General features: G+C 54.4%; 5 protein-coding genes and 1 long non-coding RNA gene across 15 annotated transcripts; 2 read left to right on the top strand and 4 right to left on the bottom strand.

Moving 5' to 3' along the window:
- Nucleotides 1-20,012: 20,012 nt before the first annotated feature.
- HIGD1B (HIG1 hypoxia inducible domain family member 1B) lies at nucleotides 20,013-23,796 on the top strand. 4 transcript variants are annotated; one of them, XM_039504255.1, is made up of 4 exons: nucleotides 20,013-20,201; nucleotides 21,734-21,837; nucleotides 22,371-22,505; nucleotides 23,579-23,796. In XM_039504255.1, the coding sequence occupies exons 2-4, from the start codon at nucleotides 21,741-21,743 to the stop codon at nucleotides 23,641-23,643; spliced, it is 297 nt and encodes a 98-aa protein (XP_039360189.1). In that variant the 5' UTR covers nucleotides 20,013-20,201; nucleotides 21,734-21,740; the 3' UTR covers nucleotides 23,644-23,796. The 4 variants fall into 4 exon arrangements, with proteins under 4 accessions (XP_039360189.1, XP_039360191.1, XP_039360193.1 ...); XM_039504257.1 differs by lacking the exon at nucleotides 20,013-20,201 and adding an exon at nucleotides 20,999-21,017; XM_039504259.1 differs by lacking the exon at nucleotides 20,013-20,201 and adding an exon at nucleotides 21,517-21,642.
- Nucleotides 23,797-25,455: 1,659 nt separating this feature from the next.
- Nucleotides 25,456-61,695, bottom strand: EFTUD2 (elongation factor Tu GTP binding domain containing 2). 3 transcript variants are annotated; one of them, XM_039504182.1, is made up of 28 exons: nucleotides 61,674-61,695; nucleotides 60,193-60,301; nucleotides 58,545-58,710; nucleotides 58,048-58,126; nucleotides 52,809-52,884; nucleotides 47,613-47,678; nucleotides 47,295-47,330; nucleotides 45,934-46,024; nucleotides 44,456-44,538; nucleotides 43,792-43,958; nucleotides 42,676-42,800; nucleotides 41,449-41,512; nucleotides 40,720-40,810; nucleotides 40,053-40,188; nucleotides 39,180-39,307; nucleotides 37,878-38,071; nucleotides 36,743-36,854; nucleotides 36,225-36,365; nucleotides 35,390-35,491; nucleotides 33,637-33,719; nucleotides 32,808-32,894; nucleotides 31,633-31,759; nucleotides 31,088-31,175; nucleotides 29,527-29,645; nucleotides 28,821-28,915; nucleotides 28,287-28,440; nucleotides 26,488-26,595; nucleotides 25,456-26,204 (listed from the first exon to the last, which is right to left on the bottom strand). In XM_039504182.1, exons 2-28 carry the CDS (start codon nucleotides 60,295-60,297, stop codon nucleotides 26,109-26,111), a joined length of 2,919 nt encoding a protein of 972 aa, XP_039360116.1. In that variant the 5' UTR covers nucleotides 60,298-60,301; nucleotides 61,674-61,695; the 3' UTR covers nucleotides 25,456-26,108. The 3 variants fall into 3 exon arrangements, with proteins under 3 accessions (XP_039360116.1, XP_039360113.1, XP_039360115.1); XM_039504179.1 differs by lacking the exon at nucleotides 61,674-61,695 and adding an exon at nucleotides 61,220-61,477; XM_039504181.1 differs by lacking the exon at nucleotides 61,674-61,695 and adding an exon at nucleotides 61,262-61,416.
- CCDC103 (coiled-coil domain containing 103) lies at nucleotides 61,374-72,451 on the top strand. 5 transcript variants are annotated; one of them, XM_039504186.1, is made up of 5 exons: nucleotides 63,951-64,089; nucleotides 64,864-65,112; nucleotides 65,827-66,430; nucleotides 69,701-69,833; nucleotides 71,588-72,451. In XM_039504186.1, exons 3-5 carry the CDS (start codon nucleotides 66,423-66,425, stop codon nucleotides 72,086-72,088), a joined length of 642 nt encoding a protein of 213 aa, XP_039360120.1. In that variant the 5' UTR covers nucleotides 63,951-64,089; nucleotides 64,864-65,112; nucleotides 65,827-66,422; the 3' UTR covers nucleotides 72,089-72,451. The 5 variants fall into 5 exon arrangements, with proteins under 5 accessions (XP_039360119.1, XP_039360117.1, XP_039360118.1 ...); XM_039504187.1 differs by having other exon boundaries at nucleotides 63,979-64,089; nucleotides 65,050-65,112; XM_039504185.1 differs by lacking the exons at nucleotides 64,864-65,112; nucleotides 65,827-66,430 and adding an exon at nucleotides 61,374-61,514 and having other exon boundaries at nucleotides 63,938-64,089.
- Nucleotides 65,171-74,042, bottom strand: LOC120385070. Its single transcript, XR_005589243.1, has 4 exons — nucleotides 73,854-74,042; nucleotides 71,549-71,772; nucleotides 65,665-65,878; nucleotides 65,171-65,559 (listed from the first exon to the last, which is right to left on the bottom strand). It is a non-coding gene; the product is annotated as an uncharacterized LOC120385070 (long non-coding RNA).
- A 2,480-nt stretch (nucleotides 74,043-76,522) lies between these two features.
- On the bottom strand, nucleotides 76,523-78,134 carry FAM187A (family with sequence similarity 187 member A). The gene has a single exon (XM_039504293.1). It carries the CDS (start codon nucleotides 78,013-78,015, stop codon nucleotides 76,756-76,758), a length of 1,260 nt encoding a protein of 419 aa, XP_039360227.1. The 5' UTR covers nucleotides 78,016-78,134; the 3' UTR covers nucleotides 76,523-76,755.
- A 6,359-nt stretch (nucleotides 78,135-84,493) lies between these two features.
- Nucleotides 84,494-111,853, bottom strand: LOC120385192 (glial fibrillary acidic protein). The gene is made up of 9 exons (XM_039504296.1): nucleotides 111,271-111,853; nucleotides 100,816-100,876; nucleotides 96,203-96,298; nucleotides 95,314-95,475; nucleotides 94,815-94,940; nucleotides 93,099-93,319; nucleotides 92,217-92,260; nucleotides 90,700-90,785; nucleotides 84,494-88,943 (listed from the first exon to the last, which is right to left on the bottom strand). Exons 1-9 carry the CDS (start codon nucleotides 111,771-111,773, stop codon nucleotides 88,908-88,910), a joined length of 1,335 nt encoding a protein of 444 aa, XP_039360230.1. The 5' UTR covers nucleotides 111,774-111,853; the 3' UTR covers nucleotides 84,494-88,907.
- Between the last annotated feature and the right edge of the window lie 27,617 nt (nucleotides 111,854-139,470).

Below are 139,470 nucleotides of genomic sequence, written 5' to 3' on the forward strand. Positions count from 1 at the left end.
TTTTCAGATTTCACATTAGTAGAATACTGTGTACAAAGACTTCACTGCACAATTATGTGCCAGATGTTTTGTTTTCAAACTGACAGATTGAACATTTGATGTTGCCAGACAGCGGGAGGACTGAATTTTTAAATGTGTTGAATTTGAAGGTGACAATCCAGGTTTAAATATGCTGCTGATTGTAGATTTTTGAAAGTACACCTCTACCTCGATATAATGTGACCCGATCTAACACGAATTTGGATACAATGCAGTAAAGCAGTGCTCCGGGGGGGGAGGGGGGGCAGGACTGCGCACTCCGGTGGATCAAAGCAAATTCGATATAACGCGGTTTCACCTATAACGCGATAAGATTTTTTGGCTCCCCAGGACAGCGTTATATCGGGGTAGAGGTGTATTCATCTCCAGAGCCAAATTCTGCCATCGTTAATTAAGCAAAGCCCCGAGGGACTTTCTGCTCAAGTGAGGAGCACAGACTTTGGCCCTAGTTTAAATTGCTGCCTTACCCTGAATGAAAAAAACCAGTTGGGCCAAACTCTACTCTATAATATGTGAGGGTGATTTATATCTAGGTTTTTTGTTTCTACAGGTGGCGCACATCCGCCCATCACCTCGATATCAGTGCACATAACAAACTTCATTCCGCACATGGATGGAAAAAATTAGAGGGCACTTTGGTTACTTCCCCTGTCTTACATATGACACTCCTGTCGATATTTGCCTTTTTGCAACGGCATCAAATTGTTGGCTTATATTTAATTTGTGATCCAATATAACCCCCAGATCCTTTCCAGCAGTACGATCACCTCACCAGTTATGCCCCAGTTTGTAGTTGTGCATTCAATTTTTCCTTCCTAAGAAGCAAGAGGAAGACCAAGGACAGAGTAGGCCCATTACTCAGTGAGGGGGAAAGACAATAACAGAAAATGTGGAAATGGCCGAAGTGCTAAATGATTTTTTTGTTTCAGTTTTCACCAAAAAGATTAGTAGTGATCAGACATTTTACATAGTGAACACCAGTGAAAATGAGGTAGGATCAGAGGCTAAAATAGGGAAATAACAAGTTAAAAATTACTTAGACAAGTTAGATGTCTTCAAGTCACTAGGGCCTGATGAAATACATCCTAAATACCCAAGGAGCTGACTGAGGAGATAGCTGAGCCATTAGCGATTATCTGCAGAAAGTCATGGAAGACGGGAGAGATTCCAGAGGATGGAAGAGGGCAAATATCGTGTCCATCTATAAAAAGGGGAATAAGGACAATCTGAAGAATTACAGACCAGTCAGTTTAACTTCAGTACCTGTCAAGGCTGATTCCCCACTCTGGCACTCCGAGTGCAGAAGGTGGGGCCCACAAGGATTCTAAAAATTAATACTGGTCACTCCAGGCTGGTATTTAACTCCCAAGGTTACAGCTTTTCCCTGACCTTGGATGGGCAGATGCTGCCACCACCCAAATGCAAAACCCCTTGGAATCCAGGAAGGCGCACTTCAAATTCCTTCCTGTGGGGTACCCTCAAGCCCTTACACATGCGCACCCCCCCCCAGGGAAGAGCAGAAAAAGAAAACAAAAGAAATTAGCTGTTGCCCCCAGCTAATTAAACAACATATGTACAAACCTCTTAGGACACCAAAAATCCAGTCCTGTTCTTAAAAAAGGTAAATTTTATTAAAAGCAAAAAGAAAGAAAATACATCTGGAACTTCGGCTTTTGCTAGATTTAAAAAACCCACTTACAAAAATTAAACATCAAGAATAACCTTCTTGAGGTCCAGCTTAAAGGTTACAAGCAAAACAAAAAGCATTTGGGGTTCGCAGCGTAACAAGCTGTGGGAGGGAGGGGGGAGGAGCGGGAACGCGGCACACACAGGGGCGGAGGCGGGGGCGGGGTGTGGAATTGGGGAAAGCGTCCAATGGGGCAGGGAGGGGGCGGAGTTGGGGCAGAGTATTTGGGGGCAGGGTTGGAATGGGGGCAGGGCAGGGGTGGAGTCGGGGCAGGGCTGGGGGTGGGGGGCACAAGCACCCACTGGCGCCAGGAGAAGTTGGCGCCTATCAGCAGGAGTGTTGTAAGTAAGACACGAGGAGTAATTCTTCTGCTCTACTCCGCACTGATTAGGCCTCAACTAGAGTATTGTGTCCAGTTCTGGGTGCCACATTTCAGGAAAGATGTGGACAAATTGAAGAAAGTCCAGAGAAGAGCAACACAAATGATTAAAGGTCTAGAAAACATGGCCTCTGAGGAAAGATTGGAAAAAAATGGGTTTGTTTAGTCTGGAGAAGAGAAGACTGAGAGGGGACATAACAGTTTAAAAAAAAAAACGAGGAGTCCAGTACACAAAAAAGTATTACAAGGATGTGGGAGGTACGGTAAATTATTCTTATTAACTTCGGAGGATCAGACAAGAAGAAATGGGTTTAAATTACAGCAAGGGAGGTTTAGGTTGGACGCTTGGAAAATCTTCCTTACTGTCAGAGTACTTAAGTGCTTGAACAAATTCCCTGGGGAGGTGGTGCAATCTCCATCATTGGAAGTTTTTAAGAACAGGTTATACAAACATCTGTCAGGAATGGCCTAGTTATTGCATAGTCCTGCTTCGTGTGCAGGGGACTGGAGTAGATGACCCGCTGAGATCCCTTCCAGTCCTATGATTCTACTCTGCACTTATCTCTATTGAATTTCATCTTGTTGATTTTAGACCAATCCTCCAATATGTCAGGGTTGTTTTGAATTTTAATCCTGTCCTCCAAAGTGTGTGCAACCTCTGTCAGCTCGGTGTCATTTGCAAATTTTATAAATATATTCTCCATGCCGTTATCCAAGTCACTAATGAAAATACTGAATATTACTGGCCCGAGGACTGACCCCTCTGGCAACCCACTAGATACATCCTCCCAGTTTCATAGCGAACCAGTGATAACTACTCTTTGAGTACAGACTTTCAACTGGTTGTGCACCCACCTTATAGTGATTTCATCTAGACAACGTGTTCCTAGTTTGCTAATGAGAATGTCATGTGGAACTGTGTCCAAAGCCTGACTAAAATCAAGATGTATGACGCCTACTGGTTCCTCCCTATCCACTAGGCCAGTAACCCTGTCAAAGAAGGAAATTAGGTTGGTTTGGCCTGATTTGTTATTGACAAATCCATGCTGGCTATTCCTTATAACCAATAATCCTCTAGGTGCTCACAAACTGATTGTTTAATCATTTGCCCCAGTATCTTTCTCGGTATCGAAGTTAAGCTGATTGGTCCTCTTTGTTCCCCCTTTTAAAGATAGGTTTTCTGTGTTTTCCCGTCTCCAGGCCTCTGGGACCTCACCTGGCCTCCATGAGTTCTCAAAGAGAATTGCTAACGGTTCCATGATTTCTTCAGCTAGTTCCTAGGATAAATTTCATCAGGCCCTGACGACTTTGATACATCCAACTTATCTAAATATTCTTTAACCTGTTCTGACCCGATTCTGGCTTGCCTTCCTTCCCCCTTGTTGTTAATATTAACTGTGTGGAGTAACGTTTTTAACCCGTTTAGTGATTTGATCTAGACCACATTTCCCTGGATAGTGCCTCAGTTTTCCCATCTGTAAAATAAGGATAATTACTATAGGTGGAGCTTGTAGCCCTGGCTATTATGAAGGTTGTCTGATACTTACCATTTTAAATCCCAGTTTTCAGTTGCTTATAACATCGCCAAACTTTAACCATTTGGGCTGAAAATTTCCATGTCAGGTGTCTGGCTCGGACAGAATGTTTCTGGAAAATTTCAGCCAAAAGGGTTTGTTTCCAAGAACAAGACTAGGGAAAAAGACATTGCGTATAAAACTATTCTGGCAACCTTTCCTTTGAGAACCTCTGGTTCCCACATGCTTTGGAGTAGCGGCTTTGTAATTTGGCCTTAGTGTCAGGGATGAGCTTTTTGCTCTCACTTTGAAAATCTGCCCAGATTTGGGCAAGTTATCAGTCTTTGAACAATAGCAGTTAGCGAATGCTCAGCAGAGACTTCTTAGATTTTAACAGCTAAGTTCCCCGAAGATTCCATCCCCACTGGGCCTGCCCCAGCCCGGGGCTTAGCGGGACCCTCCCTGCAATCGCAGCTCCGGGCTGCTGCAGGCAATGCCCGGTCCAGGTCTGGGCCCTGAACTGGGAGACTGTTTTTCCTGTGCTCTTAATGACCCCCGCTATCGGGCCGAGCAGTGTGGAGGAGGAAGTTGCCTGAGCTGAATGCAGAGGGAACAAGAGCTGTTCTCTGTGGGGGCGGAGGAGTCAAATGGCACAAGTAGACTGGGGAAAGGGGGCAGAAAGTGGGACTGGCTGTTGGGGGGAGATCGGGACTGGCAGCCAGTCAGGGGTGAACGTAGGCCGGTACGGGTCGGTACGGCGTACCGGTAAGACCCCGGTACTGGCCCGTATGCAGCTGATGTTAAAGCGCTGCCGTGGCAACACTTTAACATTGCTGCCTCTTTTGCCCCCCTGTTGGTGGCGCTCCAGTAGGGATCCTACCGGCAGGGCTGCCAATGGGGTTGGGCAAAAGGGGCAGCTGTCTCAGGGCACGGAGGCCAGGAGCTCTGGGCCCTTTTAAATCGCCACTGGAGCCCCGGGCGGCGCGGGCCAGGCAGCGCGGATGGGCTGGCTGGGGGAGGCTGACCCCCAGCCCCGCCCCTTCCACCGAGGCCCTGCCCCTTCTGCCCAAAGCTCCGCCCCTTTCGGGGGCCGGTACCGGTAAGTGTTTCATATTACTTTCACCCCTTGCAGGGCCGGCTCCAGGCACTAGCGAAGGAAGCAGGTGCCTGGGGCGGCCAATGGAAAGGGGCGGCATGTCCAGGTCTTCTGCGGCACTTCGGCGACAGCTCAAGCGGTCCATTCCAGTCTTTGGCGGAAATTCGGCGGCGGGTCCTTCACTCCATCTCTTCCTCTGCGGCGGCACTTTCGGCGGCACCTCAACTGGGTTTTTCTTTTTCTTTGCTGCTTGGGGCGGCAAAAAAGCTGGAGCCGGCCCTGACCCTGGAGCCAGTGGATATGAAGAATGTGGTGTGTGGCCAGGAGGGCAGGGTGGGGAGAGATAGAGAACAGATGAGGAGACAGAAGTACTGGGCATAGAGAGACTGGGACTGGAATGAGAAGCCTGAAGACTGGAGACTAGGACTGGATAGTCAAGGACAACAGGACGGGGGTGAGGAACCTGTGGTGGGGAAGCTCCAGTTGGAAGGGGTGAGGCAGAAGGGGTCAACCTCAGTGGGAATGAGCAGAAGAGTATGTGTCCGTCTCATGGGGTTGCTGGCTTCTTTAAAGGGAGTCTGGACTCGGCTTGCCTGTGATAACCTTATTTACGGAGCCCATTTGGCAGTTAATTGGACAGTGAGCACCTGGATCTGATCAAAGGCCATCAGGGTACAGTGACTGGTGATGCTGAGAAGGAGACAAGCTCTTGGAAGAGAGAGGAGCTCCCAGAGAGCACAGGCACTGTGGAGCAGGACTGTGCGAGTCCAAGGAACAGGCTTTAGTTCAAGGCTCTTTGGCTTTAATAAGGCAGAATCCCAGCAAGGGGGTTTTGTGTTACTACCTTTTGGATTGTGGGGCGTTCTTAAAGGGCTTTGAGAGATGGGAGGCAGGGAGGGCTGCAGTGGCACACTAACTCAGCAGGGGGCGATACACGTTGGAAGATCACTGGTGCCAGCAGTGGGGTTCTGAGACTCCACCTGTAAAGGCAGGATGACTGAGCAGCACGGTGCGGACCCCTGCCTTGGCTACGAGATGATTGCATCACACACTGGGTTCTCATTCTTCCCTTTTTTAAAGGTGGGCATTACATTGGCCTTTTTCCAATCGTCTGGGACCTCCCCTGATCGCCACGAGTTTTCAAAGATAATGGCTAATGGCTCTGCAATCACATCAGCCAACACCCTCAGCACCCTTGGATGCATTAGATCTGGACCCATGGACTCCCCCCCAGCTTAGTGTCATCTGCGAACTTGCTGAGGGTGCAATCCATCCCATCATCCAGATCGTTAATAAAGATTTTGAACAAAACTGGCCCCAGGACCGACCCCTGGGGAACTCCGCTTGATACCGGCTGCCAACTAGACATGGAGCCGTTGATCACTACCCGTTGAGCCCGACGATCTAGCCAGCTTTCTATCCACCTTACAGTCCATTCATCCAGCCCATACTTTAACTTGCTGGCAAGAATACTGTGGGAGACTGTATCAAAAGCTTTGCTAAAGTCAAGATATATCACATCCACTGCTTTCCCCTCATCCACAGACCCAGTTATCTCATCATAGAAGGCAATCAAGTTGGTCAGGCATGACTTGCCCTTGGTGAATCCATGCTGACTGTTTCTGATCACCTTCCTCTCCTCCAAGTGCTTCAAAATGGATTCCTTGGGGACCTGCTCCAGGATTTTGCCGGGGACTGAAGTGAGGCTTGCTGCCCTGAACCCCAGTGAGTCTAATGCTGGCTGTGCTTGGAGGAGCCCCTGAAACCTGCTCACGGCCCCCCAGGGGCCCTGGACCTCGGGCTGAACCGATCTTTGAGGGACCCCACTAGAAACAACCCGTTCAGTGATAATTTACTGGTTACAATTACAGTGTGAGACCTATTAGTTAGCCAGTTTTTAATCCATGTAATGGTGCCATGTTGATTTCGTATCATTCTAGTTTCTTAGGCTGTTGTGCAGTACCATGTCAAACGCCTAACAGAAGTTCAAGTCTATTACATCTGCACTATCTACCCAACTTGTAAGATCACCAAAAGATATCAAGTTAGTTGACAGGAGCTCTTTCCCATAAACTCACATTGGTGGGCATTAATATATTACCCGTGTTTAATTTTTTATTAATCAAGGACTGAATGAGACTTCTATTATTTTGCTGGGGGTTCGATGTCAGGCTGATAGGTTGTCCCATTTATCTTTTTCACATATTGGCACGTTAGCTTCCTTCCAGTCCTCTAGAACGTCCCCTGGCTTCCAAGACTTGTAGAAAATCAGCATTCATGGTTCAGAAAGCTCCTACGCCAGCTCTTTTACAATTCTTGGTTGCAAGTTATCCAAACCTGATGATTTAAAAATGTCTAACTTTAATAGCTGCTGTTTAACATCTTCCCAAAGTACTGCTGGAATGGAAAGTTTTTCCTCATCACCATGTGATGTGACCGTGTCATCTGGCTTTTCCCCAACTGCAGAACAGGACCATTTATGCTAACGTGTCCCCTGATCTAAGTAATAGACCACGTTTCTCCCATACTTCCCAGAACCAGCAACAGAACCGAGGTACCTGAGACCGGTAACCACTCGATTAGACCATTCCCTATTCCCCAGCAATAGAACCCAGGAATCCGGAGCCCCAGGCCCTGCTGTAACCAGTAGATCACATTGCTCCAGACTGAGTCCTGCCTTCCCTGACTGGCTCCAGACCCGGGTGGGCAAACTTTTTGGCCCAAGGGCCACCTTGTGATTCCAAAACGGTATGGAGGGCTGGGTAGGGAAGGCTGTGCCTCCCCAAACAGCCTGGCCCCCGCCCTTTATCCACCCCTTCCCACTTCCCGCATCCGACTGCCCCCCTCAGAACTCTCGACCCATCCAACCCCCCTGCTCCTTGTCCCCTGACCACCCCCTCCTGGGACCACCCGCCCCTAACCGCCCCCCTGGGACCTCAACCCCTATTCAACCGCCCCTGCTCCCTGTCCCCAGACTGCCCCAACTCCTATCCACACCCCCGCCCCCTGACAGCCCTCCCGGGACTCCCACACATATCCAACCCGCCTTGTTCCCCGTCCCCTGAGCACCCCCCCAGAACCTCTGCCCCATCCAACCGCCCCCTGCTCCCTGTCCCCTGACTGCCCCCCCAGACCCCTGCCCCTTATCCACCCCCCCCCCACTCCGCGCCCCCTTACCATGCCGCTCAAAGCAGCATGTCTGGCAGCCGTGCCGCCCGGACGGAGCTCGCAGCCCCGCTGCCCAGAGCGCTGGCGAGCTGAGGCTGCAGGGGAGGGGCCGGGGACTAGCTCAAGGGCCGGGCAGGACGGTCCCGCAGGCCGGATGTGGCCCGGGGGCCGTAGTTTGCCCACCTCTGCTCTAGACCACACTCCCCTCCCTGAAGAAAGCCACAGGCAGGTGTGACTAGCCCAGCCAGGTTTATCTGGGGCTGATGAGGGTGTGTGAGGAGGAAGGCCCCTTTGGAGGCCTAGCGATGGAAAAGCGCAGTGCCGGCCGCCATGACACACACACACAGCACGGTCTTTACTTCCTCGGCTGTGATTTCCGAGCCGTCTATATATAGCACAGCACCACAGCTTGCGCTGCCAGCTCCAGGCTGCCATCAGCTCTGCTTCCATTGCTCCAGCCAGGCTGCAGACGCAGGGTCAGCCATGAACACTCCCAGCTGACAGCATGGCCTGGAGAGCCAGTTGTTAAATAAAACAAAAGCACAAAGGAATCAATTAAATCCTTGGCGGGGGGGCAGGTTTGGCGAGGGGACATGGGCACTGCTCCTCATCTGCGTGTGTCTGTGCCTGGGGTGCGGCTGTTGGAGAGGCGGCCTGGATGCAGGGCCCACAGCTCGGCTTCCTCCGACAGCGGCGTCATGTCAGGACTCACTGCTGGTGTCTCCATTGCATACGTTTTTGCATCTGTGTCTTCTCTTGTCCCGCTCTGCATTGCTGGGAGGGGGATTCTCAAACAAGGCAAAGCTCCCTGTCACGCACGCTCCCCCCCGGAGGTGCTTCCCTGCCACGATCATAACGCTCCAGCTGTGAGCTGCTGCACAGCTGAATGCAGTGAGGCAAGGGAGAGACGTGTGAGGGCCCTGGCCTCTCCCGACTCTTCTTTCCTCTTGCAGGTGATGGCCATCCACGTGCCCCTTGCCCACAGGCCAGAGAGAAAATCCCCAGGATGCCACCTGCTCTCCTCAGGCCCCGCCCCTGCCCAGCTGCTGATCACATCTCAGGTCTCTTGCTTTCCGGTGTCAGTGGCTGAAAGTGAGACACCGACAGAGGCTCTGAAGTTGCAGCCACAGGGTCTTGTGCAAGGTGCTGAGTGGAAACACAGGGCGGCGGCAGAGCCGAGCCAGGGACGCCAGGACCTTGCTCATTGCTGGAGGAAGGTTTCTGTGGAGGCCACAAGGAAGCTCTGATCAAGAGCAATGTGCACTCAAGGGCTGGCACCCTCCCTCAGCCCCTAAAGGCAGCGCCCCCTGCACCCCTTCCCCGCAGCAGTGCCAGGCTCCGGCCATACCCCCGGCGCTGGCTCCGAGGGGAAGGGACACCACGCTGGGCCCTGGCAGGTGCACCTTTGTGGGACTGAAGGCGGCACAGGGTGCGAGGCTCCCGCTCCCTGGACTCTGGAAGCCCTAATTCTCCTCCCCGCAGCCCGGGCTGGAAGATCAAGGCTCCGAGGTTCCTGGGACGGCCTCCCTGCTTCCTCACACCCACAGCTTGGGCGACCTCGCGGTGGGCTGGCAGATGTGGGCAGAGTCCCTTGCGTGACGACACAGGAACAGCAGAACCTGCGTTTGTTACTGGCAGAGGGACCGAGCCAGCTCCCTGCACGGGGCTGACACCAAAACACTGTCCCTGTCTCCGGGCAGGAAGCACCTTCCCCCCTGCTTCCTCTCGGGGCACGGCCTGGGCCGGGGGCCCTTCCCTTCCCCTCCAGGGAGAGCCACACCTGGAGGGACCGGCCGTGGCTGTGCCACGCACTGACCCAGCCAGCGCAGTAACGCGGTCACAATGCCGCACTCTCCATCCGGGAATCTCCCTGGCCCTTGGAAGCCCTGATGCATCGAGGCTCACGCCCTGCCCTGTGTAGCAGGTACCATCCCCATTGGGCAGGTGGGTCACAGAGGGGCCTGCCCACAGTCACACAGGAAGGGGAACAGACCCTCTGCCTTAGCCAGGAGCCCATCCTTGCAGCGGCTGGGCCCTGTGGGTCTGTGCCACAGCTCTGCCCTGGGACCGGACTGGGGTAAAATGTTACCCCTCCCGCCCCAGGTTTCAGCCCGGCCTCTCCCTTTGTCTCCATCCACCTCATAGCTGCGTCCACATTACTCTGGGGACTCCCCACAGCATCTCGATGAATGCTGGCCAATGCCTGCCCTGCCGTCCTTAAACCCCGCCCCGCCTCACACCCCCAGCGGGATGACCCCAGGCCCCGCGGGGTTTGTTCCCTAGCGTACGGAGTGGTATGAGTACGACCCTCACGCTGGGACCATCTGGGGACGGGAATCTGTGCCTTGGCCCAGCACCATTTGCCCTACTGCTGCCTAGGAACTTTCTAATCGCACAAAACCAAACACCTTAGCCCCGCCCCTTCCCCAAGACCCCGCCCCTTCCCCAAAGGCCCCGCCCACTACATTCCCCCTCCCTCAGTGACTTGCTCTCCCCCACCCTCATTCACTTCCACTGGGCTGGGGCAGGTTGTTGGGGTGCGGGAGAGGGTGAGGGCTCTAACTGGGGGTACGGGCTCTGGGGTGGGGCCAGAAACGAGGGGTTCAGAGTGGGGCTCTGGGCTGGGGCAGGGAGTTGGGGTGCCGGAGAGGGTGAGGGCTCCGGCTGGGGGTGTGGGCCGTGGGGGGGGGCCGGGGATGAGGGGTTTGGGGTGCAGGAGGTACAGGCTCTGGGCTGGGGTGCTGGCCCTGGGGTGGGGCCGGGGATGAGGGGTTTGGGGTGCAGGAGGGGCTGCAGGTTTAGGCTGGGGTGTGGGGTGGGGCCAGGGATGAGGGGTTTGGGGTACAGGAGGGCTCTGGGCTGAGGCTGGGGGTGGGGCTCTGGCGTGGGGCTGGGGATGAGGGGTTGGGGTGCAGGAGGGTACGGGCTCTGGGCTGGGGGGTGGGCCCTGGGGTGCGGCCGGGGATGAGGGGTTGGGGGTGCTGGAGGGGTACAGGCTCTGGGCTGGGGGTGCGGGCTCTGGTGTGGGGCCGGGATGAGGGGTTTGGGGTGCAGGAGTGGCACGGGCTCTGGGCTGGGGTGTGGGCCCTGGGATGCGGCCGGGGATGAGGGGTTGGGGTGCAGGAGGGTACGGGCTCTGGGCTGGGGTGGGGCTCTGGCATGGAGCCAGGGATGAGGGGTTTGGGGTGCAGGAGGGGCTCCAGGCTGGGAGGTGGGGCTGAGGGATTCAGAGTGCGGGAGGGGCTGCAGGTTTAGGCAGGGGGTTGGGGTGCAGAAGGGGTACTGGCTCTGGGCTGGGGGTGCGGGCTCTGGCATGGAGCCAGGGATGAGGGGTTTGGGGTGCAGGAGGGGGCTCTGGATTTGGAGGGGGCACAGGGCTGGGGCAGGGGATTGGGGCTTAGGGGTGGGGTGCGGGCTCTGGCGTGGGGCCGGGGATGAGGGGGTTGGGGTGCAGGAGGGGTACAGGCTCTGGGCTGGGGCTGGGGGCTCTGGCGTGGGGCTGGGGATGAGGGGTTTGGGGTGCAGGAGGGGGGCTCTGGAGTTGGAGGGGGCACAGGGCTGGGGCCGGGGAGTGGGGCTCAGGGGCGGGGCGCGGGCTGACCTCGGGCGGCTCCTGGTCAGCAGCTGCAGGGCTAAGGCAGGCTAGTCCCTACTTGTCCTGGCACCGCGCTGCGCCCTGGAAGAGTCTGGCAGGTCCCGCTCTTGGGGGGGGGCGGGGACAGGAGGCTCTGCGTATTGCTCTCGCCCACAGGCTCCGCCTCCCCTGCTCCCATTGGCTGTGGTTCCTGGCCAATGGGAGTGTGGAGCCGGTGCTTGGGGTGGGAGCAGCACGTGGAGCCCTGTGGCCCCCATCTAGGAGCAGGACCCACTGGCCACTTCTGGGGCGCAGCACTAGCCTGCCTTAGGCCTGCAGCACCGACTTTTAATGGCCCGGTCGGCGGTGCTGACTGGAGCCACCAGGGTCCCTTTTCGACCACGTGTTCCAGTCGAAAACCGGACACCGGGCAACACTACTGCTGCCCTGGGATAACGCAGATGGGCCGAGTGTGGGGCTGGAGCAGCCCAGGTCCTGGGCTCCAAACGATTCTGCCTGCCCCAGGCAGAGCTGAGACCAGCCGGTAGGAGCGCAGGTCAGGAGCTGGGCTCTGCACTGGCTCACTTGGGTGACCTTGAGGTAGCAACAACCCCCGTCATATTCAAGGTGAATAGCCAGGCAGAGCCCCAAGCCAGACGCTGGGAATGGCACCAGTAACACCTGCTGGGCCAAACACCAAGGGAGTCTTCAGAGCCAGGCTGGAGGCTTTAGGGAAGATGCTTTGGCCAAACAAGCTATCGGACTCAGTAATGGGGGGAAACTCTGAATTGTGATTTACCGGAGTTCTGACCAGGTGATCTAATGGATCCATCCGGCCTTCAACTCTGTGAAGCTACAGCGTGGCGAGTGCGCAGCCCAACCTAGCAATCCTGGTGCCCTCAGCGAGTTCTTACCCGCACAAGAGGGAAGGCTGGTCGGGTGATGGGGGTTCTCGATTCTCCAATCTCCACTTGGACAAACTCCGATCAGCCCCCGTGGTTGTGGAGCCGGCCTGGGCCGCAGGCAGGTCTGCACTAGTGCTCGCAGTGGCCTTTTTCTTTCTGCTGACAAATCCACCCTGAGCTCTGCAGGCGGCTCCCTTCTTTGGCCGACGTCAAGCTGCTCCCATCCCTGGAGCTGTTCGGTTGAACCCTTGGCTGTTTGCGGTGTGTCACGTGTCACTTGGTATCACGTCAGCTTTCTGATTGGGTGGATGGGACTTTTTAAAGCAGGCGAATAGCCACCAATGACCATTCTTCTTCACCCTCCAAATCCTGCTGTCTCCACTCAAAGGGGAGTGTCAGACAATGAACGGCCATTCCCCCTTCAGACGTTTGTAAGGCCGGGTTCCCAGGGGCACGGCTGTGGGTCAGGATCCAAGCAGGTGTTAGCGAAGAATCTCGCACAAATCCAGCAGCACTAGCTAGCGCCAAGGACACAGGATCTGTGTTCAAGGTGAATTCACGCTCCGCTCCTGTTAACTTCAGTGTCCCAGTCCCCTCATTAGCGCCTTGTCGGGCTCACTTTGGGGAAGCTGGAGGGATTTCAAGTTTCCTCGGCGCCTCCTCGTTTTGTTCAGAGCGTCTCCCCGCTCCGAGGGTGGTTTATTAGCAGTAATGAATGCAGCCCGCAGGCCGCATGACACAAATGCTCGTTGGACCTTGTTAGTGACATGTCACCAGTTTGGGTTTCTTCGAGTCTAACAATGGCTCTGCGTCCTAGGGTTTGACCTCCGCTCTCCTTCCCCGTCCCTGCGATGCCGCATCCTAACCAAGCTTGGCAGCTAATCTTAAGGCTTCCTGACACCCAGTTAACTTCCGAAGCCTCGCTCCTCCCTTTGCATTGCTTTGCATTGCGGGCTCAGCGCTGGGGGAATCTCACAGCCTCTCTGGAAACAGGGCAGAGTATCGGGGGCCAGGTGCGACCTCCCAGAGCCACCCCAGCCTGGCTCCAGTCAGCGAGTAAGGGGGTCAGAGGGGCCCTGGGTCTGGTCACAGAACCATTCACTCCCTCAGCTCAGGGAGTCAGGCACAGATCCCCAGTGGGAGTCAGGCACCTAAATTCCTTCAGGCTCAGGCACCAACTCCCGTGGGCTCGGAATGGCTAGCTTCCGTCAGCCCTTTGAAAATGGCAGTCTCAATGCTAGAGGTGCCAAGCTCTTCACCCAGCCCCTCCTACCTGGAATGAGGGCAAAGCACAGGCCTGTCCCTGATGCTTCCCAAGTCTCTGCCCTGCTCTGTGCCTCAGTTTCCCCATCTGTAAAATGTCAATCGCCATATTGCTCTTGTCCCCCCGGGGGACTGCGAGGTTTATTTCATCCTAATATGTGAAATGCTTTGAGATCCGCAAGCCCACACCAAGTTGTATTGCTGTTCTTATATCTCCCCAGTGCACCATCCTCCCCGACTCGTCTTTGAGGGATACAGCCAACCCCAGCTGTCCCCAGCTGTCACCGGAATCCAGCACCCGGGCACTTGTTCTGAGAGAGCAGGCCATGGCCCCCCCGGCGCTGGCACCCCTGCACGGAGCATCTTGGCAGACGCCGTCCAGGCCCAGCAGATGAGACGCTCCAGTGCCTCGTCCTGACCAGCTTTTGCCCTTCTCCAGCCCATTGATGGGGGGTCTCCCAAGCGCTGTGGGAGGTGTCTGCACCGCCAGAGGCGTTTCCCCGTCTCAGGGCTCGCGTAGCGTCTCAGTGCACACAGGAGCCAAGGCGGCTAATCATTCCGGGTGCCCAACCGGAGACACTTCCAAAGGGGCCAGTCGGCTTCCGAGGCCCAGGTAAGTGGCCACACTGGAGGCAGGTGCTGCAGTGCGGGGAATGGGAGGAGGAAACTCCCCTCCCATCCATATATGGCGCCCCCTTCAGTCTGCTTCCAGACATTGCACTTTAGCCCAGCGAGCATTTCCCAGCCCAGGACGGCACCTTGTCCAGCTGGGCTGGGGAGTGGTATGGGGGTGGGGAGGGAGCAAATTCCACCTTGTGGGGAGCAGGCAGGGATGGTGTTTGCAGCTGCTCTGGGAGCAGGGAGGGAGACGGCGTCCCAGGATAAGGGTTAATGGGACGCACCTGGCTAGCTCCCCCAGAGACACAGGCGGGGCAGAGACCGGACAGACGCTCCGCTCGGGAAGTGGGATGAAGGGGGCTGTACAAAGCAAAGGTTACAACTGGAGGGAGGCTGGCCCAGTGGTCGGGGCTCTCGCCTGGGACTTGGGATAGCTGGGCTCAGTTCCCTGCTCTGCCACAGCCTGTGTGACCGCAGGCAAGTCAGTCAGAGCCTCGGTTTCCCATCTGAGGAGAAAGATGCCCCCATTCTCCCAGCCTGTGGGGCTCTGCGGGGCTGGGACTATTTCTCGCTCTGTGTCCCTGCTGCGCCCAGCTCAGACGGGCCCTGAACTGGGGCAGGGCCTCTCGCTGCTCCAGGTAAACAAGGACAGGACTTCTCAATCGATCCCATTAAATGTCCCATTGCGGCCGGCGTCTCAGTGGAGGGCTGGGAAGCACCGCCGTGCCCTGCACTGGCACCCTGAAGGAATGCACCCGTTAACCCAGCTGCAAGCCGCCCCCCGATTGCACTTGCGAGGCCTGCGCAGCACGCAAGCAAAAGCCACTCAGCGTCTGTCAGAACCATCCCGAGCCCCAGCTGAGCCTGCAAACAAAAGCTCCAGTTCCTGCTGCATTCCCAGAGCCCGGCCAGCTGTTAGACAAAGGACACGCCGGCCCTCGCCAGACGGGTTTGCCATGCTCCAAAGGAAACGACAGGACCCCCCAGCAAAACAATGTGTGGTCCTGGCTGCACGAAAAGCCAATTAGCTTAATGAAGTGAACCATCACAAGCGCCCGCGCTGCCTCTCCCCACGCTGGCCCAGATAGTCTCCTGCCCAAGTCTCCACAGAGACGCTGCCTGGGCCACACGGTAGCGCAGCCTCCCTTGCCGGGAAGGAGCAGGGGCTCAGCTGGGAGGGGAGCAGCTCGCTTTGGAGTGACAGCCCAGCATTCCCCAGGCGGGTGCGGGGATTAGCTCCGAACCATCCCAGGCCGGGGTCCTGCTTAGAGAGCCCCACGCTGCCCTGGTCACGCAGCCCCCATGTCACGCTGCCAGAGCGGTGCAGCTCCAGCCGCTCTCCTGCGGCACCGGCGCCCACCGCAGCAGGGTGAGCTCAGTTCCCATTGTACACGGCCCCTTCCCTGCGGGGGGGGTCTCCAGAGCTCACCCCTCTGGCTGCGGGTCCCAGAGTGCGGACAGCTAGCGTGGCCGATCAGCCAGCCTGGGAGCGCACGTGGGCCCACCCGCCACCTGGGCTTCCAGCCATGCACGGCCAGGGGGCACGTGGGCAGGGTCCGGCCCCCCGCCCAGGAGCTCTCCGCACGAGGGAAGCAGCTGGGTGTCGATGCCAGGAAAAGCGTGTGATGGCGGCCGCGTGTGCCTGGGGGGGCACAGGGGCTTTGCCAGGTGCAGGCTGCAGGGTTCCTGCCCCCGGCCCTGCTCAGAGAGAGTCTGACAGAGCCAAAGCGGCTCTGGGCTCCAGCGAGAGGAAGCAGCAGGGCCGTGCCGCCCTCGCTCCTGACCCCGTGGAGCTCCCACAGCCGGCTTGGGAAAGGGCTGTTTATCTCTCTCCCTTTCGCCCCTGGAATTCACAGGGGCTGGGGCCCGGCTCCAGCCCTTTGATCTGAGGAGGGGTCAGTGTTTTCCACTCGAGCTCCCCGCAGCGAGGGAGGGAACAGGACGTTGGTGGCTGCAACCAGGCCGCCAGGCTCTGACCCAGGTCCCTCTGTAAACATCCCTCATGAGAAACAACCCCGGCCCCGGCCTGGTGGGAACGGCAGCAATGGGAACGGGTGGGACTCGTCTGCCGGAACCTCCCTCCCAGCCGGCCCCACCCCAGCTCATGGAGCCGCACTTCTCACTCCCTGTGAGGCCAGAGTAACTCAACTGACTCTGCTGGCTGAAATCAATGGGCCAGATACCACGATGACAGGTCTCGAGAAGCAGTATAGCCCAGTGGGCGGAGCACAGACCTGGGACTCAGGAGACCTGGGGTTTATTCCTGGCTCTAGCCTGCTGGGTGACCTTGAACAAGTAATTTCCCTGCTCCGTGCCTCTGTTTCCCCCAGTTAGAATGGGGCCAGGACACTGGCACTGACCAGGGCTCTCTGAGATCCTCAGGGCAGCGCTAGGGGGAACGGCCTGATCTCGCCCACACCGGAGAATTCCTAAGGGACTGCGGAAGAATTACAGCAGCGCAGAACAGAGCCTCTGCCCAGTCGCTCCCCGTCACTCAGGCAAGATGGCCACATGCTCCAGAAGCCAGGAGCACGTTGCAACCCTCATGGGGCGCTGGGCTCGGCACCCTGGGGAACGCGCTCACACGTTCCCCACCTTTGGCTGCAAGCAGAACTGGGTCCTTGGTGCTGCACTGAGGGGTCAGGGGCTGTGGCACCCCAGCTGGGGCTGCCCTCCCCCACCTGCCAGCTGGTTTATCACTGGCGGGGGGTAAAGCGCTGCAGTGGGAAGCAGCAGCCAGAGTGCCAGTGTCCCAGGCGGGCGCTCTGCTGCCAAGCCAGTGCAGGGGCTCGCCCCAGCGCATCCCAGTTTATCCCCTCTCACGTTTCTTACCCCCCCTCCCTCAACCGTGGGCAAGGAGATGCTGCCTGCCTCTCGCAGGGGCCTCTTGGAGCAGCACGTGGGGCGATGTATCCGGGCTAGCGGGGGCCCCACCGGAGGGAGGGGATTAACTCAGCACTTCCTGGGGGCAGGCAGAACTAGATTAAGAGAGAGGAAAATGGGGCAGAAGAGCAGGGAAAGCTGCCTGGCTCCAAGATCCACGGGGCCAGAATCCCCTCCCCTGGGACCCCCTTTGCGTGGGACGTTGGACACTTGCCAGGTGTTGGGCGTGGCCCGGCAGGACGGGGACTGGCTGCTCAGCAGAGCATCTTGGGCAGCTTAGCCCATGCTCAGGGTGTGTCACGCCCCGGCCTGGCCTCGGGAGCGCCAGCTGGAGAGACTCAGGGGTTGAGCCCGGGACGGCCCCAGCGCAATCCCTTGTGTTTTGGCCAAGACGGCGATCGTCACGTTGTACCTGATGGACTGGGCACTGAGTGGCCAAGCTCCGGCCTTGGGCCACCTCCGAGACCCCTAAGAGCTTGTCTGCGGCTTCAGCACGGGGCTCAAAGGGCTGCTCCTAACCCACAAAGCCCCATTAGTTGGCTACGGCCTTTGCTTTGCCCAGTTTCTGAAGCGATCCAGGGACCTGGCTTCCTCCCCACTCACCCCTCCCGCAAGCTGGGTGTCGTCTGCAGAGTTTCCTGGTGATGATTTCTGGTTTGGGTCCGTGAAATAGCGAAGGGACAAGGGCCGCTCCCTGCAGACTCCGGTGGAAACACACCTGCTCCATGATGATTCCCTGTTCACAGTTACATTTATCCAGCTTTTAATCCATGTAATGTGGGCCAGGGCCATTTTAGAGTCTAGTTTTTAAATCAAAATATTGTGCAGTATCGACTCAAATGCCTTGCAGAAGTCTAATGATATTTTACCTTTGTCAGCCAAACTTGGAATCTCGTCAAAAAGCGATATCAAGTTTGTTTGTCATGATCTGTTTTCCACAAACCCATGTTGACTGATATTCTGTTACCCTCCTTTAATTCTTTATTAACTGACGAGTGAATCAGCCGTTCCATTATTTTGCCTGGGATTGATTTCAGGCTGACAGGCTGGTAACTACCCACGTTGTCCCATTTCCCTTCTTAAATATTGGCACACCATGAGCTTTCTTCCAGTCGTCTGGAACTTCCTTGGTACTCCAAAAGTGCTGGAAAAATCAACATTAACATTCCAGAGAGCTCCTCAGCCAGCTCTTTTTAAACTCTTGGTTGCAAGTTCTCTGAACCTACTGATTTAAAAATCTCCAACTTTAGTAGCTGCTGTTTAACATCCTCCTGAGTTACTGTTGGAATGGAAAATATTTCTTCATCATCTTATGATATACCTACAGCTGGCTTTTTCCCAAATACAGGAGAGGAATATTTATTGAACACTTCTGCGTTGTTTGCAGTTCTACCATTTCCATTTAGTAATGGACAATACCATTGCTAGGATTCCTTTTGTTCCTAATATACTTAAAGAAACCTCATCCTATTGTCCTTAACTGTGCTGGCCATAGATGCCGCCTTGTGTCCTTTTGCTTCCCTTATCAATTTTCTATCATTCCTAGCTTCTAATTTATATTCATTGCTATCAACTGCCCCCTTTTTCCATTTGTTTTTTACATATATATCTGTTTTCATTTTGAATGAACAGCTTGAGACCTGGTTTATCAGAGATTGCGTTACACTTCATGATCGTCCAAGACAGCTATTCTCCACATTAATGATGCAGCTGGACAGACCAGGCATGGACCACTCTCTGCAGCAGCCTTCCATTTACCAGCGCCGCAGGGTGATGAAAGGTCTATGCCAAATCCATAAAGCCCTTGGAAAGAGAAGATGCTCTTGTGGCTAACCTGGAAGAGAAGCCCTGGAAAGCCTCTGCCATGGATTTCGCACAGAGCCCATACACCATTTGCTGCAGAATGGCTGTGTGGGAGCAGCATGCAGGCAATGCTCCATGGTGATGTTCTCTAGAGGTTTAAATCCAGCAGAAAACACGAAGACTCAGGGGCCCTGCTTCCCAGCCAGACGTCACTGACTGTCACAAAGCACCGGTGCTGAGGTCTCTTCTCCAGGCCCACTGGGACACGGCCAGTGGGCGACATCGAACAACGCCATGGGCATGTCGGAGGCACCGCCCACGAGAGGCTCTCCAAGCAATGTCTGTTCACTTGGCCGCACAGCCCCCCATGTCGGCAGATATCAGTGTCCTCGGTTTACACATGCGCACGCTGAGGCCCAGGAGGGGAAATGACTTGCCCAATGAATCAGTGCCAGACCTGGGTGCAGAACCCAGGAGTCCTGACTCCCAGCCCCTGCTGTCTCTCCTGAGCAGACAACCCGTCCTTCCTTGTGGGGAGGGGCGGAGGGAGAGGCTGGGCTCTTGCTTCCGTACTAACGTTAGCAAAGGGGGCTGGGTAATTCCTGCCACCAGCCTGCCACTGCCCAGCACCAGCTGCCACCAGAGCATCTTCTAGTCCCATCACTCGGGCACGAGGGGCCGGGCCCGGCCAGGTGTCACTGCCTGCCCATGGGGGCGGGTGGCAGAGGCTGGGGGCCGTGTAAGGGAGGGCCCAGGGGATGGGAGCCCCATGGTTAAAGGGGGCTGGCAGCAAAGGCAGGGCAGGGAGCTCAAAGGCTTGGGAGTGGGAGGAAGGCTGAGCATGCCCTGGGGCCGGGGGGAGTCTGCTATGAGCTCAGAGTGTGGGGGTGGCTGGGAGACAGGGAAGGACGGGAGGTCGGTGGACACCCTGAGGTGCTGGTGGAGCTGGGACGTTTCCTGCCTGTGGCTCATGGCTCGGAGAATCCTGGGCAGAGCCGGGGGTCTGGGTGCTCAGCCAGTGGGTGGGGTCTTGGTTTCACAGGAGACTTTTCCCTCCGGGAGGGGAGCTGGAGTCTGGCAGACAAAAGGTTAAGGTCCCTGGAACTGGTGCCAAATTACCAGCCCCCTCTCCGCTCTCTCCCCCTCCCTGGCCGGTGACTTTGCTGTAACCCTAAAGCGAAGGGCTGGGAAATGTCCCTGGTGCGGCGGGGAGAGGAGGTCCAGCCCGGGCAGCCTGCGGACCGTCACCTAGCGCAGCAGCACCGAGCGCAGGTAAGTGTCAGCAGGCCACACCCCGGTCCCCTGGCACATGGCTCTGGGCTGGACAGCGCCCCCCGAGCCAGCAGCCGCGTCAGACGCTCGGGGCGCCCTGGCTGCCTGCGCAAGACAGAGGTTCAGTGTCTCAGGTCACGGCGCGTGGCTCGGCTCTGCTGGATGGGGCCTGCAGCTGTCTCGGCAGCTTGGCAGAGCTGTTGGCACTGGGGAAGCAGCCCAGGGATCCTCGAGGGGTTTGGAGGTACCTGTCACTGGGCCTGCCGAGCGTTAGCAGCATGAAATCTGCTCCAGCCCCGTCCCCTGCACGCCCAGGCACGGACCAGGGGATGGCGGCTCCTGCGCAGAGGGAGGCAGGACCCCACCCCCCAGAGGATGTACCAGCCCTGGGTATTTTACTGCACCCCTGGGGACCCTGACGCTCGCTCCCCACCGTCAGCTCAGCCTGCCCTGCTTTAGGATCCCGAGGACAAACGTGGGCGTTCACGGTGTCATGCTCACAGTCCCGTCACTGACTAGCTACAGCTTAACCCTGGCCTGCGGCTCATGACCAGCATCCAGGCAATCTGGGAATTGTTCTGCTGGGTCAGGGTCGGATAGTGGCCTCAGGTTGGTGCTGGCATGAAACAGGCCCCAGGGAGAGCCTGGCCTTGGGCTGGTTGGTGCGAATGCCGCGGCCCCTGCCCTGCAGACCCAGTCTCACCCGTCGGCGACGCTGGGAGCTCAGCGATGCAGGGCTGAGGCACTGGAGCAGCCGCTTGCTGCAGCCGCAGGACGAGCCCATTGCTGGGGGCAGCAGGACACAGCACAGACCGAGTGGGTTCTAGTCTGGGAACCTTCCCCCCACGCAGCCCCCGGCAACAGGAACAAGTGGCCAGCGGTAGCCCAGCCATACACATGCCTTAGCGGGGCAGCCCCTGAACGGGCCCCAGGGAGGCAGGATTCCGGGGTTCTGCCCCGGCCCTGCCACCAACTCGCTCTGTGACCATGGGCGATAGACCCCCACCCCTCTCCGGGCCCCAGTGGGGAGGGAGAGGGGGGCGTGGGGTGTTCCTGTGCTAAGACACTTGCAGCTCTGTGGCGAGGCAGAGCCCTGGCTGGGGGCACCAGGCAGACCCCAGGTACAGCTCTGTGGGGAGGAAGCGCGAGGCAGAGCCCTGGCCGGGGGCACCAGGCAGACCCCAGGTACAGCTCTGTGGGGAGGAAGCGCGAGGCAGAGCCCTGGCCGGGGGCACCAGGCAGACCCCAGGTACAGCTCTGTGGGGAGGAAGCGCGAGGCAGAGCCCTGGCCGGGGGCACCAGGCAGACCCCAGGTACAGCTCTGTGGGGAGGCAGCGCGAGGCAGAGCCCTGGCCGGGGGCACCAGGCAGACCCCAGGTACAGCTCTGTGGGGAGGAAGCGCGAGGCAGAGCCCTGGCTGGGGACACCAGGCAGACCCCAGGTACAGCTCTGTGAGGAAGGGGACGCTGGAGGAGGGGAGTCACTGACTGCTGGGGTTGGAAAGGTGGCTCATGGGGCCTGTTTGGCTGCAGGGGCAGGATGGTTCTGGACGAAAGCCAGTGGGTCCCTGAGCGCGAAGGCACCGTCTCCTCCAAGCTCCTGCAGAAGGCGGGTGCGGCCCCATTCGTGCCTGTTGGTGAGTGGGTGTGAAGGGGTGCGGCTGGGAGGGCAGCGTTCCCCGGGACCCAGCGAGGGGACGGCCTCAGGAGCTGCTCCCTGGAGGCAGGACCGGAATCGCAGAGCTCTGGTAGGTCACATCTGAGCCGCGGGAGCTTATATAGCACCTGCCCTGCCTGGCCCTGCATCTGCCCCACGAGCTGCGTGGCCATGAGAGAGATGTGAAAAACCCTTCCCCAGCCGGGCCAGGGCAGCTCCCGGCTTCCCGCAGACGCTGGGTGCAGAGCGCTGGCTGGTGTGTGAAACGGACCCGTCCTCAGAGCCCAGGTTAACGACCGGCCCCTGCAGGTGGAAGCGCAGCACTAACGGTGCTACGGGTGGGGGCTGCTGACGGGAGCCGGGTAGCCCAGAAGCCAGGAAGAGTAAAACAAACCAAAGCTAGCAGGGAGGGGCTTGGCCAGCAGCTCATGCCGCAGCATCAGTCTCCTCCAGGCCTGCGGCGCCCAGGAGAGCTCCCAGTGACCCAGCTGCCACCCACTCTCCCTCCCACAGGCATCGGGGGCTTTGCCATGGTGGCCGCTTATGGCCTCTACAGACTGAAGGCCAGAGGAAAGATGAAGATGTCTGTGCACCTGATCCACACCCGCATGGCTGCCCAAGCCTGCGTGGTTGGAGCCATCATGCTGGGTAAGTGAGGGCTGGGGAATGCTGGGGCCAGGATGCCCATGGGCAGTAGCCTAGGGAAGCTGGGAGCACAGCCGGGAGCTGCACTCTGCCAGGCGACAGAAACCCTGCCAGGGTGGTGGGTTCTGCAGCTGCTGGACGGTGCGTTGGCATTGGCCACCTCCTCCCGGGGCCGCGGCCCGAGTCACGCAGAGGAAGGGGGGGCTGGGGTCACGCAATCAGAGGGGTTTATTTGAAATTGGTGCTGGATCGAAGGGACTCTTGTCACACACAGATGTGGGCCATGAAGTCCAAGGTCCCTGCTCTCAAGTACAAGGGGAGATGCTCTGTCCCCACCCAGGGCTGCTGCTGAATATCATCTACTGCACCTGAATCACCCAGGCTGTAATGGAGCTGGGCCTGTGAGCGGCCTCCCCTTTCCTCCACCCTGCTGGAGAAACCTGCCTTCCTCCCCCTCCCCGCCCAGTGACAACGCAGCCTCTACCAGCAGGCAGGGGCCAGGCCGCTGGCCGGGGACAGCGTGTGGAAGGCTGCTGGGCCCCAGCAAGCAGCACCTACGCTCTCTGGAGTGCGCAGTTAGCAACTTCCAGCAGGCCCAGTGCGTCAGCCGACAGTGCCGAGGCCACGGCCGCTGGGAAAAGCTCTCCTGAGGCTTAGGCCCTGCCCCCCAGCGACTCCAGCTCGGCAGTTTGCCGGCCCTGAGACTTGGGCAATTTGATTTGGGGGCCAGAAGGGACCGTTCTCCCCATCCAGTCTGCCCTGCTGCACGGCCCCAGCCGGAGCGTTTCAGCAGCAAGGGCAACAGCAGGCAGCTGAACTCAAGCAGCTTTTAGAAAGGCCCCTGAGCGAAGGCAAATCGCCCGCAGCCTGGGGGTAGCTGTGTTGGTGGCCAAGTGCCCTCGCCGCTCGCACTTCACAAGCTGCTGTTCCCAGTCGCCCGCTCCTCAGGAGTGGGTGAAGTGATCCCGAGATCTCCAGGACGACCGATGCTCTCGAAATACAAGTTATTTATCTGGCACATTCCTGGTGCCACTGTCCCCGTCGGGCCTGCGCTGATGTCACTGTCTCTCTTGCAGGTGCAACCTACACAATGTACCAAGACTACCTGCTGAAACCGGCTGCAGGCAGAGCCCAGAAATAGACACGAGGAAGCTGCAGCGGTGGAGATGGAGCATCTTAGGGCCCGACCACAGTAACTTCCCTTTGCAGAACCTGGCCCTGCAGCCCGGCCCTCCCTGGGGCTGCTGTTGTGCATGTAACAAGTCCTGCTTTTCTGGTTTATAAAGTTACAGTTAAAGGGAGGCTCAGCCCAGTTCTTGGAACGTACTTGGATCCGGCGCAGGGAGCTGCAGGCAGCACTGTCTGGTCAGTAAGGCAGGGAGTGCAGTGCAGTGCAGGGCTCTGGGGAGCGGGACGCCTGGGTTCTAGTCCCAGCTCAGTGAGGGAGGGCTCAGACCCCTGCACGAGGGATGAATGGTGCTAAGGCGAAGAGAGGAAGGGTGTCCCCACGCCCTGCTCTGCCCCTGGGGCGCCTGGCACTAGTGTCTGAGCCGTGGTTCCCCCAGCTCTGAAAGGGGGTAACCACCCCTCCTCCTCTCCCTTGCCCGGCTTGTAGCCTGGGGTGGTGCAGTGACAACGAAGCCTGTTGCAGGGCTGGGAGAGGGGAGCGGCAGGGTCCTAGGCCAGAGCCACACCGAGGGCCGAGATCTCCACGGAGAGAGACCAGGGCTCAGGCCCCCGCAGGCTGGTTCCCAACGTGCACTGAAGCCAGGCTGAGCTGGTCTCCCTGGAGCCGAGCCCTTTCGTCCAGCCCTAGGTAGCTATGACAGAGACCTGCTCTGTTACGCAGCCCTGCTCCCCGCCCCTAGCACAGGGCCGAGGGCCGTGCCCACCGCCCAGGTGCCTGCCCATAGGCCAGGCGCTCGTTCCTGCTGCCGGGGGCCTGACGTCCCGAGGACTTTCCACCTCGCCTCAGCTCAGGCCAGCAGGACCCACATGAGCGATGAAGGCAGGTGCTCAGCTCCTGCTGGCTCCAGAAAGACCTGGGAGCTGCAGCCAGGGATGAGGATGGGCCCTGGAAGGGCCGTGGCTGGTCATGGGTCCACCAGGGACTGACGCAGGGGAAGCACAGTCACATGGAGCTGGAAAGGGCCCAGGGACCAGCGCAGTGTCCGCTCCACGAGACCAAACCCAGCAAGCTGGAGGGTGAACAGAGACGGCCGCAGGGTCTGCGGAGAAGAGGCACAGCCCAAGCAGGGGCAATGCCCACTTCCCAACACTGACCTAGAGGGGGCAGCACTAGGGGGAGGGCAAAAGGTCAGTGTCCACCTGGGGCCATTCAGTGACTGGCCTCTTCAGAGACTGACAGGAGAGGGGACAATTCCTGTGCCACCGCCAGCTGGCTGGGTCCCCTCCTGCGAGCAGTGCAGGCTGGCTGGCAGCAGGAGCCGCGCCTGAGATCTGTGACCGAAGGGGACAGTACGATTTGCAGAGCTGCGCTCGAAGGCAGAGAGGAGAGCACAGGCACTGCACGGTACGTAGGAGCCAACAGCCACAGGGCTGCCGAGAGAGGCGCAGGCAGCACCAAGCCAGCGTGCCAGCGCTCCCAGCCCGTGAGCCACAGGCAGCACCAAGCCAGCGCCCCCAGCCCGTGAGCCCCAGGCTGCAGCAATGGGAGCGGTGACCCTGCCACGCAGCAAGCTGGGGGATTCACTCTACTGCATCCTGCTTGTTGGAGAGAATCCACATGGGAGCTGCACTGGAAACTGCTGCACCCAGCACCCGCCTCCCCCCCGAGGCAGATGGGCCAGAGGATGGGAGCAGCTCACAGCACAGAAGCAACCGTCAGAGGGTCTTTGTTTGTGTGCTGGCTACCTGGTTCCGGGGTCACCATGTGGGCTCTGAGCCAAGCCTCTCCCCCCTCTGGGCAATGAGACCCCCCAGAAGAGACGCGCCAGGGAGAGGGGTTTTATTCAGTCATTACAAAGCTCAAAAATAAACTCCTACAAAATAGAAATAAAAATCCAGACTGGCAGCAGGTCCAGACTCCCGCCACCCGTTCCCTGCAAGGTCACTAACAACCCCCCAGACACAGGTCACCCTCCTTCCTCGGCACCCCAGGAGAGGCTCTGCCCCGCCCGGGAAGCCTGCGCACGTCACTGGCTGCAGGAGCTTAGGGGCAGCTCCCAGCTTTATCAGAGGCACCTGCAGGCAGCTGAACCCAGCATGAAACCCCTGCATGAAGCTGCAGTTTGTCCCCAGTAACCCTGGGGGAACGCGGGTGGGAATTAACCCCTTTGGGCCTGGAACTGCCTCGTGCGGCTGTAAAATTCACTTGTACACAGAACCGAAGTGACAGGCTGCAGGGGACCAAGAGTGATATCAGCCATGTCCATATTCTGTCGCTCTCGAGTGCAGACTCCTGACCAAACACCCAGAGCCTGTAAGCTCGCGGGTAAGGGTCCTTCTGAGGTCTTAGCAGACGTGCCCGGCCCATGCGGTACCAAGGCGGCTGGACTGCGAGGGAGGAGATCTTTGCAGGGCTAGGGAAGGAGCTGGGCCGGCAGACACTGGAGCAGTCTCTGGTTAGCCTCTGCGGCAGCACGGTCACATGGGGTAGTTCAGAACAACGTCCTGCTTGGCCAGCTCCAGCAACATAGGGTCGTCGAAGAACTTGCTGATGCTCACGTCCTCGCTCAAGCCCTGCAGACGGAGAAGCAGCAGCGTGAGCTGGAGAGGTAAGAACCAGCTGGGCTCCCAGAGACCCGAGCAGCCCACCCTGGCGCGTTCAAAGCCCTGCTGAAAGACCCGCAGGGAAACAGCGCAGCCAGAGCACGAGCCCATTCCAGCACCGGTGCAAGGGGGTGGCTCCGTGCGTCAGGCAGCATACGGAGTCCAAAGCACGGCTGTGGTGCGAGGGGCACGTTGGGCCCTGTGAACTGTGCAGATGGGGGAGAAGAGTGGGCGAGGCTGCTGCTGGCCTTACCTTTCTGCGCCTGGTCTTGATCATGAACTCTCTGGCCAGGTGAGGTGCCGGCTGGGGCTCCAAGGGCCGGATGACGATACTCTTGTCCAAGGGGTCTCCAGGCACAATCTGAAACACGGGCCAGGAAGTCAGCATGGGAGAGAAGAGCCACTGAAGGATTCTGGGAGCAACCCTCAGCTAGAGCAAACTGGGCGAAACCCTAGTCAATCTGAGTCCTGGCGACTCTGCGGTCACTGCCGCTGACAGCCAGTCTGCCCGTTCTCCGTGTGGGGCTAGTCTTCCACAGCAGCACCACCTGTGCCTATGGCACAAGGGCACCCTGGCACAGACCTGTTTACACCGTGGGCAACTGGGTATCGCAGCAACACAGCTGCAGGCCTGCTCAGTTATTGCCACCAACAGCCCCTGACGGGTTAATCCTGGCTATGTCCAACCTCTGTCGGTTTGAGCATGTTCCCATGGTGCCAGCCAGTGGAGAAGAGGTGTTTGCAGAACGCGCTACGGGCAACACTAATAATTGGAGCTATACCTATCTCCTAGAACTGGAAGGGACCTCAAAAGGTCATTGAGTCCAGCTCCCTGCCTTCTCTAGCAGGACCAAGTACTGATTTTTGCCCCAGATCCCTAAGTGGCCCCCTCAAGGATTGAACTCACAACCCTGGGTTCAGCAGGCCAATGCTCAAACCACTGAGCTATCCCTTCCCCCCAACACTAAAGCGCTGCCAGCGCTCTAAAAAACCCACCTCCACGAGGGGCGCGGCTCCCAGCGCTGGGGCACTGTCTACACTGGCACGTTACAGCGCTGAAACTTGCAGCTCTCAGCGGGGAGTTTTTTCACCCCCCGAGCGAGAAAGCTGCAGCGCTGTTAATTGCCAGTGTAGAAAAGCCCTAAGCTGCGTATTGGTTCAAAGCGTCACCATCAGCTTTAGGAAGGTACACGGGCCGATTTGCTGCCAGTGCAAACCAGGAAGGGTTTCGTTTTCTGAAACACAAGGTGTGTAACCCGTCTCACAAGCGTGGAGGCCAGATCCTGAGCCTAGGCTCCAGGACCTTCTGGAACACGCATGCCAACCATCAAAGGAATTTACACCTCGCCACAGCGATACGGCCGCCTGCTGGCAGCTCCCACGTGAATGGAGGTGCTGGCTCAGGGCTCATTCTAATGGGAACTTCCAGGCTAAGGAATTAGTTTAATGTCTGAGGTGCCCGTTAGCAGGGAGCTATTGCCTGCTCCTGCCGAGGGAGGACTTGCTTGACTAGCCTCTTGCAGCCCCAGTGTTTTAGGCATCTCTACCGTGCCAGTGCGGTCTAGGCCCACAGCTCAGCCGGCACTTTCACAGAGCAGAGAGGCACTGAAACAAGTTCTTTAATAGTTAACAGCTGAGGCGGAGCCTGTGGGCTCCAGGGCCCTGCACTGCAGAAACCTAGATCCCAGGTCCTGGCCCTGGTTTCTTGCTCCCTGAGTTGAAGGGCTGGGAGTGCCATTGAGGCAGCTTCCTCTGTCACTAATGAAGGATCCATTAAGCAGCGGCGAAAGGGATCCCATCCAGACCACCTCATCCAGGGGGAAGCTGCAGCATGGATCCTCCTGGCCTGAGGCCTGGGACCGGACATCTGGCTAGCAGCAGTAAAAGTTACAGCTAACATACAAACAGGAGGGGAGCAGAGGCTCTGCCCAACCCCCCGAGGGCCTGCAATCATCCATTCCCTTTGCTCGTTGTACCCAGCGCGGCTGGTGGGGCACAGGCCTTGAACACAAAACGCCCCCCCATGTGGCTGCAGACGGTGGAGACACTCACCTGCCAATGGTGGAAGACGGAGAGAGAGAAAGCCTGTCCCTGCGTGTGAGTCCTCAAGTCAGTCTCAAACCCGAACGAGTCAATGGCTGGGATAAAGGCTTTGATGGTGTAAAGCGGGGAGCCTGGGATTGGAGCATCCTGAGTCACATGACCTCTGGCGAAGAGTCACAAAGAATTAACCCTCCCACATCTGCCTCTGAGGCATCATCTGTTAAAACATCCCCTTGACATCACCTCTGTTCAGCCCTCCACTGTCAGCACTGCAGGAGAGAACCACACACACAAAGGACCCAATCTGATCTCGAACGCCCCCTAAGGCTGGAGTGGGGGCTCCCCAAGACACCTTCCCCCCACATTGGGGGGGCAGTCTAGATCCGCCAGAGAAGGTTTCATGCCACTGGAAAACGAACCCCGTGACTGCACATTCTGCAGCTCTGATTTCCTCACGTGGCCTGCAATCCCAAGGGAGAGTCGCCACCTCGCACACACACACACGAGGGCATCCCGCAGAGCCACGGTCTCCCTGCAGCTTACCTCCGCCGGGCCAGCACAGTGTACACTGCAGACACGCAATCAGCAGGGGCCTGGACCTCCACAAAGTAGTACGGTTCCATCAGCCGAGGAGTGGCCTGGGAAAAGGAAGGGGCAATCAGACGCCAGGCACACCCCGAGCCCAGGCCCCAGGCGTTCCTACAGGGCAGGAGGCAGCACACGCGTGTGAACAGGACACGGTCAGCACTGTGGGCACACAAGGGAAGGACCAAGACTTACTGGCGGAGTGATCCTGACCCCGCTGGCCAGGCTCCTGACCCGCTGAACGCCTTGCAGCAGATAAACAGAACCGTGTGCAGCTGCTGCAGGGGTCAGGTCTGTTCTATGACCATCCCAGAGCAAACCTCCAGAGGGAGGATCCCTCATCTTGGCTCAAAGCATCCAGGCTGCTGCCTCCCGGTCTCACACAGTAATGGCCCTGGAGATGGAGCAGATTCTCGCAGGTTCCCAAGCAGCCTGGGTTTAGTCTGTAGCACAGGAATGACACTGCTATCGCTGTGCCTGCATCCTTCTCTGGGGACTGGGAAGATTAATTGTTGACTTAGGCTGTAAATGTCTCAGGGCAGGAATTCACCACACACCTCCGCGGTACTTACCCACCCACCCAAACCCCACAGTTCCACGCTGCCCCTGAAGGAGACAGAACCGTGTTAGTCCCCGGCCTCACCATGCACAGCCCAGTCCTTACCATGAGGAAGGCGGAGTACACAACTCTCCTCGCTGTTGGGATAATCTGCCCTCCTCCCCGGTGCAGCGGCTCCTGAGCGATCACGGCATCCAGGATCTTAAACTTCACATTGCGGATCACTGAGCGTGGGAAGGAAGAGAGCAGGGAGTGACTGACGCCGTGGCTGGAGGAAGTCCCGTTAGGAACGGAAGGTTAACCCTTCCGCAAAGACCAGCCCAAACCGCACATAGTCAGGGATCACCACGCCCAGCACAGACACACAGCTTGGGTGCACGGGAACAGGAGAAAGGCCAGAAGGGACCACTGTGATCATCTAGTCTGACCTCCTGTGTAACACAGGCCACAGAACGTCTCTGAATTAATTCCTGCTTGAACTAGAGCGCACGTTTTAGGAGAACACCCAATCTTGATTTAAAAGTATCCAGTGATGAGGAATCATTATTTCTAGTGTAAATTTGACTAGCTTCAACATCTAGCCATTGGATCTTGTTACACCTTTATCTGTTGGACTGATAATCGACTCTTCAAAGTTTTGTTCCCATGTAGGTACTTATAGATAAGGCTGCGAGTTTGTCATGGAGGTCACGGATTCTGTGACCTCTGCAGGCCCGCCCCCAGCAGCTGCAGGAGTTTGGGTGGGGGGCTCAGGACTGGGGCACAGAAGGGGGTGAGGGCTTTGGACGACACTTACCTTGGGGGGTAGGGGGTCCCTGGAAGCAGCGTCATCCCTCGCCTCCGAGGAGGAGGCAGGACAGGGGGCTCTGTGCGCTGTCTACACCTGCAGGCACTGTCCTCGCCGCTCCCATTGGCCGTGGTTCCCAGCCAATGGGAGCTGCAGAGCTGGCGCTCGGGGAGGAGGCAACATGCAGAACTGCATGGTTGTGCCTCCGCCTAGGAATGTCGCTGCTTCCGAAAAGGCACGTAGCCGCGTAGGGAGCCTGCCAGCCCTGCCCCCATCCCTCCAGCACCAGCGTTGGTCCCGGGCTGTGTGCCACCCCACCCTCTCCCCAAGATCTAGTCGGGGCATATGGTACGAGTCATGGACAGGTCACGGGCCGTGAATTTTTGTTTACTGCCAGTGACCTGTCCACGACTTTTTCTAAAAATACCCATGACTAAAACATAGCCTTACTTATAGACTGTGATCAGTCATCCCTTAACCTTCTCCTTGGCCAGCTCTTTTAAAACTCTTGGAGGCAAGTTCTCTGGATCTGCTGATTTAAAAATGTCTCGCTCTAGTACTGCTGTTTAACATCCTCCTTAGTTACTGTTGGAATGGAACGTATTTCAGCAGCATATGACGTCTGATTTTTCCCCAAACACAAAACAGGAATATTTAGTGAATACTTCTGCCTTTTCGGCATTGTCAGACATCTAGTCCAACCTCCTGTACAACAGGCCGGAGAGTTCACTCAGCGAGTCCTGTTTGGACTGGTGGTTAAACTAGAGCAGACCTTGTGTCCTGGGGCACATCACAGACAGATACTTTGGCTACCAAAGGGGAGGAGAATTCTCTCTTCTTGTCTTATTATTTGCATCTGCCCCAAGATTTCTTACTTACACTCATCGCAGAGGGGCCCTTCCCTCGTGCCCCACTGGAACCCCTGTACGATGCTGTCCTTCACAGAGCCCAGCAGAGCCTTATCCACCTACACAGAAACAGACACATCACAGATCAGCGATGCCGCATCCAGCTGCACCAAGGGACCATTCCCATGAGTGAGTTCTTAGAGGAGCAGCACTGCTTTGCACTTCTGTATCCTCTTCCTTTGACAGAGGGGTACAATAAGGCAGAGAGCTCAGAGCCAACATTTCAGAATTTGGCACCTCGACCCATAAATCAAAGTGGCTTCACTTATGTGGGTGCGAAGCAACTCTGGATCACAGGGCACTTAAGCCACACGTGGCTGGGCTCAAAGTCAAGGCAAGTCAGTGACAAAGCCCTGACTGCTTCCAACCAGTAAGACAGCTCCAGACCCCTCCTGCCAGGGCCTGGGGAAAACATGTCGCCTCTGAACACCGGGGTGGACAAAGTTGCCCCAGGTCATTGCAGTGTGACTGCGCTCCTCACATCGAACTTCCTTCCCCAGGGCTGCCGTTCCTCACCTCCGAGGGCAGCGTGTCATCTACCAGAATGTTTGGGCCAGTAGCGTCTGGCCCAAAGGCCCAGATGGAGCGGGCAGCCAGCAAATCCCAGTCATACTTGGTCTGAAAGAACTCGCCCAGCTTCTTCCTGGTGGGAAGGGAACAGATGGAAAATGTTAGACAGCCCAGTTCCTGGCTCACCGGGGAGAGACATGCAGGCACAAAGCAGCCTCACAGCTCCTCCTGCAATTCGGGCGGCTCTACGCTACAGTTAGGTCGACATAAGGCAGCTGCAGCCTTGCTCCCGCCGACGTAAGTGCTCTGCTACACCGACATCATAACTCCACCTCCACCAGGGGCAAAAGGCTTATGTTGGTGTAGGATACATGGTACCAGCTGGGAAATTGACAAGAAGGACCCCACTGCCCTGGGAAGATGGGAGACTGGACCCTGCACTTGGCTGGAAGCCAGGGTGAGAAGTCAGGGCAGCCCCCGGCCCGCTCCCTGCATGGAGCCTGGCAGCCTTGTCAATTTCACAGCTGGGTGAGCCCTGACATTGACAAGACTGCCCAGATCCCGGCAGGGGGTGGGGCCGAGAAGCCGGGGTAGCTGGACCTCGCTGTCCAGTGGCGAGAAGCCCCAGGCAGCTTCTCCCAGCTCCTGGAGAATGGGGGTAGAGAAGCCTCAGACGGTTTCCCCCTGCTCCCAGCAGGGAACGGGTAGGGGAGAAGCCCCGGGTGGCTTCCCCACCTCCCTGAGGGGAACAGAGGGTGGGTAGCCCACCAGAAGTCTGTGGGGCAGCCAGGCTCCTGGCAGGGAGCTGCTAGTGGAGCTAAGAGATCGGGCTCTCAGCTCCCCAGACTGCCCCTTTTAGGTTGGTGGAAATGCTCCTGGCGAGGCCGCGCACCACTGACCCACGGAGGAGAGCGTGGCACGCGCCACCGCAGTAATTACTGTGCTGGCTATAAGTTGACCTAATATAGCTCGACTTAGGTGTGTGGTGTAGACACAGGCTTAGCCTCAGGGTGACCCACGGACTGGCAGGGTAGCACATTTAGAGACACCCTCCCTATTAGGTTCCTCTTCCTCTGCACTGATGTTGTGCGACTTCCAGAGCTGTGCATTTCCCTCCAGTTCTTCCCCAGCGACCGCCCTCTCACACACACAAAGCCTCTGCTCTCCCCAGTTAGCCAGACCTGTTCCAGGTGATCTGGACCACCTCATTCTCAATGTCCTCCGCGAGCCCCTTCTCCAGTGGCTCAGCAATCATTGTGATCTTGTTCCTGTGCAGAGAGAGACGACGCCAATCAGCTAGTAGCAGAGATGGGAGCTTTCCCAGAGACCAATCTGCACAGTTAGCAGCAACAGACTGAAGTGAAAGGGGATGAGGAACCCAGAGGAAGTTACAATGGAAAAATATGTTCCCCTCTTGTTCTGTGGGAAACCACTGTGTTCTTACAACAGCTGCTTGCACCTGGAACGTGGCTAGGGAGACAGAGCCAGCCACACACACACGCGTCAGTTTACGGCCTGTTTATATTTCCAGGACTGACTCGCTCACAGCTCTTGGAAAGCCAGGGGACTCAGAGTCCTGCCGTGGGAATGGCAGAACCTGGAGCTCAGCAGCCAGAAGGTTTGCAGAGGACGATGTGCAGTGGAATCTGATTAGAATGAGCCCCGGACACTGGGAAACAGTCCTTTTAACCAGCACGTGTCAAACCAGAAACTCCTAGCAGGTCCCTTCCTGAGGCCGGTGTAGGACTGCACCCTCTTGTGCACTACAGAGTGCTGGAAACAGGGCTTGCCAGACCAGATCACAGGCAAGGTCCATCTAGCCCAGTACCCTACCTCCAACAGCTGCCAGTGCCAGGTGCTGCAGAGGAAAGTGCTAATGTGGGATAATGTGTCCCTTCCCCCCTCCCCCTAAGCACACCAGAGACTGGCTTCAGTCCAGGGGAAGGGGACCCCACTGTCTCCCATGGGGACACCATTTCAGAGTTGGACTATCAGGTCACTAAGCCATACTTCTTATTGGGTGTCTCAGCAAAACACTTCAGGGAGGAAGTTTCCACAACAGTCTCACAGAACGTCACAACCGGATCAGCAACCTTTAAAAACAACAACAGCAGCAGTTTGTGTCTTTTCTTTGAACTTTTCAACTTCACAAACACACTTTACACAGGGACTGTCTGAAACCTTTTAAACCTCCCATTGTTACCAGCAATGCCTGAGATCACTATAATCAAAAGCAACGAGAGAAAAACCAGGTGCCTCTTTTGTTCAGTGTTTCCTTGCACAACTGGTAGCACTGGGTGTCGAGTCAGTGTCCCCCCTCCTCTCAGCTAGTTAGGCTGCCCGGGACAGGTGTGGGTCATTGTGGGTCCTTCACCGCAGCAAGGGAGAGAAAACCATTTACAAACCAAGGAAGTGTGACTGTGAGGCTACAAGGGGCTCTGGGCAGGGGCAGCTCTGAAAACAGTTCTCAGGGTTTGAAACTGACTGAATTTCTTTAAGGCACTTGGCTCCAGGAGAGCGGCTCCCTAGGTTAGACTCTGAGCCCCATGCACTCTGCAGCATCACGGGGCCAAATTCTTCAGCAAACACCCCTAATGGGAACGTATTGCAGCTCCACGAAATAGTCTTCGTTCCCACTCCTCCCCTCCCCAAACACCCACCCCCAGCTGGGCCTCAGGGCTGAAAGTGCTCAGTGACCTACTATGCAGCGGGGATTGTTTCCAGCAATGGCTATTTCTGACAATGGATTTTTTCTCTGTGCTCTCCAGGCAGCCCAGCTCTGTGGGCCTCAGTTGTCACGGTGTCATCTGGGCAGCCTGGCTCGGCATGGCCGTTCCCCCCACATACGTCAGAGGAAAGGGGAGCTTGTAGTGAGCTTGGGCGGCTCATGTCAGTTCTCAGGCCTTGGCTCCTGGCTGCTCTACAGGCAGCGTAGCTGCCCAGCCTACACTTCTGGCTCTGCCTGCAAGCTGCTCGGCAGCTCCCACCCCGTGGAACAGAAGCTCGAGAGCTGCAGCAGGTCTTGGCAGGAAACAAAACGCCGGGTGCCTGCATCCGGCAAAATGGTAACTTCTGCAGTAAAACTGCTGGATTCTACGGCATCTTGGAAAAAACCAACAGCCAAGCTCAGGAGCTGTGGAGATGACAGAATCTAAGCTGTGCACCCCCCCTCTGAGCCAGTCACCGAGGCTCTCTGCAGACGCAGCCCTGCACTGGTTACACTCTGTTCAGGTTTTCAAAGTTATCTTTGCAGCCAGGGGGGCTAGAAGCTCAATTTTAAAAACATGGAGCTGAGATTCTGAGGCATGATTCTGTGCCAAGGGCCCTGGCTGTCCTGGAGGGACGCATTTGCTTTCTTTGCTATTAAGAAATAAAGAGCAACTTCTCCCCATCTCCCTGCAACTCCTGGAAAGGGAATAACAATTCTTCACCCTTCTCTAGTGCCTGTCATCTAGGGATCTCAGACATCCCAAACCCCACTCTCCTGTGAGGTATGCATGTATGTGTCACAGAGGGATAAAGTGAAGCCTACAACAGAAGGCAAGTGGCACGTCCGAGGTCAGACAGCAAGTCAATGGCAGAGGCAGGAATAGAACCGCGAAGTCTCAGCGGTCTCTCTACACCTCAGCAGCTAGAGTCATGAGACCCTGTGGAGCAATGGGTCTGGGGGCAGCAGCTGATTGCCACACTCCCAAGGGGGAGGAAGCCCCGTTTTATGTACCCTCAGTAATGACGACAGGAAAGGCTCGTTTTGCTTCCTCACCTTGATATCAATCTCTGAATACATCTTCCGTAAGTCATGCATCACACAGTCCAGGTACAGCTCCCCCGTCCCCAGGATCACGTGCTCCCCAGATTCTTCCACCTGAAACACCAGAACAGATGCCCCAAGCTACAGCACGGCATTCCTTCTGACCTCGCCCCTTCTAGCCTTGTCCACAAGGCCAAGGGAAACGTATTATAGTCAGAGAACCTAGAGGGAAAGTTCCTGGCTCCTGAGTCTAATCAACCAGGCAAGTGGGGCCAGCTCCTGGCTTGCTGAGGAAGAGCAGCCCCAGTCATTGAATCACAGAAGATCAGGGTTGGAAGGGACCTCAGGAGGTCATTTAGTCCAACCCCCTGCTCAAAGCAGGGCCAATCCCCAGACAGATTTTTATCCCAGTTCCCTAAATGACCCTCTCAAGGACTGAACTCACAACCCTGGGTTTAGCAGGCCAATGCTCAAACCACAGAGCTGATTCCCAGCAACCTAGGTTCCCAGCAAGGGACACTGCAGGACGTGCTGTTGAACCATTTGGCTGTGAGGAAGCACCCAGTTACTCCGCTCCCAGCCTCTCCTTGCTGGAGATGCAGGCTCTGTGGGACACCTGTACCTTTGCCAGGCCTAGCCCTCCCAGGGAATGACGTAGGGTTCACCCCTTGGAGAATCAAGCTCAGCTCGTCCATGCAGACTAACAGCAAGTGGGCTTCAGGGGAGAGAATGGCGAAGCCAAAACAGGGCTGGTTTTGAACATGTAAAGTGTTAACTGAAGATCGCACAAGGGGGCCCGGAGAGCAGGGCAGGGGGCTCCGGGATCAGCCTCGCCTCAGCCACACACCTTGGTGGTGAGCGACGGGTAGCTCTTGTTGACTTTCCGCAGGCCATCCAGCATTTTAGGGAGCTCCGAAGGGTTGACCGGCTCCACAGCTATTTTGATGACAGACGTGGTGTTGAACTTCAATGGACGGAAGATCTGAGCCTGAAACCAAATCAGACCCACCAGTAAGATTCTGGTGACAAGGGAAATCTCCGCTTTGTAGGACGACCACCCCTTGGAGCCTGGCGTCAGCCACAGGACATGCCCGTCATTGCTGGGACAGCACTATGGAGCAAGGGCAGGCTAGGAGGAGCCCGGCTGCATTCCCTGCATTCATAGTGGGTTTTGTTGTATTGACGGACCCAGCCAGGCACCCTGAAGACTGTCAATCCACAATGGGGCTGCCTTGCTCATGGGAGAAAGTAACATTCTGGTTGGAGGAAATCGCTGCCCCCCAACCTGACCATCCTAGACAGCCAGCACGTTTGTCGCCCCTTGACACTCCCCTACGCCGAACGGTGCCGAGCCACACACGGTACCTCCTCATTGCCTCTAGGTTCTGTGATGGTTGCAGTCTTCACAATGGGCTGGTCCACCCCCTCTATTAGGATCCAGTTGCCGGCAGGGACCCGGTTCACCTCTATGTGGTATCTGAAATACAGAACGGGAGAGCACAGCCATTAGTTACTGCTGTCCACACCCCTCACAATGCTGTCCCTCTGTTCATCCGCCCTCATCAGATCGCAACCTCTCACCCCCTGGTTCTCAGACAAACATGTCTGCACCTTCTGCCATGCTGCCTGCTCCCTGTGAGCGGGAGACTGGCTGCATTCCTCTCCTGCAAACCTCTCTCCTGCCATAACTCCAGGCACACAGACGATGCTGATAATGGCCCCAACAAGGTTCTAGATGGGTAGTTATGTCTATGGCCAGACTAACTCATCACTGGGCCCTAGCCTAGGCAAACATACACTTCTCCGGGCCCGGAGGGGAGGGGAAGGACTGGAGAGGGAGTGTGCCCCACACTCACCTTGCAGCAGCAGCTCCTGTCCTGCAGGGGGCTGGGCCTGGCTCCCTGCTTCAGGTGTCACAACCTGGTGTATGGGGTCGCCGCACCACTCCGGTTTGGCCAGCCCTTCAAACGTGAGCGATGCTGCGACCAATGCTGGGCCCAGCCCCACAGGATAGGAGCCCCCTACACGCTCGGTCTCCAACCCTCCCGCACCCCACCACGGTCAGGATTAGCATTGTGGTGCTGGGGTGGAAGGTGCATATTTGTGATGATGGATCACAAAAAAAAGTCGCATGCAGTTGGTGGGTCACTTAGTAAAAAGTTTGGGACCCACTGATCTATCGGACAATGGTAAAAGAGAATACAATCGCATCTATAGCTGTGCTGATCATATCCTCTCTGCACCCTCTGAATGTCACTTATCCTCTCCCACTGTAAGAGCTTTGGGGCTTAATGGGCATTTTGGATCAATTTCGTAAACTCAACATAGCCCCAATCCAGTCCGTCAATCTGGGACTTTTCACCGCACTAAATGCGCCCCTCCCTGCCTCCAAAGCCCCGAGCTTTTCTCCCGCACGCTGCACCATCAAGAACAGCAGTAATGAGTGGGGACTCCTCTCCCAGATTGCCAAGGTTTGTCCTCTTCACTGATACCCTGGTACCTTGCCACCGAGATCCAGAGCCGTCCCACAGTGCAGATCTGGGAATCCTCTTCATCCTCCAATGTGTAGTTTTCTCCCAGGACCTTCACGGGCTGACCTGCATGGATGGTCCCACTCAGCACCCTGCCAAAGGCGTGGAACTGAACCCCGTCGTCTGTGCTGTACATTTTCGTGGTGTGACACATTAGTGGACCCTTCCCCCCCAAAAAGAAATCAAAGTAAGTCACTCCCAAGACATGCACTCACAAAGCAGTGATTAGACCCATGTGAGATTATCAGGAACTCTGTCTGAAAAGCCACAAGGAACAGTTTTTGGGTCCTCAATTCCCTCCCCATTGGCCAGACCCCTTGAAAGAGCACGGTTACGTGCATTTCTCCGGTGCATACTGAGGCAGATTGGTGCTTTCCTCATGTAGACACCACCATGGAAGCCTGTAGCTGTGCGACCTCACAATACGATCCCTGACACTGCAAACTGAGAAGTTTGGGCCAGGCCTCTCCCTGGATGGACCACTTTAGAAAGGGGGGTTGGAGAGAAGAACCCCATTGCTGACCTGCCAAGTCACTCCTTGGCGTAAGACCCAGTGCTAGAATTTCTGTGCTGCTGGAGGTCCCATATTTCAGACGAGACACAAAACCCAGGTCATGCCGGGGTTTCATGACAGTTTGCACTGGTAAAACTCTGCTTGGGTAATTAATTTTCACTAGTTACACAGCCCTTAACTGGGGTAAGGCACTCTGTCTCTCTCAGCAGTTTAAAGGCAATGATCTACTATTTACAGGTCAATTCTTCCCTTCCCTTCCTAAGCTGCTGTTTAGCATTGGTGGGGCTGTTAAACAGCTGCCGAGTGCCACCCCAGAGGAAGCTACATTTGAAGAAGTGATCCCTTTAGTACAAAAGACAATATAAAGGCAGATACTCTGCTCAGGCGAGCTCAAACCAATTTTTCAGGTCAGATTTTCATGCAGAGAATCCGCCTTCATCTAAAATGGCAAAATAATTGTCCCCAAAAGGCCCCAAACATCCAGCCATCACAGTGCAGTTCCCAAGTGCTGGAAAGTTCTGTCCAAATCTCTGCCTTTTCCTGCACATTCTCCAATAACCCCCTCTCTCTACGGCTGCCTTGGCAGGCTGCTGAATTTCTCAGAGCGGAGAGATTTGCTTCAGTAGCAGATGAGAGATTGTGAAATGCTGCCGGACACCTCTCTAGGAGGCAGCTGCCTTGCCAACCCCAGGAAAGGACTTCTCTGCTACCCCCTGCTGCTTTCGGAGATGTAATGGTAAGTGAAAGGGGTCCTTACATCAGGGTCACACTCGCTCATGGCCTCCCCCAGGTCTGAGTCGACGCCGCCGGTGTAGGTGTGCTCGATTTTGGTCTTGGCGCCCACCTTTGGGGAGGGAATGTGCTGCACACACATGTCCACAAAGCCTAGGAGAGCAGAGCTTCATGAGAATGCTGCTAAGTGGAGGTATCCAGAGTTTAGCACTGAGGGGGCTTGAGTAAAACACGACATCTTTAACCCGGAGGACTAGTCAGTCCTGGGTGACACAACTCACTTGGGAGCGGACAGCTTATACAGGAACTGCCATCAGGACACACTGCGCTGCTGGCGAAGGATCAGTGAACCTCCACAGCAAGCCAGCCTACTGGTTTTTCACTGCACATTGGGGCATTCAGGGGCAGCCTTTCAGGAGAACACGCTACAGGCAGAGTTGAGGGCATGTGTGCGCCAATGAATTACTTTCAGGGACTTCCTGGCACATTGTACCCAGTGCAAATCAATGTCACGTACAACGTATGGCCTGGAAACTATACCAGAGCTTCTGGGCAACTCAGTCCCACTTCCTCCAAAGCGGAAAGTCGGTCAACTGGGTTTAGGTGCAAAGGCCAAGACCTTTAAAAACTAGAAACCTACAGTTCATCTCTAAATCCAAACGTAGGCACCGAAATCAGCAGCCTGACTGGTGGAGCAATGGACACCACCGGCACCAGCTGAGAAGCAAGGGGAACCTGCAACGCGGGGACCTCGCCACTGAAAATGGAGCCCTAATGCTCTGCCAACAGCAGGTTAAACTGACCCCGGGGGCATCCAGCTACCCGCCCAGCATGCTGGCGAGAGCACTGCACAGCTACAGGGGCCCAGCAGCTGGGACAAGGGAGAAACAGGACTTACCTGTGAACTCCCCAAAGAACTTCTTGCAGACGAGCCTTAGCAGGGGTCGAATGTTTAGCTTCAGCTCCTCTTTGGTCAGATGGATGCCCAGCTCATCCAGAGTGTGGGGGAGGGTGGTGTCCACATCACCAACCACCTGTGGGACGGCACCCACCACCGCCACCGTTACTGAGAGATTCACTGCCGCTGACTCCCGGGTGCAGACAATGGTACATCCGAGCCATTCAAACGGCGATGGGATAGGACATCGGTGTGACAGGACTGGGGGGCTGCAGCCAATGTCTGGCCTTTTACCCTGGGAGAGCTGGGCTCAGATCAGTTTAGTTCCTGCCGTGAAACTGGTTGGGTAGCTTAAAGTTGGTACTTGGTGGTCACTGGGACACATCCCCAAACCAGCACACCTGGTGCAGGTCCTGCTGAGGAGAGCACCACGAGCGGGGGGCGTATTTGGAACGAGGAGCAGAACGGGTGCAGGAAGAGATGGGGCTGCCCCCTCAGACACAAACATTTGTGATTGTGGAATTTTCCTAACAGGACAGCAGACAGATTTCATGTATAGCACCATCTAGTGGTCAGTCTTTAAACACTCAGCGACAGACAGAGACTACAGGCTTCAATTACTTGGTACTGCACTCACGTTACAGGAAAGGGGAAAGCAAGAATGTACCTGAGCCAGGATCTTGTACAGGGGTTCGAGGACAAACTCCACAAAGCTCCGCTGGGAACTGCTGGTCGGGGCCTTTTTAGTGAACTTTCGTCTGTGCAGGAAAGCCAAGAGGAAAGATGTGAATGGAAAATGCTCTGCCACCCAAAAGCACTATGACCTCTGTGATATGTACACTAGCCCCTGTGGGCCTGGATATTCGTATTTCCCCTTTCCCCCTTCCTTTCCTGGTCCTTATGCAGAGTGTAAGATCTGCAGGGCAGGGAATCTGACCTGACCTGTCCCGGGGAGCTCAGTGCACGCCTATGGAGCTATACACATTATTCAAAAAGACAGACCCCAATGAACCCTCATGGGCATTTAGGAGGAACTGGTAGTCCCTAGGAACTGAACCTGCAACGCCTCCAGGGTACCCACAACCACTCAGAAAACTGGAAGTCTAGCCACATGCCATCCCGCATCCCCCTCCAAAGTCCCTCTGCATAATCCCGGTGAGCCAGAGCAGGCATGTCTGTGCCCCAGGGTACGCCCAGCAGTGACAGCTAGCGATGCCTGCGGAGGAACATGAGCGCGGTGCCACCAACTGGCAGGACACACAGCAATGTCGATTCACACCTAGTAGAGGAGAGGCTCAACTCGGCCTGTTGTTCTACAGGATGGAGGGGAGAGCAAGAGATGCTGCTTGGACAGTAAGAAAGCTGGTGAACAAAGATCATTAAAAACACTACGTACGTCTTGGGGTTGAAGTAGATGTCACCCCAAAGCCGCTTTGCAAACTCCTGGTAATTGATGTCTCCTACAAGGGAATAAAGAAATAACCTCAGCTATCACACGATGAAATACCTCTCTCCACTCATGGGATCATGTTTTCTTTGTAAATGATCAAGGGAGTTCAGAGCTGCGGAATATCCCTCCTCATATGCTCTGGGAATAGGTGGGACTGTAGCTCTAGATTTCACGCCATGCTGAGTTTACAAGTGATAAGACATCAGCACCCACTCACACCACTTCTACTAAGAGCACAGTCCATTAGATTGCCTTACCAACCACTGCCCGCACGCTAAATTAGCCCGAGAGTCGGGAAAACCTCAGGCCGGGCACCGAAGGATGCCACAATGAAAGAGGATCTTGTTTATTCCTTCTTATGGCACATGAGAGTGTCAGCCCCCTGATCTCTGAACAAAGGCTGCTTCTCATGCCCCCCCACCCCCAAAGTTGGGCCAGCTGCCTGGCAGCACCTCCTAGATCCCAACTTCACCACAACTGCAGCCCCGTGGAACATTCCAACCCGGGGACTCGCCGAGTTCTAGCCAGCCAGGCTAAGCACATGGCTGTTCTTTTACTGCCTGCTCTTTCAAACCAGAGAGACTGCCTCAGGCTGGCAACGAGGGAGCAGAGATGCAAACCACAGCCAGGACAGTTACATAAAAGAGATCCAGGGGGCAGCTAGAGGGCAAGACCCCCCAGGGCCAAGCTTCAGCCTCCATACAGCTGAGTCTCAACTCCGGAGAACAGGGCTTTCCTCCGGCTATGCTGAAAGATTCTTAACCCTTTCAGCTCCGAACCATGTTACCCCATGCAGAGTGCAACACATATGCAACCATTTATCTAGAAGAGCGACAGTGGTTTCCCCAATTATAGATGTACGTACCATATAGTGGCTTCCACCCATTCCAATATTTACAAGATAAAGAATTACAGGAGAAAATATTTATCCAGCAATGTTCCTCATTGGGATTCCTGTTTCCCCAACAACCTGAAAGTGGCTGGTGAGAAATACCCCAATTGGGCTCTGCAATAACTCTCAGCTCCCTAAATGTTTCTGAGCACCTGTGCTAGGATACAAGTGCATACATGAGCCCGCAGAGACCTGAGCTGCTGTAAGTACTTGAAAGGGCTCCACAGAAATGAATAGGGCTTGAGACGTTGATGTGTGCATGGATTTTGGCTGAGTCTTACCAAACGTGTCTGCGTAAATCTTTGCAAAGGAGCCAAGCGTGAAGCAGATGCTGTACTGGGAACTGGAGAAGCAGACGTTCCCCAGAAGAGGGGAGAGGATCAGGTTCTCATCGGTGGAATACATGCTGAAACAGAGAGAGCTTTTATGTACAGCATAACTTTATAGCGTGATGGAGCACAGACTGGAGCTATAAACAGAGGAAGACACTGTCAATGAACGTAAACCGAAGCCCAGAAATGAGATCGAATCCACTGGAGGAATTCTGCACTGCCCACAGGGGCCTACAAGAAGGCTCCAGCACTAAGGAGCTGTGTTTCAGGGTTGGCGTGCATGCACACGCACACATTTTGCAGTTTAACTATTGTTTTCTCTTTTTTAAAATACATCAAACAAATGGAGAAGGAAAAAAAAACGTTTGGACAATTGAGGGGAAGAGACCAACAGAGGACAAACAAAGCAGGGATGGAATAAAATGAAAACGTGGATTTGCAACATGCTGCTATCCCAACTGCCAGTGCTGCTCTGTAGGGTGCCCGCTAAAGCAGCGGGCGGTAACACATGGTGTGTATGGAGAGCAGTGAAATACGGCCTCCCTCCCCTCTGCCCACGGCACTAGGGGCACAGCCGTACCAGGGCAGCTTGAGAGACAGCCCTACTTCACAGGGGATTTAGCAGACTGGCATGCCCAAGTCCCATTACCTTTTAATGGAAACTGGACACTCAACTCCCATGGTCAGCTTTGAAAAAATCTCAGCCCAGTCTCTAAAAAATTATCTAGGGCTGCATACCATTTTGAGAACATCTACCATGGGACAGGCTGGCCCTGTCAAAACGCCAGGGATGGAGAAAGGCCAGTCCCTCCCACCCCCAAATTACATGCACACACTGTAGAACAATCCCCTCCACCAAACGTGTGTTAAGTGAACAAATCCATTCCAAGTTACGTGTCTAGTGCATGCACTCGCTATGGGTGGAACCGGTTCCACAGCATGCGACTGTAATGACTTGTACTTTTGATTTTAGCATGAGTGATGCTCAAACACAGACTCCACGATGGACTAAGTGGGCCACGGATACCATGCTCCAGTGACCACCCCCCCCTCACAAATCTGTACCTGATCAAGCTGTTGACCTCATCTACTATGTGTCGGAGTTTGTAATAGGCATCGGTGGGGGGAAGCTTGAGCTCCAGGATCAGCCGATCTATCTTATTAATGCACACGGTCACTGCCAGCCTCTCCTGCACTGCGTGTTTGATCAGCCTCTCCGTGTTCAGCATAACCTGCGGAAAACAAGGAGCATTACCAGACGAGCTAAAGCCCCCGATAACATGCTATATGGGGCGTGACAGACAAAGCAGTGACCCTTATCCACTAGGCCAGCAGCCTGTAGAAAAGTCTAAGCTCGGCCACCAGTGACCTGCTAATAATTTGAATTTTAGAAGGATGTGTTTAACCCCACAGCATTCCTTTAAGCCACCCCTTCCAACACCTCTGATATAAATAATCATCTTTATTTCAGATGGGGGAGGAAGTGGAGGTACAAAGTAGTTAAGCGAGTAGTCCAAAGTCACAGTACATCAGTGTCAGACCTGGCAACAGAACCCAGGAGCCATGACTCTCTGCTTCAATAGCTAGAAAATGCTACCCTTTCTAAATCAGCCTCCAAAGAGCCCCAGCACTAATGCAAGTGAACTCTGCACAGATTGCTTCAGCTACATCAAGGGGGCCAAGAGATTCTGAAATACATCCACAGGAGGTAAAAGAGGCTAACACTTACCCCTTCGGCCGCATCAATGAAAAGCACAACTCCGTCCGAAATACGAAGGCCGGCAGTAACCTCATCAGAAAAGTTCACATGGCCTTCAAAACAAAAATCAACCAAAGCTCAGTGATCCCAGTTCAGAGATCACTCACTGGAGTGGGGAAAGCTGCCCCCAGCTGTGGTGACCTGTCACGGGTGACAAGCTTGCACTCCAGAGGGCAGGAGTGAGAAGAACGGCGTTCCTTTGCCTTGCAGAAAGCACCTCAGTTAATCTAGCAAGGGCACTGTTGCCAGCATTGTGTATAAGGACTTTTCACAGTGTCCAATGCTGATTTTTGAGACTACAGCATGCTACTAATGTTGTCTTTAATAGTCATCTGTTTGCAATTGTAACGCTATCCACAAAGCTTTGTGGAAATGCCTGAGGAAAGGTGGTAATTAAAGTAGTAATTTCAGAGAGGTGAATGAACTAGGTTAAGGAGCAGAGCTCGGCAGTAACCAACATAATCCCTGCAAAACCCTCCTCCCTCTTCTGGTGTCTTCCGTGCTTGTCTCTCCTTGGCTTAGACTGAAAGCTCTTTGGACACGGTGCTGTGTCAGCCTTCAGTCCCTGGCTGTTTTGTAACTCCAGACACTAGTACGGCAGGCAATAAGTTCTTCTGGAAACCTAAGCGTAAATCTCACAATTGGACTTTGGAAAAAATTTGGCTCAAATGTGGGTGCCGAGACCTTGAAAATCTGGCCACACAGCTACTTCCCATATATTTAAGTCACCGCTGCTGATTCAGCTCATACACAAACAAGTTTCATAGGTTCTAAGGCCAATAAAAGACCATTCTGATCATCCTGTCTGACCTCGAACAAGAGAAAGAGCAATGTTCTCAGTCCTATTAGCCCTGAAGGAACTAGTCCAGCTAAGAGAGCATGAGCTGAAGCCTAGGCTGCCTGAAGCATCAGAAACAAAAAACTACCAGCTAAATTCCAGCTGCAAAATCTCTCTATAGCTGGTAGTGTTTTCAGAAGCAGAGAGCAGCCAGCTGGAAGGTCAGATTTGAAGCTGTGTTAGGGCTGAAATGGAATCGCTAAGCTTAAACATGAAACCCCAGGATGTCCTCTTTGAAGGGAAACTTTTCAGTGCGTCATTGCACTTTACAAAGTCTAAACTGAATAACTGGTCTGTGAAATTTAAATAGACAGACACTGGATTTGAGAAAACGTAAATTGGCTTGGCGCAAAACCCCATTATGCCCTAGCTCCAAAGCCCACCCCCCCTCCTTTGGTAGACACTGGTTTATATTTTTCATATTCCATTCATGTCTATGCACCTTCCTTCAGAAGACCTATAGGTCTTATGAATTGGGGCCCATCTGTGGAAGCCTTTACTGAAACGTCCATTTCTTACTCACACCAGTAGGACCACTGGCTTTACTGAGACTAACTCACAAGCAGGATTGAGCCCACAAATTGGCAGTGTCTGGGTCAGCTCAACACACCTGGCGTGTCCATGATGTTGAAGAGGAAGGATTTCCCCTTGGTGTCTGGTAGAACCACAGTCACTGGGGTGCTCTTGATGCCAACACCCCTCTGAAAGAAATGAAGTCAGGATGAGCAGATAAATTACAGAGCCACATGACTGGAGAAAGCGGCAGTCAGCCATGGAAAGAGAATTCATCAGACGAGACACAGAAAATTGCCCACCCATCCCAATGTCCAATCTCCTATCATACTGAATTGGGCTGTTGATCCAGACACCCAGTAAACTTGCTCTAGCAGTAGCCAACATCCAGTTCATCCAAGGAAGGAGAAATCTCCTGAATATTGCACTCCGCTAACAGTGCAATGCTGTACATGGGAGAATAAATTCCTTCTGCCTCCCTTCTCGTTGCTGCCCCCAGGTCATGCCCTGACACAGGAGCTCTGCCCATAGGCAGTGTAAAGAAACAGTGAGGGGATGGAAATACCAAGTTCACAGAACAGACCCAGACATGACCCTGCACCAACATGTAATCAGTGTGACCCAGTTTGGTTTTTTTTTTTTTTTTTAAACATAACCAAAGACCCCAGTCTAAAGGTTCAAATCCCAGAAAGCCCAGGGTTTATGAAAAATGGAATCTATTTATTCCAATCTCGGCGAATAACCCCTGCCCCGCGCCTTCCCTTCACAGACTGAACCCACTCGTGCCACTGGGACAGCCTCCAAAATTAAAGAGAGTTTACATTTATAACCATCATCATCATCACGGCAAATCCCCCAGGGACCCAGCCTCCTTGCAGATCGAACGCCACCCGCATTCTGTCTGTCTGGCCTTACTGTGCCACTGAAGGTTTTGGTTCCCATGCGATTGCCAAATGCGCAGTGGCCTTTCTTGGTACACACACTTCAGCATTCGCTGGTCTTCCATCCAAATAATACGTCCATCACCAATTTGACATTTACCTCCAACACACAGGATATCAAATGGCCCTTTCAGAACACTACATTGGTCATGTTAGCCTCAGCATCAGAGAAACTCTTGGCTGTTTCAGCTACAAGGACAATTGACCAGATTGCCACAGGTGGTCAGCTTCAGTAGATTTTTGTATTTAATTAAACGTGACTAGTAAGGTTTTATATAGGGAGGCAAGAGTAATGGAAGGAAGGTAAGGTTTGGTCTGCTTCTCATTGCCTTAAGCGATATGATCCCTGGTTTATAGATCAACTGGTGCAGTGAATCAAAATGAACTTTCCTCCCAGCATACAGGGCACAAGAGGTCACACTTGGAAGCATTACGAGTGAAGAATTTATTATTTCGTGTCTTTCTGCAGCTTGAGCGCAGTTTGCCGGAGTTAGTGCCTATCTCAAGGTGCACTTACCTCTTGCTCCGTGAACAGTATGTCGGTGTAGCAAAGCTGCAGAAACAGAGACAGTTCTCAGGGTCAGATCATGAAACAAGACGTTTTTATATCAAACATTTTAAAGTCTGAAATAGGAAGCGATGGCTGTTTATATATAAACACCACAGTAAATACATGGCAGAGCTAGGAACAGAACCCAGACGCCTGGCTTCCAGTTCTCAGCTCTAACCTTTAGATCACATTCTCCCTCATGCACAGAATCTCTTCATTTGAATGTGAGCACCCTCTGCCCTCCTGTCATCCCGAAGGATCAGAACACACGGAGATGCCACTTACATCCTGGTCGTAGCGCTTCCTGATCTCTGGGTGCGTCTGCTCTATCAGGCAATCCACAAAACAAGTCTGAAAGTATCAAAAGGCAAGAAAAAGCAAGGTGATCTTATGGGTGATAATCAGATAGAGACAGCCACCAAACCTTTTCTGTTTTAGCCAGAGAGGTGGGAGGGAGCAGAGCTGGCGGCTAACTGTGTGTTGTTTGAAGTGGAGTCTGTGATAGCAATCTCTCAAGGGACTAAAACTATCAGATTGGCGAGTAGCGATAAAGTAACTGACAGATCATTACTACTACTACAGTTTTACTATGGGCCCACTCAGGATGGGGCCCCCACTGTTTGGGCACCAGTACAAACATAAATAGATATAATCTGAGCCCTGAAGGGCTTCCAATCTAAAACACACAAGAGATGAAGGGTCACGAACAACCCTTAACGAGGGGGCGGGGCTACTCAGGAAGACCAGGGCCTTAGAAAGACCGTTCCTAAGCGACCAGAGGAGCTAGTGAACAGGAGCAGCTAACAGGGGAGTTTTGTGAGGGGGTTTACAGGGGGAGTGTGATGGGGGGATGGGCGGGGGGGGCCCCTACATAGCACTTAACATTTCTTAAACTTCTTGAAACTTAAGCTACAAAACATCCCCTAATAAAAACAAAACAACAACAAAGGAACCAGCTGCAGGAGTAAAAAGAGAATGCAGGCAGAAGTCCAGCAACAGAATGGGGGCTACCCAGTTTATTGCACCCAATGCAGCATGTGTGACTACCTGCCCTATGGGCTGGTGGCGTATGTATGTATTTGGTGCAAGGAGCTCCTGGCCCTCAGAGACCGTGTACGGACTTTGGAGGCCAGGGTGGCTGAGCTGGAGGAGCTAAGGGAGACAGAGAGGTACATAGATGACAGCCTCTGTGTTGTTGAGGAGGATGAAAGCCTCAGGGATGGAGAACGTCCAACTGGAGCAGAAAGAAACGATCCCATAGTTCAGACCATCCTTCCCGATGATGCTGAGGTATCCTCTTGCACTGAGAATACCTCTCCGGGGGAAGGAACTTAAGTTATTAGGAAGAGACAGGTATTAGTAATGGGTGATTAGATCATTAGAAACATAGATAGCTGGGCTTGCGATGACCAGGAGAACCGCGTGGTGACTTGCCTGCCTGGTGCGAAGGTTGCAGATCTCTCAAGACATCTAGATAGACGTATGTGTAGTGCTGGGGAGGAGCCGGTGGTCGTGGTACATGTAGGTACCAATGACATACGGCAGGATAGGAGAGAGGTCCTGGAGACCAAATTTAGGCCGCTAGGTAAGAGATTGAAGGCCAGGAACTCCATGGTAGCATTCTCTGAAATGCTTATAGTTCCACACGCAGGACCAGTTAGACAGGCAGAACTGCAGGGTCTCAATGCGTGGATGAGACGATGGTGTAGGGAGGAGGGGTTTAGATTTATTGGGAACTGGGGAAACTTTTGGGAAAGGGGGAGTCTATACAGAAAGGATGGGCTCCACCTAAACCAAAATGGAACCAGATTGCTGGAGCTTAAAATTAAAAAGGTCGTAAAGCAGTTTTTAAACTAAGGGCTGGGGGAAAGCTGACAGGTGCAGAGGAGCACGTGGTTCGGACATCCCTTAGAGGAGGATCTATAAATGGAGATTCCCTATGTCCTAATAAGGAGGAGAGGATGGAAAATGATAAAATACCGGTAGGATCTGAAAAGAAACAGTCAAATGAAAACCAGTCCCATTCAATTACGTCATGTGAAGGCAGCTTGCAGGCAGCTAAAAAGTGACAAGTTTTTAAAGTGCTTACATGCCAATGCTAGAAGTCTAAATAATAAGATGGATGAACTAGAGAGCCTCGTGTTAAATGAGGATATCGATATAATAGACATCACAGAAACTTGGTGGAATGAGGATAACCAATGGGACACAGTAATACCAGGGTACAAAATATATTGGAAGGACAGAACAGGTCATGCTGGTGGGGGAATGGCACTATATGTGAAAGAAAGCGCGGAATCAAATGAAGTAAAAATCTTAAATGAACCAAACTGTACCACAAAATCTCTGTGGATTGGGGGATTTCAACTATCCCCATATTGACTGGGTACATATCACCTCAGGAAGGGATGCTGAGATAAAGTTTCTTGACACCTTAAATGACTGCTTCTTGGAGCAGCTAGTCCTGGAATGCACCATAGGAGAGCCAATTCTTGATTTAGGCCTAAGTGGAGCACAGGATCTGGGCCAAGAGGTGAATAAAGCTGGACCACTTGGTAATAGTGACCATAATATAATTAAATTTAACATCTCTGTGGCGGGGAAAACACCACAGCAGCCTAACACTGTAGCATTTAATTTCAGAAAGGGGAACTACACAAAAATGAGGAGGTTAGTGAAACACAAATTAAAAGGTACAGCACCAGAAGTAAAATCCCTGCAAGCTGCATGTGAACTTTTAAAAGACACCATAATAGACGCTCAACTTAAATGTATATCCCAAATTAAAAAACATAGTAAGAGAACCAAAAAAGAGCCACTGTGGCTAAACAATAAAGTAAAAGAAGCAGTGAGAGGCAAAAAGGCATCCTTTAAAAAGTGGAAGTTAAATCCTAGGGAGGAAAATAGAAAGGAGCATAAACTCTAGCAAATGAAGTATAAAAATATAATTAGGAAGGCCAAAAAATTTTTGAAGAACAGCCAAAGACTCCGAAAAGTAACAGCAAAAACATTTTTTTTAAGTACATCACAAGCAGTAAACCTGCTACACAACCACTGGGGACATTGGAGGATCAAGATGATAAAGGAGCACTCAAGGATGACAAGGCCATTGCAGAGAAACTAAATGAATTCTTTGCATCGGTCTTCATGGTTGAGGATGTGAGGGGGATTCCCAAACCTGAGCCATTCTTTTTAGGTAACAAATCTGCGGAACTGTCACAGATTGAGGAGTCAGAGGTTGTTTTGGAACAAATTGATAAACCGAACAGTACTAAGTCACCAGAACCAGATGGTATTCACCCAAGGGTTCTGAAGGAACTCAAATGTGAAACTGCAGGACAACTAACTGTCATCTATAACCTATTATTTAAATCAGCTTCTGTACCAAATGACTAGAGATAGCTAATATGACACCAATTTTTAAAAAGGGCTCCAGAGGAGACCGTGGGAATTAAACCTGACTTCTGTACCAGGCAAACCAATTGAAACTATAGTAAAGAACAAAATTGTCAGACACGTATATGAACATAATTTCTTGGGGAATAATCAACATGGTTTTTGTATAGGGAAATCATACCTCAACAATCTACTAGAATTCTTTGAGGGGGTCAACAAGCATGTGGACAAGAGGGATCCAGTGGATACGAAAGGCTCTTAAGCAAAGTAAGCAGTCATGGGATAAGAGGGAAGGTCCTCTCATGGACTGGTGACTGGTTAAAGGATAGGAAACAAAGGGTAGGAATAAATGGTCAGTTTTCAGAATGGAGAGATGTAAATAGTGGTGTCCCCCAGGGATCTGTACTGGGCCCAGTCCTAAATAACATATTCATAAATGATCTGAAAAAAGGGTAAACAGTGAGGTGGCAAAATTTGCAGATGATTCAAAACTACTCAAGATAGTTAAGTCCCAGGCAGACTGCCAAGAGCTATAAAAGGCTCTCTCAAAACTGGGTGACTGGGCAACAAAATGGTAGATAAAATTCCATGTTGATAAATGCAAAGTAATGCACATTGGAAAACATAATCCCAACTATACACAGAAAATGATGGGGGCGAAATTGGATGTTACCACTCAAGAAAGATCTTTGAGTCATTATGGATAGTTCTCTGAAAACATCCACTCAATGCGCAGCGGCAGTCAAAAAAGGAAACAGAATGTTGGGAATCATTAAGAAAAGGATAGATAATAAGACAGAAAATATCATATTGCCTCTATATAAATCCATGGTATGCCCACATCTTGAATACTGGGTGTAGATGTGGTTGCCGCATCTCAAAAAAGATATATTGGACTTGGAAAAGGGCAACAAAAATTATTAGGGGTATGAAACAGCTAATGTATGAGGAGAGATGAATAAAACTGGAACTTTTCAGACGACTAAGGGGAAATATGATAGAGGTCTATAAAATCATGACTGGTGTGGAGAAAGCAAATAAGGAAGTGTTATTTACTCCTTCTCATAACACAAGAACTAGGGGCCACCAAATGAAATTAATTGGCAGCAGCTTTAAAACAAACAAAAGGAAGTATTTTTTCCACACAATGAACAGTCAACTTGTGGAACTCCTTGCCAGAGGATGTTGTGAAGGCCAAGACCATACTAGGGTTCAAAAAAGAATTAGATAAATTCATGGAGGATAGGTCCATTAATGGCTATTAGCCAGGACAGGCAGGGATGGTGTCCGTAGCCTCTGTTTGCCAGAAAGTAGGAATGAGCGACAGGGGATGGATCACTTGATGATTCCCTGTTCTGTTCATTCCCTCTGGGACAGCTGACATTGGCCAGTTGGAAAACAGAATACTGGGCTAGATGGACCTTTGGTATGACCCAGTACGGCTGTTATGTTTAACAGGGAAAGAACATACAAGTAGATGAACACTGTGAAGAATGGACACAGCATGACTAGTTACATGTGGGTTTTTTTTCCTTTTCTTTATTCATTGGGAGTACAGGGGAAAATGGGGGAGTTAGTAAGAGCAACGGAGGGAAGCAAAGAGGGATTGTTACACTCTGTCAGCTCCCTAGCCCTGAGGAGCAGGCCTGGTTTTCCAGGCATCTCAGCAGAGGGGAGCCTTGACAAAGCCATGGTAAGGGTATTGCTCTCCTCTCCCCCAATCGATTAGATTTACCTACATATTGTACTGATATATACTATCAAACACCCCCGAGCTGATGCGTACACATCACTTCTTAAAGCAGAGTTACATAACCACACATGCATTAGCTAGAGAACACAGAACTGAATGAATAAACTGGCTTCTGGCTTACTACTTTAACCACTGAGAGACTATCAACAATCAGCTTGGCCTCCTAATCAAAAAACAGTCACTACTGTGAGCCAGTGAGCTCTCACACAGGCACTATTAGCAAGGCATGTCCCTGCACAAGTGCGCTGTTATCCTTCAACAGCACCAGCTAATTAATTAACACGGAAGACACCCTCTGTCCTCAGTTAGGAACAGCCCTGTATTCATTGTACCTTGCCATGGTGGAGATGCCCACACAGGGTCACATTCCGAATCAGTTCAGAGTTGTCCATCAGATCTGCCAGGAAACTAGAGGAAGGGAAGAAACAAATGACAGTTAGCGGCTTCTATTCTGCCCACAGTACGATCCCCCAGTAAGACCTGGCACTTCAATTGCACCTTTCATCCCAGGGTCTTGAAGTGCTTTAGAACATTCATTCTCCTAGCTCCCTGCCAGGTAGGTAAATTCACAGACCGGGAAGCTGACCCACAGAGATTAAGTACTGGACCAACAGTATTGAGCCATTGCTAGATGAAATGGTAGAACTGTCAAAAACAGTGCTGAAAAGGTGGCATTGTTCAATAAATATTTCTGATCTGTACTTTGGGAACAACAGATGATGTATTTATATCATATGATGATGATAATACACTTTCCATTCCAACAAGATGCTAAACAACAGCTATTAAAGCTAGAAATTTTTAAATCAGGAGGTCCAGAGAACTTGAATCCAAGAGTTTTAAAAGAGCTGGCCAAGAAGCTTGCTGGACCGTTAATACTGATTTTCAGTAACTCTTGGAACGCTAGGGAAGTTCTAAAAGACTGAAAGAAAACTAACGTCGTGCCAATATTTAAAAAGGGGATGACCCAGTTAATTTTAGAGACCCGTCACCTTGACAAGATAATGGAATGGCTGGATATAGGGCTCAAGAAGAATTAAAGGAGATTAATATAATTAATGCCAAGTAACATGGATTTATGGAAAATAAATATTGTCAAATTAATGTCTAGTCCCTTCAAACCATTATCAAGTTCAGCATAAAAGGTAATAAATGTTGATCCCTTCGGTAACACATCTGACTGGTACTGCAGGATGTTTTGTTTAAGTAACTAGATTGATACGAGATCAACTGGCAATTATTACATGGATTAAAAACTGACTAAGAGACAGGTCTCCAAATGTAACTAAGGGGGGAATCATGACTGAGCATGCGCTCTTCTAAAGGCATTCCGCAGTTCTTTGCCCTATGCTATTTAACGACCTGTATGAAAACAAAATATGCACTAACAAAATTTGCAGGTGACACCACGATTGGAGAAGTGGTAAATGAAGAGACTAGGTCATCGATACAAAGCGATATGGATCACTTGATAAGCTGGAGGCAAGCAAAAAATATGCATTTTTATATGGCTAAATGTAAAGTTATACATCTAGGAACACAGAATGGACGCTGTGATTTTAGGACGGGGTACTCTATCCTGGGAAGCAGCGATTCTGGAAAGAACATGAGGGTCAATGGTGGATAATCTATGGAACATGAGCTCATAGTGTGACGCTGCGGCAAAAAGAGCTAATGTGATCCTGGGATGTATAAACCGGGGGAATCTTGAGAAGGAGTAGAGAGATTATATTACCTTTGTATCTGGCACTGGTGCAATTACTGCTGGAATACTGTGTCCAGTTCTGGACAATTCAAAAAGGATGTTGGTAAATTGGAGAGGGTTCAGAGAGGAGCCATGACAATGATTAAAGGACTGGACAAAATACTGTACAGTGATAGACCTGAGGAGCTAACGCTATTTAGTTTATCTAACAGACGGTTAAGGGATAACTTGATCATAGTCTATAAGAACCTATGTGGGGAACAGAAATGTAATGATGGACTCTTCCATCGAGCAGACAGATATAACAAGATCCAAAGGCTGGACGCTGAAGCTAAACAAATTCAGACCAGAAATAAGGCAAAAATTTTTAACAACGAGGGTCATTAACCACTGTAAGAACTTTAACATAAGAACATAAAAATGTACAATGGCCCTCCTAGTCCAATATGTTGGTCTTCTGACAGTGGCTAGTACTAGATGCTTCATAGGGAGTGACAGAACAGGGCAATTTATTGAGTGATCCATTCCTTGTCATCCAGTCCCAGATTCTAGTAGTCAGAGGTTTAAGGACACCCGGATCCGGCAAGAGGTTGCATCCCTGCCCATTTTGGCTAATAGCCACTGATGGACCTATCGTCCAGGAACTTATCTAATCTTTTTTGAACCCAGTTATACTTTCGGCCTCACAAAATCCCCCGGCAACAAGGTCCCCAGGTTGACTATGTGTTGTGTGAAGAAGTACGTCCTTATGTTTGTTTTAAACCTGCTGCATACTAATTTCATAGGGCAATCCCTGGTTTGAGTGTTATGTGAAGAGATAAATAATACTTCCCTGTTTACTTTCTCCACACCAGTCATGATTGTATAGACCGCTGTCATATTCCCCCCTGTCGTCTCTTTTCCAAGCTGAACAGTCTCAGCCTTTTAATCTCTCCTCATATGGAAGCTGTTCCACACCCCTAATCACTTTTGTTGCCTTTCTCTGTACTTTTTCAACTCTAATTTTTTTTAAGATGGAAGGATCAGAACTGCATGCAGTATTCGAGGTCTGGTGTGCCATGCATTTATATAGTGGTATGATGATATTTTCTGTCTTCTTAATGGTTCGTAACATTCTGCAAGCTGGTCTGAGTACTACCGCACACTGAGCAGATGTTTTCAGAGAACTATCCACAATGACTCCAAGATCTTTCTTGAGTAGTAACAGCTAATTTAGACCCCATCATTTTGTATGTATAGTTCGGATTATGTTTTCTAATGGGCATTACTTTGCATTTATCAACATTGAATTTCATCTGCCATTTTCCTGCCCAATCAGCCAGTTTTGTGAGATCCCTTTATAACCCTTCGCAATCTGCTTTGGACTTAACTCTCTGATGTAGTTTAGTATCATTTGCACACTTTGCCACCTCACTGTTTACCCATTTTTCCAGAGCAGCGATGTCCCAGGAGCAGCTAAGATTTAGTCAGGGGCACTTATAGTAAAAAAGTTATGGACAGGTCAGGGGCAGTGAATTTTTGTTTAGTGACCTGTCCACAACTTTTACTAAAAATACCCATGACTAAATCTTAGCCTTATTTATGAGTATGTTGAACAGTACAGGTCCCAGTACAGATCCTTGGAGAACCTTCCTATTCACCTCCTCTATTGACACCTCAATCTGGTTCAAGTTCCTCAGATCTATCACCTAAAAAGAACTCAGGAGTTTGAATCTCTCCTCAGATCCTCTGCAGTGAAGATGGACGCAAAGAATTCATTTAGCTTCTGCAATTGCTATGTCTTCCTTGAGTGCTCCTTTAGCTCCTCAATCGTCCAGTGGCTCCACTGATTGTTTGGTAAGCTTCCTGCTTCAGATTGTTAAGTTTAACTAGCAAAAGACGCAAACTCTTCACATTTTTCTTTTGGCCTGCCTAATTATACTTTTACACTTGGCTTGCCAGAGTTTATGTTCCTTTCCATTTTCCTCACTAGGATTTCACTTCCAATTTTTAAAGGATGCCTTTTGTCTCTGCCTTTTTTATTCTGTTTAGCCATGGTGGCTTTTTTTGATCTTCTTACTGTTTTTTCCCCTCTTTTTTATTTGGGGCATAGATATAGTTGCAGCTTCTATTATGGTGTTTTTAAAAAGTTTCCAAGTAATGTGCAGGCATTTCACTCTTGTGCCCATTCCTTTTCATTTCTGTTTAACTAGCCTCCTCATGTTTGTGGAGTTCCCTTTTTTGAAGTTAAATGCTACTGTGGTGGGTTTCTTTGGTATTTCCCCCCTTACAAGGATGTTAAATTTCATTACTTTATGGTCACTATTACTGAGTGGTTCAGCTATATTCACCTCTTGGACCAGATCCTGTGCTGCACTTAGGACTAAATCAAAATTGCCTCTCCCCTTGAAGGCTCCAGGACTAATTCCTCCAAGCAGCAGTCATTAATGGGGTCTAGAAATGTTATCTCTGCATCCCGTCCTGAGATGACATGTACTCAGTCAATATGGGGATAGTTGAAAGTACAGAGGAGTTGCATCTTACGCGGGAGTTAGGTTCTGAAGTCAGCACGTAAGGCGAAAATCACATATTGTCAAACACTCAATATGTGGAATGGCAGGTGGAATCGCGGCACTACAGGTACAGTATTTAAATTGTTATTTTTTTGTTTTGCCGAGCGCGTATAGTTAAAATCACGTAAGTTAAATGCACCTACGATGCGACTCCAGTGTACTGCATTTTCTGTTTTTGTAGTCTCTCTAATCTCCCTGAGCATTTCACTGTTACCATCATCATCCTGGTCATGTGGTCAGTAGTATATTCCTGCAGCTATATTCTTATTATTCAAGCACAGAATTTCTATCCATTGGGATTCTATGGTACAGTTTGATCCATTTAAGATTTTGACTATATGCTTTCTTTCACATATAGTGCCAGTCCCCAACCAGTGCGACCTATTTTGTTATTCCAGTATATTTTGTACCCTGGTATTACCATGACCCATTGGTTATCATTCCACCAAGCTTCTGTGATGCCTACTAAAGCAATATCCTCATTTAATACCAAGCACTCAAGTTCACCCATCTTCTTGTATTTGTACACAAGCTCTTATAAAATTTGTCAATATTTAGTCATCTGTCTTTATGTGATGTAACTGAATGGGACTCTTTCCTCTGACTGTTTCTCTTCAGTTATTTATCAGGAGCTTTGATGGATTCTCCATCACTGGACATTTTTTAATTGAGACTGGATGTTTTTCTACAAGATCTGCTTAATGCCTCACACTGCATCATATAGGATGTCAATGAGCATAATGGTCCTTTCTGGCCTTACAATCTACAAAGTGCCTTATACAGTCAGTAGGACAGCTGTAACTAGCACACAGGATTCCAGACTCTCTCTCTATTTTTTCTGAGTGACTCAAGAAAATAGGTACATTTTAAGTGAATTCAAGGTGTGGGTTTCTGACTGACAAACTCCACATTACCGGGGGGGGGGGGGAATGATGAAAACTAGGGTTCTGAAGTTAGTGAAGTAAGGACACTATGTGTGTTGTGCAGTGCAGTGAGTGGAATGCATTTTTAAGTTTCAATTCCTTTTGTACCTTTTCCCTTCTCCCCTCTAGCTAGAAAAAGCGGAACCAGCTGCTCTTGCAGTTCTGCCGATGGTGTCCCTATGCCAATGAAAGGCCAAACTGCTGCTGTTTTGGAAAGCCGGAAGACAAGACGTTTTCACCTCCACTCTAGAGCAGCTTTTTCCTCCGAGTGGTACATACCAATCCCTCTTACCTCCCCTCAAGCTGTGAACATGGGAAAGCGAAGGATACACTGTACAAATTACTTGAACCAAATACGAACTTTTGAAAGAAAAAGCCACACAGTACTCACTCCATCTCATACACAGTGACAGGCAACGTCTGCTCCATCAGGGAGAATTTCTTGGTTTTCACAGGTTTAATAATAGGCTCTGAAAACAAAGAAAAATGAAAAGGTATTCCTTAGTACCCCTCAGCCCCAACAGTCTCTCTAATTTTAGAGGTTCACTGTAATAAAGAGTAGACAAAACTTTAAGCTGGCAATGTGATTTTCAGGTTGACGGCATCCCTTTGACTCTTGTATGTGCAGAGGCTCAGAAACTAAACTGAAATAAGTTTTAATTTGCCTTCTTTAAAGTAACTCATGAACAAAATTATTTTCTCTTAACTATCTCAATAGAACTTCTGTTAAAATGACAGAAACAAAACGCTAACCAGAATGAATTCTGAAGAGAAGAAACTAATGAGATACTGCCAGCAGCAAGACTTTATTTTCCTTCTCCCTTACAAGTCTGTTTTAAGAAACCCTCCCTGATCACACCCACAATTTACTAATCTATCATTACTCACCAGTGAGAGGCTGGGTATCTTCCTCCTGCACTATGGTCTCTACCTCAGGTCCGTAAACCTCTTCAGCAGTCGGATAGTATTTCTTATCCTCATGCAGTACCACCTCCATTCCGGGATGATCGTCATCATGATCTCCTATATCATCGTCGTCATCATCATCATCAAGCTGAAACCAAGAACAATACTTTGCTATTCTTTACAGCACTATACAAACATTAAACTCCATTGTATTATCATCCCTATTTTACAGTTAGGAAACTGGAGGCAGTGAGCAGGTAGGTGATTTGCTGATGGTCACACTTCAAGTAGTTGACACAGCTGGAAAAGAATCCGGCCATCATAACTACCACTAGAATCTAGATCATATGCACGGCAGTGCAGGTCCCAGTCTTGCTGTATCAGGCACCGATCAAAGTCAGGTCCAGAAAAAGATTCTGAGGGGCTCCCCCACTTTTTGGTTTGGAGGCCATTTTTCCACCTTGAATCCATTCCAGATAGCCACAATGAACAATAGGTCATCTTTAAAACAGATACCAATGCCACACGCAGGTGATGCTTGCACAGCAAGCAATCGATACCAATACCCTTTATCAATGTGCACAACATACCCAAGGCTGGCAGTACAAGTAGTGAGACACACTAGACTCCCTTCTGCATCAAAGCGTGGCTACCAAACCCTGTGCATTAAACCTAAAAACCCCACCTGTGAGAGTTATGATTTCACTAGTACAGTAATGATTATTTTGCATATGCATATAAATACTTGCACCATTAGGAGCTCTACTACTTTAAAGGAACAACCCAGTGATTAGTTCCAATTTCTTAGATCACTAAAGATCTACCAAAGAAAGTGAAAGCGCAATTTTTTAAAGTGAAAGAGCAATTTTCAACACCATTCCTAAACATATCAGTGGCTATTTCTGTTTTCATAAATATAAATACTACTCATATTCCTCTATTTCAAAAATGTTCTTACACTAAGATCATCATCATAATCTCTGAACATCTTCCAGTCATGTATTAAACATGATTAACATGTGTCATGTGTTGGTGTTAACATCTCTTAATGGGAGACACCAGAAAGTACGAGTAAAATAATGAGGAACTCAGTGTAAGGATCTTGCTTAAAACACAGGATATGGAGCTCCTATTTGGAAGCGTACAACAGCTGGGAAACTCACTTAAAACAGATAAAGTTTCTTATTTTTTTCACGCATTCAAGTGGAAGTTGAATTTCCTTGTCTTTTTCTAGCTATCAAGAGGGAAGCTTCTTATTAGATTTTTAATTTTTATTATGTTTTTAGAAATCTACTAAATCAGAATATTTAATAGTACATCAAAGTTTTCCTTGAAAACATTAAGTAAGTGTGCTGTGCTATGGGGTGTTTTCGTTCTGTTTTTTGAGAGAGAGAGAGAGAGAGAGAGAGAGAGATCATTTTCTGGGGATAGGAGATACTGAGACAGAAGGAATAGTTACTCTTCAGCTTGCACCAGAGATCTGTTGATAACTATAGACAGGATTAAAATTCAGGAGAAACAGGTCAGAGTAGGAGGAGGAAAGCTTAAGACATGAATAACCTTTATTTCAGTATTATGTTATTTTGATGAAAATACAAATTAAGATTTTTTTGCACAAGTCTCACTGCACCTCATCAAGATCCTTGGCCTCTCTGCCCAGTTCATCATCATCATCATCAGAGTCGAGCTCTGGCCCGATGTAATTCCCAAACTCATCATACAGGTCTGTGTCCATGATGCTAAGTACCAAGAGAGACAAAGCCATGTGTAACTAGAATAATCGGGGCAATTGTTTTCCTGCACCATGGATGAAGCTGCATCCCGCCCCCATCCCTCCACCCTGTAATTTAAGTTTATTCATTGAACACATTTGATAACTGATTCCCATCCCAGTGCTCCCCCCCCACGGCTCTTTCCAGGCCCCCCTTCACCAGCACCCACCCCACATCACCCCCTCTAGAGCCCCTGGTTAATCAGCAACCAGATCCCATCCTACATTGCACCCCTACCACTCCCAGCACATAACCCCACATCATCCTCCCTAGAGTCCCCTCTGCCAGCACCTAGCATTGCTGGCACACATCCTCCCCATAGCCCCCATCACAGCACCTAGTGTGCCCCCAGATAACCCCTCTCTGCCAAGTCCCCCACATTACCCCTTCCATCAGACCCCAGTGCCCCAAAATCCTTCCAAGCCCCAGTCACCAGCACCACCCACATTACCAGCCCCCAGCACATCCCCCCTCTAGAGCCCCTTCTGCCAGTCCCCCACATCACCTCGCCCAGAGGCCCCTGCATCCTCCCACATCGCCCCAGTCCCCAACGTCCCCACACACCCCAGCCAGTCCCCTGCATCCTCCCACATCCCCAACTTCCCCCACCCCCAGCTAGTGCCCTGCATCCCCAGTCCCGAGTGTCCCCACATCCCCGCCAGTCCCCTGCATCCTCCCACATCCCCAACTTCCCCACACACCCCCAGCCAGTGCCCTGTATCCCCAGTCCGAGTGTTCCCCGCCAGTCCCCTGCACCCCCTTCACATCACCTCGTCCAGAGCCCCCAGCGTCCCCCCCACACCAGCGTCCCATCAGCAGCACGCAGCCCTCCCCCCGCCCAAGAAGCCCCATGGCCCCAGCTCAGGCCAGGCCCGCGCGCCTCACCCAACGCTCGCGCTCCGCGCCTTCCGTCCCGGCAGCCGCTACCTGCGACAGTGCGACAGCAGCGCGGAAGGACCCGGAGGTGGCGGGGCGACTGCCTAATGGGCCGCTTCAAACCCCGTTGCGGCCAGCGCCGCGGCCGGGGCGGGGAGTTCGGAGATGTGAGCCCGGCTGGGTCCGCGGCCCCTGGGGCCGGGCCGTCTCGGCTGTGTAGCCGGTTCTGATCAGGCGTTTGGCAAAGACAGTCCTAGCCGGGGGCCTCGGCTCCGCGGCGCGGCCGTTGTTATGGAGACCGCAGGTGAGGCCGGGCGCGTGGCTGGCGGTTGGGGTCCGGGGGCGCAGCAGGGTTCCCGGGGGCTCGCTGGGCTCAGCTCCGTGGCGGCCTGGCCCGGGCCCTGACTCCCTCCCCCCCCCGGCCCGGCTCGGCTCGGCTCGGCGCCCCCCGCGCAGGACTAGCCCAGGGGCACCCGCCGCCCGTGGCGAAGCCGGGACGAGCCCCGCTGCGGCCACGGGGAAATCCCGTGTGACTGGTGGCGGCACCGTTGGGATCGTAGTGCCGGGTTAGTGGCTAGCGCAGGCGGGCGAACGTTTCGGCCCCGGGGCCACATCTGGAAATAGAAATTGTCTGGCGGGCCATGAATGCTCGGGGAATTGGGGCGGAGGGGGTGCGGGCTCCGGCTGGGGGTGGGGGCTCGGGGGTGGGGCTGAGGAAGGGGAGCTCAGGCTGCAGGAGGGGGCTCTGGGCTGAGGCAGGGGGTGTGGACTCTGGGGTGGGCTGGGGATGAGGACGTCGGGGTGCAGGAGGGGGCTCTGGGGTGGGGCTGGGGAGGGGGCTCTGGGGTGGGGCTGAGGAAGGGGAGTTTGGGGTGCAGGAGGGGCTCTGGGCTGAGGCAGGGGAGGGGGCTCTGGGGTGGGGCTGGGGATGAGGACGTCGGGGTGCAGGAGGGGCTCTGGGGTGGGGCTGGGGATGAGGAGCTCAGGCTGCAGGAGGGGGCTCTGGGCTGAGGCAGGGGGTGTGGGCTCTGGGGTGGGGCTGGGGATGAGGAGCTCAGGCTGCAGGAGGGGGCTCTGGGCTGAGGCAGGGGGAGGGGGCTCTGGGGTGGGGCTGGGGATGAGGAGCTTGGTTTGTAGGAGGGGGCTCTGGGCTGGGACTGAGGAGCGTATAGGAGTTAGAGGGGGGTCATGCCGTGGCTTCCAGGAGCTGCGTGGAGTGGCCCCCGATCCTGCTCCCTGGCTGGAGCACCGGAGTGGGGAAAGCCCCAGATCCTGTTCCCAGCGGGAGCTCGAGGCCGGCTTAAAACAGCTGGTGGGCTGGATCCAACCTGCGGGCTGTAGTTTGCCCACCCCTGGTCTAGAGCTCCCACCCCCTGCTGGGACTACCCCAGCTATAGTTATCGTGCGGGAAGCCTACACAAAGGTGGTGACCTAAGGCACTAGGATGTGAACGTGCCCTTTAGAAATGTGCTAACTGTTTAGTTTAAAAAAAACAGGAGTACTTGTGGCACCTTAGAGACTAACAAATTTATTTCAGCATGAGCTTTCGTGAGCTAAAGCTCACTTCATGCTGAAATAAATTTGTTAGTCTCTAAGGTGCCACAAGTACTCCTGTTTTTTTTGCGGATACAGACTAACACGGCTGCTACTCTGAAACCTGTTTAGTTTAAGTAATCTGTGAGCTGTGACACTGAGTACCTCCCCCCACCCGCCCCCGAGGAGGAGCAGCTCTGTGTCCCTCTAGCTTCTGTTGGTGAAAGAGACAAGCTTTTGAGCTACCCAGAGCTTTTCTTCAGCTTTAAAAATAAAACACAGGGTGCCACATCCTTATGCACTTTGCAAAGTCCCTTACTCCAGGAGTATTGCCAATGAAATAAATGGGAAGATTTGCAGGGTAACATGCTACTCAGCACGAGGAAGCGTGCCTGACTGACACATAGTGTTTTTATTTTCAGTGTCTGTATCTGACCCTGAATATTGTTAAGAGTATGTGTGAACTGTGAATTGTTTATACTCTCTGGCAACATGACACTTGACTTTTTTTTAACTCTTAGGATTCATTAACTGTAACATAGTCTGTAATTTTAGCAAAGTCTATATCCTGGCATTAGCAAAAAAATGGGCTATACCTGGAACCAGCTAGAGCGAATGGCCCAGGATAGAAGACTCTGGAGATCTGTGGTTGGCGGCCCATACCCCGGTTGGGGTGACGGGCATGAATGAATGAATGAATGAATATATCCTGGCAGCCTTAAGTTAATGTTTAGGGGGTCTGATGATAAAGTGATATACAATGACACCTGTTTTCAGTGACTAACTGGGAGTCCAGAATAAAAACATTTGTGTAATGAAATTGAACTGGAAAATGTGGGCATACTTCAGGGGTGCTGGAACAATTTGTATAGTGGGGGTGCTGAGACCCATTGATCCAAACTGTAAACCCTGTATATAATGGAAACCACTTCAAGTCAGGGGTTGCTGCAGCACCTCCCACATACCCCCTTAGTTCCAGCACCTATGGCATAGTTTGAAGAGATTATTTAAGACAGGAGTTTGCCTGGCTAAGGTGGGATCATTAACTCATGACACCCTGTATTATTAGTTACTTATAGTGAGTCTAGCAAGAACTCTAGTGATGAAATGGATGGGTGGGAGAGTGAGGAGTTTTTTCTTGTATGATGCTCATGCACCTAAAGTCACTCTCATGGTTATATGTGTTGCTCTTAGGTTTTTGAAATGGAGGAAACTGGAGCAATAGATTTTTGTGCTTTAGAGAGAGAACTGCAGGCTGCAGTTGCTGCTGATGAAAAGTATCAAAGAGAAAACGATGCCAAGTTCCGAGCCATTCATCAGAAGGTGGCATCCTATGAAGAATTCAGGTTTGTGGGATTTTGTTTTCTGTGGCGAGTCACAGAACTGGGAATATAACAATCAAATGTTTCTTTCATCAGGATGAAAGTTTCATATTAGTCATTCAGAGAAATGTAGGACTGGACAGTACCTTGATAGGTCATCTAGTACAGTAGTCCCCTGTGCTGAGGCAGGAGTTAATATTATCTAGATGATCTCTGACAGGTGTTTGTCTAACCTGTTCTTAAAAACCTCCAATGACAGAGATTCCACAGTGCCTAATTACCTGTACACGTAGGCAGTTTTTCCTAATATCTACTCTTCTCCCTTCAAGCAATATAAGACCATTACTTTTTGTCCTGTCCACAGTGGTTGAGAACACTTTATCCTCTTTAAACCAATCTCCTCTTTAAACCCTCCTCTTTAAAACAATCTTTTACATATTTGAAGACTGTTATGTCCCCCATCAGTCTTCTCTTCTCCAGACTAAACACACCCAATTTTTTCTATCTTTCCCTGTAGGCCATGTTTTCTAGACTTTTAATAGTTTTTGTTCCTCTCCTCTGGACTTTCTCCAGTTTCTCAACATCTTTCCTAAAGTGCAGTGCCCAGAACTGGACACAATACTCCAGTTGAAAACATCGATATCTATGAGCAGATCGCTCAGGGCTTGGTGGAGAAGGGCTAAAAGAGGGACCCTCAGCAGTGCCACATGAAAGCCAAGGAGGTGCGGCAGGCTACCAGAAAGCAAGGGAGGCTAATAGTCACTCTGGTGCAGAGCCGCAGACATGCCATTCTTACAGAGAGCTGCATGGCATTCTCGGCGGAAACTCCCACCCCCAAGAGCTGTATGGATACTTCAGAGGAGTCAGAGTTACTGGCCCCCGGAGTGAACAGTGAGGAGGAGGTGATGGAGGAGGAGGAGTATGGGGGACAGATGATTGGGGGATCCAGTCATGCAGCGAGCCAGGACCTCTTTTTGACTCCAGAGCAGTCGAGCCAGTCCCTCCAGACCAGCACAGGCGAGCCTGAGGCAAGGGAAGGAATCTCTGGTAAGTATGCAGTTTGCTTTGATATTACAGGAACACATCTGTTCCTTTTATGCTTTTTTTAATCATGTTGGAAGAGGTAGTGAAATAACCAATAGAGGCAGAGTTGTTGTCTGCTTCTCATTCCCCTCTACAGTTAGGCAGAGGGGGCCCTGCAGAACAGTTTATGTGCACTGGGATGTCCCGTGAATCCTTCATGGAGATCTCGAAGAAACCTTCCTTGAGGTAGTTTGCAATCCTCTGCCCGAGGTTTCTGAGGAGGGCTGCCCTATTTCTTCCACCATGGTAGGACACTTTCCCACACCACTCAGTAGTTACTTCACCAGCCACCATTGCGGCATACAGACTCGCAGCATGCGGACCTGGTCTGCAGCCAGATGCGTACAGGACCTGTTCCCTTTCAGCCTCCATTACCCTCAGGAGTGAGATATCAGCTAAAATAACCACCACCTGTGGAAAATGGTGCCAGTATTCAGTTCAGTTGCCCTATCCGCATATATTCATGCTTGTGAGCTATCCCCCCTCCTTATTGTCCCAAATTGCCCCTGTACTTACAGTGGATGGGACTGCTGCTGTGCTCTATGAATCCCAAGGAGAAGTGAGAATGTAGTGCTTGTAACTTGTGTGGATCAAGGGGAGTGAATTCAGTATACCAAGTTTCCATTTATCTTGGGAATACACTCACAATAGCACCTCTGTGCATTGCATTTTTTGCAGCTGGAAATGTGGCCTTGAGGGTGTTTTCGTCCACACCAGTGGAGCGGCTCAGCTGGATAAGGAGGAGAAGGAAGAGGACATGGGATGACATGTTCTAAGAGATCCTGAAAGCCTCTGGTATTTTGGATACCGAGCACAGGGCTTGGAGAATCGCCCTTGCAGACACTATGGACAGGGATAGAGTGGAGAGGAGAAAAGTACAGGAAAAGGAGTGAGATGTGCAGCAGGAGATGCTAGCGCTTCTCAAGCGGCACACAGACATGCTGGAGACTCCTGTTGGCCTTCAGATTCAACAATCCCATGCTCACCTCCTTCTGCAGCCCATCAAGAACTGCATTTCGGGACCTCCCTAATCACCGCCCCTGCATTCCATGTGGCCTCTGGGGCTGCTACACAACCCCACCACTCCACCCAAGGGGGGAATATAGGCAATCACAGCTGCACATACACTGACCTGTGAGAGAGACTGTTGGTGTATGTGTTTGTGAAATAGAAATGACTGTTCTTTCCCCTTCAAAAGTTCTTTCCCCTGTATTTTTAAAGTTTCATTCACTTATAAATAGGTCTGTTTGTATGAGTTCGAAATAAGTCTATTTATGGAAACGTAAGTCATCCTTATTAGTTCACCACATATGCTGGCTGGGGCTGACATCATTCATAGATAATAGCAATAGGTGCATTTGCAATGTTGTATTACTACACACACAGCTCTTATTACAAGATTCATATCGGTGCAAACAAACAATGCCAGGCAGAGTACACTACAGCAACACACATCACTGTGGTTCACTATTATAATGGTCTTTCATATCCTCCCTGAGCTATATAGCTCCCTGTGAAGCTCTTAATAGCCCTGGTATCTGGCTGTTCAAAATCAGCAGACAGCCATTCCACCTCCACCTCCATCCTCCACCCCAGCAGAAACTTCCCCCCTTTGCTTCACAGATATTATGAAATAGTAGAAGCAGCAAAGAATCCTGTGGCACCTTATAGACTAACAGACGTTATGCAGCATGAGCTTTCGTGGGTGAATACCCACTTCTTCGGATGCAAGTATTCACCCACGAAAGCTCATGCTGCATAACGTCTGTTAGTCTATAAGGTGCCACAGGATTCTTTGCTGCTTCTACAGAACCAGACTAACAGGGCTACCCCTCTGATACTATGAAATAGTAGGCAGCTATAACCATTGGGATATTATTTTTCACTGAGGTCTAATCTTGTGAGTAGACCGCGCCAGCAGCTTTTCAATCAGCCAAAGGCATATTCCCTAACTGCGGTGGAGTAATAGATAGAACTTATATCTCAATTTTGGCCCCAGCCCATCTTGTGACAGATTACATGAACTAGAAGGGCTACTTCTCCATGGTCTTGCAGGTGCTGGTGGCTCACCGGGGCTGTTTCACTGACATCAGTGTGGGGTGGTTAGGAAAGATGCATGATGCGCGCATCTTTAGGAACACTGGACTGTATAGAAAGCTGCATGCTGGGACTTTCCAGACCAGAAGATGCAACTGGGGGATGTGGAAATGCCCATAGGGATCTTGGGACACCCCGCCTGCCCCTTGCTCCCATGGCTCATGAAGCCTTACACTGGGAACCTAGACAGCAGCAAGGAGCGCTTCAACAATAAGTTCAGCAGGTGCTGAATGGTCGCTGAATGTGCCTTTGGCTGATTAAAAGGTTGCTGGTGCTGCTTTTTTGTCAGGTTGGACCTCAGTGAGGAAGATATTCCGATAGTTGTTGCAGCCTGTTTTGTTCTACATAACATTTGCAAAGCGAAGAGGGGAAAGTTTCCAGAGGGGTGGAGCACTGAAGTAGATTGGCTGGCTGCTGATTTGAGCAGCCAGATAATAGGGTAATAAGAGGGGCACAGCAGGCGGAGTATTCAAATTAGGGAGGCTTTGAAGGAGCATTTTGACTATTATTCCCAGTAATGTGTCTTTAAGTGATGAATTCAGCCAGGCAATGTTTACTTGCTGCCTTGAATGACCCCTGTAGTGCTTGCTTTCTGAGCGCTAATTGCACTAGATATCAAAGTTCCTACGGCTGGAACGACACTGCGACTGCACAGCCTCCTCTACCCACAGACCCAACAGCTCTGGTTTATTCCACGCGGGAGCGTGTCTACTATGGAAAGCCAGCATGGTCAGCTGGGAAGATGCTGTGTGAACTGTCCACGCCGAGCAAATAGGAAGAGGAATATTAAAAATTCCCAGGTCTTTAAACGTGAGAGAGGTGCTTACCTGTGTGCCTTCAGGGCAGCAAGGTTCAAACTGCTGACCAGAGTAGTCATGGTGAGCATTGTTAGACAGCTCCTGGAGGCCAATTAGGACAACGCAAGAAAGCACAGGATCTACACTGACGCTGTGTCACTCTAACTATGTTGCAAAAAGCCCTATGCCTCTTGTCGAGGTGGTTTTATTATGTCAGCGTAGCAGGGGAGTTGTATCGGCAGGAGGAACATTGCAGTGTGTACACTTCCACTGTTTTGTTGACAAAAGCTGACTTTTGTTGACAAAACTGTGGAGTGTAGACAAGGCCCTATACACGCAATAAGGGCTCAAGCTTGGTGCTTTCTCTAAATCCATGTCTGCACTACAAAATTAAGTGGACCTAACATGTCAGCATACAGCTACCACAGTAATTACATAGCTTGTGCCTGTCTACACTTTGCTTGTATTGGCAGTGTGCATCCTCACCAGGAGCTCTTGTATCGATTGTACGGTCAGTGTGGGGCATTGTAGGACAGCGTTTCACAGCCAGTAACAGTCGACATACTGCATTGACCTAACTACATCGACCTTGACTCTGCGCCACTCATTGAGATGGAGTTATTAAATCGGTGGACCTGGGCAGTTACATCGGCGGGAATGAAATTTAAGTGTAGACACTTCCATATGTGGAAGTAGAAAGAACTGACAGGGATTTGTAGGGGATCTTAATGCATGAGAGTCTGTTAGCAAGAGTCAGACTAACTGTTAGCCAGAGTTAGGCCAGCTGTAACCCTAATGACGCGAGATTTGTAGAAGCGAGGATTTGTAGAGGCAAGTAGGAAAGAACTGTGTGACAAGTTGCGACCTTGCATTGATAGCAAAATATGTAGACTGGCGACTTCTAGAAGTGAGAAAAATAAGATAGTAGGATGGTCTATGTATAAACAAAATGCAGCTGTTGCTTATTATTGTCTGTAACAAAGGTATAAATGCTGCTGTAATTGTTTACCTGTTTAGAGACCTGTCTAGGAAGGGGAGACCCCATGTCCCAGTGCACTCTCTCCCTGCTGTAGCTGCTAAACAGAATAAGGTATCTGACTCTGCTGCACCCAAACAAAAAGTGAGAACTAAGGTTTTTCTCCGACACATAGTTAGGTTGATGTAAGCTGCCTTGCATCGACCTAATTCTAGTGTAGACCAGACCTTAGAGATGGCCCAGTGAGGATACAAAGATCCATAGCTTCCTTTCCAAAGGCTTAAGTACCACTTGGAAACCTCATTTCACAGACCAGTCTGCAGGTCTCTGACACACACATGCTTTCTCTCATTAGGAGCAATCAGTTAGGGACAGAGGTCCAGACTCTATGTCACAGTGCCTTTCGCCCTTTTTCATTCTGGGATGAGAGATCAGACTTGAGAAGTGGAATCAGGTCTTTTGCATGTTAGTCAGAGTAGTAGTGAGCGGTAACTGGGAACATGTGATCTGGCCACGAGATTTTGTGATCTTGATTGGAACCCAGATCTTTTACACAGAACTTTGCACCACAAACTCAGTGACTGTGCCAGCCTAACAGAGAGGAATCAAACTGGAAATGGTACTAATTTCAAGAGATCATTTGCTCTTGCTGGGTTTACCACTCCCTTTATATTTCCTGCAGGGATATTGTGCTGGCATCACACCTGAAACCTCTAGAGAAAAAGGACAAAATGGGAAAAAAGAAAAACCTTCTGTGGAATTCCTATGCTACCCAAGCTAACGGCAAGCAGGACAGAGAGATGGAGCTAGCCCAGGTGAGGAGGAAAACTCCATCAGTAAGGGTTTGTTTACACAAAGGGCTTGTCGACACTTAAGTTAATTCGGACTAAGGGCGGGGGTGAATTTTAAGGCACAATAGTTTTAGCACAGTGCGTCTCAAACTTTTTTACTGGTGACCTCTTTCACATAACAAATCTCTGAGTGCGACCCCACCCCCCAATAAATTAAACACCCTTTTTAATATATTTAACACCATTATAAATGCTGGAGGCAAGCACGGTTTGGGGTGGAGGTTGACAGCTTGCGACCCCCCCATGTAATGACCTCACAACCCCCTGAGAGGTCCTGACCCACAGTTTGAAAACCCCTGCTTTAGCACAACGTGTAGACAAGCAGTGAAAGAAATCTCCAGAATCCTCACAATAGATCAGACCAAATGTCCATCTAGTCCTACATCTTGTCTCCGACAATGGCCAGGACCAGCTGCATTAGAGGAAAGTGCATAGCACCCCCTAGGGAACAATCTATAAAATAATATTCCAGGATTCACTCTGGGTGTCACTCTGACATGTAGAATGTCTTCCGAGTCTGTGTGAAATGATGGAAACAGCCACAAGCACGGGTGAAAGCTCTTTTTGTTTAGAACAGGGGCGGCAACCTCTGGCCCGCGGCTCGCCAGCGGGCCAGGCCAGTTTGTTTACCTGCCACGTCAGCAGGTTCGGCCAATCATGGCTCCCACTGGCTTCACCGTCCTAGGCCAGTGGGAGCAGCGGGAAGCCACGGCCAGCACATCCCTCACCTGCGCTGCTTCCCGCAGCCCCCATTGGCCTGGGACGGCAAACCGCAGCCAGTGGAAGCCACGATCAGCCAAAATGCTGATGCGCCAGGTAAACAAACTGGCCCAGCCTGCCAGGGTGCTTATCCTGGCGAGCCATGTGCCAGAAGTTGCCGACCCCTGGTTTAGAATATCAGCTTGCCCAGTCATCACTGGGATTGCAGGTCTGTTACTGTCCAGTTTTTTAGTTCTTTGCCATTCTGATGTTATGAATTACACTCATGTGACAGCAAGGCATGCATCTGTCTATGCCATGCCAAGCCAAGAGTTCTAGCTATTGTGATATCAGAGCTAACTCAACCAATCAGTACCCTTATGCTACATGTAATTTGCATACAATAGTTTCATTGGTTGTAATGAGTCAGTGATATAACAGAGACTGCACAGATGGTGAATTACTTGGACCAGTTGCCACAGTTCTTCAAAGGTTGAAGTGCCACGCACACAACTTTACATAAACTCCCCCAGCATCCACACAACAACCCCAAACACACAGCACCACACAGGAAACAACCCCTCATTTGTATCACATCTCCCAGCACTCCCCCAGACAGTAGTTCAACACAAATCTCCCTGCACCACAAATACAAATCAACACAAATTTCCAGCACATCTACTCCAGACACACCACCACAACCAGCACACACAATAACCCCGAACACACACAGCCTCTCATCACAGCCCATACCTCTCATTCACCTGCTGCACAAATCAAAAAAAATCTACCAGCACAACACACACCCTCACCCACTCTCACTCGTATTTACCATAAAACCATAAACTAGAGTGGCAAAGCCATTTTGACTTTACGAATTAAACTCAGTGAGAGCACAGCCTTTCAGTTGCTAGTTATGGAATGACCTGTCCAGAGGGGAATTCTGCTCCCAACACCCACCAGCTGGTGGGATTCTGCACCTGTTTTATATAACTGTTATTGATCATCTTTTCATCCAGGGATGGGATGGACTCCCTGAAACGTCTGCAGACTTTTACAGATATTGGCGCAGATGCTTGAAAAGTGGACAGGAAAAATGCCAGTTCCTGTTTCAGCTCGGCGGCAAGGGCCTGGGCAGAATCTTTCAAGCTGATGTTGGCTTTGGTCTCCTGGGTGAATTTCTTGTGGTGCTGGCCGAGCATGCCTGTAGGGAAGACAGAGGAGCTGTCCTTCAGATATTACAGAGCCTTTCTGGGACCAAGCGCTTTGGACTAAACGTGGCTCTCCTGAGCCAGGTGGAGAAGGATAGCTGCAGGGACTTGTTTGGGAAACTGCAGAGCATGGGCAGGAATTGTGGTGCTGATGGCCTTCCTGAGGGCACAGCTGAAGCAGGTACAGCTGCTTTGCAGGAAGAGGAGAATGAGGCTGAGAGAGAAACCCATCTGAGGGGGGCTGGCCAGCAAAAGGAGGCAGACGACAGACTAATTAAAGAGCTGGTGAAATGTTACCTTGTTAGCTGAAGGAGCACAGGCTCTCCCTACAGCTCACACTCCACCAGGGTTACTAGGAGCTGAGGGCCAGGAGGGACCCTTCCTTTACTGCTCTGTCATCAAAGATGGAGGGACAGTGAGCCCCTTTTCTACAGAAAGTTGGTGATTGAGTTTTACTTTGTACCTGCTTCACCTGCCTCAGAAGAATGGCCTGGTACAAATACATATTAGTCACCAAAAGGATTATACTGGGGGACACAGTCACACAGGAGACAACACTTGCTGTGAATCAGTAGTACAGTTTTGAATATAGTGTTTGGGGATGGGAAAAATCACTCTAGTATTAGTGGGAGAAGATTAATTCCCCTCTTCTCTTTTCTCTGGCTACCTGTTCTTGGTCAACACGGGATTTTAGAAACATAAGCAGCTGTATTATAATAGTTGAACCCATTCCTCATTGGGCTGTTACCTGTTTATGTGTACAGCCATGTCTGGGACTGATCTGACCCCCTCCTTAAACAGAATCTGGGATAAATACATGGAATGTACATTGCTAATTTCTGCAGTCATACTCCTGGGGGCATGCTGTGCCAAAAAATTAAAAATTCTGCACCAAAAATTAAAAATTCTGCAAATTTTATTTGTCAAATAAACGTGGAGGATCCAGCGTAGTGTTGGGGAGCACAGGCGATTGGCTGCACAGAGGTGGGAGGTCACTCTGTACCTCCCCCCCCCCGGGACATGGACTCAGCGGTGAGGCTGCACCCAACCCTGACACAGCACAAGGACTGGGCCTGCCCCAGAAACATCCCAGGACCCTGTCGCTCTGTGCCAGGTGCACCAGGCATGGGCCGGCAGGATCCAAGTGTGGAAGGGCTCAGTGTGGGGGGATCCAGATGTGCATTGAGAGGGTTCTGTATGGGGCAGTCTGGGTGCAGGCAGCTTAGTGGGGTATCTAGCTGCGGGGTGGATCTGAAGGCACAGGGGTTTGTTGGGGGTTCTGGGTGCAATGGTAATGGGACTCTGCAGGGGGGTCCAGGTGAAGGTGGTTGGGGCTCAGCGGGGGGGTGGTGTCTGGGTGTGTGTGTGGGGAATAAAGCTTAGCAGGGGGGTCTGGTTGGGGGGGGTGCCGATGCTGGGGGGAGTGGGGCTCGGAGGGGCGGGGATCCAGGTGTAGGTGACTCATTGGGGTGGTCCAGGTTCAGGGGGCGTGGGGCTCGGCAGGTGGGGTTCTGGGGGTGCGTGACGGTGTGGGACTACCTCTGAGCCCCTTTTCCCTGGCAGCTTGGGACTTCAGTACCCTGTCTTGTTGAGCCAGTGTAGGAGGGGGGTGCGTGTGGGGTCGGGGCTCGACCCTCCCTGGGGCTGAGGGGAGCCACACCGGCCTGCCACACGTACTCAGGTCAGGCCCCTTGCTTCAGGGCAGCGGCGATAATACCGAATCAGTTTGGGCTCAGGCTTTCAGCTGCAGGGCTGAGCAACAAAGAGTCAGTGGAGCTCAGGCCCTCTGATGCAGGGGCTGAGCAACAACACAAAGTTCAGTACATAGGCCCAGGCCCTTACGCCTGAGCGTTGAGGTGACGGGGAGACTGCCACCCGTGAGAGGGGTGGCAGGGGGGACGCAGGCCCACCCACTCCACTGCGTCCCAGCCCGGGGCCCTAGCAGCGGCGTGGATCCACTGCTGAGTCAGTGGGGATCCTGGCCACAACACACTGACATAGGCTCAGGTATGTCTGCAGCCTGAGCGGGGTCGGCTACCCCCGGGCCACTTCCAAACTCCCCCTCATTGGGTACCTGTCTTCCGTCGGCATCGTCCGGTGGGTCCCAGGCCATGGGTTCCTCAGGATACCGGGCGTCGGGAAGTTCAGGCCACTCCTCCGGAGGTCGGACGTGGGGAAGCTCAGGCAGCTCCTCTGGGTGACGGGCTTGGGTCAGGTCGGGCCAGTGCTCCTCCGGGTATCGAGCTCGGGCACCAGCGTCTGCCCTCTCTGGCAGGCTGCTCCCAACTGAATGCTGAGGCCGGGCTTTTATACTTCCTGTCCCGCCCCTTGACTTCCGGAGGGCGGGGACAGGCGGTGGTGGCTCCGCCCACTGCGGCGCCTGTTCTGGCTTGTTCCCGCCAGGCGCGGCAGGGAGTGAGGCCTCCTCGCTACAGCCAGACACACTAGTCTGCTGCAAACATAGACCCAGGTCTGAACCACATCCCCCACAAGCTGCAGGCTTAACTGAAAACAGCTTAAGGAATGGTCCTGTCTCCAGCACCCAGATACCCAGCTGCCAATGGGGTCCAAACCCCAAATAAATCCATTTTACTCTGTATAAAGCTTATACAGGGTAAACTCCTCAATTGTTCGCCCTCTATAACACTGATAGAGAGACATGCACAGCTGTTTGCTCCCCCAGGTATTAATTACTTGCTCTGGGTTAATTAATAAGCAAAAAGTGATTTTATTAAATATAAAAAGTAGGATTGAAGTGGTTCCAAGTAATAACAGACAGAACAAAGTAAATTACCAAGCAAAATAAAACAGCCCCGTAACAAGGGCGAGGCGAGTGAGGCACCTGCCTCGGGTGCACAAAGCGGAGGGGCGCAGCTCTACGGTGATCGGCAGCGCTTCGGCGGCAGCTCTAACATCACAGGGGCTGAGGCTCGGTGCAGGGATGGGGGGAGTCTGGGTATGAGAGGGTCTGGATGCACAGGGGTGGGGTGGATGGGGGAGCAGCTCCCCATACAGTGATCCCTCCCCCTGCAGCTGAGGAGCAATGGGTGCAGGAAGCGGGAGGTTGCAGGAAGGGGAGTTTGCAGAACTTCCTAAAGCTGGGGTAGAAATCGGGGGGTGGGTCTGACCTGGGCCTGGATGCTGTGCAGGGGAAGAGGAAGTCCTGTTCTAACCGGACCAGCCGGACCTAGGAGCTGAGCCCTGTGCAGGGTTGGAGCCACCACCGGGTCTTCCTGAGTCTCACACTCTATATGCTAACGGCACATTGGGCTGCATTAGTAGGAGCACTGCCAGCAGATTGAGGGAAGTGATTATTTCCCTCTATTCAGCACATCTGGAGTATTGCGTCCAGTTTTGGGCCCCCCACTACAGAAAGGATGTGGACAAATTGGAGAGAGTCCAGCGGAGGGTAACACAAATGATTAGAGGGCTGGAGCACATGACTTATGAGGACAGGCTGAGGGAACAGTGAGGGAGGTTTAGGTTGGACATTAGAAAAAACTTTTTCACGAGGAGGGTGGTGAAGCGCTGGAATGGGTTACTTAGGGAGGTGGTGGAATCTCCTTCCTTAGAGGTTTTTAAGGTCAGGCTTGACAAAGCCCTGGCTGGGATGGTTTAGTTGGGTTTGGTCCTGCTTTGAGCAGGGGGTTGGACTAGAACCTCCTGAGGTCTCTTCCAACCCTGATAGTCTATGAATCTGTGAATGGGGGCAGTGTTCCAAAGAGCTCAGCTCCCCTTTAGTTGCCAAGATAAATGGTTGGACTTTCAGAAGAGCCCAGCACACTGTGGCGCATGTTGGCTGCTGAGCCCTTGAAAAGCTGGCCCCTTGTGCCTCAGTTTCCCACCTGTACAATGGGGATAATAGTGTGGTGCTTAACCACCTTTGTGCAGGGCTTTGAGACCCTTGGCTAGAAAAAATAAAGCCTTGTTGACATTACCACTGACAGGGCCGGATTAACCTTTTGTGGGCCCGACGCTAAACATATTTGTGGGGCCCCATGGGAGCAATGGAGTGTGGCACAAGGAGGTTGGTCCCCAGAGCAAGGGGCTGGCCGGTGGCAATGGGGCATGGCATGGCAGGGACGGCCCTGCTCTGCTCAGCCCCACACTTTCCCCTCTCCCCCCAACTGTCTGAGACTGGCCAGGCTTCTGCACTAGTCCTAGGCGGCTCAGCTTCGAGGAGACAGGTGGGGCCCCACAGGTGGTGGGAAGCAGAGATTGCCCGGAGCTGGAGGTGTGCTGGGGTCTGGCCAGGGGGCAGAGAGGAGCTGGTGGGTGGGGCCAGCTGGCCGAGAGGAGCAAGTGGGGTGGGGGGAGTCAGCGGGCTGGTGGATCTCAGGGTCTTGGCGTGCAGTGCAAGTGGAGCAGGCCAGGGCCCCTTCTGAGCATGGGCCCGGCTCTGTAAACCCGGTACTGGCCACTTCCTTTGGTATCACTTATGTCGCTCAGTGTGAATAAGTCACCCCCCCAAGCCACATAAGTGACAACAACCTAAGCACCAGTGTGGACAGTGCTTCACAGCTACCGCTTTCGGCGGAGTTACACTGATGGGAGAGCTCTCTCCCATCAGCATAGAGCATCTTCACCAGACGTGCCACAGCAGTGCAGCTGTGCTGATGTAGCGCCTCTAGTGTAGACTAGCCTAAGGAAGTGCAAAATATTAGTATTATTTACTGAGTGACTTGCCCAAAGCCACACAGCAGGTCAATGGCACAGCCAGGAACAGACCCCAGAAGTCCTGGTTCCCAGACTCTGTCCCTAACAAGCTGAATGCAGTTCTCGTTATGGTTCAGTTCTCTCTTTCTCCACAATGAAAGGAAATTAATGAGCATGCACTGGTAGCATTTTGCTTGCATTTATTGCTAATGTGCATTAGGAAAATTCCCAATAGCCCAAGCGAAAATGTTCCAAGACATAATCTCAAACAAACAAGAGAAATAATTTCCCTGGCCTGCAGCCAGCGCTCGTCAGGCAGGCTACTCCATGGGAGTGCATCGGAACACATAGCAGCAGCAGCGGCCGACGTGGATGCCGACGAACACCATGGTGATGAGGACATAGCTTGTGAGGATGGCCTTGATGGCATATCTCGTCTCGGGGTCATCGAGGGTTCGCTTGCGGTGACCTCGGAACCCCACGGAGAGCCGGAAGCCAGCAACCATTTGCCCCTCACGCCAGCAGTAGTAAGTGCCCCTGTCGTCCAGCTGGGTAAATCGAATGTGCAGGTGGTTGCCATGGTCAATGAAGACCCGCATGCTTTTTTTGACCCCAGTGAGGAAGCTGGTGCGGTACAATCGAGTCGAATCTTTGTCCCACGCCACTGCGTGCTCTGGCCTGGCCCCGGGGCAGGCGATTATCAGACCGCTGCCAATTTGTTGCTTGTGGAACTGAATGGGGACTTTGGGCAGCCAGGGTTTCTGGCCAATCTTTGCAATGAGATTGGAGATGGACAGCACTCCTTCCTCGGGGCCCTTTGTCTGTACACAGGGCGTCAGGCAGCTTCGGATGACAACCTCAGGCTTCCTGCGCCGGATGGTGCCCTGGAAGCGCCCGGGGACAGATCTTGAGCCACAGGACACCACGTCTGTCGGGACTGTGTGGTACCTGGGGTAGAGGTAGGCGCTCTTCACATAGCAGAGGCCAATTCTCCGTTGCTCACCTCTCACCCCACAGCGGTCACACTTGGTCCAGTCCCAGAAGGTGGTGAACACGCTGAAATGCTTTTCTGTGTGATCCTTCTGTGGGTGCTGGCTCCTGTCCTCAAAGGCCACGGTGACGGCCTTGGAGGGCTGCACGTCCACATCATAGCCATAGAAGAAGTCACCTTTCTTGGTGCCACAGAGATAGTGGCCTGAATCCTTCACCTGGGCCTGGAAGACGATGAGACTGAACATCCTAATGCTGAAGCGCTTCAGCATGTCGCTGCCCACACGGATGTGGCCAGAGTCCAAGAACATGGTTCCATCAAAGTCTGTTAAGACCTTAGTCTGCCGGCTGCCCATGCTCTTCTGGAAGTACCACACGACTGAGGTGACCTCCTCTGGCTTGCATTTACAAGGGAGCTCAAAACTCATGTCAGCCAAGTAGGCAGCATTGTCAAACATCAGGAAGGCTGGGCAGGGTGTTTTCTTGAATACATCTTCCTTCTCCATGATTGCAAAGGCATGGAGAACATCTGCCATCCCAAGGAGAATGGCAATTCCAACCAGCCTCATCTCCATTAGCCGGTCTAGCATCAAACCACCCCAAGAGCCTTACTGATCCTCTGGTCACTAAGGTTAACAGCCAGAGAACAGTGCTATATAAGCATGGGTTTTGTAGTCGAGTTCGGCAGTAGACTCTCCCCTCTGGAACTGCTTTGGTCGATGGGAGAGGGTGGATAGCAGTTGGGATTATCTCATCACAGCCTAAGGCTTGCTGGGGAAGCTATTGTAAACTGTTTTAAAGAACTTCGTGTTTGTCCTGCATTGAAGGTTCAAGGCTATCGACGGGATGCTCAGAGACATTAACTCTAGAACCTTTTCTTTTTTCCTCATGTCGGTTCTAGAATGTGAACACAGCCCTGAGAATGGGGATCTCAGACAATAAACAAGCCCTTGCAACTCAAGGCATGTTACAGATGTGTACACAAAAGCGGCACTGAAATGCAGCCACCTGTAAGTGCAAGGCAACAGCCAGGTAAGTCACCTGTACACAGCACAACTGTGCGGTGTGGCAGGGCACCTCCTGTGCCTCACGGGCCTCCACGTTACTCCCTTGGGCAGTAGGAGGCCTGGAGCAAACCAATCTGACGCTGGAGGGTTTTTGTCTTCACTCCTGTTTTATTTTCCCTTCTTATATGGTGGGCCTCAGAGTAGGCCCAAGAAGTGCCCTTCAGCAAAACAACAGAACCCCGCAATGCAAACAGAAATGCTTTCCCCACCTCTTCTTCTTCTTCAAGGAGGAGACACTGCCTTCCAGCCAGAGAAAGCTTTTCCTTCCTCCTTCCCCCTGCCCTTGCCCCGGCTGCAGCCTGTCTCTCATCTCTCTCCTCCCCTCCCCTCTCTCACCAGAAACGGGGGTTTTAAAGGTCACTGGCAGCCCTTAACTGGGCTCAGGTGTCTCTAGTTAACTTGAGGTCACCCTTTTTCAGCTGGTAGGGAACAGGGCTTTCATCATTTTAGGGCTGATAGATCTGCTCTCCACCACTCTATCTTGCCCAGAATATCAGGGCAAACATTGGTTGTGAACACTGATGTGGAGCAGACAAGACCTCCGTTGTTTAAGGTTTTGGTTGACAAGTTGCATGGGATCCTGTGTATCCCTCTGGGATAGATAGATGGGGAGGGCTCAGCACTGCCTGCATTTGACCCCATGGTTTCAGGGGGTCTTGGGATTTCAAACCAAACACATAGGCCATTAAGCCCTCCCCGCCTTCACCTTTCCAAAAGCTAGTTTGGGGCCCTGCATTTCATAGAATCACAGATTAGGGTTGGAAGGGACCTCAGGAGATATCTAGTCCCACCCCCTGCTCAAAGCAGGACCAACCCCAACTAAACCATCCCAGCCAGGGCTTTGTCAAGCCTGACCTTAAAAACCTCTAAGGAAGGAGATTCCACCCCCTCCCTAGGTAACCCATTCCAGAGCTTCACCACCCTCCTAGTGAAATAGTGTTTCCTGATATCCAGCCTAGACCTCCCCCACTGCAACTTGAGACTATTGCTCCTTGTTCTGTCATCTGCCACCACTGAGAACGGCCAAGCTCCATCCTCTTTGGAACCTCCCTTCAGGTAGTTGAAAGCAGCTATCAAATCCCCCTTCATTCTTCTCTTCTGAAGACTAAACAATCCCATTGCAAGTGTTGAGCCCTTGGAAATTCTGGCTCTTGTCTGATGGCTCCAGCAACAAGTCAGTTCAGCCCCCCTCCCCAGAGCACCTGTTTTCAGGCTCATGAAGGCTTCCTGCTGCTCAGCTCTCCCGTCCTCATCCCCTCGCCTGTGCTTGGAAAAAGTTACGCTCGGTTCTCTCTCACGTACACACCCAGGACCATAGGGTGCCCTTTGGGGAAAATCTCCAGCCCAAACCCCCAGGCCTCAGGGTGGGGCACAGGTAGGGTGACCAGATGTCCCAATATTTGGGGCTTTGTCTTATATAGACACCTATTATCCCCCACCCCCGTCCCGATTTTTCACACTTGCTGTCTGGTCACCTAGGCCCAGGTAGGTTCCTTATCTCTCTCCAACCTCAGTGGGCTCCCTTCTTTGGGGCCTGCAATGCATTCTGGGACATGCCTCAGTGATGCCAATGCCATCCAAAGGAGGCAGCTGCGGAGTCCCCAGGAGAGCACCCAGTCTGGAGCTGGGAGCAGGAGCCTCCTGCAGCATGGCCAACCCCACAGCTTCAAAAGTCATGGTCAGACTCCAGACTCAGGAGATTGGCCCAAAATCATGTGATTTAAAAGACCGCGATATTGTGGTTTTGGGCTGTCTTTGACTGTAGATGCCCTGCCCCGCGGCAGGGTGTGGGTGAGGATCGCACTGATTTTACAGCACTGATATTACAGTGATTTTGGACCCTGCTGCAGCAGCAACCACCCCCATATCTGCCCACGCCGGTCAAGCAACAAATCTGCCCCACATCAATTCTGTCCTGCACCCTCGCAACTCTGTTCCTCCAGGGGCTCTTCACCTCCCTCTCCCAGGCTTGGGGGGTTTCAGTGGGGCCCCCTCTGCCCCTTCCAGGCTGGGGACATGTGACTCCAGGGGCTCTTCAGCTCACTTCCCAGGTGTATCCTGCTGAGGGAAGGGCATGGGGCAGAGGCCCCATCCTGTCCCCATTGCTCAAGGCTGAGCTGCTGACTCTCTGCTCCCTCTCCCTCCCTTCCTGTGAGAACTGGCTCCTGAGGGGAGGGGGTAGAGAGCTGCCTGCTTCCGGCAGCACCCATGATTGGCTGTTCTTCCCCAGCAGGCGGGGCAGTGGGGAAGGCAGCCAATCAGAGGGGGTTTCCCCCAGGCAGGGCTGGCATTGGCAGATGCATGGAGGGTCTCGCCCAGCAAACCCATGTGGTGGTGAAAAAGTTGCGAGGGCCGGTGACGCTGCTCCTGGGAGACGGCCAGTGCCTGGGCGAGGAGCCTGTGCTTTGGCCACCTGCCCCAGCTCAGAGCACAGCACAAGGGTCTCTGCTGCCGCCCTCCAGGCTGCGTCTAGACGAGGACTGACAGGGTGGATTAGCACACGGAGACCAGCTGTGGGACTGTAACGCGAGTTAACTGATGGAGTTAAAGCCGAAGTTTTAACCGAACCAGCCTAGCCCCTAGTAAGGTCAGGGTGTCTTGTCCACATGAGCAGCAGCTGCCACCTTCCAGCAGCAGCCCTTTAAATCCTGAGGCCCTAGGCCAGATGGAGGCGCTGTCCATCTCGCTCCCCCCCCCTTTTCCCTTGTAAGGGTTAAGGCAGGTGTTAGTGTGGTGATGCCGGCTGGTCAGCACAGCTGGGATTGAGCCAGGGACTTCCACAGCTACATGTGTGAGCTGCTAAAGCTGCCTAAATACTGTGCCAAGCTCAGTCTGTGCACCAGGCCCTGTAACCCACGTGCATCAGCACATCACATTACGCCCCATGTCTTTGGGGCAGAGCCTGTCTCATGTCTGTGCAGCACCTGCAGGGCAGCACCCTGACCTTGGCTGGGGCCTCTAGGGGTGCTGCTGCCACAGAGCTAATGAATTATAAAATAATACTAATTGGCAGGGCTGAAAGCGCTGTCTGGAGAGGATCCCAGGGCACAGAGCGCGACAGACTTCTGTTACCAATCTGCCTCAGGCGTCAGGTGATCAGGCTGAGGCCGCAGGATTGTTAGGGGAGGAGATGAAGGAGCACACCAAGGGTCTACGTTTTAAAGCTTTATTAATAAAATAACAGCGGTGAGTGCTGGGAACGCTCCCACGTCACTCGGAGGAAGAAAGAAAGTGTTAGCACCCCAGTCCCTAAGCCACTTTCATACTCACACACACTTTACCAGAGGCTGGCCAAGCCTGGGTGCAACAGAAGAAGAAGAGGGGGTGGGTGGACGAGAGTTCTGTCCCGTGCAAAGGCCGTCCAGGGTCCACTGTTGATCTCCAATTTGCTTCAGGAGGGTTTTAAGTCCTGGGGTCTTTTGGGGGCGTTTCGTTCAGGGACCTCTGTCCCCCGTGCTCTTTGTACCAGTCCAAACCGGCTTTGTGTGGCCTCAGTGTTTCGAAAACTCACTGGCTTCAGGGACGTGAGACGGTTGTTTTTCCCCTCACTGGCCTTCACTGTCTCCCTAGCTTTTGCAATCCCCTGCAGTCTGGTTCAGCTTACTTCTCTTTTCTCACAGTTGGCTGGGGTTGGGTAAGATCCAGGTACAGCTGCCGGCTGTTCGAGTGCAGTGACCTTGGACTGGAGCCGGTGTCTTATCTTCGGACTGAGCTGAGGCGTTGCGTTAACCTGTTCTCTTCTCCCTTCCTCCCGCTTCGGCCTCTCGCAACCTGCAAAGGAATCTTCCACTCCACACTCACACCTTTAACCCTTCCCAAAATGCCTTGCCATGCTTGCAACAACGTTAGCAACATACAATGCTGATCTGCCTCCCTGGAGACGCCCTGAGGGAGGGGGCCATTGGGGGGTGACAAGAGGGCACTGCAGGCCCTACCATCCGTGGTGCTTCTCTTCCAGCTGCCAGCCGTGTCAGTGCCCAGTTGCTCTCCCCTGGGTGCTAACTCCCTTCACCTGCTTCTCTTTCAGAGCCTGCCCAGAGTTTGGCAAGGCCAGGGTAACCAGTGCATATGGGTCCTGGGGTGCTACACTGGGGTCAGACCCCTTGAGCACTGCGGCACTGGGTGTTGCAAGCCGTGACTAGTGGAGAAAGATGCTTGTGTCTGTAGGAGACTGGCCGCAGGAGGTGCCATGCCAGGTCAGGCAAGGGGTCCAGGCGTCCACCTGGCCCATCTCCAGCCATGGCCAGCACCAGCTGCTTCAGAGGAAGGTGCAAGAACCCCCTACGGACAATGGTGGAATAGCCTGTCCTTAAGGGAAGTGTCTGCGTAGCCCTGTAGGGGTTGGGTCATTCTCTGAAGCAGGAGGTTTTATATCCACATTTTTGCCTCTCTCATGTAACTGTGGATGCTCTCACTAGTTAGCCATTGACATCCCACCAAGCTCCTGTCTCAGTGCAGGCTGTGGCAATGGGTTCCACAGGCTAAACCACACTTCCTTTTGGCACCTTTCAAGGAGCTGCCTTTGAGTGTCTCTGGATGTCCCGAGACAGGGTACAGAGAAGCAGTTGATTTGCCTTAGTTTGGATCTCACGCTCATGTTCTCTAAGCTAAAGAGGACTGGTCTTTTCACACTCTCCTCATAGTGAAATCGCTCCAGGCCTCTGAGCTCTTTTGTCACCTGTCTCTGAACCTCACTTGTGCTGCGGTGTCCTTTCTGAGACGGGGTTCCTGACACTGGACACGTTAGTCCAGGTGATGGTGAACCACTGATCTATATAAAAGCATTAGAAGATTTTCAGTGTTATTTACCATCCCAGTCGTTGTGCATCTTAACACTGCCAGATCCACTGGCGGTGTGTGCTGGTTCACACTTGTCCCACCCATGATGTGTGTCGGTTCACACCAGTCCCACAGGCCGTATGTGTCAGTTCACAACAGTCCCACCGGTGGTGTGTGTCAGTTCACACGTCAGTCCCACCGGCGGTGTGTGTCAGTTCACACCAGTCCCACCCATGGTGTGTGTCGGTTCACACCAGTCCCACAGGCCATGTGTGTCGGTTCACACCAGTCCCACCCATGGTGTGTGTCGGTTCACACCAGTCCCACAGGCCATGTGTGTCGGTTCACACCAGTCCCACCCATGGTGTGTGTCGGTTCACACCAGTCCCACAGGCGGTGTGTGTCGGTTCACACTAGTCCCACTCATGGTGTGTGTCGGTTCACACCAGTCCCACCCATGGTGTGTGTCGGTGTGATGGAGTAGGAAGCACAGACTGTCTGTGTGGGGGAGGGGAGAGCCAGAGGTTTAGGTGAGTGTCAGGAATTCAAACTGTGAGCTGAGCTTGGCCTGGGGGAGGGGAGGTGACACCTCTGGCCAGGGAGACAAAGGAAGGAGGCGGAGGAGAGAGGAGGGGCCGGAGAGGACTGGGGGACACAAGTGGGCTGGAGAAGAGAGGTTCACACCAGTCCCACCCATGGTGAGTGTCTGGTTCACACCAGTGCCACCCAAGACCTGTGTTGGACTGTGTTCCTGTCGTCTAAATAAACCTTCTGCTTTACTGGATGGCTGAGAGTCCTGGTGAATCGTAGGGAGCACGGGGAAGGTTCACACCAGTCCCACCCATGGTGAGTGTCGGTTCACACCAGTCCCACCCATGGTGTGTGTCGGTTCACACCAGTCCCACAGGCCGTGTGTGTCAGTTCACACCAGTCCCACCCATGGTGTGTGTCGGTTCACACCAGTCCCACCCATGATGTGTGTCGGTTCACACCAGTCCCACCCATGATGTGTGTCGGTTCACACCAGGCCCACCAATGGTGTGTGTCAGTCAGGGGCAGCTCTAGGGATTTTGCCGCCCCAAGCACGGCAGGCAGGCTGCCTCTGGCGGTTTGCCTGCGGAGGGTCCGCTGAAGCCGCAGGACTAGCGGACCCTCCGCAGGCAAACCGCCGGAGGCAGCCTGCCTGCCGCCCTCACGGTGCCGGCAGAGCACCCCCCGTGGCTTGCCGCCCCAAGCACGCGCTTGGTGTGCTGGGGCCTGGAGCCGCCCCTGGTGTCAGTTCACACCAGTCCCCCCATGGTGTGTGATGGTTCACACCAGTCAGTGATCTGGGTTCTTGTTTCCGTCTCTGCCTACTCACTGCACTTTGAGCACATGGCTATTTCCTGAGGGCTTGCGGTTAATTTGGAACCTGAACAACGGGCATGAGTAGGTCGGATTATTCCTTCCAGTGAGCTTCTCCTTGCAATCGACAACACTGAGTTTCATTTGCCATTGTGTTGCCAGTTCACCCTGATTGGCTGGGGGCCTCTGAATTTCCTGCCCTTCTTCTCAAGTCCAGAGAACGTGGTGTCAGCTGCAGATGTTACCACCTCCCTGCTCACTCCCTTTTCCGGCCTGGGACGTTGGGGCACAATGCTGAAAATTGGCTTGGTCCCAGCTCCTCCGAGGCAGCCTGCAGCTCAAGCCTTTGCTTTTGCTGCCAAAGCACCCAGGGTCAATCCTTCTTCCTCTCTCCTGAGGCATGAGGGGATCCCTTCCTAATGCTGCCTGGCTGCTGTCTTCCACATGAGGTTCGCACCTACAGCCCTCGCGTGCCTGTCCTCCCCAGTTTGGGAAAGTTGCCGTATTATCTTGGAGCCAATTGGTATCCACTGCCTATTTCCCCTTCTGCGCCTGAGTTCCTGTCACAAGCCCCGTGGCTCCATGGTGCAGCTGGGTGTTGGCAGCTCAGAACATCTGGGGTTGGGACTGGTGTGTGCTGGCAGGACTGTTATGGCAGGACTATAGCAGGGAGTGCGGAGCTCACCACGGAGACACCCCAGCAAAGATGCTGGGGCTGGGAGCTGGACCTGGCATAGGCTGTTTCAGGTCAGGCTTGAGCTGCAGTGGCAAAAGCTGTGTGGGGCCCAGGCCTGGAATAGCAGGGGCCCTCCAGGCTGGGCATGGGGGGCTGGCAGAGCAGAGGGCTGAGGAGATGCCAGCTGGGACCGGGAGGCGCTGGGAGAGCTGAGCTTGCCCAGGAGCTGCTCACACTAGTTTATTGCAGATACAACCGAGTGCTCATGTTTCTGGGCGCGGCGCAGGGAGACTGAGCCGCCCAGCGAGGAGGCACTGCTTGCTTCAGCTTTATTGCTCGACTCAGGCTGCTGCTGCCATTAGCGTATGGATCAGTAGCGACGCGCGATGCAGACAGTCCAGCGGGGGACGGCTCACTAACGAATCAGCGCAGAGCGAGGGTGCTACACAAACAACACACAACATACCTGCTCCCTGGCGCGCCCCAGGCCACCTCCTGCCTGGGCCCCCGCCCACCCCAGTGAATTCCTGCAGCTCCGGGGACCCTGCCCCTCCCTGCGGCTGGATGAGGGTCTGGGCTCTGGGGGAATGGAAACAGGTTCGGAGGCCAAAGGTCGTGGAGCAAGATGTCCATAAGTGACGAGTGAGTTGGGGGCAGGGCTCCATTTTGGGGCCCATCTGGAGACACCTTTAAGGGTTCTGGTTTTAAGAAATGCTGGACACCCACCTCTGAAAATCCCCCAGGCCCCAAACCTGAGCCGCCCAGAATCTCTGATCCCTTCTGAACGGGTTGGCACCTGGCTGGGAGAGTCCCCCCAGGGCCCAGCACGGCTGCTGCAGGTGCCTCGCAAGGCCACGCCAGCGCCACCATCCCCTCAACGCTCCGGGAAGCTCTTGTGGAGGCTCTACAAGGAGAGTGTTGTCTAGTGGTTAGGGCACAGGCGTGGGAGCTAGGAGAGCCGGGGGCTGTGCTGGCTCTGCCGCTGCCTTGCTGGGTGAGCTTGGGCACGTCACAACTCTCTGCCTCAGCCGGCCCAGCTGCACGTAAGGGATAAGAATACGCCCCTGCCTCTGGGGAGCTGCACGGCTGCATGGATTTGTGGTGATAACCCGCACTCGGAGCCTGCGAGCAGAGTTCCTAGCACAGGGGCAGATGAGTGGCACTAACTGCTCCTGGAAGCAGCCATTAGAGCTCTGCTCCTAAACCAACCATGCAGGAGGGAACTGGGGCGGATGCAGCTAGATCCGGGCTAGATATGGGTCAGGCGCGGGCAGGCCCAGTCCCGCAGGCTGAGCACTGGGGAGGTCGTTCTGAGTTACGGCCGTCCTGCCCTGTGGGGTGGCTGCCTCACACCGGCTTGGCTGGAAACCATGTGTGTAGGGGAGGCCCGTGGGTTTGCCTTTCCACCCCACGCACGGGGCGCTCGCACTCACAGGATTCGCTGCCCAGGTGTGATGGCTGGCAGGGTCTGACCAGGCTCCTCGGGGACACAGAATATGCAAACTCTGGGCCTGCTGCCGCCCTCCCTCTCCCGCTGCCCATCCCTGCATGAGGCTGCAGGGCGGCAGGCGGTGGGGGCAGTGTTGGCACGTAGATCACTGGCAGAGCATGGCCCATGGAGGGCTGCGGCGCAGCTGGGGCTGGAGTGACAATGGAGCCCCCTTCCTCCCCAACGCAGCTGTGGTCACTAGGAACATCTGTCCCTGAACATCTGTCCCTGAACACAACGGGGCTCCCAGACAGGCTGGCCCCATCCGGCTCCTCTCTCGCCCTTCAGTCCCTTTCTCTCCACCCGCTCCATTTTCACTTGCATTAGAAACGTCCAACTGGGGGAAGAAGCAGTGGCTGGTTGAGATCAGCCACCCTGCTGCTGTACGCCCATAGTCACATCCCTGCATTGTATTCACCCCGGCTGCAATGCAGCCACCTCTGGCGGCTGTTCACCGGCACACACCACGGTCCAACAGTTCAGGACACACAGAGAACAATCCATAGAGCCTGATTCTGCCCCCCTCCCGAGCCAGAGCAGTACCCCCTGAGCCAGGCACCCTCCGCTGGCGCTGCCCCTGCCCCTGCCCCACAGAGTGAGCGTCTCAGAGCAGCCCCGTAGGAAACCGGGAGACAAGGGCACCTGGTAACAAGCCCTTCGTGCTGGAAGGGGGCAGGGCCCCTCCTGGGCTGTAACTCAGGCCGCCAGCCCCTCCTACCATAGGGCCTGCTCTGTGATGGCTCCCGGCCCCTCCCAAACACCCGCGAGCTCTCCTCAGCCTGTCGGGGAGGGAGGAAAATACCAAGCAGGGCACAGAGCTCAGCTCACCAGCCCCTGGCTCTGCCGTGCCGCTCGGAGGAGCCGTGAGAGCGAGGGCTGGACGCCGCCATCGCCAAGCAGGGCAAACCCTGTGTATCGCTGCTCGGCAGGGCCCCACCCCTCACGCCCATCGCAGCTGCCAGCCCGGGCTCTGGGAACGGGCCAGGATTAAACCACGAGGCTGCCAGGAGGCTGCGGCCTGCACCTCTCCCCCCATCATTGGTCTGATTTCCTCTCTGCAGCCTGAGCAGGCTTCATGGCCTCCCGACAGTAGCAGGAAGCTGTTTCCTTGTGAGGCTCTGTCCCTCCCGTCCCCCCAGCTCCTCTGGCTCCAGCTGCCTGGTGCTCAGCCCTCAGCACGAACCGGGGAGACACCAGCCAGCCCAGCCCTGCCTCCGGTTCCAACCAGCTGTTCTCCGCCTTAGCCCAGCCGCAGGGCCAGGGCATCTGGTGCAGCGCAGCTGCCTAGTGCCTTTGCCTCCCTGGGCCCATCGCCGGTGCGTCGGGGAGCAGGCTCCATTGCAGGGGCCAGGGAACAGAAACCCTGCTCCTGTGGGCCCAAGCCCGTCCCAGGGAGGGCAGCAGCATCTCCCTCCCTGGAAGCCTGATCTCCAGGAGGCCGGTGGGGGTGTGTGGCGGGGGGCAGTGCTGAAGGAGAGCTGCTCTCCACAGCATCCCCCGCTCTTGCAACTACACAGGGGTCTCCCTGGGCAGACTCGCACTCAGGGCCCCTCCTACCTCTCCTGGGGATGCCTGGGCCTGAGCTGGGATCAGGGCCTCCACCATCCTAGGGGCTTTGAGACCTGGGGCAGGTGGTGGGGTGCAGCCCAATCCCACCCCTGGGCTCCAGGAGGCAGTGGAAACTCTGCAGCTCCCGGGCCATGGATTTGGCCCTTTCTGTGGGCACGAGCTGGGCCCTCGATTGCTTTGCCTTCCCCGCCTGCCCTCCCCGCGCAGCCTCTGGCAGAGCCCCCCAAGGGGGTTTCTGGGTGGGCCTAGCACAGCCTCTGGAGCCGCTCAGCAGGCCTCTCCCCCAGGCTGCAGCGAGCAAGGCGGACGGGAGCACGGGCAGGGGTGGCGGGAGGGAGAGACGGGGCTCAGGCGAGGCGCAGCAGTTCTAAGGGGCGCTGGTTACTCTAGCTCCTCGGTTAGTCTCGTTAACTCCGCTCCCGGCAAGCGAAACACGTTCCCTCCGGGTGGGGCCCTCGCAGCCGCTGGGCCCTGCTGGTTCCACGTCAGAGGGGCCGAGTGCCGGGCGGGATCTACACTGCTAGTGATCTACGGCTACACGCTTCCTCGGCCGCCCCCTTAGTCCTTGTGCTCCTGGCTGGATTCCTTGATCACCTGTGGGCAGACAGAGGGCGACTGTTACCGTCGTGGCCAGTCACTGCCCCCCTCCACCGGCAGGATTTCCCTGGCTCAGAGCCAGCCGAGGGCCCCCAGCCCCTGGAAGGCCCGGAGGCAAGTCCCTAGCAAGCCCCACTCTCCTGTGGGGGATTTGTCCCTGTGTGGAGCCAGGGCTGCCCCGTGGGTTGGGTGGTGGGTTAGCACCTCGGGGGTCCCTGAACCCAGGCCCCCACTGCCGTGGCACCCTGGGGTCTTTTCCCCGCCCGGTCACTGGACCCTGGCAGGCCAGTCCAGCTGTGCGGCTAATGCTAGTGACCCCCCGGCAGGGCTCAGGCCGCCCAGGGTAGCAAAGTGCTTGGCTGGAGACCCAGAAAGGGTGTTACCGCCCCTGACCCAGTGCGTCCCTATTGAGCTGGCCCTGCTGCTCCCCGCCCCAGCGCTCCTGCGGGCTGCCACAGCTTGCTGGGACTCGCAGCTCCTCAGTGTGCCAGGGCACCGAGGGAACATGGGGGCCGCCCACACCCCGAGGCTGGGTCACTGACATGCCAGCTGCTTTGTCCCTCCGTGCCCGGCGTCAGGAAGGGTCATGGCCCTCCGAGAGCCAACATGCAAAGTCAATGGGGAAAGGCACATGCTGCCAGCTGGAGCAGTGCAGAGCTCCGCCCAGCCGCGGGGCCTCTGCTGCCACCTCTTCCCTGGAACTGCAGCTAAAGAGCTTTCCTGGGAGGGCAGACGCCAAACCTCCTGGCAGGTGCATGGCGCGGCCGGCGGAGTGAGAGAGGGATGGATGGATGGCTGTGCCCGCTCTGCCTGTGCACCTGCAGGTCGACTGGCCAGGCCAGGGCTCCACGTGCCCGGTCCCAGTCCCCTCCCGTCTCCTCGCGGCCGGCGGAGTGAGAGAGGGATGGATGGATGGCTGTGCCCGCTCTGCCTGTGCACCTGCAGGTCGACTGGCCAGGCCAGGGCTCCACGTGCCCGGTCCCAGTCCCCTCCCGTCTCCTCGCGGCCGGCAGAGTGAGAGAGGGATGGATGGCCGTTGAGATTTAAAGGGCTCAGGTCAGGGCTCCCCGCCGCTGCGGTCAGCTCAGAGCCCTTTGATTCCCGGCTGCGGCTGAGATTTAAAGGGCTCTGGGCTTCCCGCAGAGCGCCGTGTGCGCGGGATTTAGAATCCTCCCGTGGGCCGCACAGTGGCCGTGTGTTGTGCAGGCCTGGTCGACACGCTTTATGCCTCTCACTGCGGTGGTTTTATTTTGTCGGCAAAACAGCAGAGTTTTGCTGCCAGAAGTCGCATTGTCGCATGTGCACCTCCCCTGTGGTGTAGACAAGGCCTGATTTCGGTGACACCGCATCGTCCCACAGAACCTGTTCCACTGAATTGTCCTGCCCAGCTCTCCCACACAGCAGCACGTCCTTCCCCAGTGCCTGGCCTGCCACACGCCCCAGCCTCGCTGGACACCTCAGCAAACACACCCGGGGGGTCGCTGACTCGGCAGACGGTCGACTAGCGGTGAGATCCACCAACAGAACAACCCCCCTGCTTCTCCCCAGGAGAATGCTGCCCCCGCTGGCCATTACAGCTCAGCAAGCGAGGCACATGCCCATCACCCCCCAGGCCCCGGCCCCGGCCCCGGCCCAGGCCCGTTACTCGGGAGCCCCAGCCAACAGGGAACTGCATCATGGCAAGGTCAGGTGGTGTCCAGCAGGCGGGGTGGGGCTGGATGATGGGGCAAGGGCAGGGGAGACCATCTCCTACCTCTGCATCTCTGGTCTCCACAGTTTTGACCACGATGTTCCTCTTCAGGTGAGCCTCAGACACTGACTTGGTATCCAGGCTGGTCTCTGGGGGGAAGAGCAAATGTGGCCATTGTCTCCTCTCTGAGAAAGCCCAGCCGGGCAGAACAAGGCAGAGCGAAGCTCTTTGGGCCACGCAGGCTGCCAGGTCAGGCTAGCTCTGGGCCTGAGCTGAGATTCCCTGCGCATGGCCCAGGAGCCATGAAACCTGTCCTGCTTCCACACTCACTGGGCTCTGAGATCTGTTAGCAAAGGGCTCTGTGCTCCCCTCCCCGCCTCACACCGGAGGGGAACGGCCCACAGCAAGTGAACCCACGAGCCCACACAGGACAGGTGCTGGAACTAGGGGTGCTGGGGGCTTGAAGTGGTTTCCACCACAGGCAGGGTTTACAGTTTGGTTCAGTGGCTCTCAGCCTCCCACTGTGCACATTGTCCCAGCCCCTCTGGTACCCTGTGGACTCCCTGGGGCTGTCCCCTGCCATGCGCCTGGCTGGGCTGCCCTGACGTGATACTGTTTGTTCGGACGGGGCTGTGGAGTTTGTGGGCTGGGTACTGAGATGGCACTGCACCCTGGCCCCCTCTCTGTGGGAACTGCCCTGTGGTGGGAGACTCGCCTGCCTGACTTCCTGCTTGGAAAGTTGCATGGCCTGGGGCAAGGCACAGATGCTCCAAATCTCCACCTCCTCCTGCCCCAACACACCCCAAAGCTCGGGGCTCCCTGGGGCTCCCCCATCCCACATTGCAGGGTCCCCCTGCACAGCAGAGCAGGCTGCAGTCGGAGAAGTGGCTTCAGGGACACTCTCATGGCTCCTGTACCTGTTACAGGGTCCCCAGGTCACCAGGCTGGGTCCCAGAGGAGGCCACAGCGCAGGCTTCCCTTCCCCTGTACCTCCTGGAGCCTGGCCTGGCTGGACACAGGGAGCGTCTACACGCGGGATGGGCTGGCCCAGATCAGACCAGTGGGGCCCCAGCCCAGGCACCCGCCTCCCACTGGTGCCAGTGCCAATACTCAGACTTCACATCCTCAGGCTCTGCGGGTGGGATGGTTATCCCTGTTTGGCACAGAGCGGGGAAGGGTCGCCCAAGCTCACATAGCAGGTTAGTGACAGGAGCAGAGCCAGGTCTCCAGGCTCCCTGTCCACTGAACTGTGCTACCAGCCCTGGTGCGTCAGAGGAAGATGGGGGGAAAACCCCACAATGCAGAAGAAGTTGCACAACTCTGTGCATTAAGGCGACGTTCCCCACAGTGATCAGCTTATGCCCTGGAGCACGAGCTCGGATGGCCCCCATCTTAGCGCCTCTAGCCGCAAGTGGCCATCACATTACCCAGCCCTTCCTCCAGTCCTGGCCCAGAGTCAGAGCCTGTGCGTGGCGGGGGCAGCACCATGGCAAAGTGAGTCCACACCCGGACGTGGAGGCGCGACGTAGCCACGACCACCCATCCCATCCCTCCTCCCTTGGGGCGCGCAGCGTCCTGACCTCGGATCTGCAGGTTGGAGAAGGTCTGCACGGGGATGGTGATCCTGCAGGAACAAGGCAAACGGAGAGGGACAGGTGTGAGACGGGCCCCACAAGAGGCACTTCCCAGGCAAGGCTGCCTCTGACTCACTGAGAGAAGGGAGGCCTTTGCTGGGAGACCCACGTGACAGGCCAGCTCGTCAGAGAGCTCTCGAACAGGCAGCTGACAATAGGGTTGCCAACCCTCCAGGAGTGTCCAGGAATTAAAGATGAATCTTTAATGAAATATTATGTCAGGTGATGAAACCCCCAGGAATCCCTCCAACCAAAATCGGCAGCCCTAGGTGACCAGAGGCCCATTCCCACCACGTACCCAACCCAGCCATATACCCTCAGCGTCTGGCTGCTGGACGCTTCTGCTTGCACAGATGCTCTTGAGGTCAGTGGGGTTGCGAGGGGGACGATTGAAAGTCATTCACTTCCAAGAGCACATGGGCGAGATGGGCCCACCTGCCAGGCGGGGATCCGGGCAGCTTTCCTCCAAAGGTCGGGAGAGTTTGGATCCAGGGTTTGGTTCCGGCTCTTCTCTAAGTGACAGAGCATGAGACCCCGGCCACTCAGTCCAGCGGCGGCCTGGAGCACCTGTTAGCTACGACAAGGGGTGCTGGGTTGGCAGCCCTGGGTGTCCCCTGGGTATCCACGGAACAGGTTCCTCAGAGTCCCCCTGAAAGAATGAATTCCCCTTCCTCATCCTGCCATTGTCCTCCCCATGGAGGGGCCCCTTGGATGGGGGAGGTGAGGCCTGGGGATAACCACTTCCAGGTGCATTACAGGCTATTAGCACAGCCAGAGAGGCAGTGGCCCCCCGGGGTGCATCCCTCCATCCGTCGGCAGGAGGCTCACCTGCTTTCCTCTCCCTCCAGGAGCTTGCGGTAGGTGGCAATCTCAATGTCCAAGGCCAGCTTGACGTTGAGCAGGTCCTGGTATTCCTGGAGGTGCCGAGCCATCTCCTCCTTGAGGCTCCGGATGTCCTCCTCCAGCCGGATGACTGTGTCCTGGTAACTGGCTGTCTCAATGGCGTAGCGGTCCTCCATCTCCCGCAGCTGCCTCTCCAGGGATTCATTCTGAGGGGGCGGGATGAGGGGACGTTACTAATCCGGATTCTCCCGGCCCTCGGCTGGTCGCCCCCAGGGATCATGTCATCGTTGGTGACATGGCGCCAGCAGACCAGGGTCACGTGATCCTAACGGGGATCATCGAGCTCCAGGGCTGCTACGGAGAGGTTGGGGGGGCCGCCCCACTGGAGCACGTAGTCCAGTCCCCCACCTCCTGCCTGCACCAGGCCAGACCTGTCATTCTCTTCAGCTGCTACTCTTCCTCCTTGTGCTATGGGAGCAGACCCCTACCCTAGCCTGGTGTCCTGCCTCTGCCCTATGGGAGCAGACCCCATCCCCTAGCCCAGTGTCCTGCCCCTGCCCCACGGGCGCAGAGCCCAGGCCCAGCCCAGTGTCCTGCCCCTGCCCCACAGGAGCAGACCCCATCCCCTAGCCCAGTGTCCTGCCCCTGCCCCACAGGAGCAGACCCCATCCCCTAGCCCAGTGTCCTGCCTCTGCCCCACGGGCGCAGACCCCATCCCCTAGCCCAGTGTCCTGCCCCTGCCCCACGGGCGCAGACCCCAGGCCCGGCCCAGTGTCCTGCCCCTGCCCCACGGGCGCAGACCCCATCCCCTAGCCCAGTGTCCTGCCCCTGCCCCACGGGCGCAGACCCCAGGCCCGGCCCAGTGTCCTGCCCCTGCCCCACGGGAGCAGAGCCCAGGCCCAGCCCAGTGTCCTGCCCCTGCCCCACGGGCGCAGACCCCATCCCCTAGCCCAGTGTCCTGCCCCTGCCCCACGGGAGCAGACCCCATCCCCTAGCCCAGTGTCCTGCCCCTGCCCCACGGGCGCAGACCCCAGGCCCGGCCCAGTGTCCTGCCCCTGCCCCACGGGAGCAGAGCCCAGGCCCGGCCCAGTGTCCTGCCCCTGCCCCACGGGCGCAGACCCCAGGCCCGGCCCAGTGTCCTGCCCCTGCCCCACGGGAGCAGACCCCATCCCCTAGCCCAGTGTCCTGCCTCTGCCCTATGGGAGCAGACCCCATCCCCTAGCCCAGTGTCCTGCCTCTGCCCCATGGGAGCAGACCCCATCCCCTAGCCCAGTGTCCTGCCTCTGCCCCATGGGAGCAGACCCCATCCCCTAGCCCGGTGTCCTACCCCTGCCCCACGGGCGCAGACCCCAGGCCCAGCCCAGTGTCCTGCCCCTGCCCCACGGGCGCAGACCCCAGGCCCGGCCCAGTGTCCTGCCCCTGCCCCACGGGAGCAGACTCTGGCCCATCTTGTTTGGCCGCCTTCCTCTTCGCACGTTACAGGAGCACAAGGCCCAGCGTTGTTTGGTGCCTGTCGAGTCCTTACGTCCAAGCTTGGCGTGTCTGATTCTGAGCCGAGGTTTATCTGACGAGGCTAATTGGAGACGAAGGGAATTTGGAGCCCAAAGCAGGGCTCAGTGACGGGGGTGATGTTCATTGGGAGGCCTGTGCTAATGGAGGGCCCCCACTGCTGCCTGCCCCTGCCCCCAGCACCACACCTACCATCCCCCGCAGGGACTCCAGGTCGCAGGTGAGTGCCTGCAGCTGGCGCCGATACTCATTGGCTTCTTGCTTGGCCAGGCGCAGGGCCTCGATGTTCCGGGCTGCCGCGTCCGTCAGGTCTGCAAACTGAGGGAGGGGAGTTAGTGCCCCTGGCCCGGCGAGCCAGGGACGTCCTCCGCGGGGAGAGCGCGCAGCAGGGGCTCGGCGCGCACGGGAACAGGGACCGGGGAGAGAACGGGGGGTGATACCGGCTGATTGAAGGAAGGATTCCAGTGGCTGCAGCAGGGGCTTGGTAGCCGGGACTCCCGGGTTCATGGAGCTCAGGGGACTCACTGCAGGGGAATGGCTCATGAACCAGCCCTTCCAACCTGTCTGATAACTCCCCGGGGTGGCACACGGGGCATCACGCAGGGGACCAGTCAGAGCAGCAGTGGGAGGGGTAAGAGGCAGGTGCCTCACTGGCCGCCCCTGGTCTGAGGCCTGGCTCAGGCCCCGTTACCTTGGACTTGTACCACTCCTCGGTCTCGTGCATGTTGTTGGAGGCCATGGACTCGTACTGGATGCGGATCTCTCGCAGCGCCGCCGTCAGGTCCGGTTTCGACATGTCCATCTCAATGTGGACCTGCTGCTGCGCCAGCTGCTCCTGCAGCTCCCTCAGCTCCTGCAAAGACGCAAGCGAGGGGTTGGCGGCACGGAGACAGGGCTGTGCCATGCTGGGAGACGCGGATCCCGGCGTGGAGGGGATCGGTGCCGGCACCGCACGAGCTCCCAAGGGATGGAATGGTCTGACCCTGTGGGAAATCGGGCCAGCCACGGCCCTTCTGCAGCGCCCACTGCTGGTCACTCTGTGCTATGACATGCCATTGCTGTGGCGGCTGCAGACCTCCGTCCATCCATCCTTCTCTGGGTCTCTGGACAAGCTGGTGGAAGTTCCCCGTCCGTGCCGCGGTTTACGGGAAGGAGCTCCCCTAACTCACAGCAAGGGGTGGAGCTGACAGGACAGCAGAAGAAGGTGCAGGCCCTTCTCATGTGACTGTGGGGTGTATATTACACCGGCGAAGGTCCCCTGACACCCCCTCGCAGATGCAGAATTTACATATCACCCTTTGAGTTTGGGCCAAAGATTTCTCCCTCCTTCTCCCTCCTGGCTGGCAGGAATAACAGGCCAGGTGATGGGAACCCAGCACGCCGGTGCACAATGGAACCCAAGGGAGGGCCTGGGGGAGAGGAGAAACCCCCCAAAGGAGAGTGATGAGCCGTTCCCACTGTAAGGTCCCTGCCCCTCTGGGCAGCTGGTGCCAAGGCAAGGACAGACGTCAGGGCTCTCCCTGCCATCCCAGCCCCACCCAGGCACCCTAGGGGCCCGGAGGGTGGGTCACACACGATACCTCCTCATGGACTTTCCTCAGGAAGTTGATCTCCTCCTGCAGGGACTCGACTTTCCGCTCCAGGTCCAGGCGCATTAATGCAGCATTGTCCACATCCTGCCATGTGGGTGAGAGCAGGGGAGGCGAAGTCACAGCTCTGGCCAGGAGCACGTGCAGCTCCGAGCGCGCTGGTCTGGGGACCTGGCCTGACTCCAGGGCCAGCCATGCTTTTGGGCACAATGGGTTAGGGGCTGAGCGACTGGTGTGGGCTCCGGTACCTGGGCCAACCAAGGGCTCAGCCTGCTCCTGAGGCCTGTTCACCAGCTTAGTCGTGGGGGAGATTAGCTCTTACTCCACCTGTTTGCGTCTTCCCAGCTATAAAACGTGGGGTAGCATCACCCCTTGCACCCAGGGTCACTGGCCTGAGACGCTCAGTCATCCCTCCCTCCCAGCTCCCAGTTACAGCCACCTTCTCTGGAGGGCCATCGACAGAGAGCAGGAGCTTTGCCCCTGCCGCACTCCCACGGGGCAATACCCCGGCTGCCTACACTGCGCAGCCCGAGGCCAGGCCAGAACCCAGGGCCGTCAGCCCCCAAGGGGCCTGAGAGGGGCAGGGGTAGCAGGGCCGGCTCTAACATTTTTGCCGCCCCAAGCGAAAACAAAGAGCGCCGCCCACCCCGAGCGTCACGACGCCCAAGTCCCTGCCCCCCCAGCCCTGCCCGACCAAACCAAAAAAACCCCCAAACAAACCCCGAGTGCCGCCCCGTCCCAAGGTGCCGCCCCAAGCACATGCTTTGTAGGCTGGTGTCTGGAGCTGGCCCTGAGGGGTAGGATGGTCCCTCACACCCAGGCAGGCTGCAGACACAGCCATGTGCATGGCACAGGACACGGAATCCTTCTAGCAGGCAGCAGTGTGACACAGGGCCTAAACGTCAACCCCCGCCTCCGAACGGCAGCACCTTGCACCACACTGTGAGTGTGTGTGTGTGTCCATGAGGGATCAAGGGTGTGTGTCGGTGTGAGAGGGATCGGGGTGAGTGTGAGACATGGTGTTGGTGTGAGGGGGATCGGGGTGAGTGTGAGATGGGGTGTCGGTGCGAGGGGGATCGGGGCGAGTGTGAGACGTGGTGTCGGTGTGAGGGGGATCGGGGCAAGTGTGAGACGGGGTGTCAGTGCGAGGGGGATTGGGGCGAGTGTGAGACGTGGTGTCGGTGCGAGGGGGATCGGGGCGAGTGTGAGATGTGGTGTCGGTGCGAGGGGGATCGGGGTGAGTGTGAGACGCGGTGTTGGTGCGAGGGGGATCGGGGTGAGTGTGAGATGGGGTGGCGGTGTGAGGGGGATCGGGGTGAGTGTGAGACGTGGTGTTGGTGCGAGGGGGATCGGGGTGAGTGTGAGACGGGGTGTTGGTGCGAGGGGGATCGGGGTGAGTGTGAGAGATGGTGTCGGTGTGAGGGGGATCGGGGTGAGTGTGAGAGATGGTGTCGGTGTGAGGGGGATCAGAGGCACAGAGTTGAAGGCAGCAGGGACCCCCAGCTCAGCGAGTCTGACCTCGCATGTAGGCAGGACACCAGCCCCACCCAGCCCCGCACACTGAACCCAACGGGTCACAGCTCTCAGGACACTGGGCTGTGTCGTGCCACAGGCCGAGGGGCGCCAGGGCCCTTGCCATGGCAGGGGAATGATGAAGTGACAGACCCCAGACAATCCTGGCCAGTGACTCACCCCGCCACGCTGCAGGGGAAGGTGAAACCCCCAAGCTCACCACCAACCTGATCTGGGGACAATTCCTGCCCCAGCCCCCACACAGCGCTCGGTCAGACCCTGAGCTTTGAGCGAGACCCACCAGCCAAGCCCCTGAGAGAGAGAGAAAACGCCCAGTGCCACCCAGAGCCCTGGCGCTCCCCAGCCAGTGTCCCAGCCCAGCCTCGGCCATCCTGAGGCTTCAGAGGGAGGCAAACCACAACCCAGAATGCACTGGGGAAACCAAAGCCCTTCCTGACCCCTGCAGGTGACCGGCCGAAACCGACTCCGGAGTTATAGGGACAAAATGGGAGGGGTCCCCAGAGCTGCTGAGCCCTGCCCCCACCATCGCACGCAGCCCCGTCACCCAGGGCAAAGGGCAAGGTCATGCACTTAGGGTCTCATAAGAACTGCTACAAACTGGGGGCTAATCAGCTGGAAGCGAGACCTGGGTGTGTGGGTCCATCACAGGCCGTGGAAAAGGCAAATGAGACCCTAGGCTGTCAGGCGAGGGATTCCCAGGAGAGAGAGAGCAGGGTTAATGCCATGGTACCAGGCACCAGTGACACCTCATCTGGGACACGGTGTGCGCGTCTGGTGTCCCATGCTCAAGAAAGGTGAATTCAAACTGGGACAGGTGCAGAGAAGGGCTGCTAGGATGGTCAGGGGTACAGAGAGCCAGGGGCGGCTCTAGGTATTTTGCTGCCCCAAGCACAGCAGGCAGGCTGCCTTCAGCGGCTTGCCTGCGGGAGGTCCCCGTCCCGCGGATTCGGCAGCAGCCTGCGGGAGGTCCCCGTCCCGCGGATTCGGCAGCAGCCTGCGGGAGGTCCCCGTCCCGCGGATTCGGCGGCAGCCTGCGGGAGGTCCCCATCCCGCGGATTCGGCGGCAGCCTGCGGGAGGTCCCCATCCCGCGGATTCGGCGGCAGCCTGCAGGAGGTCCCCGTCCCGCGGATTCGGCAGCAGCCTGCGGGAGGTCCCCGTCCCGCAGATTCGGCAGCAGCCTGCAGGAGGTCCCCGTCCCGCGGATTCGGCAGCAGCCTGTGGGAGGTCCCCGTCCCGCGGATTCGGTGGCAGCCTGCGGGAGGTCCGCGTCCCGCGGATTCGGCAGCAGCCTGCTGGAGGTCCCCGTCCCGCGGATTCGGTGGCACACCTGCAGGAGGTCCCGGTCCCGCGGATTCGGCGGCACACCTGCAGGAGGTCCCGGTCCCGCGGATTCGGCGGCAGCCTGCGGGAGGTCCCGGTCCCGCGGATTCGGCGGCAGCCTGCGGGAGGTCCCCGTCCCGCGGATTCGGCGGCACGCCTGCAGGAGGTCCCGGTCCCGCGGATTCGGCGGCAGCCTGCAGGAGGTCCTGGTCCCGCGGATTCGGCAGCAGCCTGCGGGAGGTCCCCATCCCGCGGATTTGGTGGCATGCCTGCAGGAGGTCCGCCGAAGCCGCGGGACCAGCGGCCCCTCCGCAGGCAAGCCGCCAAAGGCAGCCTGCTTGCCGCCCTCGCGGCGACCGGCAGAGCGCACCCAGTGGCTTGCGGCCCCAGGCACGCGCTTGATGCTGGTGCCTGGAGCCGCCCCTGTGGAGAGCCGACCTTATCGGGGGAGAGTGGAAAACCTTGGCTTGTTTGGTCTGGCACAACGAAGGCTGCAGGAGGTGGGATGGAGCGGGAGCTCTGGTTGCTCACTATAAATACATCCGGGGTGAACACCAGGGAGGGCAAAGAGCTATTGACGCTGAAGGACGATGTTGGCACAAGAACAAATGAGGATAAACTGGCCATGAACAAATTCAGGCTGGAAATTAGAAGCAGGTTTCTAATGATTCGAGGTTCTGGAACAGCCTCCCAGCAGGAGTGAGGGGGCAGACAGCTGAATTAGGTTTAAGAGAGCTGGGCACATTCGTGGGCACATTGTGTGACAGGTTGGCTTGTGATGGTGGGGCGCAGGGCTCAGCATGTCTGGGGGTCCCTTTGGTTTGTTGCATGTTCCTAAACTCCCATGCTTCAGAGCTTCAGCTGCTCACCTGCAGGGGTCAGGAAGGGATTCCCCTCCCGCCCCTGCTTCAGTGTATTCCGTTCCCCCCCTTTCCTCTGCAGCATCAGGAGTGGCCACAGCTGGAGCTGGGACACAGGCCGGAGCTCGGAGGTGGCACTGGCTGGTCCTTGCTCACAGTTCAACTGGTGCTGCAGTGGCTCAGGGAAGTGCCTGGTCTCCAGTCTCCTCCCAGCCCAAACCACCAGGACTCTGGCAGGGGGGATTGGGTGTCCCGCTATGGTCAGTGCAGCTGGCACCCCCTTCCCCGGGGTGGGGCGGGGAGGGCGACTCACCGCTGCCCAGGCCGTGCTCTGACTGCAGTGAGGCCACTGCCAGGGTCTCCTCCCCGAGTCAGGAGGGCAGGGCAGTCGGCCCACCTGACAGATGTCGGGCGCGCCCTGCCTGGCTCAGCTCTGCTGAGCTATTCTCGTCTTTCACTCAGTTCTGTCACCTCCTAACCCCAAACGCTGGCTCTGAGTGAGATCTGCAAGGACGGCTCTGGACGTGGCCTGCCCCAAAACAGGCATCTTGCCCACAGCATTGAAATGGAATTTCCTCCCAGGCCAGATTGCCAGGGCCAGGGGTGTTTCGCCTCCCCCTGCAGTGTGGGGGGCCGGTCACCAGCCCGGATTAGCTGGGTGCATCTCCCGTAATCCTTTCCCTGCCCTGGCAGGGGCCGCGAGCACTGGTGACCCTTGGTCTCCCCGACACTGGGCTGCCCGACTACTCGAGTCCCACCCCTGGCACAGCGGCCTGGGCTTGCCAAGCCAGCCTCTGGTTTCCAGGCTGAGGGGCCTGATCCAGCAAGGAGCTGAGGGCCCCCAGCTTCCAGGACAGGGCCTGGCTGGCCGCGAGCGGAGCACGCCTCACCTGTCTGTAGGAAGACAAATTGTTTTCAGCTTCGAGCCGCAGATTAATCTCGTCCTGTAACCTGAAACAAGAAGCAAACAGGCACTTGGCAGTTTTATAGAATTATCGGCTTTTCTGAGCTAAACCCAAACAAACAAACAAACCCTCAAGGTCAAAACAACCAGGGAACGTGCGGAGCCCTGATCGTTCCCTTTCATTGATGTACAGCCGCATCCCCCACTCCTCTGCACAGACACCCGCCTCCCAGCTCCTGTCTCGCACATCCCCCCCGCACCCTGAGTATCCCTGTGCACAGACACCCACCTCCCACCTCCTGTCTCTCACATCCCCCCCGCACCCTGAGTATCCCTGTGCACACAGACACCCACCTCCCAGCTCCTGTCTCTCACATCCCCCCCGCCCCCCGAGTATCCCTCTGCACAGACACCCGCCTCCAACCTCCTGTCTCACACATCCCCCCCCCGCACCCCGAGTATCCCTGTGCACAGACACCCACCGCCGACCCTCCTGTCTCTCACATCCCCCCCGCACCCCGAGTATCCCTGTGCACAGACACCCACCTCCGACCCTCCTGTCTCTCACATCCCCCCCGCACCCCGAGTATCCCTCTGCACAGACACCCGCCTCCAACCTCCTGTCTCTCACATCCCCCCCGCACCCCGAGTATCCTTCTTCACAGACACCCACCACCGACCCTCCTGTCTCTCACATCCCCCCCGCCCCCCGAGTATCCCTCTGCACAGACACCCACCTCCCAGCTCCTGTCTCACACACACACCCCCACACCACAAGTATCCTCTTCACACAGACACCCACCTCCGACCCTCCTCTGTCACACACACACACACCTCCGCCCCCCGAGTATCCCTCTGCACAGACACCCATCTCCGACCCTCCTCTGTCACACACACACCCCTCCGCCCCCCGAGTATCCCTCTGCACACAGACACCCACCTCCCAGCTCCTGTCTCGCACATCCCCCCCGCACCCCGAGTATCCCTGTGCACAGACACCCACCTCCCACCTCCTGTCTCGCACATCCCACCCCGCACCCTGAGTATCCCTGTGCACAGACACCCACCTCCCACCTCCTGTCTCTCACATCCCCCCCGCACCCCGAGTATCCCTCTGCACAGACACCCACCTCCGACCCTCCTGTCTCTCACATCCCCCCTGCACCCCGAGTATCCCTCTGCACAGACACCCACCGCCGACCCTCCTGTCTCTCACATCCCCCCCGCACCCCGAGTATCCCTCTGCACAGACACCCACCTCCCAGCTCCTGTCTCACACATCCCCCCCCCGCACCCCGAGTATCCCTGTGCACAGACACCCGCCTCCCACCTCCTGTCTCACAAACACCCCCACCCCACCAGTATCCGCTACACACCGACACCCACCTCCGACCCTCCTCTGTCACACACACACACACCTCCGCCCCCCGAGTATCCCTCTGCACAGACACCCATCTCCGACCCTCCTCTGTCACACACACACCCCTCCGCCCCCCGAGTATCCCTCTGCACAGACACCCACCTCCAACCTCCTGTCTCACACATCCCCCCGCACCCCGAGTATCCTTCTTCACAGACACCCACCTCCCACCTCCTGTCTCGCACATCCCCCCCGCACCCCGAGTATTCCTCTGCACAGACACCCACCTCCGACTTCCTGTCTTGCACATCCCCCCCCGCACCCCGAGTATCCCTCTGCACAGACACCCACCGCCGACCCTCCTGTCTCTCTCACACACCCCCACACCCCGAGTATCCCTCTGCACACAGACACCCACCTCCCAGCTCCTGTCTCGCACATCCCCCCCCGCACCCTGAGTATCCTTCTGCACAGACACCCACCTCCGACCCTCCTGTCTCTCTCTCACACCCCCACACCCCGAGTATCCCTCTGCACACAGACACCCACCTCCCACCTCCTGTCTCTCACATCCCCCCCGCACCCCGAGGATCCCTCTGCACAGACACCCACCTCCCACCTCCTGTCTCTCACATCGCCCCTGCACCCCGAGTATCCCTCTGCACAGACACCCACCTCCGACCCTCCTGTCTCTCACATCCCCCCCTGCATCCCGAGTATCCCTCTTCACAGACACCCACGTCTGACTTCCTGTCTCTCACACATACCCCCACACCACAAGTATCCTCTTCACACAGACACCCACATCCGACCCTCCTCTGTCACACACACACACACACACACACCCCGAGTATCCCTCTTCACAGACACCCACATCCTTAGAGACTAACACATTTATTTGAGCATAAGCTTTCATGGGCTACATCCCACTTCATCGGATGCATAAAATGGAACATATATTGAGCAAGTTTGATATAACGCGGTTTCACCTATAACACGGTAGGATTTTTTGGCTCCCGAGGACAGCGTTATGTCGAGGTAGAGGTGTAGTTGGGGTGTTTAGATGTGCTTGTAATTATTAGAACTGGCAGCACTGGCTGTTGGGAGTCTGAAAGGACAGGAAACAGGATGGAGGGGGGAGGAGTTGAGGAGGCAGAGTGAGAGTTGCAGAGGGTGCAGCAGCAGCTTGGTACAGAGGTTTGCACTGTAAGAATAAAGTCCTGTTGAAGCTTGTTAGTACCTTGCCTGGTTGATGCAACATTTTGGTGACGAGGACGGATCGTCTGCCTCTGAACTCACCTGCACCCTTTCTGCAATGCCCAGGTGAGTCTCCAATTGCTTTTACTGTCTGGATCCATGTGTTTGAGACTTCCCTGCTTGCAATCAGTGCTACAGAGATTTCTGAAGTAAGAAAGCTGCTCTGCTAATCCACTGCCTGGGAGCAGAAGGGCAGCGTATATTTTACACGTTTCCCCTTGCAGATGATAAATATGAGACCGCACTCACTGCATTAAAGAACTTTTTTGTGCCGAAAGTGAATGTAGTAGCTAATCGGTACAGATTTCGCCAGCGTGAGCAGAAACCAGGGGAGACTATAATGCAGTATATTGCTTCCCTGAGGAGTCTTATTGTAACTCGTGACTTTGGGAATATGGCAGATGAGCTGATTAGAGACCAGCTCATTGAGGAAACAACCATGCTTTATGTAAGAGAACGCTTACTTCTAGAATCACCATTCACACTAGAAAAAGCAATACCCATTGCTACTCAGATTGAGTCAGCTACAGCTGAAGCCAAGCTAATGAGCAGAGATACAGGAGGCACAGTCCAGGCTGTGACTCCTTTGCAGAAAAGTTCACTATCGCTGCAGACAAACCATTGCAAGAGGAAAACTAATAAAAAGCCACTGAATCAGCAAATGCAAAATACAGGAAAAGCTTTCGCTGGGGATCCCCACAACACCTTGCAAGCACACAGGATGTCCAGCAAAAGTAGCTCAGTGCAATCACTGCAAAAAGATTGGGCATTTTGCTAAAGTATGTCGCAGTAGCCAGTTCAATCAACGGGTTCATGCAGTTACAATGCCAGCTGTTACTGTGCTGAGTGTGGACTAAACCACTACTGCACATATTGTAGAACAGATAAAGTGCACTGTAAACGTTTCCACCATACCCTCAGGCAAATCACACTCTATTCAGCTAATGTTGGACACTGGCTCAGCAGCATCTATGCTACCTGATTCCACCTATTTGCATTACTTTAAAGATGTGCCTCTTACTGAACCCAAACTTCAGTTGGTGTGCTATTTGAAAAACCATATCCCAGTACACGGCTGCCTGCCAGCAATAGTTACTTTTGGTGATTGCTGTGTAACTGCAGAGTTCTATGTTGTCCACAAAGGCACTCCTATCCTTGGCAGAGATTTATTGGCTGCTTTAAATCTCAGGGTAGTTAATGGACGAATTGATCTTCCTCAGCAAAGCACTCTTGCGGTACACACACCAGTTTCAGCTGGGGCCCAACACCAGGTTGAGGAGAAACTCGGCTGTGCTTATGGGTTTCTGCATAAAGTTAAAATGCAGAATAACGTGATGCCCGTATGACAGAAATTATGGCGCTTTTCATTTTCAGTCAGGGAAGCTGTTTCAGAGGAACTTAGAAAACTTGTTCAAAAGGACATTATTGAAGAGATGAACTCCTCGGAGTGGGTTTCACCTATAGTGGTGATGCAGAAGAAGGGTGGAGGCATTCGCCTTTCTGTGTATTTAAGGGAGCCAAATAAAGCTATTGTGATTGACAGCCATCCTCTTCCTCACGTAGAAGAAGTATTTGCAGAACTCCGTGGAGCAAAGATGTTTTCTACTCTTGATTTGCAGCGCGTGTACCACCAGGTTATGTTGCATGAAGACAGCAGAGACCTCACAGCATTTATTACACGAGGGGCTATTTCGTTTGAAACGTGTTCCATACGGTCTCGCCTCAGCCCCAAGTGCCTTCCAAAAATGATGTCATTGATTCTGAAGAAACACCATGGAGTTCGGTGCTATTTGGATGATATTCTCGTGGTTGGAAATACCACTGAGGAGTATGACAATAACCTGCAGTCTGTACTAAACTGCATCCGCACAACAGGCCTCAAGCTCAATAGGTCCAAATGCAAATTTAGACAAACTGAACTCGCCTGCTTGATACAACAATAGTCTGCAGCCAATCAGGAAGTAAGGGGGGGAATGGGGGTGTGGGAATTGGAATCATGTTTTGCTAAGGGGGGGGGAATGGGAACAGGGACACAGGCAAGGCTCTGTGGTGTCAGAGCTGGGAAGGGGGACACTGAGGAAGGAAACTGGACTCATGCTTGCTGGAAGTTCACCCCAATAAACATCAAATTGTTTGCACCTTCGGACTTCGGGTATTGCTGCTCTCTGTTCATGTGGAAAGGACCAGGGAGGTGAGAGGGTGAAGGAATAAGCCCCCTAACAACTTACACCTGACCCTCCTCTGTCACACACACATACACACAGACCCCCTGACACAGACACCCACAACCCACCCTCCTCTGTCACACACACATACACACAGTCCCCCTCACACAGACACCCACAACCCACCCTCCTCTGTCACACACACATACACACAGTCCCCCTCACACAGACACCCACAACCCACCCTCCTCTGTCACACACATACATGCACACCTGACTCTCCTCTCTTGCATGCACACACACACACACTCAGACACACACACACACAACCCTCCTCTTACACACACATACATACAGTGCCCCTCTTTACACAGACATCCTCACCCGACCATCGTCTCTTGCACACATGTACACACAGTCCCCTTCTTCACACAGACACCCACACCCAATCCTCCGTTGTCACATACACATACAGATAGTCCCCGCTCTTCACACAGACACTCACACCCTAACTTCCTCTGTCTCACACACATACACACAGTCCCTGTGGCACAGACACCCAAACCCTCCCCTCCCCTGTCACACACATATACACAGCTCCCCTCTTCACACAGACACACACACCTGATCCTTCTCTCTCACACACACGTACACACCGTCCCCCTCACACAGACAGCCACAGTCCCCTCAATATACACACACTCCACCTCAGCCAGACAGCCCATTCCCCTCTCACTGTCACCAGCACCGATAACCCATTTCCTGTTACATGCACACCCCATCATCGTCCTGCCCTCGCTAATACCCACCGATACACACCCATATCCCCCCCTCCAGTCACTCCCACATTGGTGCAGCGCGGGCAGTGGCAGGGAACAGCTCCGTCATAGCTCCCTGCCAGGAGGCGTCACCCTACTTTATGGCAAAGAGTGGAAACGGGCCTTGAGGTGCAGGGCTCCATATTGCCAATCCCTTGAGCCGCTCAGACCCTAGTGCAAAGCAGGGGCACAGAGCAGCAGAGGGAGCGCTGCAATGGCAGGAGAGGAAGGCAGAGTTTGAATGCACATGATCGAGGGGCCACAGCAGGAAAATGGGAAGACGAGACCCAGAACAGCACCCCCGAGAACAGCAGCCAGGCCAATGACAGCTACTGCCCAAAAGTGTCACTGGGCCAAGGGACCCGGGACGCTGAGGTGTGGGTGGCCAATGCAGAGGACACAGATACAGTTGCCCCATCTGGAGAAAAGGGCTATTCCAAGATGTCAGTCCAGGGGGAAGTAGAAGAGAACGGTGTGAGGATTGTGAGGTGTGAAGGTTGTGCATGTTAAATTAATCCATCCAGGGATTGTGCGGGTTGGGTTAGGGAGGTAGGTGGGATGGATTGTGCGGGTTGGGTTAGGTAGGAAGGTGGGATGGATTGTGCGGGTTGGGTTAGGTAGGAAGGTGGGATGGATTGTGCGGGTTGGGTTAGGTAGGAAGGTGGGATGGATTGTGTGGGTTGGGTTAGGTAGGAAGGTGGGATGGATTGTGCGGGTTGGGTTAGGTAGGTAGGTGAGATGGATTGTGGGGGTTTTGTTAGTTGTGATGTCTCATATTAAAAGCAGTCTTCCCTGCAGTCACTTAATCAATGGTTTTTAACCAGTGGTCTGAGGACCCCTGAGGGTGCACAGACAATATCTAAGATTTCCACAGTGGGCCGTACCTGTATTCGAAATTGTTTAGGTTCTGCACATAGAATAAGGTTGAAAACCACAGGCCTAGTGTATGTATAATAAGCCAGGTCTGGAGACCCCTGGGCTGGTGATAAGCAGAACAGACAGTGGAGGGACTTGGACCCTGGGTCTCGTTCCTTGTTCTGCAACGGAATCACTGTGTGACCTTGAGCCAGTCACTTCTCTTGCCGGTGCTCGTTTTCCCTGCCTCTGACAGGGGGATATTGTTCATCCACTGCCCACAGTGGAGAGTGTGTGGGGTTGGATTTGCTGGTATTTGTGCAGATCGTGGAGGCAGGCAAAGGTCTTATTGCCAAGTGAAGCAGGACTTCTTTCCTTTGATCCCTGCTCCATGTGCTCTGTGTCAGGGGCATCCCCAAAGCTCATCGTCTGGATGTGTCCCAGACTTCTGGGTAGCAAATTCTGCCAAACACAAGATAGCCAGAAACATTGCTTGTCCTCCAATCTCTGTCTGGCTCTTGAATTATAGATTGTGTGTGTGTGTGTGTGTGTGTGTGTGTGTGTAGTTTTCGGCTTGCTAGGAATGTTGCCCAGGGCAGGTGCAACCACTAGGCAAACTAGGCGGCCACCTAGGGTGCCAAGATTTGAGGGCGCCCAAAAGCCCGAAATGTCTGGGATGCTCATGCAGCGCGGCAGCTTTGATAGTTCCGGACGGCCGGGAAGTGATGTCATTCCTCCTCCGGCCGCCGGGGGCGCTGCACGGCTCCCTGCCGCTCCGGCTCTGCCTCAGGGCCCCCACCCCGCCCCCTCCCCTGAGCTCTGCAGCGGGGGGGGGCTGCACTCACCGGCGGGGGGGAGTGTGGAGACCCAGCCCCAGCCGCGCTGCCGGGGAGCGCTGGGGGGGTTCCCCCCTGCCCCCCAAGCCAGCCACGCCCCTCCCCCCCGAGGCCTGGGCCACCACACAACCCCCCCTCCCCCCCGCCCACGGGGAGCGGCGTAGGGCCCGAGACTATCTAGGGACGTCCCCGGTACCCGCCACCCTGCCTGCAGCCAGCCCCTGCTGCACCCCTGCCCTGCCCTGCCTCCAGCCCCACACCCCCTGTTTCCAACCAGCCCCACACCCCCTGTTTCCAACCACCCCACACCCCCTGCCCTGCCTCCAGCCAGCCCCACACCTCCTGTTTCCAACCACCCCACACCCCCTGCCCTGCCTCCAGCCCCACACCCCCTGCCCGGCCCGAAGCCAGCCAGCCCCCCACCCCTGCCCTGACTCCAGCCCCACACCCCCTGCCCTGCCTCCAGCCAGCCAGCCCCACACTCTCTGCCCTGCCCTGCCTCCAGCCAGTCCCACACCCCCTGCCCTGCCTCCAGCCAGCCCCACAGCCCTGTTTCCAACCACCCCACACCCTCTGCCCTGCCTCCAGCCAGCCCCACAGCCCCTGTTTCCAAGCAGCCCCACACCTCCTGCCCTGCCCGAAGCCAGCCAGCCCCACATCCCCTGTTTCCAGCCAGCCCCACACCCCCTGCCCTGCCCAAAGCCAGCCAGCCCCACACCCCCTATTTCCAGCCAGTCCCACACCCCCTGCCCTGTCTCCAGCCAGCCCCACACCCTCTGCCCTGCCTGAAGCCAGCCAGCTGCACATCCCCTGTTTCCAGCCAGACCCACACCCCCTGCCCTGCCTCCAGCCAGCCCCACACCCTGTTTCCAACCAACCCCACAGCCCCTGCCCTGCCCACAGCCAGCCCCACACCCCCCATCTCCATCCAACCCCTGCCGTACTCCCGTGCCCAAAGCCAGCCAGCCCCACACCCTGTCAGGTTATTCATTTATTTTCGTTAAATATGTAGACTAAATAACGAAATTAATAAATTTTCAAGACGAATCTGTGTTAATTCTAATGACCAGGGCCACATTATGCACTATTCATTTTTGAAAGTTTATAATAAGCGATGCTCTGGGGGTAGCGGGGGGGCGGGGGGGGCGCAAGGTGGAAGTTTCGCCTAGGGTGCAAAATATCCTTGCACCGGCCCTGATGTCGCCCCTTGCTTTTTTAACTGCTGGTTTTATCCCCTACATCTGCCCTTGTCCGCAGCCCAGTGTTATTGTAACTGTTGAGTGTTACTACGCTAGAGGCCAAGCGTTCTCCGTGCTGCAGGGGCACAGAGGAAGAGACGGTCCCTGCCCAGGCACCTCACGTTCGGAAGAGACGAGAGGAGGCCGGGGAGGAAGGAAGGAGCAGGATCCTCACCTTGCACATGGGGAGCTGAGGGCCAGAGGGATTCAGGGCCAGATTTTCTAAAGCGCTGAACTCAACACAAGCTGAACGCTTTGAAAATCCGGCCCCAGTTGTGGGTGGTTGCCAAAGCCACACACAGAGCCTCTTGCCACCCCGCCCCCAGGATTCACTCAGTGACAGCTGGGTGGGGGATGCTGTCCCAGACCAGGAGAGTTTGACACCTATCAATACTTTCCCCCATCCTGAGTTGGGATAGAAAAGTAGAAATGTGAAACCTTTTCATGAACCAATCATCCGCATCCGCTGAAATGCTTCAGTTTGATCACTTTTGTTTCAATTTTGTCCTTTTACATTTTTAACCTTTTTAAAAGCAGATACGCTGTAAAACTTTTAAACCCAAAGTCATTTCTAGCAGAAACGTGAAACTTTTCCTTTTGAAAATGTCAAAATGGGACGTTTCAACAATTTCAAACCCTTTCGAATCCGGAGATTCGTCCAAACTGCCCCTTCCCGGGAACTTCTGCTTCAATGAACCAGCATTTTCTGCTGAACCAAACTTTCATTGGAAACCTCCTGACGAGCTCTTGCCAGCAGCGATAATCCTGTGCCCTTCCGGCGCAGACATAAACTAACCCCATTTCTACCTCCCTGTGGTGCTAAGACTCTACCACACCTGCTCCGACACAGAGATGTAACAATCTTGCCCTAGTCAATGGTGAGGACCCAGGAGTTATGACTCCAAGATCCTTCTGCCAACTAGTAGATCACCTTCTCTCCAAGCAGGGATGGAATTTAGGAGTCTAGGTTTTCCATATGCTAACCACTAGACCACACTCCTCTTCCAGGGCTGGAGCTAGGGCTCGAGTCCATTGCACTAACCATTAGATGACACTTCCTCTAGCAAGCAACAGACTGGTGGTGTAGACCCAGCAAAATAGAAGAGCAAACCTCTCTCTGAGGCTGGTAAACCTTCGCCTCCTGCTGCTGCTGCCCTCCCCGGATTCTCAGTCAGACAGAGGTTTTATGACATGTACAGAGTGAGCAGCCTGGCTCCCAGATCAAGGTCTTTTCTGCGGAGTCTCGGCCAGAGCACGTTGTGCCGGGAATGCTGCAAATTTCTGAGCACAGGCTCAGCAAGAGAAGCACCACAGCCCCGACTGAGTCAGGTTGAGCAGGTCCCCATGTGAGGTCTGGGCCAGCTGCCACCCCTGAGATCCAGCTGTTTGTGCGTGCCCGTGTTTACGCCTGCCCAATCTGGGCAAGCACGTTTTGTGCAGGGACCCAGGGTTTTGTGTGTCGCTGCTCACCCGGGTGGGGGGGGTGTTTTACGAGCCCGCACGTTTACAGGTGCAGACATTTGGGTGCGGATTTCTGAACATTGAAAACGGGAGGCTGCTCTGTGGCTGTGGAATAACACTTTGCTCTTCCCACCCGCAGAGCCCTTCCAGGGGCCGGTGCCTCTGGGGCACAGAGCGAGGACGTGACTGGCCGGCAAGGGAGCGGCAGAGCTGGGAACCAGGAATTCTAACACCCAGCCCCACGCACTAGCACTGCTCCTCTCTGCCTTTGCAGCCACACACAGATTCCCCACCCGCTTTAAAGTGCATCGAAGCTGCAGCTACTCAGGGTCAGTGACCGCTCTCTCTGGGTGTGACCTGTCTTGGCTAGGAGACCTGCTCTGGCTGCATCGCCCCCAGACGCTACTGCGGCTGCTCTCCAGCCCTGCGCCCGGCAAAGGAGGCTCCTTACTTTTGTCGGAGGCTGTTGACGTCATCCAGCAGATTTTCCCTCTCGATCTCCAGCCTGGTCTTGGCATTAGACAGCTGGTCCACCTGCCGGCGGAGCTCTCTCAGCTCCTCCTGGTAGATGTCGGACAGCTTGGTGGGCTCCTTGTCTCTGATCTGGTTGAGCTCCGCCACCAGCACTTTGTTCTGCTGCTCCAGGAAGCGCACCTTCTCGATGTAGCTGGCGAAGCGGTCGTTCAGCTCCATCATCTCCACCTTCTCGTTGGTGCGCGTCTCCTTGAACTCGGTGTTGAGGGCATCGGCCAGGGAGAAATCGGCCTTGTCCTGGAAGAACCTGGGGCTGGCACGGATGCTCAGGCTGGAGCTCTTCTTCTTGGTCATGGAGACTCTGGTGCTGGGGCTGGGGGACATGAGCCACAAGAAGGGCGAGGATCTCAGGGGCTGGTGGACAGCGGTGGCTTGGGGGCCGAAGCGCCGCCGATACGAGGACAGTCGCTGACTCTCCATGCTCAGGCTCTTCCTCCAGGCTGTGCCGAGTCCCGAGTGCAGCCCTTGGATGGAATTCGCTCTGTGCTGCCGGGGTTTATACAGAGGACCAGCCTTCCCAGGGGTGTGTGTGACACAGGCAGAAGGAGGGGGAGGTGGGGATTGTGCCTGGTCCTAGTGTCTGCCATGTATCAAGCCAACCCCCCAGGCCCCTGGCAAAGAAACCAAGAGTGACCGAACAAGCGGAAACCCTCAGCGATTGCCTTGTGCGGAGGAGAACAAATGCAAATTGGCATGCTCCGTGGTGATGTGCGTGGCACTGCTCCAGGAGCCCCATGCCCCTCTGGTGGGTGGGCACCAGCTTCCCGTGAACTCATTTCATGGCTGCATGTACCTGGGAGTGGCGGCAGCAGGGGACACCCCGGTCTGCACGTGCCCCTTTCCCAGCATCCTTGAGACTCGTAAGAGTCAATGTGGCTTTTTCCGCTGACGCACAGGGCGAGCCGGCCCCTCAGACCCAGGCCCCAGGGACACAGCAGGGCCGTCCCGGGTGAAAGGAGTTCTGCTCAGCAGAAGTGTGCAAGAGGGGAGCATGTGGCTGTGTGTGTTTTGTGAGGGGGGTGTGCATGGTTTTGTATGGGGGGGTTAGAAGGGTGAACATATGTCTGTGGTGTGTGCATGTGAGGGCTGTGTGTATGTGTGTTTGTATGTGCAAAGGGTGTGCATGTATATATGTTGTGTTGGGGTTGTGTATGTATGGGATGTGCATGTGTGTGTTTTGGGAGTGCAAGTTGTGTGTGCAAAGGGTGTGTATTTTGTATGTGTGGGGGTAGGTTGTGCATGGATGTGTGTGGATTGTCCTCAGGATGCTTTGGCTTCTAGTGACCAGTCTGCACAGAGCTGATTGCCCAGACGTTGTGGTGCAGCTAACTCCAAACCAGAGAAGCTTTGAGACCAGGCGGGGCGATTACCCTTGTCAGAACTCTCTGCTTTGGCTGGAGATGGAGCCGAGCGGTGCGCACACCCTGCTCTGAGCTGCTGAAATACTTGGCGGACTTGGGGTGGGATTTTTTCCTGCCTGGGAGAGGCTGTTCTTTCCAGCCAGTCCCCTGAGACCCTGATTCTCTTCTAGCCTGAGGGGCCATGGCCAGCCAGCAAAAGCCAGAGCAGCCCCTAACCCTAATGTATCGTGTGCCACTCCGGCTGGAGAATCAGGGAGCCGTAACTCAGATCTCAGCACTGGAGAGAGACTCGCCTCTCCTCCAGAGCTGGCCTCAGAACCCAGGGGTTCCTGGGGGACACATGGTCTTTCGGGTAAGGAAAGATTCTGTGTAGCAAGGGAGCTGTTTGGTTTAAAGGAAAATATCTTTTCAAAAATAGCACCAGCGATGCTTGAAGGAGTCCCGGCAACCGGGGCATGTCTTGTATTTCATTGCACAATGTACATCTCTTGGCTGGAGTTTACTTTAATCCTCAGTGAAGAGAAAACACGTGCTTGGGACCATGCTGGTCTTTTCTCTTCTCTCTTACGCACAATGGGAAAAAACCTGCCTGCAAGGCTGGACTCCATTATACGCGCAGTTCTCTTTATTCACAGGACGTGACTGGAGAAATGGTCGTGTAACATGTTTTACACAATGTGCCCCGACAAAGTCCTGGTTAAACTTGTGTCCATTAAAATGTGTCAGCTAACACAGCTGAAAACATTTTCGTACCTTAGACATGCCTCCTCCCCTGGCTCGTCCCCACACCCAAAATTAGGCTATTAACATGTTTATAATTAGCTTCCAATTGGTTGTTTAGAAGTTTGAATTAAGCAGTTTGAATCATTTCTTGAATTATCATATGACTTAAAAAATGGGCTCTGGGTCAGGAGACCTGGGCTCTGTTCCCAGCTCTGCCCCTGACCTGCTGGGTGGCCTTGGGCAAGTCCCTTCCCAGCTCTGTGCCTCAGTTTCCCCTCCCAACCTTTCTCATATCTTCAGACTATATGCTGGCAGGGCGGGGCCTGTCTCTTGTGGTGTGTATGTAGTGAATCCAGCACTGCGGTGCTCAGCTCTCAGTCGGGCTCTCTAAGCGTTCCTGTGACAGAAACTAATAAATAATCATTTTAATTATGATGAATGAGCCTTGTTTGAAATTTTGAGCACAGTGTCCCCGGGATTCCCTGTGTCCCTAGAGCACTTCGAAGAGCCTGCACTTTAATCTGCATTACAAACGCAGACACAACGCCCCTTTGATAAAGGATAGCGATCCCCCGCCAGGTCACTGCCTCCCGTTCTCATCTCGCCAGTATGGAGGCCACCACTGAAACCTTTGGCTGCCAAGACCCGGGTGTGAGGGATCCTGCCAGCAGGTGTCTGTGTGGGTGGGGGCTCAGCACTGGGGTATTTTGCACTTGACACTCAGGGCCCCGGTTAGCAAAGCACGTGGCTAACCCTAACCATGCACGTCTTGTTATCTGCGGGTCCGTCTCCACAGGGGCTGGGCACGGAACTTCCCGCGCGGTAGATGTGCAAGCGCTTGCTTTGGTGGAGCCAGTGCACTCAAACTAGCAGTGCCACCATGGCGGAGCGAGCGGTGGCAGGGCCGAGGACTGAGGGTTTCAGACGGGATCGTGCTCGGCACAGCTAGCCCCTCCCACCGGCACCCGCGGTCCAGGCTAGCTCCGGTGTGTCCACGTGAGCTGGAAATTACACCTCCAGCTCCAGTGTAGATGGACCCTGCGTCTCCTCCAGCCCTCCCACCCGCACTCCCAGCGCCCCACACATGGTATCTTCTCCTGTCAGTGATGGTCAGCTGCATTTGCTGCCATCCTGGCTGGTTACCATCAAAATCAGCCTGATGACAGAACTTTGCTGTATCTTGAATTGCGAATTTCTTTTAAGCTTAGCCAGACAGCTGAGAAACTAATGAAGAAAGACTTAAATTAAGTGTCGGTTTGAAAGCTCTGGACTTGGTTTCCAGCCCAGTGGTTCTTTAAAAGCTGCGGAAACTTACAGACTGTTCTGTATTTTTCATTGTGATTTTTCTCAGGGATGCTTCTAATGCTACTGAGTCTAGCAGGGAGAGCAGGGGGCTGGAATTCAGGCCTGCTGGGGTCTGTTCCCAAGTCTGGAAGAGGGTGACCCAGCGGTTAGAGCAGGGACCTGGGAGTCCACAGTACCGAGGCTAGCATTGAATGTCGGCGCGGTGCACTGCGGTAGCTATCCCACAGTTCCCGCAGTCTCTGCCGCCCACTGGAATTGTGGGTTAAGCTCCCAGTGCATGATGGGGCAAAAACATTCTCGCGGGTGTTTCTGGGTGTGTGCCGTCACTCGCTCCTCCCTCCGTGAAAGCTACGGCAGACGCCGTACTGCCAGCAGACGGTGCAGCACGGTGCACCGCCTGTCTCCTGGTACTATGAATCCACCTCGCATGCCCTCTCGTCTTTCTATCTAGTCTCATCTAACCATTTCCCGCCTTTTTTCTGCTACCACGAACAGCCACACAGCTTCCGCTGCTTTTTCCATGTTGTCTGTCCTGGGCTCCTGTGGAAGCCACAGAAGGCAACGAATTCCCCACCATTTTTTGGCCATCGTGAACAGAGCCACACAGCTTCCGCTGCTCTTTCCATGTTGTCTGTCCTGGGCTCCTGTGGAAGCTACAGAAGGCACCAAGTCCCCACCATTTTTTGGCCATTGTGAACTGCCATCCGCCGCAAACTCCGCTCATGTTTTCGCCGCAAACTCTGCTCTCCTGCTCTTGCAGCTCTAATGAGCTTCCCGACTCCGTGACAGCTACAGAAGACAACCATTTACCGCCTTTTATCGGCCATCTTGAACTGAACAGCTCATTTCGCACCCTTTTTCCAGGATTATCCATGCAGGCGCCATAGTGCAGCAAGCATGGAGCCCGCTCAGATCTCTGCTGCAGTTTTGACCATTGTAAATACCTCGCGCATTATCCAGCACTATGTGCAGTACCTGCAAAACCGGGCGCAGAAGCGATGACAGTGCGATTACTATACTGATGAGGACATGGACACAGACATTCCTAGAAGCACGGCATGTGGTGATTGCGAGATCATGGTGGCATTGGGCCTGGTTCATGCCGTGGAACGCCGATTCTGGGCCCGGGAAACAAGCACAGACTGGTGGGACCACATAGTGTTGCAGGTCTGGGATGATTCCCAGTGGCTGCGAAACTTTCGTATGCATAGGGCCACTTTCATGGAACTTTGTGACTTGCTGTCCCCTGCCCTGAAGCGCAAAGACACCAAAATGAGAGCAGCTCTCACAGTTGAGAAGCGAGTGGCCATAGCACTGTGGAAGCTTGCAACACCCGACAGCTACCGGTCAGTCGGGAATCAGTTTGGAGTGGGCCAATCTACTGTGGGGGCTGCAGGGCTGCAAGTAGCCACAATCATTGACCAGTTGCTATCATGGGTCGTGACTCTGGGAAATGTGCAGACCATTGTGGAGGGCTTTAATGCGCTGGGGTTCCCTAACTGCGGCGGGGCGATAGACGGAACACGTGGCTCTGATGAGACTCAGAGCAGGGATGAGCCCTTTAAACTATATGTGAACAGCCCAGCACAGCTGGGTTTCCCCTCCCCCGCCTCCCACCGTGTGGCTCAGATCAGACTCTCACTCACCTTCTCCAGGGTCATGGTCCGGGAGCCCGTATTGGGAGTGTGGGGAGGCTATTGGCTCCAGCCAGGGGCGGCTCTAGATATTTCGCCACCCCAAGCACGGCGCCATGCTGCGGGGGCGCTCTGCCGGTCTCCGGTCCTGCGGCTCCGCTGGTCCTCCCGCAGGCGTGCCTGCAGAGGGTCCACCGGAGCCCTGCCTGCCGCCCTCCTGGCAACGGGCAGAGCGCCCCCCGCAGCATGCCGCCCCACGCACGCGCTTGGCGTGCTGGGGCCTGGAGCCGCCCCTGGCTCCAGCGTTAAGCATAGTTCCTGGCTGGGGGGAAAACGGATTCCCCACTTGCTGCCTGTGCACTGTCCTCCCCCTCCCCCTCCAATGACTCTTCCTCCTCACTCTGTTCAACTCCCCCTTGCAGGTGTCCTCAGACAGTGGTGGGGTAGTGGTGGCGTCACCCCCCATAATTGCATCGAGCTCACGGTAGAAGCAGAATGTATGGGGCTGTGACCCAGAGCGCCCATTTGCCTCCCTGGCTTTTTGGTACGCTTGCCTGAGCTCCTTGATTTTTGTATGACACTGCTCTGTGTCCCTGGAGTAGCCGCTTTCCAGCATGGCCCTGGACTTAAGCGTACGTATTTGCGTTCCTTTTTTTGGAACGTAGTTCTGCCGTAACAGATTCAACATGCGATGAGATCCAGTACCTCCCGTTCGGACCATGCTGGAGCTCGTCTGCGAATCCGGGACTGCATGGTCGCCTGTCATGGTGGACTGTGCTGATGGTGACCAAACAGGAAATGAAATTCAAAAGTTCCCGGGGCTTTTCCTTCCCACCTGGCTAGTGCATCGGAGTTGAGAGTGTTGTCCAGAGCGGTCACAAGGGAGCATTCTGGGATAGCTCCCGGAGGGCAATAACGTTGAATTGCGTCCACAATACCTTTAACCCGGGATTGCAATCTCGATTTAAGCGCTACTCCACTTGCCGAGGTGGAGTACAGAAATCGATTTAAAGAGCCCTTTAAATCGAAAAAGCCGGTTTGGTCATGTGGACGGAATCTTTTTTCTTTTTTTGAATTAACTCGGCTAATTCCGAAATGACAGACTAGTGTAGAGCAGGCCAAAGGCGGGAACGGTCTCAGGGCTGATCTGCAGCTGTGTTCATTCCGAATGAATTGGGGAGGGGAGCAAGATAGAGGGACCGGAAAAGCTCTGGCTGTTTGCAAGGCCTGTCTCCTTTTCCCCTTCCCCTGGTCTGAGGGCAGGGGGGGTTGGTGCTCTCCGGGCAGCCCAGGGCCTGGGACTCACCCACTGCCAGGGGGCAGCATCGCCTGGTTCCTGGCCCAGCAGACATGCCTCCAGTAAGCGCTCTTAGGACCCCAGCGATGGGGAGCGCATTCAATCGAAGCCCTGAGACTCGAGAGGGAGTGGGATGGGCTTCACTGCCCTCAGGGATTGCCCCGACTCGAGCCCCTTCACTCTGGGCTGGCAGGCTGAGATGGGAGCAGGCTGGCACCCGAGTGACTCCAGCTCCCCAGCTGCTAACACAGCCACTCCGCAGTGCGGACACAGGCTGGCTCCGCCTGAGTGCGGCTAGTCCTCCAGTGCCTTCCCACAATTCCCCAGTGGGCCCAGAAAGGACAGACAGGTTCTCCCCCAATTCACTGGGAAAGAATCCGTGGAGTGACAGCTCACAGCCGTGCAGGGAACCTGGGGGTGTGCCCCCAAAAGCCGCTGTCCTCACCTCACAGGGGCGAGGACAGAAGCTGCCCATAGACTGTAAGGCCAGAAGGGACCATCATGATCATCTAGTCCGACCTCCTGCACATCGCAGGCCACAGAACCTCACCCACCCGCTCCCGTAACAGACCCCTAACCTCCGGCTGAGTTACTGAAGTCCTCAAATCATGGTTTAAAGACGTCAAGGTTACAGAGAACCCACCATTTACTCTACTTCAAACCAGCAAGTGACCCGGGCCCCATGCTGCAGAGGAAGGTGAAAACCCCCCAGTGTCTCTGCCAATCTGACCTGAGGGAAAATTCCTTCCCAGCCCGATATGGTGATCGGTTAGACTCTGAGCATGTGGGCGAGACCCACCAGCCAGACACCTGGGGAAGAATTTGCTGGAGTAACTCAGAGCCCTCCCCAGCTAGTGTCCCACCTCCAGTCATTGGAGATATTTGCTAAAAACAGGTGCACGTGGGCTGTATGCCACTGTCGGCAGTTTCATCATCCCAGCCCCTCCATAAACGTGTCAAGCTCAGTCCTGAAGCCAGTTAGGATTTTGCCCCCATTGCTCCCCTTGGGAAGCTGCTCCAGAACTTCACTCCTCTGATGGGTAGAAACCTTCGCCTAGTTTCAAACCTCAGCTTGCTGATGGCCAGTTTATAGCCCTTTGTTCAGGTGCAACATTGGCCCTTAATGTAAATAACTGCACCCAGTGTCCCGCAGGAGGCTCATCCCCCCACATCTACTGGAAATGCCTCGCCCGAGGCGTGCCCCCCCCCGCGCTGTGCCCCCCGCCATCCCCTCTGCTGACTCAGACTCCTGCACCCCGGGCCTCACTATGGAGAGACAGAGGCAGGCTCAGCTATGCCCTGCCATGGGACAGCGCATCCATCGGGCTTCTCTGGGGCCAGGAGCCAACAGCTCCACAAAGGCCTTATTAATGGGGCCGGGGCCACAGCATGACTCTCCCTGGCGGGGCCGGCACAGAAGGTGCTTTGTGCTCCAAGGTGTCGTCCAGCCAGCGCTCAGTGCCAGGGATTGACTCCTTCTGGCTGCCCCACAGAGCCCCGGGCCCCGTCCTGCCACGGGAACAGACAGACCCCAAGGCTGGGCTGGGAACTCACCGAACGGTGCCCTCATCCCCGGAGACAGGCTGAGGGCCTGTGGGAACCACAGCACATGGTCTGGCTCTGAGGGAGGGTCCCTGCCTGTTCCCCACCCCAAGCCTCCTCCATGCACAGGCTACAGCCAGAGCTGGCGGCGTCCAGAAAACCAGGGGCAGGAGCCGAGGGCAGACACATCCTCCTCCCCGACCCCAGCTAAAGTGCCAACCCCCCCTCTGCCCATGTGGGTTCCATCTATCGCCCCACTACAGTTAGGGAATCCCATTGCAGCACAGCCATCCGCTATGACCTGCACATTTCCCAGAGTCACTACCTTTGGTAGCAGCAGCTCAGTGATTGCTTTGGCTACTTGCATCACAGCAGCCCCTACAGTAGATTTGCCCACTCCAACGGATTCCCGACTGACCGGTAGCTGTCTGGCGTTGCAAGCTTCCAGAGGGCTATCGCCACTCGCTTCTCAACTGTGAGGGCTGATCTCATCTTGGTATTCTGGTTCTTCAGGGCAGGGGAAAGCAAGTCACCAAGTTCCATGAAAGTGGCCCTATGCATGCGAAAGTTTCCCAGCCACTGGGAATCGTCCCACACCTTCAACACTATGCAGTCCCACCAGTCTGTGCTTGTTTCCCGGGCCCAGAATCGGCGTTCCACGGCATGAACCTGCCCCATTAACACCATGATCTCCAAAGCGCTGGGGCCCGCGGTTTGAGAGAATTCTGTGTCCATGTCCTCATCACTCTCGGCGCCGCGCTGCCACCTCCTCCTCGCCTGGTTTTGCAGGGTCTGGTTCAGCAGAAACTGCACGATAATGCGCGAGGTGTTTTTAATGTTCATGACTCTTGGGTTGAGCTGAGCAGGCTCCATGCTTGCCGTGGTATGGTGTCTGCACAGGTAACCCAGGAAAAAAGGCGCAAAATGATTGTCTGCTGTTGCTTTCATGGAGGGACGGAGGGAAGGAGAGGGGGGACTGATGACATGTACCCAGAACCACCTGCAACAATGTTTTTTGCCCTATCAGGCACTGGGATCTCAACCCAGAATTCCAGTAGGTGGGGGAGACTGCAGGAACTATGGGATAGCTACCCACAGTGCAAAAAGAACAGGAGGACTTGTGGCATCTTAGAGACTAACACATTTATTTGAGCATAAGCTTTCGTGGGCTACAGCCCACTTCATTGGATGCATGGAGTGGAAAATACAGTCAGAAGATATATAGAGAACATGAAACAATGGGTGTTGCCATACACACTCTAAGGAGAGTGATCAGCTAAGGTGAGCTGTTATCAGCAGGAGAGAAAAAGAACTGTTTGTAGTGGTAATGAAAATGGCCCATTTCCAGCAATTGACAAGGAGATGTAAGGAACTGTGTGTGCGTGGGGGGTGGGGGCGTTAGCATGGGGAAATAGTTTTATGTTGTGTAATGGCCCAGTGCAACACTCCGGACGTCGACACTAGACTCGGTACTATGGACGCACACCGCTGAATTAATGTGCTTAGTGTGGCCACGTGCACTTGACTTTATACAATCTGTTTCCAAAAATCAAATTCTGTAAAATCGGAGTAATCCCGTAGTGTAGACATAGAGGTTTTTAAGGTCAGGCTTGACAAAGCCCTGGCTGGGATGGTTTAGTTGGGGTTGGTCCTGCTTTGAGCAGGGGGTTTGACTAGAACCTCCTGAGGTCCCTTCCAACCCTGCTATTCTATGATTCTGTGATTCACACACTGTCCTATGGGGACACACACCTGGACATATCACTCAAACACACCCTTGGACAGAGAGAGAGAGACACACACACACACACACACCCCCATCATACTCTGACATGGACACAAGTTCACAAAGACCGACGTGCTCTGATGCAGAGGTGGACGCGCAGTCATATCCCCTGCCCCCCTACTCAGCCCTTGGGAGCTGACTCCTTGTTCGGTTGCTTTTGACAAGCCCGGCATCGTTGGGAGGGGCCTGGGACCCCCCTGGCCCTGGCCCAGCTCCCAGGCCTGTGGACACTGGCCAGTTTGGGAGTCTTTTAAAGCATGTCGCCTATTGGAGCGGCATGAAAGGAGCGTTGTTCGTTGTGGCGCGGCCGCTGGGAATGATTTGTCCCTGTGAATGTGGGGAACTGGCCCCTGTGCATAGCGATGAGGCTGCCTTTGTCTCCCGGCTTGCACGGAGCTGGCCTGCGGGGAAAGCACATGTAACCCGGCTCCCTGGTTCAGCGCCACTCGGTTCTGGGAACCCTCAGGACTTGAGAGAGCCACAAACAGGCCAGATCAGGAGATTTCTAGCCCCCTGCTGCTGCTTTCGGACACCAGTAGCAATGAGGCGAACAAGGGAGGCTGCAGCAGGTACTTCCCCCATTGAGAGGCGAGGGGCAGAGACCCACAAAACATCCCGGCCGGCTGAGATGAACAAGCCACAAACAAGCTAGGCCCACACTATGTTTGGGGTGACTCTGAATTGTGCAGGACAGCCCAATAGCCACCATTTAGGTGTAACAACCAAAACCTGTATGAGCTCCCCTGGCTGGCTGGGCAACGCAGTGACACCGACACACGGTGTGAGCTCCCCCCGCTGGCTGGGCAACGCAGTGACACCGACACACGGTGTGAGCTCCCCCCGCTGGCTGGGCAGGGCAGTGACACCGACACACAGCGTGAGCTCCCCCCGCTGGCTGGGCAGGGCAGTGACACCGACACACGGCGTGAGCTCCCCCCGCTGGCTGGGCAGGGCAGTGACACCGACACACGGTGTGAGCTCCCCCCGCTGGCTGGGCAAGGCAGTGACACCGACAAACGGTGTGAGCTCCCCCCGCTGGCTGGGCAGGGCAGTGACAGTGCCATGCCAGGAGGGCTGATCTTGCTGATAAAACATGGGACTGGAGGTGCAGCACTCTGGGTTTTAGCCGTGATCCTTTCTCCTGTTAGTCACACATCCCGGACACACACATTCGTCCTCCCACACTTTTGTGACATTTACACGCTCCCTGCTCAGTGGTCCCACACACCCCTCCCCACACACCCCTCCCCTCAGCTCACCCCCCTCAGCACCCTCCTCCTGCCACCAGGCCAAACTGAAGACTTCGGGATGTCACATGCTCAGAGCTCTCAGGTGGGGGCCCTTGAGCTCTGTACTGAGTCACTGACTGCTGGCCCGAGCCTGGCGCCTGCTGGTATCCCCCGGAGACGGTGCGATGTTCCTTCTCCCTGAGCTACGACACTGATTAAAGGGAGAAACGTTGGAGACGCCCCCCCTGCGCCCCTGGGCAAGACCCCATCTTGCTGAGCCCCAGAACAGAGCAGCCATTCACGGCGCCTGAATAGCTGCAGAGACACACCGGGTCCTTGGCAAAGCCTGCAGAGCCAGGGACGTTTGGCTGGAGGTGGATGGTGGAGAATGGGCCATTGTCAGGGGGTGGTTTGTATGCAGCTGCCGCGCTGTGTGGGGCTGGCTGGCTGTGTTGTGGACAGGGCTGCACATTCATCACAGTCTGGGGAACACACCTCAGCCATGGGAGCCAGGAGGGAGGCAGGCTGGCTGCTTTGGGGGTGGGGGGTGCTGAGCTGGGGCCTCTCCTGAGTCCCAGGGGTGGTGCCAGAGGCAGGGAGGGGAGGGATGGGGGAGTGTGTTACCAGCAGGGATGGGGAAGGCTGCATGGGGCTGGGGCTAGGCAGGCACCAACTCCTCCCCTCCACGCACCTGCCTCTTCCCCTCCAGCAGCCTGGCAGGCCCTGGCTGTGATCACTGGCGCCTGCTCCTGCTACACGCTCCCTGCAGCATCCAGGGTCCTCTGAGCCTGGGGCCATGTTCCCAGCCTCCCTGGCTGTTCCCGTCCAGGGCGTGAAGGGCAGCGGCTGCGGCACAGCGGGAAACACGAGGCCCATTGTGAGCTGCAGGAGCTGCCTGCGTTACTCAACGCGAGGGCACGTTCTGCGCGGTGCAAGTGAGGCCCGTGACTGTCCTGGGCGCAGGTGACGACCGTGGACAGAACAACACGAGTGGCAATTTCCAGGAAGGCCAGACACCAGCTTTCACCACCCTGGGAGGATGCCAGGCGGCTGCTCACGGCTTGGGCGCAGTCAGAGCCGCGGACGGGGGCTGCCCTGGGTTCTGAAGACCCACTGAGTCACTCCCAACTCAGGAGTAACTGTGACACCTGGACACTTCCCCTCACCCCCTCGTTTGGTGGCTCCACTGTTGGCTTTTCACAAGCTCCTTGGAGATTTTCAAACCCTCATCTCCTCAGCCCCCACTGACCTGGGTAGGGGTCGAGGGACGCCCTGACAGGAGCAGAGCTGTCTCTCCCTGTGTCAGTGGTGCTGAGCTCTCATGGGGCAGGCTGCCAGACAATGGGGGGGTAACCCCTCTGCGGGAGGCGGGGGGGGGAGGGGGGCCGCTGGCAGCCACAAGGGCCGGGTACCTCGTAACAATACAGAACAGAACCAGCTCGAGCCTCCACCCAGCAATCTGGGAAAACCCACCACCAGCCCGGGGCGCCTCTCAGGGTGCACCCCCCTCCCAAGCAGAGTCTGTCTAACAAGCAAGGGAAAGGGGACCCAGCGTCATTTGGGAGAACACCAGAGCCACATTCAGAAGCAGGCAACCGTAAGCAACCCCGACCCTCCAGTGCATTGGGCGGTGCCCTGTACCTCAGGTTCCCACAGTGCGGGGGGACCATCCGACGAATGAATGTCCCTTAACCACCCCCGCCCCGTCTGCTTCCCCCACTCACAGGTGCCTGGCCATGGCCAGGAAGACCCAGAGTTCAGGGGCACTTGCAGGGGTCACCCCCCACCCCGGGGGGCATTGAGCTGTGCCCCTCTCCCACAGGCACAGGTAGCAGCTTCACTAAGCCCTGCTATGGCCCAGCTGCAGCGCTGGGAGTGTGGACGAGCCCTGACGCACCAACCTGCTTCTCACCCATATAAACGAGGCGCAGTCGGCTCCGGCTCTAAACACTGGTGAGGGTCTAAGCCACTGTGGGCAGAAACCACCCCCCCCAGCTAGAAATACCAGCCCCGCCCCCAATCCCTGTCCTGTGCTTTGGTAGCCTCCCTACCCGCTGCCTAGCGAGCGAGGTGCAGCTGCGGGCAGGAGTGGCAGAAGCTTCCTAAAAGTGTGGGGGCCACTGGCACTCAAACTATGCTCCCCCCGTGCTGCCCCTCCCCCCCAGAGTCCGCCCCATCCCTTCTCCCTAAGCGCCCGTGATGCCCCGTCCCCCCGAGGCCTGCCTGTCCCACCCCACCAGTGTGTCACCAGTGCTTCCAGGGGCACCCAGTTGGCCAGGTTTGGGGGTTGTGCTGAGCTTGGGGAGGTGCTCCCAGGCCGCCTCAGGATGCGGTGACGGTTCATCACAGGAGCCCGAGGGCCTGGGCCTGGCCCTGGAGAGACGTGTGGCAGGGGCTGGTGCCAACCTTGGGGGCTCTGCGCATGGACGTTTGCAGCCCTGGGGTTTCCTGTGAAGCTCAGGCTTAGACTGGCTGAAGCGCGGAGTGTGAGACTCATTTTGGGTCAATCTCCAGGCCCCAGAGCTGGCTCCAGGCACCAGCTTTCCAAGCAGGTGCTCGGGGCGCCAATTTGCAAGGGGCGGCAGTCCCTGTGTGTTTGCCCCCAAGCAGCGCACCAAATTGCCGCCGCAGACGGCGGGGACAGTCCGTGTGCCCTTAGGGCGGCACGTGTGTTTCCGTGGCGGCGGCAGCAATTCGGCGGCAGCTTCTATGTTCCACTGTCTAAGGTTGTGCAGCTTCTGTCTTCCGGCTGAAGACAGAAGCTGCCTCCGAATTGCCGCTGCTGCGGTGCCACGGAGTGTGGGGGGAGACAAGGCCCTGCACCCCCGGCTTCCTGCGATTCATCATGACTCTCAGCCAGCCAGGAAAGCAGCAGGTTTATTTAGACGACAGGAACACAGTCCCAGACAGGCCTTGCCGGTACAGACAACGGGACCTCCCCCCAGTTAGGTCCATCTTGGGGTCCCAGGGGCACCACAGCCCCATTGGTGGGGTCAGATCCCCATCTGGGCTTCCCTCCTTTACACCAGCCAGCTCCTGAAACTCTCACTCCCTCCAGCGTCTCTCCCCCAGCCTCCCCCCCGGCTCCTCCCCCAGCCTTTGTTCAGTGTCACCTGGCCCCCAACCCCCTCCTGGGTTCTCACGTTACATGCTCAGGCCTCCTCCCTCAGGCCAGTCTCCCATCCCCCAATGCAGATCGTCCTCCCAGGCCAAACCGCCCCCCCCCCACTCAGCAGTCACAGCCCACAGTAAGAACAGTCCCAGTTCATCACACGCGGAAACGCACGGGCCGCCCTAACGGCGCACGGACTGCCCGCGCCGTCTGCGGCGGCAATGTGGCGCTCTGCTTGGGGCGGCGAAACCAGTAGAGCTGGCCCTGCCGGGCCCATGGTCCCTAACCCAGCCCACACTGGCTACGACCTTCCCAGCCCGGGCCCAAGGCTGGAGTCGTTATGGCTCAGGGTGTGGGGACAGGATTCATCGCTGGGGCAGGCCCGTGGGAAGCCAAGCTCCCTCCCAAAGATCCCCATGCTCCAGGCTCAGGCCAGCAATTGCTGCTTGCGGCTCATCCGTGGAGTCAGTGGGCAGGTCGCTCGTGGCAGCGGAGTTCGGCCAGGGGCCAGTTAGCATCAGCGCTAAGGACCCTGCACCGAAACCCACCCAGCAGCTGCCAGCCATTTCCACGCGCTGCTGCCTCAGGCGGGGCTAGCACCAGCGCCCTAGAGACAAGAGCCCCGAGCCCCGGAGCCAGCCGCACTCCCGACGCTGAACGGGCTGCGTGGAGCAGCTCACACTCATCCAGCAGCCAGGATGGCACCGGCATTACCTGCGGAAGCCCTGGGGCCTGCCAGTGCCGGGCGGCTGCAGGGACCCCACTGGGGCCCTGGGGTTCCAGTCAGGGTGCTGGGAATGGCCAGGTCTCCTCGTGGACAGCAGGAGCTTTCTGAGCTCACTTTGCTCCCAAGCTGGGTGAGACGCCAATTCCATCACCCAGAAGTTGCTGAGAGCGAACGGGCTTTGCAACGCAGGCCAGGCCCAGCGTCCTGGGGACTGAGCAGAACAGGGGTGCAGGTCCCCGCAGGGTAAGAGGTTCGGCTACAGCCAGCCCCAGCATTCCCTGCCACAGGCTCCCACTGACGTCCAAGGGCCGACTCCGCAGAGGGTCTCCAACCGATACCAAAGCACAAAGTCCTGCGTGTGGTAACCGTGCGGCCCTTGCCTTCCCACCGAGGCCCTCAAAGCACCATACAGTCACCCCTGAATTAACAGCTTAGCCTTATTGTACAGAGGGGGAAACTGAGGCATGGGGGGCAGTGACTCATTCAGGGTCAGCCAATGAGTCGGTGACAGGAATAGAACACGGGAGCCCAGCGCCCCAGTGCCCTGGGCTGTGAGCAGTGATTTCCCTACGCCCCCCACAGGGGGGGTACACCCCCCTTGAATTTCCCCAACGCCCCGCCCCCCCAGTTTTGTGAACTAGTTACATGCCAAACCTGGTGTCTGAACTTTGCGACTTTGTCCTCACCCACAACTATTTCACATTTGGGGACAATGTATCCCTTCAAGTCAGCGGCACTGATATGGGTACCCGCATGGCCCCATAGTATGCCAACATTTTTATGGCTGACTTAAAACAACGCTTCCTTAGCTCTCATTCCCCTAATGCCCCTACTCTACACATCATCTGGACCCATGGAAAAGAAGCCCTTGAGGAATTCCACCATGATTTCAACAATTTCCATCCCACCATCGACCTCAGCCTAGACCAATCCACACGAGCGGTCCATTTCCTTGACACTACTGTGCTAATAAGCGATAGTCACATAAACACCACCCTATACAGGAAACCCACTGACCGCTATACTTGCCTACATGCCTCCAGCTTCTATCCAGGACAAACCACATGAGCCACTGTCTTCAGCCAAGCTCTAAGGTACAACCACATTTGCTCCAAGCCCTCAGGCAGAGACAAGCACCTACAAGATCTCTATCAAGCATTCTTAAAACTACAATACCCACCTGCTGAAGTGAAAAAACAGATTGACAGAGCCAGAAGAGTACCCAGAAGTCACCTACTACAAGACAGGCCCAACAAAGAAAATAACAGAACGCCACTAGCTGTTACCTTCAGCCCCCAACTAAAACCTCTCCAGCGCATCATCAAAGATCTACAACCTATCCTGAAAGATGATCCCTCGCTCTCACAGACCTTGGGAGATAGATCTGTCCTCACTTACAGACAGCCCCCCAACCTGAAGCAAATACTCACCAGCAACCATACACCACAGATCAAAAACACTAACCCAGGAACCTATCCTTGCAAGAAAGCCCAATGCCAACTCTGTCCACATATCTATTCAAGTGACACCATAACAGGACCTAATCACATCAGCCACGCCATAAGGGCTCGTTCACCTGCACATCTACCAATGTGATATATGCCATCATGTGCCAGCAATGCCCCTCTGCCATATACATTGGCCAAACTGGACAGTCTCTAGACAAAAGAATAAATGGACACAAATCTGACATCAGGAATCATAACATTCAAAAGCCAGTAGGAGAACACTTCAACCTCTCTGGCCATTCAGTAACAGATTTAAAGGTGGCAATTTTGCAACAGAAAAGCTTCAAAAACAGACTCCAATGAGAAACTGCTGAACTTGAATTAATTTGCAAACTAGATACAACCAATTTAGGCTTAAATAGAGACTGGGAATGGCTGAGCCATTACACACATTGAATCTATTTCCCCATGTTAAGTATCCTCACACCTTCTTGTCAACTGTCTTAAATGGGTCATCTTGAGTATCACTACAGAAATGTATTTTTTCTCCTGCTGACAATAGCTCATCTTAATTAATTAGCCTCTTAGAGTTGGTATGGCAACTTCCACCTTTTCATGTTCTCTGTATGTATATATATCGCCTCACTATATGTTCCATTCTATGCATCCGACGAAGTGGGTATTCACCCACGAAAGCTCATGCTCCAATACGTCTATAAGGTGCCACAGGACTCTTTGCTGCTTTTACTGATCCAGACTAACACGGCTACCCCTCTGATACTGTTCTTTTTGCGGATACAGACTAACACCGCTGCTACTCTGAAACATGGCAATTTAGTGACTGTTTGGAAATTTGAATTGAAATTGAAACATTAATACACACTTTAAAAACATATACAGTGTATGATAAAATACATAGATCTGAAAAAGTATAATAGATTTCAAAAGTATGAACATAGACTAGCTTCCTTATACAGCTGGTTTTTATGACAATGCCAGTGCATTCATTTCGGTGACGTTGGCCAACCTAATAATTTCAAATGATGATTTGTAAGCAAAGTCTAACTGAGCTCTCCCTGGCAGCCAGTGATGAGCTGGGGGCTGGGGGGAAAGGCTTCAAGACCAGATTGTATTTACATTCACACCTAATCTACCTAGGGATCCAGCAAACAGAGCTGTGTTGCCCAAGTGATAGATTTTGGCTGGGGTTGGGTTACAAATCACTTGAATGCGGGGTGGGGGAATGAAATGTTGTTCTTATTGTATGAGTAAAGGGCAGTAGAACTGTACTTAGCCTGTGCTGATTGAGGGCATCAAGAGAGAGGGTGGGGACCTGTCCCTCTCCACTGTTTAAAGACAGAGCTGATCAGGCTCCATAGAGAGTCTTTTGTTCTGTTAGGTGACCACTGCAGCTGAAATCACTGACAATCAGGTCTAAGTGCTTAGTCCTGCTGTGGGGCCAGTGTTCCTGTGGGGCCAGTGTTTCTGTGGAAGAGACGGCCCAGACTGCACTAGCAGCGAGGTTCCCCCACTAATAGCTCAGCTGAAATCACTGAGAGCTGGTGGAACCTCAAGAGACCAACTCGCAGAGGTCACAGTGGCAGGTGGCAGCAGAAGGTGATGGCGCAGGGCCATTGGCAACAGAGTGGTGGAGTGAACGGTGGCACAATGAACAGCAGTGGCCAGAGCGAACAGTGAGCAGCTGGAGGAACGAGCAAGGTGCTTTCTTGCCCCCACCTGGGAGGTGAACTCATGTGAAAGCACCTCTGAACTCTGAGTCTCCACTGACCAAGGACAACACTGGTGAGTGGGGTGCAGTGAAGGGAAAAGTGAGGGGCACATTAAATAAATATTTGTTTGTTGGACTATATTTTAGTGACTTTGCTCCAGAATGCTGGATTTGTGACTGGGAATGGAAACTTATATAAATATGTTTCCTAGTAGGCCAAGATTTTTAAAATGCCGCATTTGCCAAGGTTGTTATCTCACATTGTTGCTATCTTGAGAGGTCATTATGCTGGGGAGTTTCTGTACTAAACATTTTTATTATTATAATTAATTTTTACATAAGAATGGTCATACTGGGTCAAACCAATGGTCCATATAGCCCAGTATCCTGTCTTCCGAAAGTGGTCCAGGCCAGGTGCTTCAGAGGGAATGAACAGAACAGGGAGTCATCAAATGATCCATCCCCTGTTGCCCATTCCCAGCTTCTGGCAAACAGGCTAGGGACACTCAGAGCATGGTGTTTCATCCCTCCCCATCCTGGCTAATAGCCACTGATGGGCCTATTCTCCAGGAATTTATCTAGTTCTTTTTCAAATCCTGTTTAATCCTAGCTTTGGTCTTCACAGCATCTCCTGGCAAAGAGTTCCACGGGTTGACTTTATGTTGTGTGAAGAAATACTTCCTTTTGTTTTTTTAAAACCTGCTGCCTATTAATTTCATTGGGTGACTGCTAGTTCTTGTGTTATGTGAAGGATTAAATAACATTTCCTTACTCACTTTCTTCACACCAGTCAAGATTTTATAGACCTCTATCATATCCCCCCTTAGTCATCTCTTTTCTAAGCTGAAAATTCCCAGTCATTTTAATTTCTCCTCCTGTTTCATACCCCTAATCATTTTAGTTGCCCATCTCTGTACCTTTTCCATTTCCAATATATTTCTTTTGGGATGGGGTGACCAGATCTGCACACAGTATTCAAGGTGTACACGTACCATGGATTTATATAGAGGCAATATGATATTTTCTGTCTTATTATCTATCCCTTTCTTAATGATTCCCAACATTCTGTTTGCTTTTTTGACCTGCCGCTGCACATTGAGCGGATGTCTATCCACAATGACTCCAAGCTCTCTCTCTTGAATGTTAACAGCTAATTCAGAGTCCTTCATTTTGTATGTATAATTGAAATTGTTTTCCAATGTGCATTACTTTGCATTCATCAACATTGAATTTCATCTGCCATTTTGTTGCCCAGTCACCCAGTTTTGTGAGATCCCTTTGTAACTCTTCGCAGTCTGCCTGGGACTTAACTATCTTGAATAGTTTTGTATCATCTGAAAATTTTGCCACCTCACTGTTTACCCATTTTCCCAGATCATTTATGAGTATATTGAACAGTAATGGTCCCAGTACCGACCCCTCTGGGATACCACTATTTATATCTCTACATTCTCAAAACTGATAATTTATTCCTACCCTTTGTTTCCCATCTTTTAACCAGTTACTGATCCATGAGAGGACTTCCCTCTTAGCCCATGATGGCTTACTTTTCAAAAGTCAATTTAAATTAAATACATTTTAAAAAAAATAAAATATTTTTTTTAGAAATCTAGACCTGTTATGTGTTTTGGTGTAACTTGCATTATCCTTATGTTAAATTTGCATCATCCTAACAAAACATTTACTTTATTCATATCTCTTTTCTATATCTCATTGGCCCTGACACCCCCCTGTAAATTCAAACACCCCCCCTAATTTCAATTCCTGGGGAAACCACTGGCTGTGAGTGAGGAGTCCGTAAGGGGTCTGTGGTGCTAGGCGGAGACTCCAGCTGGCAGCTAGATGGCAGCAAATGACTGTGAAAGTGGCACAGGCAACTCGCTGCCCTCTTTGCTGGGCCCAGCTGGGCCCTGTGGGTCAGAGGGCCAGCATCCCCCACACGAGGCAGCAGCCCCCATTCTCAGGAAAGAGCTCAGCAAAAAGTGCCCGGGGGCACTGGGCGAGGGATGGCCCAGCACGCCGGAGCAAGGGACGGGCAGCACCGACGAGCGGGCACGGACGCGGGGCGTGTGCCCCCATCCCGGGGCAGTGAGCCCCCGACAGACATCCGGGGGCAGCCTCTCCTTACTCCTGGCCAGCGCTTGTCTGGCGCGCCCACCCGTCACGTCTCCATGAACCAGACTGAACAGACTGTGACTATGACAGCAGCACCTCTGTGCCTGTCCCGGGCCCCCAGCGTGCTAAGCAGTCGGGCCTTCCAGCTGAGTCCTGAGCCAGGCAGTGCTTGTCTGGATTTGCCGGTCAAGGCCAAGCCCTGAGGAGCAGGAGGCAGCCTGCCAGACCAGGAGAGCAGACCAGGCTGGAGATGTGTCTGCAACTAGATTAAATCTCCTGACGACCCTGCGAATAGGTCACTATTATCCCCATTCTACACATTGGGAAACTGAGTCACCGAGCAGTGAAGGGACTTGCCCAGGGTCACACAGTGAGTCATAGCTGGGCACAGAACCCAGGAGTCCTCACTCCAGATCTACAACTCCCCCCCCCCCCCACACACACACACAAAGAGAAGTAAATGGAGCAGAAATTGGAAGTCTGTGCAAAGCTGCTGGGAATGTGGCCACCGGGCTGTGCAATGCCAGAGCGGTGACGCCTGCCCCCGCTGTTCCATTTGCAGGCGAGGTCGCGGAGAGAGGCACAGCGTGGAATAACTTACAGTGTAACTGCTGCCTTGAACAGGAGCCGGCGTGCACCCCATAATGGCTGCGCCGCTGACTCACATTTCACCTGCTTCACTTGCTCACTGATTCCCGGTAAAAGAAAAGACTCCATTGATTTGTTCGCTGAGCCTTGACATCATTAGAGCCCTTAATTGCCTCTATCACTGTGCTGTGCATTGCTTAGGAATTACTTCCACGCCAGCGAGATGCCCGGCGGTCGGAGAATATGCCAGATGATTAACCCTGGAATCGGCTTCTTGGGATCCTTGGCTACACGCTGGAATACAGGGGGGCTGTGCCAGGATCCGGGTCATTTTGGGGGCTACTTGAGATGGACCCACCCCAAACCCGACTGTTTAGCTAGACTCACAGGCCCACAGGCCCGGGGGCGAGGCGGAAGGAGGCGTGGGCTGATCCTTTCGATCTGGAGCTAGGGACAAGGACAGGCTGGTGGTGAGAGTTGGAGGCAGAAGCTAAAGAGAGACTAGAGCATCAAATCCTTAGTCCCATGACATTCCTTGTTCAGTGTTAGAAGAAAGCGACTCTCTCTGTGATTCTTCACCATTGTCACATGACAGTAACACATTCACCCCAGGTGGAGCAGCATTAACTTTAATGGAGTGACGCCTGGGAGGAATTTAGTTTGAGGTCTTTGAAATATGCTTAATAGGAACAGCAGAAGTGCTAGAGTGGATGAGACCTGAGGCCCATCGAGCCCTGCGTCCTGGCTCTGACACTGGCCAGCAGATGCTCCAGGGAAAGGTAAGAGAACCCTGCAGTTGCAGATGAGGAACAACCTGCCCCCACAGTAGGTTTCATCCTGGACTCTGGTAGTCAGAGATTGGCATAAGCCCAGTACAGGAAGGTTCGTATCCCTGCCAGTATTTTTTCAGCATTAATTAGGGTAACTGGATATTCTTGTATCCACAGAAATGCCCAGCTGTTTTTTGAATCCTGCTAGTTTCTTGGCCTCAACAACTCCCTGTGGCAGTGAGTTCCGCAGGCTAATTACATCTTGCGGAGAAAAGTGTTTCCTTTATCAGGTTTGAATTTCCCACCTTTTCGTTTCATCGAAGATTCCAAGCCCAGAAGGGACCATTGTGATCATCGAGTCTGAACTCCTGTATTACCCAGGCCAGAGACCTGCCCCACGATAATCCCTGGAGAGGAGCTTTTAGAAATACAGCCAGTCTGGATCCAAAAACTGTCAGTGATGGAGAATCCACCACGGCCCTTGTAAATTGTTCCAGTGGTTAATTACCCTCCCTGTTAAAACTTGACACCTTATTTCTGGTCTGAATTTGTTCAGCTTCAGCTTCCAGCCATTAGCTCATGTCATTTCTTTCTCTGCTAGACTGAAAAGCCCATTATTAAATATTGTAGCTACTTACAGACTGTGACCACGTTCCCCTTAACCTTCTCTCTGTTAAGCTACATAGATTGAGCTCCCTGAGCCTATCACTAGAAGGCAGGTTTTCTAATCCTGGCATCGTTCTCGTGGCTCTTCGCTGACCCCCTCTGATTTATCAGCAGCCTTCCTGCACTGTGAACACCAGAACTGGACACAGGATTCCAGCAGTGGTTGCAGCAGAGCGAAATGCAGAGGTTAAAATAACCTCTTGGCTCCTACTTGAGATTCCCCTGTTTATGCAGCCCAGGATCCCATTAGCTCTTTTGGCCACAGCGTCGCACTGGGAGCTTGTGTCCAGCTGATTGTCCACCACGAATGCCTCCTTGTGAGACAGGGAGAACAGAAGCTCTTGCTCTATCTTCCTCTAGACCATTCGGTAATTTATGTTTTTCCTCACGTCCCCTCTTGCCCCCTCCTTTCTAAGGTAACAGCTTCAGTCTCTCTGCAGAGGAGAATTTTCACAGACTCATAGCAATGTAGGGCTGGAAGGGACCTCGAGGTGTCATCAAATCCAGTCTCTTGTGCTGAGGCAGGCCCAAGTAAACCCAGACCATCCCTGACAAGTGTGTGTCCATCCTGTTCCTAAAACCCTCCAGTGATGGGGATTCTACAGCCTCCCTTGGAAGCTGGTTCCAGAACTTAACTACCCTGAGAATTCGAGAGTTTTTCCTAATATCTCACTTGACTCCCTTGCTGCAGATTAAGCCCATTACTTCTTGTCCTACCTTCAGTGGACATGGAGAACAATTGATCACCTGCCATTGTTCTCAGATCCCATCCGTCTTTTTGTCTCCAGACTAAACATGCCCAATTTTTGCCTTTTCTCCTAGGTCAGGTTTGCTAAATTCCGATCATTTTTGTTTCTCCTCCTGACTGTCTCCAGTTTGTCCGCAACTATCCTAAAGTGAGGCACCCAGAATTGGACACGGTATCCAGCTGAGGCATCCTCAGTGCTGAGTAGAGTGGAACAATGGTCTCCCGTGTCTCCATACGACACTCCTGTTAATTCACCCCCGAATGCTCTTAGCCTCTTGCACCTGTATCGTACGGTTGACTCACATTCACTCTGTGATCCACTATAACCCCCGGAGCCTTCGCGGCAGTACTACCACCTAGCCAGTTATTGCTCATTTCGTACTTGTGCATTTGATTTTTCCTTCCTAAGGGAAGTTCTTTGCACTTGACTTTATTGAACTTCATCTTGTTGGTTTCAGACCAATTCTCTAATTTGTCAAGATGGTTTTGAATTGTAAACTTGTCGTCGCAACTCCGCCCAGCTTGGTGTCATCTGTAAATTGTATAAGCACACTCTGCACTCCCCTATCTAAGCCATTCATGAAAATATTGAGTAGTCCTGGACCCAGGAGTGACCCGTGCGAGACCCCACTAGATCCACCCTCCCAGTCTGAGCAAACCCTTGATAACTACTCTTTGAGTGTCGTCTTTCAACCAGTTGTGCACCCACCTTATAGTGATTTCATCTAGACCACAGGTCCCTAGTTTGCTTATGAGGGACTGTGTCTAAAGCCTTACTAAATTCAAGATATCTCATACCTACTGCTTCCTCCCATCCACTAAGCCACTCACCCTATCAAAGAAGGCAATTAGGTTGGTCTGGCCTGATTTGTTGTTGACAAATCCATGCTGGCTATTCCTCGTAACTCTATTAGCCTCCAGGTGCTGACAAACTGATTGTTTCATAATTTGTTCCAGTATCTTTCCAGCCCAGGTATTGAAGTTAGGCTGAATGGTCTATAATTCCCGGGTCCTCTTTGTTCCTCTTTTTAAAAATAGTAAATACTATGTTTGCCCTTCTACATTCTCCAGTATGGGACCTTGCCCATCCTCCATGAGTTCTCAAAGATAATTGCTAATGGTTCCAAGATTGATTCAGCAAGTTTCTTAAGCACCCTAGGATGAATTCCATCAGGCCCTGCTGAGTTGAGTATGTCCAACTTACCTAAATATTCTTTAAACTGCTCTGTCCCTATTATGGCCTGCCTTCCTTCTCCCGACTGTCAATATCAATTGTGTTGAGTATCTGGCCATTTTAACCTTTCGAGCGAAGACTAAAGCAAAATAGACATTAAACACCTCATCCGTCTTGATGTCATCCATTATTAGCGCTCCTGCCCTGCTAAGTAGAGGACCTGCACTTTCCTTCACCTTTCTCTTGCTCCTAATATATTTACAGAACGTCTTCTTCTTGCCTTTTATGTCCCTTGCTAGGGCAACTCATTCTGTGCAGAAGGACTGGGATGAGGAATAGTACAGAGAATGTGGTAACACCATTATCTAAACCAATGGGGTGGCTTCATTTGGATATGTGCGCAGCCCTGGGCACCTGAGAGTGCCTCATGGCATTGGTGGCTAAATGCCACGATGCCTACACTTTAACAGATATTGCTGTCTGCATTCGGTTAGCAGTACTGCACCCCAGCCTGTGTTCAGGCACCCAGGGACCAGGAACTCCAAAACTTGCTAGAACACTTACGAATGACATCATATGGTATAAAGGTATGGAATGGGAGTGTGACCAAAAACCAACAGGGATTTTACATGTTCTGCCTCCGCCATGGACAGTGTCCAGGTCTCTGGCAGTAAGTTCAGGGGGAGGGTGTGACGGTGCCCCACCATAAGGCTTTATGGAATATGCTTATGATTGTACATGTGACATAACTGGAATATGTTTCAGGCTACATATGCCATGTAACATATCTCTGTAAAGCTTATAATCTACTGAATACATCCCTCCTATTTGTATGCATGGATCATCTTTGTACTTGAAGTTAGGAATATTGGCTCTATACTTGCTGGGATGTCTACTGAGAAAGGAACATGCAAATTAAATGCTCAATCAAGAGCCGCTTAAGCCAACAATGAACTCGAAGACGCCAATTCACATCGGCGCTTTCCCAGGAATGTGGCTTGGCTGGTAAGAAACTCAGTCATTCATGGACATGTGACTTGCCCATGTGACTCCAAAACTCCATCTTGGAGCTGGACTTTGCATAGGAGAGAGGAGGGGGTTCCCCCCACAAGAGAAAGTCTATTTAAGCCTGTGGGAGACCCCTCCATTTTGTCTTCAGCTGGCTAATGAGAGAGCCTCTCCACCCCCCAAGGATACTGGAACAAAGAACAGTAACGACAGGGGGTGTGAGTGATTGCTGGACCCAGACTAGCAGGAGACTCGTCTGTAAAAGGAAGCTCACTGGAACGGGTGAGGTTTTATCTGTATTCAGTTTCTTAGACACAGACTTGTGTGTCCTATTTTATTTCACTTGGCAATTCACTTTGTTCTGTCTACTACTTGAAACCACTTAACTCCTACTTTCTGTATCTAATAAAATCCCTTTTTACTTATTAATTAACTCAGAGTGTGTGTTAATACCTGGGGGAGCAAACAGCTGTGCATATCTCTCTATCAGTGTTCTAGAGGGTGAACAATTGATGAGTTTACGCTGTATAAGCGTTATACAGGGTAAAACGGATTTATTTGGGGGTTGGACCCCATTGGGAGCTGGGTACCTGAGTGTTAAAGGCAGGAACACGTCTGTAAGTTGCTTTCAGTTATGCCTGCAGCTGTTAGGGGCGTGGCTCAGAGCTGGGTCTGGGTTTGCAGCAGGCCAGCGGGTCTGGCTCAAACCAGGCAGGGCACTGAAGTCCCAAGCTGCCAGGGCAGGAAAGCAGGGGCAGACGTAGTCTTGGCACATCACGTGGCAGCCCCAAGGGGGTTTCTGTGATTCAACCCGTCACACTCCCCTCCACCAGGCTCCCAGAGATGGACAGAGTCTCGCCACTTCATCAGCATGAACAGGGTACAATTGTCACTCGTCTCCAGCATGGCCAGGTCCCCACCTGATGCAGGCGAGGGGAGCACGCTTTGAGGCTGGCATTACAGCAACAAACCCAAGGAACTAAAACATACCCAACCCCCCCCCCCCCAGTCCATTTCTCTCCCTAATTAGATCAGGAACATTTAATGCAAGTTTGACTTTTCAGGCAGTGCCCAACTGCATTTTATTCATCACCCGATTTATTAACCCAGTTTAAACCCAGCTGTCCTCATGGAGAGCATCACCAGATGTACGTAGATGCGTGTGTGTGTGTGGTGCTGTGGGAAATGTCCTCACCCGTCTTCTAAAGAGCGTTTTAGAAAAGTCCTAAGCCCACCTGCCATTGTGTAGCGCACACTGATGTCACTGCTGGGCGTGTTGCCATGACGAACATGCTCCTTCAGGTGCTGCATTGGGGTGCGGCCTGCTGACAAACCAGGCATTTCGGTGCTCCTGTTGTGCCAGATGAATATGGAGGCGGAGCCTCGGGGGAAGAGACAAAGCAGGGGCGGAGCCATGGGGAAGAGGCGGGGAAAGGGTGGGGCCTTGTGGGAAGAGGCGGGGAAGGGGTGGAGCCTTGTGGGAAGAGGCGGGGAAGGGGTGGGGCCTTGAGGAAGGGGTGGAGCTTTGTGGGAAGAGGCGGGGAAGGGGTGGGGCCTTGGGGAAGGGGTGGGGCCTTGGGGGAAGCGGCGGGGACGGGGTGGGGCCTTGGGGAAGAGGCAGGGAAGGGGTGGTGCCTTGGGGTAGGGGGGGGGTAGGGGTGGGGCCTTGGGGAAGGGGTGGAGCCTTGTGGAAGAGGCAGGGAATGGCGGGGCCACAGGAGCGAGGCGGGGCAGGGGTGGGGCCGTGGGGAAGAGGTGGGGAAGGGGTGGAGCCTTGTGGGAAGAGGCGGGGAAGGGGTGGGGCCTTGAGGAAGGGGTGGAGCCTTGGGGAAGAGGCAGGGAAGGGCGGGGCCTCAGGAGAGAGGCGGGGCAGGGGGCAGGGCAGGTGTGTCCGGTTTCCAGCCAGTAGAAAGTTGGCAACCCGAGGTCGGACGGGCCACCAGCATGGGCACCGACAGCCCTGAGGCCGAGTGGGGAGCCCAGGGCCAGGCACGAGCCGAGAGGAAGGGGATGGGTGGACGGTTGGTAGCAGCCGCCTGGATTGGGAGAGGCCAGAAGAGTTGGCTGCTGCGCTGCTCCAGAAGTGGGAAGGGGGCTGCTGGCAGCAGCAGGGAGGCGAGAGAAGCCGGAGACACCCCCCCCCCCAGTCTGAGCCAGGGCAGGGGGAGAAGGAGGCGCCTTGCGGAGGGGAGCAGCTGCAGAGGCCATGTCAGCTGCTGAGCCAGGAGCTGGAGGCAGCGAGGCGTGGAGGGGACGGAGGAGGAGGAAGGGTGGGATGGAGGGAGGGCCAGGCCCCGAGGAGGAGGGAGTGGGGGTGGGGTCTGGCTCGGAGCAGGATGGGGAGCAGCTGGAGCTGTGGGAGCTGTGGCGGGTGAGGGGGAAGAGGGAGGGGGAAATGGAGCAATAGGAGCCGGTGGGGGGAAGGAGGACGGATGCTGTGATTGTTGTGGGGCAGGTCTCTGGCCTGTGTTATCCAGGAGTCAGACGAGACGCTCGAATGGTCCCTGCTGGCCTTGGAATCTGTCAGTTGCTGCAGAAGAGGGGTGAGGAGAGCAAAGGGCGAGTGGTGCACACCCAGATACGCACCCACAGGCACAAACAGACCCGCACACGTGCATACAGACGCACACATGTGCACACACATAGGAACACATGCACACAGACACACAGACACACAGACACACACACACACACACACGTTTATTCACTTGGAGAGAATACGTGTGAGAAACGCTGGGAGGGGTGTGCGTGTGGCTGCTCTGCTCTCCCTCCAGTCGCTGGCCTGTGTAGCCCCCCTGCCAGGGAGGGGTAAGCTGGGGGGTGGGCTCGCCCACTGGCAGGATCTGGGTCCGGGGGGGGACCTGCTGGGACAGGAGCTGTTTCTTCCCCCTGCAGTCACTGACCCTGCGTGTGGGGGGATGGTGCTGCTCTCTGCCAGCTCCAAGCCATAGCGGCTCTTGTTCAGGGCCCGTGCAAGGAAGTTTCGCGCCCTAGGCAAAACTTCCACCTTGCGCACACCCCCCCCAGCCCTGCGGCAGCTCCCCGCCCCTCCTTCACCCTGAGGTGCCCCCACCCCCGCAGCAGCTCCCCCCCGCCCTGAGGCTCCCCCCCTAGCCATGCAGCACCTCCCCACCCCAGCTCACCTCTGCTCTGTG

The sequence above is a fragment of the Mauremys reevesii genome, linkage group 17 (assembly GCF_016161935.1).
Source record: "Mauremys reevesii isolate NIE-2019 linkage group 17, ASM1616193v1, whole genome shotgun sequence".
Lineage (NCBI taxonomy): Eukaryota > Metazoa > Chordata > Testudines > Geoemydidae > Mauremys > Mauremys reevesii.

Excerpts from the sequence above, each read along its gene's own strand:
- HIGD1B (XM_039504255.1), top strand. The coding sequence starts at position 21,741 with ATGGTTCTGGACGAAAGCCAGTGGGTCCCTGAGCGCGAAGGCACCGTC. Across the intron at positions 21,838-22,370 it reads GGCCCCATTCGTGCCTGTTG|GCATCGGGGGCTTTGCCATG; the intron begins GTGAGTGGGTGT and ends TCCCTCCCACAG. Across the intron at positions 22,506-23,578 it reads GGTTGGAGCCATCATGCTGG|GTGCAACCTACACAATGTAC; the intron begins GTAAGTGAGGGC and ends TCTCTCTTGCAG.
- EFTUD2 (XM_039504182.1), bottom strand. The coding sequence starts at position 60,297 with ATGGACACAGACCTGTATGATGAGTTTGGGAATTACATCGGGCCAGAG. Across the intron at positions 47,331-47,612 it reads GGAAGCGCTACGACCAGGAT|CTTTGCTACACCGACATACT; the intron begins GTAAGTGGCATC and ends CTGTTTCTGCAG. Across the intron at positions 44,539-45,933 it reads CAACATCATGGACACGCCAG|GCCATGTGAACTTTTCTGAT; the intron begins GTGTGTTGAGCT and ends TTTGTTTTGAAG.
- CCDC103 (XM_039504185.1), top strand. The coding sequence starts at position 63,947 with ATGGAGGAAACTGGAGCAATAGATTTTTGTGCTTTAGAGAGAGAACTG. Across the intron at positions 64,090-69,700 it reads GCATCCTATGAAGAATTCAG|GGATATTGTGCTGGCATCAC; the intron begins GTTTGTGGGATT and ends TATTTCCTGCAG. Across the intron at positions 69,834-71,587 it reads GAGAGATGGAGCTAGCCCAG|GGATGGGATGGACTCCCTGA; the intron begins GTGAGGAGGAAA and ends CTTTTCATCCAG.
- FAM187A (XM_039504293.1), bottom strand. The coding sequence starts at position 78,015 with ATGCTAGACCGGCTAATGGAGATGAGGCTGGTTGGAATTGCCATTCTC.
- LOC120385192 (XM_039504296.1), bottom strand. The coding sequence starts at position 111,773 with ATGGAGAGTCAGCGACTGTCCTCGTATCGGCGGCGCTTCGGCCCCCAA. Across the intron at positions 95,476-96,202 it reads TGAGGAAAGTCCATGAGGAG|GAGCTGAGGGAGCTGCAGGA; the intron begins GTATCGTGTGTG and ends GCGTCTTTGCAG. Across the intron at positions 90,786-92,216 it reads CTCCAACCTGCAGATCCGAG|AGACCAGCCTGGATACCAAG; the intron begins GTCAGGACGCTG and ends TCTTCCCCCCAG.